The sequence below is a fragment of the Carassius gibelio genome, chromosome A5 (genome assembly GCF_023724105.1).
Source record: "Carassius gibelio isolate Cgi1373 ecotype wild population from Czech Republic chromosome A5, carGib1.2-hapl.c, whole genome shotgun sequence".
Taxonomy (NCBI): Eukaryota; Metazoa; Chordata; class Actinopteri; order Cypriniformes; family Cyprinidae; genus Carassius; species Carassius gibelio.
The window spans coordinates 24,862,717-25,006,895 of record NC_068375.1 but is presented as its reverse complement, the minus strand read 5'-3'; the positions used below and the strand labels follow the sequence as shown (position 1 = coordinate 25,006,895).

The 144,179-nt window shown below is 36.5% G+C and overlaps 1 protein-coding gene and 1 long non-coding RNA gene across 2 annotated transcripts; one reads left to right on the top strand and one right to left on the bottom strand.

Annotated features, from left to right (window-relative positions):
- Positions 1–43,259: 43,259 nt before the first annotated feature.
- LOC128005971 (fibrinogen C domain-containing protein 1) lies at positions 43,260–123,812 on the bottom strand. Its single transcript, XM_052592708.1, has 7 exons — positions 122,862–123,812; positions 97,746–98,225; positions 86,402–86,561; positions 85,556–85,692; positions 72,342–72,438; positions 51,417–51,596; positions 43,260–47,390 (listed from the first exon to the last, which is right to left on the bottom strand). The coding sequence occupies exons 1-7, from the start codon at positions 122,931–122,933 to the stop codon at positions 47,122–47,124; spliced, it is 1,395 nt and encodes a 464-aa protein (XP_052448668.1). The 5' UTR covers positions 122,934–123,812; the 3' UTR covers positions 43,260–47,121.
- On the top strand, positions 52,888–56,293 carry LOC128006014 (uncharacterized). Its single transcript, XR_008178654.1, has 6 exons — positions 52,888–53,143; positions 53,877–53,972; positions 54,815–54,930; positions 55,072–55,156; positions 55,667–55,794; positions 55,915–56,293. It is a non-coding gene; the product is annotated as an uncharacterized LOC128006014 (long non-coding RNA).
- Positions 123,813–144,179: the final 20,367 nt, after the last annotated feature.

The window sequence follows — 144,179 nt, the reverse complement described above, 5'->3', positions numbered from 1 at the left end:
ATGTTCACACAATCTCTAATAATAACTTTACAGAATGATCAGATTCTATTTCAATAGCGCGTTTTTAAAAAACATAACGATGGTAAAAAAAAAAAAAAAAAATCTGAACCCTTTCAGGAGAAAAACTGACTATTTAGAGAGTATGTTTTAGCATTCATAGCATAGTGATTGGAAAAAAAAAAGGAAGAAATAACTGGCTTACCTTCTGTATATATTGAAAATGGAATAAAGCAGTTAATGTAACTGAGTGTAATATGATGCAAGTGTAGAGATTATTTCTGACTGTAGAGTAATGATTTTTTTTTTTTTTTTCTTGTCTGAAAATGTTCTATTTCATCACAATGATGAAAAATGCACCATCCTGGTCATTAGCAAAAACCATCTCACAGTAATATTCACATCAAGGAAAATTTGCGGAGATTTCTGAAAATAAAAGAAACACATCTGAAAGTAATTTGCACATAAAAGTGTGATTTTCTTTTAATCTTATTATTATTATTATTATTATTATTATTATTATTTTGCCAATAGATCAGCTGTGAATTGGCCTCTGCTTGTGACATACTTATAGCACGACTGGATTCTTGGAGAATGCTCAAACTTACTGTCCTTAAATGCGACACAGTTGTCCCAATCTTGTTCTGCACTATAGTTAAAACTTAATTTGAATTGGCTCTAATTAAATTCCAATGTAAGATGACAGAGCTGCTATCAGCTTTAATGAATTAGTGAAAACTGAAAATGCTCCTTTTCAGGATGTATTAGGAGTCCCAGAGATATAATTTCATGCCAAAGGTTATATATAATTCATGTCATTCATTATTGCACAAAGCCAGATAAAAGGTGCACCTTTCATTGCATCAGGATTAGCTGTGAAATCTGACAAAATCCTCTCTTGGATTAGTTGCTGACCTAAATATCCCCATGTTTGCCAACTAGTGGGCTTTTCCTGATCTTCCATCTGGTGAAAAGCCAAGTTTAATCAACATTTCAGATAAAATACATTTAGGAAAGGAGAAAGTTTCAACTGTCAAAGTCTTTTTATTTCAGCTCTGCATTCATTAGACATGAGAGATAGCAACTAAACACATTTTATTTTGGTACATAAAATGTCTGTAATCTAAATCTTGGCTATAGAATAATTGTATTATTAATTAGTCCACCTATAATGCGTGTTTCTCCTTTTCCTTAATCATTATAAAAATAAAAATAAAAGGTTCATTGGAATGACAGACAGTCATTGAGGACTATATTTAGTGAGACTAGCTTTAATCAATTTTGACAGTGTTCTGTCAGACGACTTTGGTTGTTCTTTCAATAAGTTTGATTCAGTTAGTGAGTTAAAACTTTTACCTGAGAATAAAACCTGTGAGAATTAATAACTTCAGAGTTCTTATTACACATCATTACACAAGTCTCCTTAATGTCATACATGATTGTGGAAAGATCAATAAACACGTAGAGTAGCAAATATGAAATAATGCTGGTTGGGGGTGAATACTTTTTCACAATACTATACCTTATACACTTTCATGCCTCATACAAAATTATTGGCTATTTCTGTTTGTGTTTAGTTCACACATTACTCAAGAAATCTTCCGACCTGATGTAATAGCCGAAGCATCAAATTGATGTGTTCCTTATTTAGACTGAAATACAAGTCGTTTATTTCAGAAATGAAGAACTGGAGGATAGCTCAGAATGTAACATTGAGGTTCACTAATAAACATTACAGTATGTCTGTACAAATGCTGATAAGAACAAATGCTACTTATACTCAACATTTAGTGAATCTGAGTTTATTATCAACACTGTAATATCTGAATCAGTCGTAAGTAAAGGTGGGCTGCAGAGCCAGATTTTTGCTTATAGTGTCTCATTATATCTAATATCAAATGTTTTAAAGAACACGATAGATGTGTGTGCCTTTTCATTGACTCTTTGTTCTGCATTAAGGAGCCTACACACATTAAAATGTGGGCAAGATGGAAGAGAAGATAATGTTGTGATTGCACTGATCTCTATGATGTGCCTACATACAGCAATTTAAATTTCAAAAAACTATGCCTGGAAAACTGTGTCAGAACTTGAGTGTATTCTGAATAAGTTTGCTTCATGCATTTGTAATCGCTAATATTGTTCATGATATGATGTATTTTGCACTGCTGCAACTTACATACAATGGCTTTCCACTGCAAAATGTTAGTTTTTAGCAGCAAGAAAAAAATAATTAATTTTGTCAAGATAGAACAGGGATAGGCAAGTTCAGGCCTAGATAGCCACAGTCCTGCAGAGTTCAGTTTCAACCCTGAAAAAACCCTCACCTGCCTGTAGCCTTAGTACTCCTGAAGACACTGAAGAGCTTGTTCAGGTCTGTTTGATTAGGGTTGAAGCTGGACTCTGCAGGACTGCGGCTCTCTAGGACCGAACTTGCCTACCCCTGAGATAGAACAACGTCTTATCTTTAATGACAATATATCTAATTTGTGATCAGATTTTCCAAAGCTATGCTAAGTTCTATGCTAAGCCTACCATTGTCAGGGAATCCAGCAATGTCACAAAGTACAGCAACCTGGCAATCTCTAGCAATAAAATTGCTGTCAATGTAATCAGACCAAGATATGTCCATCTGAAGAGATTGCCAAACTGGAAAAAAAATGGAGCCATATGTGATAGCAGTTTCCAACCTGCAGTGCCTGCTTTGCTCTCCTTCAGATTCTGTTCTTATAAAAGGAGGTTCTAATATTAATCAAAGTGATTCATCCCTGTAGGAAAGAATCCACAACTTTTAAGCCACTACATCAATAACCCTCACCAAGGGGATGGAAGAACAGATTGGATCTTATTTCCATGAATAAACATTACCTAATGAGCCAGGATTAAATATATCTGAAGTTTACCTGTACATTCTTATGCAAACATCATAACCATATGTTTGTTTAAAGTTGGGAATTTCCCCTGCCTAAAAAAGCGTGAACAAGTATTCTTCATTACATGTTCAATCAGTGGACCAATGAGACAACCTTCAGATATATTTTACAATTGTCAAAGCGTTAATTCTGAAAGCTGAACACAGATTTATTTTTTGTAAGATATTTGCCTTGTTATTCACTGTGGTACACACTTCAAGAGTATTAAAGGATACAAAAAAAAAAAAAAAAAAAATCTCTTTGGAGTGTTACAAGCTCTTGGGGAATAAAGATCTGTAAAGTTGCAAAGACTAAAGTCTCAAATCCAAAGAGATATTCTTTATAAAAGTTAAGAGTCAACTACTCCCTGCTAAAATGGCTCATTGTAACACACCCTCACATGTCTATGTCACAATGTGGGAAGATTTGTAAAATGTCGGTCAAATGTTCATGCAAAGAAAAAGGCGTAACTTTTATACTCACTGTTGCCACCGCCGTCATGTTCTGGAGACACTGTGTGTTTCATTGTGTAAGCGAAACTACTTTGTTTGGTCTTCCAAAAAAAGGACACAACTAGAAATCAGTGGTTAAGCTGTATTTACAAAACTGTTCCAGAACAGTTCGACCCAAATATTCCTGTGCGTGCAACGCATTTTATTGAAGATAAGGAATCTGAATCGAACCTATTTCCTGAACCAGTGACCTACAATGCCGTTTTCAGGCTTTTTCTATAAAGTGGGGCAGTTCCAACATTGCAAGGAAAGTCTTGCACTTCTGACTCACAGACTGTAAGTGTAGACTGTAATATTTAAATAATTTGCCACCGAAGATTCAAAAGCGAGTTTTGAGCAGTGTAGAGTAATGCTTGTTATTTGTTGTTTCAATGATTACAAATGTAGACATGGTTTTATGTTTATACAGTGCAATATGCAATGCAATGCATATAAGTCATTATAATCAGTAATTATATCCCCACTGCATGCAACAAATACTTCGTTTGTAAGAGATGTTATTGGTTTTGCCTCAACATGCTGGGAGATGGAAAATAATGTGTTTTTTTTTTTAACCTTAAACACATAAACACATTGCATTACACCAAATACACAAAATAATGTTCTTTTTAGCAACATCATATGAACCCTTTAATGCTGACTGTAACATATATTTTATAATTATAATTAAATAATAATTATTTGTATAATTGAATAATTAAAAGGTTTAACAAATAAACACTAGCAAATTACACTAGAAGCTACATGTTTGCTACATTTTAAGACATTTTCAATACACAAAATTGCACTATACACCATACTACCTCATTATACTATACACCAACAATTATGACTTTGTTCTTTATTTATTATGAGATGTTTTTGGATATGTTTTTCAGTTTTACTTTTGCTGGAAATGGCATGGAAATAGCTTAACTGAGACATCAACAAGCGGTAAGTGCTGATCCTAAAAATTCCTGTCCTGTCCTTTACCACTGGCAAATGAGTGTATGGGTTTGCAACATTTATTTATTTATTTTTGTATTTTGTGTTTGTATTACGGTGTAGTTTTACAGAATCTTGGCAGATTCATGGCATGGCTAGTTGTTTATAAACAATGAGAACACACAACATGATTGCAGACATATAGAATGCCGAATTAATCAAAAAACTTAGGTGATGTGGATTTTCGAAAGTAGAATTCAGTGACTGAATGATTTATTGTTCAAATCGGCTGACTGAATGATGACTCACTCATAAAGATTATGCAAAACCTTTATATTTACTCACTTTACATTAATGATATGCAGTGAATGAGAATTGTATGGCCACCATCTGTAGTCTCCCAGTAGTGTACATCTTGGACAGGTTAAAATTAATTAATTTACAACAAAACAAATGAAATCATTAATGTTTTTATCTCTGAAAACAGTGCTGACTTGTGAAATGGAATATGGAAAGGATTGTGGGAAATGTTAAGGATACATTTAATTAATACACCCTTCAAAATACTTCAAATGAAGACCACAAAACAAAAAGGCTTCCTTCCAAGGTTCCACAGTGTTGCTGGACTTTATTGTGCCTGGTTAGTACACCACATTATTAATGGGAGATTGCCATGAGAACTGTTTGCCAAAGCAATATCATTGCCTATTGCACCTGCCAAGTTCATTTTCAGCTCAATTTCCCATGTCTGATCCTTTGTAGGTGGTCATGATCGCTTGGAGATTTTGTTTTGTTTGATTTGGATTGCAATTCAATTAACACTTAGGAATACCTGTAAGAACATGCTGAGGATGGAGGTGTCAGAAAACACAATTAGAAACAATAATATTCTGTGAGAATTCATTAATGAAAGTAATACAGACACAGTCATGCACTGTGACTTCGTCTCACTCCTCCACAATAATGAAGTGACACTTCAGAGAGAGAGAGAGAGAGAGAGAGAGAGAGAGAGAGAGAGAGAGAGAGAGAGAAGTTCTGCACACAAACATTCATGGTGTACATTAACAAACACACAAAAAAAGTGTTTTTAATGCAAAAAACTAATAATTACATTACATTTTTTTTTATATATATTTGTATATTTAAAAAAACACCATTATTGATTTATCAACAGAAAACTTGATATGAATATGCATTTTTAATTAAACACTGTTCTTTAAACAACCTCTGTACTGAATCTCATCAACCCAAAATATATGATTCACTGACTGTCTGATTGAAAACACCAACTCATCAGTGAGTTTGACTGTTTTATGAATCTCTTTTGACTGATTCGTTAAAAACAATTGGTTACTTCAAGAAATTTTTTCATGATTTGGAAACGACTCACACTGTGTTTGTTGTTCTACACTGGCGAGCGTTTACCAGAAAACGAGATATTGGACAAAACCACATACAGACACATTCAAACCTCTCCCGATTTTACATTTTTTGTTGCACATTGTTATTTTGGTTGCATCTTTTAGTCACTGTCTGAAGCCCTGCTGTGGTCTTTGTGATGTGCAGAAATACGAAGGCATCTGTGGGCCGATTAGCCTGGTGTGTCCTCCTCAGAGTTTTTCTCAAGAGATCCTCTTTGTTCTAAAAACACACAGATGTTGCTGAGCTAATGAGGGAGAGAAAGAATGCATAATTATTCACAGTAAAGCAACAAAACAAGCAATTCAACCAATATTTAAAAATAATCAGCACATTAATTAGACCAAAAACCAGACACTTTTTATAGGCTTTTATTTATTTATTTATTTATTTATTTTTTTTTTTTTGGCACACAGAGTATAACAACACTAGAACTAGAGGAAACTAGAGTAAAACACACCTGACAAGTCACATCATCAGTGCAAGAGCCATGCAAGCAACACTTTTAGCATGCAGTGATAAATGTAAATTTCTCTAAGAAAACTTTATTTCTGGCTCTCAGATGCACACACACACACACACACACACACACACACACACACACACACACACACACACACTAAACTAAACTAAAAACAGCAACAGTGTATACTCGTCTCTCTATACCCAGAACTCCACAGAGGGGGAGCAGTGAGTTACCAACCTCACTGTAACAATACAAGCTGTTTTATGGCACCAACAAAAGGAAGGATATAATCTGATGTATGAGTCATATAGCTGATGACACACATAGACACAGAAACACACACACACACACACACACACACACACACACATGCACACACTCTCTGTCACTGGAGAGTAAACCCTCAGGAACAGGTCATAAATCAACGCACACACATCCACATCCTGCTGTTTCCTTAATTACTGCCTCTATTAACTGTTGTAATTAATCTATCATTATTTCACTCACACACAACTGCAACCTGCTCACCTCTGTAGATGGACTGTAACATCTACTCATTTACTAAGCTCATATCATTGTATAAAAATGGGCTTTGAATAAATTCAATTCTTCTATAAACAATTAAAAATATGTTTGTGTATGTTAGTGATGTTTATCCAATGAATTAATGAGTCAACTTCATCTCCAAGTATTAAAACATGTCTATAGAAATATGTTGTAATAAAATGATATGTGAAAGATCGATGTTCATTCCACAGATAAGAGGGAAAGACAATAGAAAAATATAGGATCTTCTGTTGCTAGTTCAATACATGTGCCTGAAAGATATTTCTGAGAAGTTATTGGATTAGGAGGCATGATTTTGAGAATGCTTTTATGCAATAGTTTGATAAAAAAATAAGTTAACAGTGAGTAACTTACATTTTAGATGCAATGTTGCCAGTTACTTCTATTTTAGATTCTAACAAGATATTTCCAAATAAAGCAGACCCATTACAGCAGCAAATAATAATACAGCTAGTGGAGTTTCATTCATATTTTTGAATGAATAGGCTTATAGTCTGCACCCAAAGTCTCATACTTCTCTACTATATAGTTGGCGAAAAGCAGAATGTGAAAAGAGTAATATGTCCAAATTCACAGTATTCATAAAACAGTAGACGATGACCAACTGTTTCCTTTGAGATTCTGAAGTATGCATCCAGTGGGTACTTTACTATCCCATGAGGCCACGGGGAAGATTTGTGAAAATGAAGTAATGCAATTGACCCTGGAAGGTCACATGATGAATGCAGTATATGTCCAGAATACCCAGCCAGATCTCACAGCAATTTGTACATATTTTAAAAAGTGGCTAATTTGTACGCATTCGTACGACCTCAGTCGAACAAATTCATAAGATTTGTGTTAAATCGTACGTTTTTTACGAGTTGCAAAATTAGTATGAATTTGTATGAATAACCTACACCTAAACTACCCGTCACTGGGGTCTAGACAAATTGTACAAAATCATATGAGTGAGCATGTACGAATTCATATGAATAAGCCACCTCGTAAAAAATTTACAAATTAATTGTGAGATAATGTTGGAATACCTTCATACTACACACATTCAATCAACATAAAACACAACTAATTGTTTATTCAGAAGAAGTACCAACTCAGACAGTACGCGATTCCAGACACATCCACACAGATAGCTTGGTTCTTTAATAAATCACTGGTTTTTAAACAATCGTTTTAATAAATGATTTACTGACTCGCCAATAAAAACACTTTTTCGCCCCCTGCCACCTACTGGCATAACTATGTAAGCCAGTAGAAAGAGCCACTGAAAACTGAAAAGTATCAATTATATAATTTTCTTACATAATTTGTGTATATTATTGTAATAGAAATGAATAGATGCCATACTAAATAAAACTGATTCAACATTCAAAAGCTTTATTGTCATATGTATTCAATGATTGAAATTCTTCCTTTGTTTACTCCTCACAAGATTGACAGGGTAGAAGGGGAACAAGTATAACGTTCTAGCACAATACAAATAAAAAACTAGAATATACAGTAAAGACTAAACCAGAAAGAAAAACAGCTTTATCATCCTCTAATGCCTTTCTGTCATATTTTGTGCTGTTGCCAAACCACACAGCAATACTGCAAGTTAGCACACAGTCCACAGTGCATCTTTAGAAGTTATGGAGTATTTGTGGAGTCTCCAAAAATACATTCTCTCCCTTTGATTAGCGTTCTTTACTAATTTCACTGTGTTCACTGTCTTCTTGATGTTCTTTGTGAGATTGTTATCCTAACACCATGTGACCAGTTCAGACACTCCTTTCTGGTATGTATCTCATCATTGTTTGTAATAAGACCAATGACTGTGTCTTCTGCAAATTTTATGATGACATTGTTAGGATGGGTAACAATGTGAAGAGAGTATCAGCATTGGGCTGAGTACACAGCCCTGGGGTGTGTTCATTATGATTGTGCTGGAGAAATGTTTTCCAAGGTGGTCTATTGGTGAGGAAGCTCAGTATCCAGTTACACAGTGCAGAAGTAGGACCAGGTTAAGCAGCTTGTTTATGAGTTTTGAGGGGATGATAGTTTTGAATGCTGATCTGTAATCAATGAAAAGCAGTCTGGCATAGCTGTCTTTATTTTCCAGGTGAGTTTGAATTTTGTGAAGGGCAAATGAAATGGTATCCTCTGTTGATCTATTAGTCCTGTACACAAACTGTAATGGGTCCAGGGTGGCTGGTATAACGCTGAGAATGTGTTTCTTGATGAGCCTCTCAAAACCACTTCACGAGAATCGTTGTGTGAGAGCCACTGGTCTGTAATAATTAAGGCTTGAAACTGTGGCTTTTTATTAGAACAGGGGGACTGTAGCCAAAGATTGAAGATGTCAGTGGTTCTGCTGGTCAACTCAGAAGCACATAGCCTGAGAATGCATACTGGGATGTGACCTGGACCAGCTGCCTTATGTGAACCTTTGTGGGGATAAGCGTCAGTGCCCATTCCCCGTCATCAGGAGTCACTTCCAGTGTTGTCCAGGGCTCTGTGTTCAGGGCTTTAAAACGTGCATACAAGAGGATGAGCTCATCGGGCAGAGATGTGTTTTCCATGTTTTCCTTGAGGCATGTGCAGTATAGTAAGTTTCCAGTCTCTGAAAATGCTTCTTGACCCTTTGGAGGCTTCATAGTCCCCAGATTTCAATGGCATGGAGCGAGCACTGGACTGTAACATATCTGTGCAGTAACACATGGTTTTTGATTTGGATATGTGCAAATGGTCCTTTGTGCTATGATTTGGTCTATGCATGTGCTGATGTGTGCTGTAACATATGCATTGTATAGTTGCTGTTCTGAATACATCACAGTCAGTACATGCAAAACAGTCTTTCAGTGTTTATTGAGCTGTCTCAGACCACATTAGTGGTGTAGTGTGTTCTTTTCTCTGTAGAATGAAAAAGAACAGATAATTGTTAATAGCAGCGACTCAATAACTGTTAATGATCTCCTACTGACTGTCTTCACTACCTCTTAGAACATCCAGCAGGTTAGAATTTATTAGTGGCAGTCAGTGGTCCATGCTCTCACACCCTTTTGGCACTGGCCAGTGAGCTCCTTCTCACCTCTGATTTGCACTGAAAAACTGACAAGCCATTTTTCTTCTTCAAACCCAAAGGCACATACTACAAATGCAACCGCAAGCCAGAATGCAATGCATGGTGATTGTAAAACCAAGAGTTTGGCTAAACTTAATGAATAATAAAATAAGAAAGTAACAGTCAGTGTTTACTAAAATAATGTTTTTTTTTCTCTCACAGAAGCTGACAAGTGCATATATTTTCTACGGCAATCCCTGAAGGAACACATACACATCTCACACATTCACAGGAAAAAAAGCACTCCACAAACTGTGTCCTAATTCAGTCTATGACAACTGTTTTCGTTTACACAGTACTCCCGCTCTTATTTCAGTGAGCTTCAAGTTGATTTGCTGACACAATCGGGTGGTGCAATACTTGACAGGGAAATTTCAGAGGCAGTCGTTTAATTTGTCACCCTTCCTCAACGCTTAATCGGTAAGTGTGACAGACCCACAGACAGAGGAGGGCAAGATTCCAGCTGGTTTGACATTACCCTACCGTTATCAAGTCAGTCAGTGTGAAAATTTTACAATGTAATCTTAGTCACAATGTTGAATTGAATTGAGAATCTATAAAATGCATGCATAAAAACAAACTATTCAAATTAGAACTAATCCAAACACATGATGATTACAATTCTCTTACATTATCCTGTCATGTACACAATATAACTCTAATGCAATAGATAGATAGATAGATAGATAGATAGATAGATAGATAGATAGATAGATAGATAGATAGATAGATAGATAGATAGATAGATGGATGGATGGATGGATGGATGGATGGATGGATAGATAGATAGATAGATAGATAGATAGATAGATAGATAGATAGATAGATAGATAGATAGATAGATAGATAGATAGATAGATAGATAGATAGATAGATAGATAGATAGATAGATAGATAGATAGATAAGTTGCATGTCCAAAACATTCTCTATAAGTTAAGGAGCTACTTTCCTCGAGGCTATTTATCCAGAGCAAACTGATCAATAAGAGACAAAAGCTAAAACAGCTGTTTGTTTGTGAAAGTGGAACAAAGCAAATACACATAAGCTGGTAAAGCTCAGCAATGGACAAACTGGACCAAGACCACAACCATTTCTGGTGAGGAAGGGTAATATTGATTTTCACTTCCCCATTTTCTGCTTTATTTTTGGTTGAATTAGTTTAAGTGCTTTTTGTTTCCTTCTCTACATAGCATACATGTCCTTGTTAGCTGCTGACAGATTTTATACCTTTATTTGCATTCTAAAATCTTTATTTCAGTAGTGTTGTGAAATGCTACTTTTAAATGCAATGTGTTATATAATTGTGTTAGTGTCAATACAAAAATAATCCATTGTGTTGCATTGGTACAGTTAAGGAAAGTAATGCATTTAACAGTCAACACCCCCCCCCCCCCCTAGATTTTAGATATTTTATTCATTTTAGGGGCCTAACAATTATGCAATATTACAGTCTTCTTTATGTATTTCTTTTTAATTTTAAATTTTTCTCTACAACTTTAAAAATCCTAAAACTTTATTGTCAGTTCTAAATAAATACATAAATACATAAATATGTGGGGTTGGTGTGAACTATTCCTTTAAAATGCAAAATTTACTTGTAAATGATTATCCCCAAATGGAAGGCTAATTTTAAACAGATGTGTGTGCCTGTTTATAGAATAGTGTAAAGCAACATGAAAGCTGAGGAATAATAGGATCAAAACTTGATGTAGGCCAGACTGAAAAAAAAAAAAAAAAAACTGTTATCTGTTATGGGGACATTGAGCCACACACTATTGTTCTTGTCAATCTCTATCCACTGTCTGAGTAAGTGTCCTCTCTTCTCCTCTCCCTCTGAACACTACAGTCCATTTCCAGTGGAATTTAAGTCTCTTTGCATAATTGCATAATTAGTTCAATTAACTATGTCTCCATACATCTCAGCTGCTCCTGCTCGAATACAGTTCTGAAGTTAAAAAGTAATTATGAGATGTGGGACTCAATCAAATCTCCGACTGGTATATTTAATCACTGTGGTAATGATTGTTAATGACTTTGCTGATGGATTCATTGAGAGATGTGGGAGGTTTAAGCGCAGTGTTGTTCAGGCATTCCAAACACACACTTATCTACCACCTTTTTTATTTTTGCATATATATATATATATATATATTTTTTATTTTTTTTCTCTCTTTTGATGGATGTTGTTTTTTTTCTCTGTACAGCTCAGTGCAATATTTCATTTCCTAGGTCTCCTTTAGTGTAAATATAAAAATGTACATCTGTGCGAGAAAATGTATATCTATGTTTACATAATATCACTGGATGCCAGTTTTATCCTCCAAAATGCTGCTTGGGGACTACAAACAAAAACACAGAATGCTTCCCACTCTTAGTAAAGAGAAGTGTGTGTGTGAGGGTGCATCCAAAATCCCATTTTCTTAATTCCAGTGGTGTATTGCCGGCTGACAAGCTTTATTAAAACCCCTCGGCAGAGGCACACAATCACCACACATACTCGTCTCGAACTAAAGTAAACCTTCTGTTATACATAAGAACACAGTGTGCATGTATTTGCATGTAAAATAAAGAAGTTTTCTTTTCTTAGCACTGTGTGGTGTATTTGCTATGTCTTGTTGGTCACTGCAGGGGTCAAAGGAAGAAAAAGGTAGATGATGCTAATGACGATAAAGATAAACAACATGTACGTGTGTATGAATGTGATTGCGTGAGCTGCATCTTTAACTAGAGCACAGACATGGGAGAATTATGTAGCAACCAATGCAGCATTAAAATTAAGGATAGGCTGCTGTGTGCTCTTATCTCCATTCAGATGGCCAGACGGATGCAGGACTTCACTGAACAATGCACTACATGTGCCTAACCGTGAACTTTATTGTGTTCAGAGAAATTATTCAAAAATGTTTCAAGTTTGATTCAGGCAATTTCATCTCTGGCACAGTCTGACGCATGTCTGAAGGGCAAGTCCCTGAATTGGTAGGCCTGTTGCTTTTGTGGTTAACCCTGTGTGTACCATATTGATAGCCTTAGGGATCCTATTGGACACGATATATTCAAATCTTATTAAGATGACTATTTTATGACTATGACTATTTTCAATTATTATGAATTTGAATGAGAAATGGAAAATCTGGAGTAGAGTTTATTAGTCATATATATATATATATATATAATATATATATATATATATATATATATATATATATATATTAAAATACTTGATCAAAGCCACACATTTCTTAAAAATAGTGGAAAACTAGAATATGAATGTTAGCCTAGGAAACAGCAACAACAGGTTGGGTAAGCTGTATCATTTAGATTTTGACTTTGTATGTATATATGTATATGTGTGTATGTAAATATGTATTTGATTGATTGATTAATTGAGCACAAATTAATTAAAACAAAATGGAATACTGGGGCATGAATATTAGTAAATAATCGAGTAAACCATCTTTTTTTTTTGCTTGTTTAACTACAAATTAAAAAAGTGGCATATTTGTATGTATGTATTTATTTATTTATGAATTGTAAATCTATTTCTAGCTGATCTACATTATTCATTGTTTAATGTTATGCATTTTAATTAAGATCTTATGGATGTTTTTCTCATGTAAAGCATGCATGTCTTTTGCGCTTTAAATTTTCTTAAGGGGGGTGGATTGATGACTAATGTTTGACACATGTAAAATAAGTACATTTCATTCATTATTATTAATGGTTCTCTGTTATTAAAAACTAAATAAAGATAAAAAAAATGAATAATTAGCAGTAAACTGTCAGAACCATAGTCTTAGAGCTCTGACATATGGTGTGTCCAAGTCCCTGATCGGAATCTTTCATTATCCTGCTCCTGTCTCCTCTTGCTTTGCTTCCTGTCCTGTTTATCTAATACTGTCCTGCCAAAATAAAAGTATTAAATACCAAAAATATACCTTGAAAAATGACTGGCGAGTCAGGAAATCAGAACTCTTTCTGAAGTATTCCAGAAAATAAATCTGTTTGTGCTGCATTTGTTGAGCCACAAATAAACAGCCTCCAGGTCTCAAACAATTACAATTATATGTGGGGAATTTGGCCCTCTCGGATAGAACATAAACTCCCTGAAATTACAGGCTGATTTATCCAATAACAATGTCAAACGATAGACATACACGCATCACAACAATTTATCTGTCATCTTTCAATAAGTCATTTCCACCATAGTGCCATGTCCACTATGAAGCACATCATAATTTCAAACGTTTCATAGTTCAAGACTGAAAGTCTAGGTATGGGAGAAGGCTACATAATACATGATACACATTATGAAAAGTAGCCAAAGATAAATGATATGACCTTCACATAAAAAATAACTTTTGAAATATGTTTAAATAAAAACCCACCCCTGAGACATAAGAAATAGTTTGATTGCACTGAAAATGTTCTATCACGTTTGTCATGCTTTACCATCCGGTCACATTGAAAACAGACTATTTGGGGAAAACAATGTAAGTGCTTCTGACTATCAACTGTGAAAATAACTTGACTTCACGGACCACTAGACAGGACACCTTCTAAAAATCACAGAACAACTCAGTGATGGTCTTCACAAACTCACAGCATATCTATTCTAACACATTTTACTTAACATTGCTTCCAATATTATAATAATTGGTATTAGTAAAATATCAAGCCTATCTATAAAGCTTTTCTGTCACATGTCCTCTTGAACACTTTTATGTAGCCTGGTTTTAGGACAGACTCACTGTTAATATGATTAGCAGCACTATATGTGTTCCTGTGGCTCAGATGTAGAGCATTGCATTAGCAGGGCAAAAGGTCATGGGTTCATTTCCCAGGGAACACACATACTGATAAAAAACAATAAATAATGTGTAGCCTGAATGCACTGTAAGTAGCTTTGGATAAAAGTGTCTGCTAAATGCATAAATGTAAATGCTTATAAAATCTGTTTGCGACAGCAATAAATCCAGTCTCAGATGTGGTCCTCTAGCTTTCCATTTGATTATAATAGTCATATTTGGTCACAATATTATTTAAGGTGCAGAATAATCACATTAACTGGGTATGTAAAACATCAAGAAGAAGGATTTTCTGCTCATACTGTAGTGAAAACATCTCTGCTAGCCTAATGTGATTTATAAATGTCAGCTATTTCCAAGGGTACACATTTAATAAATAATAAACACACAGTATTATGCACACAATGGTAATTAGCAAAGAATATCCTGGAAGTATAAGACAGAAAATTGATTGACATATAAAAGGAGTGTTAAAACATAATCTGAAGAAAAATGGCTTACTAATACAAAAACAAAAGCGTTCATGGGGCTCAATGGATTTCATTATGGAACTGAACTAATGAAATTAAAGGATTAGTTCAAAAAATAAATACCTGATAATTTACTGATACTCATGTCATCTAAGATATTATATATTCTATCTTCACTTGATAAGAAATTAAGATTTTTGAGGAAAACATTATTTTTTCTACTTCAATGGGAGCCAACGGGCTGAAGGTCCAAATCGCATTTGCAATGCAGCTTCAAAGGGCTCTACACAATCCCTGCCAAGGAATAATGTGAAACTAAGTGAAATGATTGCTTATTTTCTAATAATAATAATAATAATAATAATAATAATAATAATAATAATAATAATAATAATAATAATGTAAATACTTGTATATACATATATCATGTTGCACTAGCTCGACTTCACACATTACACAGTCATATTGGAAAGGTCATGCAGGTAGGTAGGCGGAAGAGTTTACAAAGTGTTTACAAAGCGAACATGCAAAGAAAGTCAAATGCCTTTTACAAAAAAAGGTAAAACAACAATGTCTGATGATTTTGAAGTTGGAGGAGAAAACAAAATTGAGAACATAAACTGTATTTTGGATCTTCCACCCGTTGGCCTCCATTGAAGTTCACTATATAGAGAAAAAACCTGGAATGTTTTCAACAAAAACCTTAATATCTTTTCGACTGAAGAAAGAAAGACACAAACATCTTGGATGACATGGGGGTGAGTAAACAATCAGAACATTTTTATTGAAACTAAAAATACAGCATGAATAGAACAGATAATCACACACATAGACAAAGGCACCTGTGCACAAAAACTTTGAATTTGCAGAACAAAGTGTCTTAGTCTTTCAAAGCTTCTTTGCTTCTGAATTGAGGCTGAGATGTTTTGCCTGAAATTCGTTCATGCTCCGCTTCAGTTTATTAACCCCGTGCAACCCCCTCTTTTTTCTTATTTTTCCCCCCATCTAACTCTGTTTGTCATGCCTGCTTAATTCAAACCCAATCAGTTTGCATAAACTTCAGCCTGAATTCTATTTAACCTTCTGCAAAAGTGACACTGGGTAAAAGGGTAATGCAGAAAAAAAAAAAAAAAAAAGAACTGTGTACAAGGCATAGTTCTGAAGGAGACCGGCAGGCAGGTGCACTCACTTGTGTAATTTTGTCACATATTCGCTACAAGAGAAATGGGTGAGGGTTAGGCTCTTGAAGGAAGAACCATGTGTTCATGAAATGCTTTTTGTGATGCTTTTGTGTGTGAAGAGCAGCATAGAAATTTCCCATCATTCTCTCTGTGTATTAGCAGTATTTTTCCATCAGCTCTGCAGAGCCACTTTGGGGGGCGGAGGGGGATACTGCCTTTCATTCATCAGCAACCATTTCAATGTGATCGCCAAAAGCCTCCCAAAAGTGTGTACTTTCAGTTTATCATTTCTGTCCAAAACAAACAAAAACTGCTAAATCTTTTGCCAGGGTTCCTCCACAGCCAGATACAAAATATTATTTGCTACAATAACTCAGCTTATCAGTTTTTACTTTATGTATTGTATTTATATAGACCATGGACTATATGGAATATTTAGTTAATGTGTTCATTGTGTATCCCTCTAAAGCTCAGACTGCCTGTGGTTATGCTGATGTTTATTACAGACTGATAGTAAAATGCTAGTCATTTGCTATTCCTCTCTCCACACCATCCTATACTCTCATTAAAACCACAACTGTTGTTCACCACATTTGCATAAGATATGAAAACAAGCAAACAAAAAGAACAAACAAATAAATAAATAAAAAACGAATGCATGAATGTGACCTTGGTGAGCATAACAGGCTTACACACACTTAAACACTTGTGCACATATATTACAAGGCTAAAGGACTTCGCTTTTGTCATCTTTTCTTTTGTATCAAAGGCCAGTGTGGTTTACTGATAGTAAATCAAGCTTCGTAACAACACACACAGCAGTCATGATTTCTAGTGCTGACTGACTCAGCATGAATAAAGAGCTTCATGAAAATGTCTCCATAATTACCCCCTCTCTCTCCAGGTGTCCTTTTCCATTCATCTGTGTGTGTGTGTGTGTGTGTGAGAGAGTGTTGTTTCCCCCCATCCATTTTAATTCTTCCTGTAGTGTAGAAACGACTCTATTTCCATGTTCATCTAAAAGCGCTGAACGCATGGAGTCCAAAAGTCAAATACAACTATGAAAAGAACTCATGCTTTGCATTTTTTTTTTCTATTTAATAAATTGTTTTCTTAAACATTATATTATCCACATAACAATTTAAGTAAAAGGAGAACTGAAATATGAACACTAACACATACAATCACATTTGGGTTGTTTGTTATTTTTGTCTCTGGTGAGGGCACGGATACATTATTGTCAGAAATAAAGTATGGAAATTACCACAATAAAAGTCGTGAAGAAATACATAATGCCATAGACTAACATTTTTCAGTTGAATATCTGAGAGAGTGCTGTCTGCCACACACACACACACACACACACACACAGAGAGAGAGAGAGAGAGAGAGAGAGAGAGAGAGAGAGAGGGAGGGAGGGATTTGATATTTTACAAACATTTCTTACGATAAACCAGTTATCTAAAAAAAAAAATCCAATTAAATCAACATGTAATTAAAATTGAATTAATCCTCTACAACAGAGCAAAGTGCATTTTTGTAGTATCAAATACTGGATATTTTTTCTAGATCATCCATCAAATTATAGTAATTAAATTATATTATTAAACAAGCCTTTAACATTTTAACAAAAATGAAAACTACATCATCATCTGTAGATCCCTATTTTGTCTACTCATATACACAGCAATCTTTGCTGTTCCAAAAATGAATCTACACTAAGCATTAAAAGCCACAGCTGCATGTAAAACCCTCCACTGCAACCTTCTTTAACAACATAATTTGTACAATACTCTCCATTCAGGCCCAACACTACCAACCAGACTTAAGCGAGCCTTCCAAGGAGTGTCAATTTTATCATTTAATTTGTCTCTGTGTAGAACTTTAACAAATAAAGTGTACAACATTTTCTTATCAGCATCATGTACAGACACAAAGGAATCAGTCTTTTCTGAAAGTAGTCCTGTACAATCCTTAAAATCAGTGAGAAACCTCATGGAAGGAAAAAGATCATTATTATTGAGTTAAACAGAACTGTTAATACAGATACAGCAACTCTCAAGTTACTGAGTAATGTTATTAATGTTATAAATAATTACATGAGTGGAGTATACCTTTAAATGAGAGGCAAGGAGCATTGTCCATGTTTGCACCTGTAAACTGAATTACATGTCCCAAAGTCACAACAAAACTTCTTGAGTAGACAGGACCCAATTGACAGGTTGTACTCAAACGAGTCCCATGTACGACTGGCTCTTGAACCAACCAGTACATTAAGTCACGATATTCCATCCTCTCCTGTTTGAACAAATTCCACACTTAGACCAATGTGTGATAAATGGCTGACAGTCCATTAGAGTTAAATTGTTTGAAGTCTATTAAGAAGAAAAGTTCCGCTCAGTCCCAGTCCACCCAACTAATTCATAATGCATCCTAACGGTCTCCACACCAGGTCTGCAGAACCACAAAGAAACCTCCGTATGAACTGGAATTGAAGAGTTGCTCCTCTATTACACTGGTGGATCAAACATGGTCCTCCTTCATCCCTACACTCTGACGCGTCCAGTGTAATCGGTCCCAAAAAATATCAACAAAAAGCACCTGAACCTTTGACAACAATTCCAGTGGAGGATCAACACATATTAGGCTGTGCCATAAAATAGATGACATCTAAAAATCGCAACACTGAGTTCTGCACTCTTTTGGGAGCAGCAAAGGGGTCAAACACAAAAAACTGTGCGTTTTGGCTCATACCCTAACAGTGGCAATTACAACAAGCTATAAGGGGGGGAAGTCGTGGCCTAATGGTTAGAGGGTTGGACTCCCAATCGAAGGGTTGTGAGTTTGAGTCTCGGGCCGGCAGGAATTGTAGGTGGGGGGATTGCATGTACAGTTCTCTCTCCACCTTCAATACCACGACTTAGGTGCCCTTGAGCAAGGCATCGAACCCCCAACTGCTCCCCAGGCGCCGCAGCATAAATGGCTGCCCACTGCTCCCGGTGTGTATTCACAGTGTGTGTGTGTGTGTGTGTGTTCACTGCTCTGTGTGTGTGCACTTCGGATGGGTTAAATGCAGAGCACAAATTCTGAGTATGGGTCACCATACTTGGCTGAATGTCACTTCACTTTAAAAATTATAGCAACATTTGTTAGCCCAGTAATATCTTGCTGACTATCAATCCGAAAACTAAAGCATATGCTGATAACTTTAAAAGTGTATTACACCCTGGTATGTTCAGACCTTGACCTAAGCTTATGTAATAACAGTTCAAAAGCAAAAGAGAATATAACACAGCAGACAGGGCGCAACCCTGACTGACTCCTCGTTGGACCTCTCTGAATCTCACAATACACTTACTGTATACACCAAAAAGCTTTCTGTAATTTCTAATAAGTCTCAAATAAGAAAATTATTATCAGAAATTATCCTTCCAGAGATGCAGTAAGTCTGATTAGGATGAAGAGTTTATGATCAGTGTAAGGTAAAGACATTGTTCTCCAGTTTTTTAAAGTTGTAAGTCATCTTTTGTTTTTTGTTTTTTGCCAGTAATGTAAGAACCACCCTATTGCTTACATGTACGTTTATGCATTTAGCAGACACTTTTATCCAAAGTGACTTGTATATATATATCTTTTTTTTTTCTTTACCAGTATCTATGCTTATGGCTTATGCAGTATGCTTAAAAGTAGACATTCTTTATCATAACTATCATTCAATACTGTCAAAAAATGATTTAAATGAAATCTTAAAATGATTTAAATGAAATTGACTGGGCCTCCAAAATTGATAAAGATAGCTGTGTACATACATGCAACAATATTATAACTGCTATAAAGAGTAAAGTTGATAAACATACACAGCTTAAACATAGAAAATCACATAAAAAGAGTCTCCCGTGGTTTAATGAATCCCTTTGGGATACAATGAAACAGAGAGATAAAGCTCTCAAGGTTTCTCTTAAATCTAAATTAACCACTGATTATTACATTTATAAATCTCTTAGAAATAAAGTTACCATGCTGCTTCGAAAAGCAAAAGCAAAATTTTTCCTTAATTTAATCAAAGAGGCCAGTGGTAATTGTAAAAATCTGTGGAGAAGTATGGACAAACTATTGGGAAGGCAAAAAATAAATCAGGAGCTTTTACAGCTCAAAATCAATGGAATTGTTCAAAATGAGAGCTCTATTTTGGCTAAACACTACAATGATTATTTCTTGGATTCTGTATTAGACCTGGCGGAGACTTTCCCTGAAGTGAACTGCTGCAGAGATGATCATGGGGATGGTAATGCGTCTTACTTTAGGTTGCAGAATATAGATGAAGACAAAATTTTCAAAATAATGTCAGATTTAAAAAATAGTAAAGCAAAGGATATATTCGGACTTGATACATCACTTTTAAAAGAACACAAAACTATTTTAACTTCTCCACTAACAATAGCTGTGAATCAATCCATAAATGAAAACAATTTTCCTTTGGCGCTAAAAAAAGCAGTAGTCAAGCCGATTTTCAAGTCAGGAGACAAGCTCTGTGTCTCAAACTATAGACCTATTAGCATTCTACCAGCCATCTCAAAAATCTTTGAGAAGGTGGTGGCAGAACAGCTAGTGGAGCATCTTAACCACACTGATGCATTACATCCGTGCCAGTTTGGGTTTAGGAAAAGATACTCCACAGAGTCTGCGTGCTGCTACCTACTAGAAGACATCAAATCCAGTCTTGATGGTGGAGGTGTGGTAGGGGCGGTCTTTCTGGACTTGAAAAAGGCCTTTGATACAGTTAATCATCAGCTTCTTATTAGCAAACTATCTGATTTTTCTCTTGATACAAATACAATAACATGGATTCAATCTTACCTTAAGGACAGACAACAATGAGTTGCGGTTGACAATAAAAAAATCACCATTAAGACCTTGTAGCATGGGAGTGCCACAAGGTTCCATTTTGGGCCCCCTGCTTTTTACCCTTTACATAAATGACCTACCAACTGTGTGTAAGAGTAAAATTATTATGTATGCTGACGATACGGTGCTATATGCACATGGTAAAACTGCGGAAGAAGTCGCTCACAAACTGACTAAAGAGATGAAGAAAATTTCTTTGTGGCTGAAAAACTCATGCCTCACTCTAAATTTAGATAAGACTGTTTCTAAGGTTTTCACAAATCGTTTTAAAATACAAATTTACCCTAATATTTTAATTGATGGACAAATTATTTTAAATCAAGAACAGGTAAAATATTTAGGTGTCATATTGGAACCACATTTAGGCTTTAAAAAGCATTTAAAAAAGTTAACAAATACAATAAAATTTAATATGGCACAGTTCAGATACATTCGAAATTCCTTTACAATCGAGGCCTCAGGAGCCTATCTAAATGCCATGATTGTTCCTCATTTTCGATATTGTATGACAAGTTGGTCACAGGCTACTAAAACTGCCCTCAAGCCACTTGAGTCATTATATAAAAGCGCTTTAAAGATTCACGATAAGAAAAGCAGACGATTCCATCACTGTCATATTCTTGTAAAATACCAGTTTCTCAGCTTTGAAAATCTGATAATTCACACCAATCTGTGTTTGATGTATAAGATACTTCATGACAACGCTGCTCCTCCACTAAAAGAATTCATATCTTTGGGCTCTGAAATAACAGCTCGAGCCACAAGATCTACAGTGCGAGGTGAATGCAGGATCCCGAAACGCAGGACAGTATTTGGAAACTCTGCTTTTTCTTGTGTGGTCGCTCGTCAGTGGAATATGTTGCCTATAGAGCTAAAAAAAAGCACAAATTTTTATACCTTCACACGTCAAGCAAAGAAATGGCTTTTATCAAATCAAATTTGTCCCCACATGTGACCAGATATGTGTATGTGTGTAAGTGTGTGTTCTAAGGTCTAAGTATATGAAAGGTGTGAACATGAACTTTTTATTTTATTTATTTTTTTGGCAAGTGTAAATCTACTTATTACTCATGTATGTTTATATATTGTAGCTTAACATCAGCCTGCCCAGGGACTACGGGTGAAAATTAGCTCTTGAGCTAAAACCTGGTACTATGCATCTCTCCCTTTGAGGTTAATGTTTATTGTACGCTGTCCCTGTTTCTTTAAAAAAAAAAAAAAAAAAAAAAAAAAATATATATATTCCCCAATTACAGGGCAAAAGGATTTATAAAAATCAATAGGCAGTCCATCTAGGAATTTTTCTGTTCTGCATACTCTGTAGAGCTGCATGAAATGCTATATTAAAATGGCAAAAGGCACTACTAGGCTTAAAAAAAAAGATTACCACAAAAGAGTAGTCAGAAAAGCTTACTTGACTAATTTTTTTTTTTCTATTATTATTTTTTTAAATATATTGACATGATGTTTAAAGCAATAAAAGTCATCAAGTCTGGCCATTGACAATATATTCTTCACAATTATTCCAGGTGTACTGACTTTGATTAACATGAAAAACTGTCCACAAATCACATAAATCATGAGTCTTTATGAAATGAATCATACAAGTGTGAGAAGCAGGATGAGGCTCCATAGGATTTCTCTCAAATCTACTACTGTATCTTCTATGCAATTCCAATCCCCACCAATAAACAAAAAATTATTATCTTTACAATCTCTAATAGCAGCCTCTAAAAAACAACAAACAAAATAAAAAAAATAAAAAAAAAACATTCACTTTCTTCTAGCTGTTTCTTTGACCGATAAATCTCTTGATCAGTAAAAACTGATCTCTCCTGCACTTTCAGGATCTTTCTGAAAGTTATTGAACAAATAGTTGAAGATCAGGAAACACTCTCAGTTTTTACATTCCTGGCTCATTTGGTACTTTTAAGAATGTTCTTGATGCTCAACACAGAGTAACCACTTCTTTTTTTTTTTTTTTTTTTTTCAAGGACCAGGACTGTGTGGAGGCTAAATAATCCTCATGAGAGTCCATCCCACCATCACTATGAGAAGTCTGAGAACACTTACTTTAAAGAGGAAATTCTTAATTTTATCAGGAGACTGAAAACACATCTCTACTTTTTCTTTTTTTATCCTCATCTCTGGAAGAATTATTATCTATAAGCACTCACTTTCTTCATCCAAAGAGCATCCAACATATTTTATTTCCATGCTGGTGCTTGCCTCTTCCTCAGTATTAGTGATTGTATGTTGACTGTTCTCATTAGAGCTATCTTTGTTTTCCTGCTTCAACATTTATTTTAGTTCAACCTCTGAGCTCTATTTTGTTGTTTCTACATTGTTCTCTGAGAATCAGTTGATTCATTCTGTTTATGACCCTGAGATTTGTTTAAATCATTTTGGTTTTGTCTCTGAGATTCATTTGAACGACTCATTGTTAATTCCGGATGCAAACATGTGAGTGTTTCCAGCCCTGCAAAGCTCCACGAACCAGAATAGCTCCCAGTTACACCGGTCACTGCTGCTACCAAAACAAAAACTAACCAATAAATCTTTAACACAAAAACACAATAACGCCCCACCAAAAAATAAAAATTAAAAATTAGAAATTAAAAATCAACCAGCAAAGAAGAAAGAAAGAGAAAACACTCAAATCACATTCCCAAGCTCACGTCCACTCACTCAACTTCCACTCAAAATATACTCAATATATAATATATTTTAAAAGGTTATTTCTTCTTTGAAAATAAGAACTCTGAATATCTTGGAAAATGACCCTGTCAATATCATTGTTATATACAGGGCTTTAAATCAACAGCCTCTGGGCTGTAGAGTTTAAACACAGAATTTCACAACAGCCTCAAGGATATGGACATTATGTAGGAAACACAGAGCAGGATAGACATCACCACACACTGTCCCCCCGAGAAAAAGAGAACACACAAGGGAGCAAATAAATTAAAAGTAAATTGTCATGTATAAATAAATAAAAATTATCTCCTTCACAAAAATAAATGTACTCATATTCTACAGCTCTATAGAAGTCTGGGTCTGTACATTGTCAATGGTAGGATAAAATCACATATCCAAGAATAACAAAAACTGGTTTAATCAAGACTGCCTGGCAATTCGCAAACACCTCAGAAGTTTTTCAAAGCAGAAACATAGAGATCCAAATAATACTGATAATTTCCTTCTTTACTGTGAAACACTACAACAGTACAAACAAACACTCAGGACCAAAAAACAAAAACCAACTGACAATGAATGAGAAGTCAATCAATGGAGACCAATTTTAGGACAACTGGAAAAACCTGAAAAAAAAAAAAAAGAATATGAATTTTGAATATTGACTATTCAAAATGGACAAATACTGGAAGCCCATTTCCAGACAATATTTAATAAAGTAGAAACAGACACAAACTGTTAACAAAATCCAATAACTAAACAATTGTAAACACAAGAACTTGCATTTAAAGGGATCATATGATGCGATTTTCAAAGTTTCCCTTCTTTTTGGAGTGTTACAAGCTCTTGGTGCATCAAGAAGGTCTGTAACGTTTCAAAGACTAAAGTCTCAAATCCAAGGGGATATTCTTTTAAAACGGCTCATTCTAACATGCCTCTACATCACTACTTGGGAAGATTTGCATAATGCCACCCAGATGTTCATGCAAAGAAAGAAGGCATACCTTTTATTCTCATTGTAGTATTGCTGTTGCCGTGTGAAAGTGAAACTACTTTGTTTGGCCTTCCAAAAGAGGATGATATCCACTTTGTCATGTCTGGAGCTGATCCGTGCTGGTCGCTGAGGAAATACATCAACTTTGCACTGTGGTTCGCCGGATTGGCTTTCACCGTGGATGGAGCAGAGTCCAGCCCAGGGTCGGCACATATTGTTGCCGTAAGCCCAACAGACGCTCCTTTCGTACAATCCACCTGCCTAGCTGTCTCAAGCCCGCCTGCTTTTGCTCACTCAAGGCAGCCTCTGCTCACTCTAGGCCATGGCTCAATCTAGGCCTCTGGCCTCCATTCACTCAAGGCCGCGGTGTGTGACGCTTTTTTGTTGAGAAAGCAAAACTACTTTGTTTGACCTTCCAGAAGAAAATCATTTCACGTTTATAATGGGTTTATATCTCATCGCTCCGGCAGGACAGAGCATCGCAATATGTTAAGGGGCGAAACATTTCCTTCACACGCTTGAGATATTCAGCCAATCACAACGTACTAGATCGCTAGCCAATCAGAGTACACCTTGCTTTTCAGACCGAAAAGCTTTGTAAAAATCGAAGCGTTTCAGAAGGCAGGACATAGAGAAGAAACAATAATGTAAGGGGAAGTCGTGGCCTAATGGTTAGAGAGTCTGACTGGCAATCGAAAGGTTGTGAGTTCGAGTCTTGGGCCGGCAGGAATTGTAGGTGGGGGGAGTGCATGTACAGTTCTCTCTCCACCTTCAATACCATGACTTAGGTGCCCTTGAGCAGGGCACTGAACCCCCAACTGAAAATATGGCTGCCCACTGCTCTGTTTGTGTGCATGTGCGCTTTGGATGGGTTAAATGCAGTGCACAAATTCTGAGTATGGGTCACCATACTTGGCTGAATGTCACGTCACTTTCACATGTAGCCTTCAGTATGTGGAAAATAATGTGTTTTTTTAACCTTCTTTCATTACACCAAATACAGCAAATAATGTTTAACTTTTTATAACTATTCAATGTGGTTTTGAGTGCAGGTCACTTCCCTGACATCTGGAATCAAGGCTTGATAACACCCATTTTTAAAGGTGGAGATGCATTTATAGATGGAGATAAATGGGAAAGTTATTCTGTGGTATAAAAGTGGTATAAACTGTGGTATAAAAGGCACAGGAAAACATGGCTGGTATCAGAAGAGAGGTTTTGTCCACACTGCCACCAAAACAAAATCAAGATAGAGCCACATTTTCTCACAGAATGCACTATTCCTTTCCTGCACTGTTTTGATTGTATGCATTGCTTTGGCAATAACAATTTACAAATATTTGTCATGCCAATAAAGCACTGTGACGAGTGGGGAGAGGGAGAGGCAGAGAGCCGTGTGAACGGAGCAAGGCCGGTGGAGTGATTGCGAAATGAGCAACACCTGCTCCACTCGTCACAAGCACCTAAACTGTGAAACTGTGACCTGTGTGTGTGTGTGTGAGAGTGAGAGAGAGAGAGAGAGAGAGAGAGAGAGAGAGAGAGAGAGAGAGAGAGAGAGAGAGAGAGAGAGAGAATAAATAGCTGACTCTGGTATTCCGGAGGCAAAAATATTTGCATCCAGCAAACTTCGCAACAAGGTTAGAGTCACATAGCAGGCATTCATTCTTATCATCACAGTATGTGTGTGTAGGATTGCCTTTTACTATACTGTATAACAGTTAGTTCTGCTCCTCTTATTTGATAGGCTGAAGAGACTGACATAACTGGGTCCCTGTATCAATACACTTGTCTATTTGCTGAAAACATACAGTTTGTCTGGCCATTTTAGGCCATGCTACATTGTAGCTGCTAGTTAAAACACTGAAACTGTTATTATTCTGGAAATTAGCTGTTGTTTTGTCTGTATTTTAAGTGTTTTACTTAAAAAAAATGTTGAAATGCTGTAGCACTGAATGTATCTGGTAATAAATGCACAACTGTTGCTTTAATTTCTGGTAGCCTTATAAATTATGCATACAGTACATGGTTTTACAAATTGCTGGGTTGGGAAAGAATGGGCTAAACTACTTATGTTCTGCTCTGTGTCAGCTATTTTAGGTGGGTGATCCATATGGAGAAGATGTTATCTCCATCCATAGAGTTCCATGTGAACTGTCACTCAGTATTTTTATGTGCACAATGTGACCACATTGTCATGCTTAATGGCATAAATGATTAAACAGATTTAACTTTAAATCCAAAAAAAATCTTTCTAAAATTACTTACAATTTGTGTTATGTTTCAAGCTCACAAAGACTCACTTAGAGTGTTTGTAGATGTTAATGAGAGTGTGTTCTCCATAGGGGATGCTTATAAATGTGTGTGTTAGGATGAGAAGACTAAAGGGAGTCTGCATAAATAATAATAATAAGAAGAAATTACATTTTCTGTAGTATTTTATAAAAACCACACAGTGATGTGTTTCTTCTGTACCAGTTGATAGTTAATTCATCATGGGCCCTACATTAATAATGCATTATGTAATTAATGCATTATTGAAATGCAGTATCCATAGGCACAGATTTGAGAGTGGATGGCGTAAACATATTAGGTCAAAGAGAATGAATTCAACATTAGCTGCATGTAAAGTGGTTCTTGCCTGTTAAATGCTTTGTATGGCTTTGATGGTAGTGATTTTGAACTTGATCCGAGCAGGGATGGAAGCCAGTGCAGGGAGTGGAGCTCAGGTTCTACGTGTATCCATGGATTTTGAATATCTGCCAGTTAGCTGGTGTCCGGATCAGCTGCAGAGGCTTGACTGCATATGCTAAGAGTCTGTCTAGGAGTGAGTAACAGCAAAATCCCTTTAAAGCAAGTCAGCTCATCAGGCAGCCACATTTTTAATAGTAATACAGCTGCTATCTACTTGAAAGAAGAAATAATTAATCTCATAAGCCCTTCCAATACATTTTTCAATAAACAGTCACAATTTTTTTTTTTTTTTTTTTTTTTTTGCATACAAACACATATGCATATATATGTACACACCGAGCAACCCACCCACCACAAACATACTCATGCAAGGCAAGAACAACATATATGTTTAAACTGATTGTATTGCTTCCCATTTTTGCCAGGACATTCTGGTGAAAGATATTTTTTTAATCTCAGAGAGGCTATCCTGGTTAAACAAAGGTTAAATAAATAAATAAATAAATAATGTACACACACATACATGTACATATATGTACGCACACCCATATATGTATATAAATTAGAATGTCATGGAAAAATCATCAAATCATCCAAATCATCACAATTAAAAGAACCAAAGACTTAAACTACTTCAGTCTGTGTGCTTTGAATTTATTTAATATACGAGTTTCACAATTTAAGTTGAATTACTGAAATAAATGACCTTTGCCATGACATTCTAATTTACAGAGAAGCACCTGTATATGCACACACACATATATTTGTACATATACAGTATACAGTATGTACACACACACACACACACACCGACCTACGTACATATGCACATACACACAAATTAATACTTTTATTCAGCAAGGAAGCATTAAACTGAAAAAAAGTGAGTAAAATAGAAAATGGTTATTTAAATTGTAATAATAGTTCACAGTGATAGTGGTTTTAAGTTATTTTTTTTTTTTATTTTTTTTTTATCAAATAAATGGAGCCTTGGTGAGCATAAGAGACTTCTTTCAAAAATATAATGAAATATAAATCACTAGCTATTTATAATTTGATAGTTCTAGTTATTTAGCTTGTAGTGAAACTAAGCAGTGCAACCTGTCTGATCTTTGTAGACATTACAAAGTGCAACCAATTTTTCAGCTTCATAAGTCAACATCTTGCAGTTTACAAATGCACAAGCACCTCACACATCGTCTTCATTCGAGGAACTCTGCTGATTTAACATAGAGCCTCATAAACCGAATCCCATGTGTTTTTGAGAGCCTAAAGTTCTGCAAACAACATTAACACTTAGCAAACCTATAAGAAAAATATCATCCTCTCTAACACACACTTCAGTCAATAGCTCCGGGTCTACAGAGACCAGAAACTCATTTTGCCTCGAAGTGACTCAGGCGTCAACATCAATAATCATTTTCTTAATAAATAATGAAAGCATTTTGATTCCGTTTTTGAAGACATATAATCTCAAACACATGGACTCTTTGGTCTTTCTGACGCACAAAAGCACCTTTGCTGATATGGGAAATTAAGCCTGTCCCGATAGACATTGTTGGTTTAACCTGTGTTGATGGGATACCGTTAGTTCTGAATTTCTTTATTAACTCACTTCTTCAGTCTCCTGCTTCCATCTATCCTTTGACTCCTTCTTTGTTTCTTTGTTCTGACTTCTAGTGCATCCATTTTAAATCCATCTTTTTTTCTTTTAGTTAATGAGGATGATGGGACACAAAAGCTGATATTTAGTTTCAGCTGTTATTGTCCGTACAAAATCAATGGGGTCAAAAATACATTTTCTATGAACCCGATTCCAAAAAAGGTTGGGACACTGTACAAATTGTCAATAAAAACAGAATGCAATGATGTGGAAGTTTCAAATTTCAATATTTTATTCAGAATACAACAAACGTTTAAACTGAGAAAATGTATAATTAAGGGGAAAATAAGTTTGATTTTAAATTTCATGGCATCAACATATCTCAAAAAAGTTTGGATAAGGCCATGATTTTTGGGTGAATAATCGCTTTAACATTTTATGTGATCACAAGTGCCCCTATGCATCATTAGTGCATATTTTCCACAACATGCTGCTTATTTACTGAAAGGAGACACAAATGACTGAATGAGAGTATCATGATGATATGATCAAAACCTGACAACAATAAATCAAATGTAACACATCAGCGAGGCAAAGCACCCATACTAGCATTATACACTTACAAGCACACAAAGATGGATGAATAGGCACTCTCACCTTTCCACTTTGTTATCACTCACTTTCAGTTTGTAGCTACTGCTGCTGTGCTGTTCACGTGGCAGATTCGCTTCACTCTTCAGTTCTTCCTCTACCAGCTGTGAAAAGCCTACATTGTTCCAGCACTTTAGCTCATGTCCTTCAGGACTTCAGAAACTGACATTCGTAACAGATCGGTTGAGATTTAGAGCTTTAATGAGTGTGATACCGAGGGATGGAAGGCATCAAACAGGGCAGAAAGAATAAAAGAGCAATTAGCCCACTATTTAGTCATTTCGCTGATTATTATAACCATAGCAACATTTATAACCCATGGCATCTTCAGGCTTTTATTTCTGATAGGGTACAATCAATAAGCTGACTAACCCACAATAAGTGCACTAATGACACTAGTTACTTCATAGTAAGCAAAATATAAACATGGATTAAGTATTGAAAACATCAACATTGGCTAAAGGTGGTTTAAATTATCTCATAACTCATGAACAAATGTATTCCAAAAACCAGAAAGGAAATATACTGAACATTGTCAAAGACAAATCATTAAAAACACTTAATTCTTTTTTATTTATTTTATTTTATGAAATCACAGTGACTCACCAATGAAGTTCGCTTGAAAAGAAATTGCAGTTGATTGTTCATTTGTTCATCAAATGGTAAATGGTCTCACACATATTCACGGTCACACACTGGATTTGATTCTGTCACTTGGTTTATCAGTCAGTGACATAATCATAGACACTCTCCTGGTAACTGATCACAATCCTGTTTTATATACTGTCTTCCTCCATGTCAATGTCAAGATTCCAAAGTTGTAAAAAAAATGAAGTAAAACATTTTGACCTGTGTGACCATTTAACCTACTTATTGATCATTTGTTTGCAAAAATATGCATTTATATGCAGTGTTTTGACAATAAAATATTGTTCAAATTGATATACTTCCTTAACCAGTTTTTAGCAGCAATTTACCAGTAGGCCTGAGTAGTAAGAATTTTTATTTATGGTAATAGCAGTCATTTTTGATGGATATATTAGCCTATCATTTGTATTGCCATAGTTTAACTACAAATATTAAACTAAAGTTACTATAATTAAACTGTTAAAATGTTAAATTTGTGGTTACTGTAGTTTTACTAAATTTTACTACTTTATTAATAGCATAATTATGGTTACTATAGTGAAAGAATAGAAAATATGTAAAAACTGTGATTTTACCGCAAACTTAAGCTAGTTACTATAGTAAACACATGATTAATTTTCCATCAAGCATTAATTAGTTAGCACATACACATATATTACGAGTTCACACAGAATAAAAACTATACATTTTCTTTGTCATGTAGATCAAGGTGTAGGTAACTTTTATTTAAAAATCTTTATATACAATCTTTGATTGTAGCGCTCAGCCTACGTAAGGTCTCACATACAGTTGTCTCTTTAATAAAGTGGTGAACACACAGATGATCTCACCACACTATAAATATGTGCCCTTTACATCTTTTATTATCTTATTTGCCTTTTTAGAGCACACTTAGTGCAGTAGTGCAAACGTTTAGTTTAGCGGGGAAGGTCCCTAGGTTGCCAGATTTGCATAAAAAAAATCAGCCAAACATCCATTCAAAGCCACACAGAAAATTGCAGGCTTCGAAATACTGTTGAGACTTGGCAACACTGGAAGTTCCTGGCAGATCGCAGGCTGGATTTTTGCAGAACAAAAGGTATCAGAGGTTCAAAATAATATACAGCAGTGTGTATATGTTCCCCTGAATGCACCTGAAACTTTGGTTATGCTATCTGAACTTGAGCCTCTCTCTATATCGATTTTGAATTACATTGTTTTTAAGATGAAGCCTGACATTTTTTTGGCAACGGATATTGATAATGTGATGATACTTTTGCTTTTAGATCTTATGGCAGCTTTTGATACAGCTGAATGCTATAGTTTTATCTCCACTTTTCAAACATGAGCCAACATCTCTGGACATGCCTTAAATTGGATTAAGCTGTTCCTTTTAAGTAGATGTTTTGCTGTTTGTATGGGTGTGTGTACATCAGCTTCAGCATATTTATCATGTGGCATTCTGCAAGGTTCTGTTTTAGCACCGCTTTTCTTTTCACTTTATATGATCCAGCTAGGTCTGATTTTAAATAAATACATATTCAAAAACATAACTTATTATCTTGGGTCCTTCTGAACCTGGTGTCACAGTTTAAATTAAGCTGGGTCCTCCTTTGAGCCCCTTCAGGAAACATCAGGTAAAAAATGTGGGTGTGATTTGTGATAGTGCTCTAAAATTTGATAAATAGATAAATTATATCATCAGAATGAGCTTTATCAAATTGAGGTTGATCTCTAAGGTTAAGCCTTTTTTTATCCCAGAAATATTCGGAAAAGGTTATTCATGCATTTATCTTTTTGAAACTAGATTACTGTAACTTGTTATATTATGGTGTAAAAAAAAAAAAAAAAAAAAAAAAAAAAATTGTAGATAGATTGCTAATAGTCCAAAATGCGGCTGCAAGAAAGCTAGGCAATTGTAAATTAGATCATATCACCCAGGAGTTAAGTTATTGCATTGGTTGCCTGTTGCTTTTAGGATTAATTTTAAAATCCTATCACTTGTTTTTAAACCTCTACATGGTATAGCTACATTGTGTATTGTGGATCTAATTCAGGAACAAAAGCCAACAAGATATTTACCATCTGTGACAGAAACTTAGTTGTCCCTCAGTTGAAAATGAAATCAACTGAGGGACTCAACTCTGGTTTGAGTTTTAGCAGTGACCACCCCTAAACTATGGAACAGCTTGCCACTATATATTAAGGAGGTACTGATGCTATGTGAGTTTAAAAGCCATTTGAAATCATAAACATTTGAAAACATAGATTGTTTTTTTAGATTTTGTCCTTATTTAGGAAACATTTAGATTATTTATTTTTGTAGTAGATATTTTGTTATGGGTTTTAAATGTTTAAATGTTATTGTTTGTACAGCACTATGGTCAACTTATGTTGCTTTACTCAGTGCTTGAGAAATAAATTGAATTTGTGGTTTTCCTATTGAGATCTGGCAGTTCATGCATGACTTCATTTTCATTTGAATTCATAGTGAGGGCCTTAAACCCCTCTTTTCCCGTGGTATTTTATTTCAACATTTTTTAAATAACTTTGACCATGTTTACATGTGCAGGACAATTACAATATGAAGCTGAATTTGGCCATATTTGATCAGTGTCAAGCACATATTTTAAATAAATGCAGCCTTGGTGAGCAGAAGATATTTTTTCAAATACATTTTAAAAATCTTACTGATCCCCAACTTTTGAATATAGTATATACTGTATTTATAGATTGCTGATATTATTTGTTCAAACTGTTAATCATAAGCATCTGCTGTAGAAATGCCACTACTTATTATAAATTCAGTCTTTCATCCGGTGTTAAGTGTCCTTCTCATGGCCATGGAATGGGTTTGAACCCACAACCTTTCAATAACCAGCCCAGTTTACCAGGCTACCACAGCCCAATATTTATAATAATAATTGTGTGAGCTATTAGCAAAAATATGCTTTTCAAATGTATGTAATCCTACATTTGGTTTGTGTGTCACTCATCCGCTTATTAACAGGTCTGCATATTTTCACAGTCAAGAGTCACACAGCGAATGTTCAGCTAATGACAGAAAAGCACATCAGTGGGGTGATGAAACAAAAGGAAGAGAAAGGACTGGAATAAGTTGTGATGGACACATTCCTCTCGTTAAAGAAAAACGAAGTGAGTGCAGGCAAGACAGAGAGATGGGATTGTGACAGAGGAGATGAAGAGGGGATGTCACCCCAGGAACATCAAACCCAGTCATGACAGCAGGAGATGGATGCTCAGATAGAAGACATGTCACATGCACACACACAAATGTATATACAATTCTCTTTTCCTCTAAAAAGTGCCAGGAAGGTGAAGTTTCAGACATCTTTAAGTGAGCTGTTATACTCTGACAGTGGTACCTGCTGCGGCAGATGATCACACAACCACATTTGAGGCAACATGCAGGTAAATCTTTAGTGATTTTAATTACTGTAATTCATTTGTGTGAACATAATACATAATTAAACTGCTTTTGTTTTATTCAGTGTTTTTGCCAAACACATATATTTTAACGGAGTCAATGTTTTGTCATATCAATTAATATTAGCCAATTTTACTTTACAATGGCATCTGCTTTGAAAAAAAAAGTGCAAATTTAAACCAAATATTGAAACATTCAAATATATGTTACAACATCAAATGTATTAAACTGTACAATAAACTGCCTTACAAAGGTAAAACACAATAACTAAACCTCACACTATTTTTTTTTCTCTAAATCTGATAATATTTAAAGGGATAATCCATATAAAAATGACAATTCTATCATCATTTACTCACCCTCTTATTACATTCACTGACAGTCCTCCTGGAGGCAACCTGAGGTTAAGTGCTTTGTTAAGGACACAATGTTAAATGCTCATGGACTACTCCCTGTGGATCAAATCAGAAGTCTTTTGCTTACCAGTTTTTTAACCATCACATAACGCCATGTGTGTTGTTTTGTCACTCACTGAAATACACACATACCATAAACATCTTAGGATAACTTTTTCAATATCAGTGTCTCACTGCAGGGCTGTTGTTGGGATGGTTCTGGTCCACTGAGGCATAAAAGGGTTAAAGATGGACTAGACTGCTCACTGAAGTGGTAATGACAGCTTTGGTTCTTTGCACAAGCATCAGAGCTGCCAGGGGTTGGCAACGCTCTAAATAGCAAGAAATACATGCAGTCGTTGATGCTGAGAATAAACAGTCTAGCAATTACAATGAGCGTGATTACATATAATATAGATATATGCTCACACACACACAAAGAAATAAAAAAATAAATTAATTAATTAAATTAAAAATATTGTACTGACAAAGAAACTATTAATTCATTTTAGTCTTCTTCCCAGTTTCACTGTCAATCTAGTTTCCCCCCCTTAATGACATCATCCTCCACAAAGTGACAAACAACAACAACACATACAAAGCAATTGCACCTAATCTGTATTCTCTTTTCATGTCCAAAATGTCCTGCAGGAATGGTAAAGTACACCACAGCCGGGCTGGCACTAAGATGTCAGTCTTGCATAGCCAGACATTTAAACTTTAACAGCAAAGGTCTGACCACACAGCAGCTTATTCTAGCCAACAACCCCCTTTAGAGAGGAAGAAACCAGCTGACTTTAAAGAAACCAACAACAACCTATTTAAGGGTTAAATAAATGAAATGTCCACAGACTGAAGTAGTTTAAGTCTTTGGTTCTTTTAATTGTGATGATTTTGGCTCACATTTAACAAAAACCCACCAATTCACCATCTCAACAAATTAGAATACATCATAAGACCAAAAAAAAAAAAAAAACTTCTGGAAGGTATGTTCATTTACTGTACATGTACGGAATACTTGGTAGGGGCTCCTTTTTCTTTCATTAATGCCTAATTTCAGCGTGGCATGGAGGTGGTCAGTTTGTGCCACTACTGAGGTGGCCTGGAAACCCAGGTTTCTTTGACAGTGGCCTTCAGATCATCTGCATTGTTTGGTCTTTTGTTTCTCATTTTCCTTTTGAAAATACCCCATAGAGAATCTCTGGTTCAGGTATGGTGAGTTTGCTGGTCAGTCAAGCACACCAACACCATGGTCATTCAACCAACTTTTGATACTTTTGGCAGTGTGGGCAGGCACCAAATCCTGCTGGAAAATAAAATCAGCATCTTCAAAAAGCTGAGTAGCAGAAGGAAGCATGAAATGCTCCAAAATTTCTTGGTAAACGGGTGCAGTGACTTTGGTTTTCAAAAAACACAATGGACCAACAACAGCAAATTACATTGCACCCCAAATCATCACACACTGTGGAAACTTAACACTGGACTTTAAGCAACTTGAGCTTTGAGTTTATCTACCCTTCCTCCAGAGTCTAGGACCTTGGTTTCCAAATTAAATACAAAACTTGCTCTCATCTGAAAAGAGGACTTTGGACCAATGGGCAACAGCCAGTTCTTCTTCTCCACTTAACCCAGGTAAGATGCCTCTGAAGTTGTCTGTGGTTCAGCAAATTCCTTGACACATCTGTGTCTCAGTGTCTCAGTGCATTCCTTGTGAAGTTCACTCAAATTCTTGAATGGATTTTGCCTGACAATCCTCATAAGGCTGCGGTTCTTTTGGTTGGTTGTGCATCTTTTTCTTCCACACTTTTTCCTTCCACTCAAATTTCTGTTAACATGCTTGGATACAGCACTCTGTGAACAGCCAGCTTCTTTGGCAATGAATATCTTCTGGACAACTGTCAGATCATCAGTCTTCCCCATGATTGTGTAGCCTAGTGAACCAAACTGAGAGACAATTTTTAATTCAAGGAACAATTCAGTGAAAACAGTTTTGCTGCTTACTATTTACGTGGAAACTACAAAAATTTTAAAGAAGTTTAAAGAAACTAAAGTATTCATTTGAAAAAAACATTTTATGTCACTTCTGTATTAGTATTAGTATTAACATTTTGACTATTCAATCTAATTGTGATCATTTAAACATTATTCTCTGGGTAAATTTTTGTAATAACTAGATTTTAAATGCCGTACATATCTGAAATGAATAAAAACATCCAGAAGATTTATTGTTGCTGTACAGTGGTCTTAATCACACTATTAATTCTGAAATACCTGGAAACATGTCCCAAGGTTATGGATGTAACCCTAGTTCCTCGAAGGAATGAGACGCTGCGTCAAATGCTTTGGGTAATGCCTTTGGTGAGCCCGACTCTGAATATTGTGTGCAATCTGTCCAATGGAAGGGCGTTACGTCATGGACGGGGTGACATAATGGTCAGGAAGCTATAAAAGCACATGCCACTCAGCTGGCTTCAGCATCGAGTAGGCAAGAAAGCGCCGGCAGGGGTGCCAGGAGTATGGCGATACGATGCAGCCTCTCGTTCCTTCGAGGATCTAGGCTTGCATTCGTAACCTTGGGACGTTCCTCTTTAGGAACTCCAGCTGTGTCGACTTTTTGGGGAACGATGTGCCCACACTGCCAGACTTCCAAATCCCTGCCAAGTGTGTATCCGAAGAGCACAGCTAAGGTGAGAGAAAGAAGTGCCAGGAGTGGCTCGCATATCTATATCGTAAAATCTGACGAAAGTGGAGGCATGGACCGTCTCGCAGAGTTGCAGATGTCCAGTAGGGACACACCAGTACAGTTTAAAGGGTCAGATGTCTATCTGAAATATCTTGAATTGGCTCGAATGGAGCTTACACAGAGCCTCTGAATCCACAACCAAGTCCCAGGGGGGAAACGGGACTGTACTAGAGGGCTCAGCCTCAATGCACCATGGAGGAAATGTGTAACTACAGTATCGGGTGTCTACCCACTGATTGATCACAGGAAGGGACATGGTAAGCCTTTAAGGTGGAGTGGGTTAACCCTGCAGAGGGCCTGGCTTGTAGAAACTCCAGAACTGTACCAACTGGGCAGTTAACAGGGTCAAGCTGGTGTTTTCTGCATCATGAGGTGAAGAATTTCCACCTCAGGGTGTACAGTTTCCTCAATGAGGGAGCTTTGGATTAGAGGAGGGTCTCAACAACCCTGGTTGAGAGACTGGATGGACAGACCCCCTCCCGGTGTACTCTCACCAGAACTCCCCGGAGCAGAGTGATAGAGGGAAAGGCATACAGACGAAGCCTCAGCCAGGTCTGTACCATAGCGTCCAGTCCCAGAGGAGCTGGATGAACTAGAGAGAACCAGAGGGGACATTGCAATATTTCTTGAGTCGCAAAGAGGTCCAAAAACTCTCCATATCTGCTTCACCACCTCGGGGTGAAGCCCCCCACCCCCCCCCCCCCCCAACACATGGTGACCTCTCAGGTCTGGGAGAAAATATTTCAATGCTCAATACACAGCTAGCATCTGTAGACAATTGGTATGCCATGTCAGATGGCGACCGCTCCACAAACCGCAGGTAGGGTGGCCACTCATGACCACCCCAACCGGTGAGGGATGCATCTGTCGCTAGCATTACATTTCAACAAAGAACTCCCAGCACCGGGCACTGATTCGAGAACCAAGGTTTCTTCCACATGTCTAAGGCATCGCCGCGTGACCTTGATAGTTCAAAGTGGGTTCCTCCTTGGGGAAAAATTCCTTGGTCTTAGCCACCACATGTACAGCAGGTCAAAAGCTCTCACGTGAATCGATCCAGATGCCCTGCATATGCAAAGGAACCAGAGCTGCATCTACACATTTCGCTGGAAACCACTGCGCCCTGAAACTCTGGCAGGGTTGGCAGACCGAACTCCATAGGGCATTGAGGTAAGATGGGCACGCCCTCTTCAGTCATGCATGCGTGAGGACTTCTTGGCCGAGGACTTCCCAGCCTGTTTGTACGTGGAGGGGGTTGCTCCCGCTCAGCAGTCCCTCCAGTTCATCTAACATCTCAAAGTTAGAAAAATACCATTATATTCCTCAGAATTAAATGCAGCTAAACAACCAGACAAGTATACGCAGTCTGGCGTGGAATGATATTTTGAACTTCTCATAGTCAGATGAATGCCTCACTTAATTCATCATTATTAAATGGAGCTTAAACAACCAGACAAGTGGTCGGGTGTGGAAAGATTGATGTAATACTCGCGTTGCCTCTGCAGCGCGCGAGTAGCTTACTCACACAAACAATATGAATCTCCTTTGAGATTAAATGACTGCTGCAGCTAGTTCACAGTCAGAGGAGGAATAACCGCAACGCAGCCTTCTGAGCCCCGAGGGTAAGCTCTAGATCTAGGGAACACGGGTGGAGATAGGAAGAACCATCTCCAACCCATCCGCCAGAAATGCGCCACACTGCTCATTAATGCTGCCCATATAATGTTTAGGCATAATATTGTTTGTTGTATACTGGTGCTTATGCAACTTTATGTTTCTGCAACTGCAAGCTCATCGACGCCCTCATTGTCAATCTCCTCGGAGAAAGAAAGGCAGAGCGTCGAGCCATATCCTGTGGGGGAAGAACCGCAGCTCGGCCTCCCAACCCAGCAATCGGGCAGATCTGATGGGTGAGGTAGGAGATAGGGACATGCCTGTTTCCATTCCCTCCAGCAGATCTATCTGCGAACCCAACGAATGCAGGCGCCACTCCACCTGGACTAAAACTGGACTGGTATCGCGAAGAACGCTGGCGAAGGCTCACATCTCAAAGAGAGCCCTCCGGTATCGAAGCGTCCGCATGTGATATCATACACAGCACGCTTTGATCCCGGCAGACCACGCACAGACTGTGTGGGTCCCTGTCTCTGATATTTAGCTTTGAGAGCAGGGAGGAACTCACAATCTGAAACGCAGTATGGATTCACCCTCCAGATGCCTAGTCTTAGCTTTGCTCTTTGACAAACTATAGCTACTTAAAGGAGCTAATAGTGACAAACAACAATAAATAAGACTGACAAGACAGAATGACATGCACACAAGAGCGCTTGCTGAAAGACAAGAAGCTGATGCAAATAAAAACAAGACAATTAGACAGCTGCAGCTCATCCAGAAAGCTGCTGCCAGGATTCTGACTTGAACCAGAAAATTTGAGCATATCACACCAGTCCTCAGGTCCTTACACTGGCTTCCAGTTACATTTAGGATTGATTTTAAATTACTTTTACTCGTCTTTAAATCATTAAATTGCCAATGACTGAAATATATTGCAGATTTGTTCACTGACTATAAACCTAAGAGAGCACTCAGATCATGGATTGAGTCAGTTGGAAATACCAAGGGTTCACACAAAACAAAGGGAGTCCGCATTTAGTTACTATGGAACCAGTTTCCAGAAGAGATCACATGTGCTAAAACACTATTTAAATCTAGACTCAAAACCCATTTGTTTAGCTGTGCATTTATTGAATGAGCACTGTGCGATGTCCGAACCGATTGCACTGTGTTTTACGTATTCACTGTATTTTATTTTTTATTTTTAACTTTTTAAAATTAATTTGAAATAAGTAAATTTTTAAATAATTTCCAAAGTTTTAAAATTGCTTGTTTTTATTTTTTATAATTTTCTTCATGACTATCTTACTTTTGTTTATGTTAAGCACTTTGAATTACCATTGTGTACGAAATGTGCAATATAAATAAACTTGCTTTGCCTTGCCTTGCCTGGAAGCCAGCTGCGTGGCATGTGCTTTTATAGCTTCCTGGTCATTACGTCACCCCGCCCATGACGTCACGCCCTTCCATTGGACAGATTGCACGATATTCAGAGTCGGTCTCGCTAAAGTCTCGACAAAGCTCGACGAAGTGTTTAGAGAGTAAAAGGAAAGGAAAGTAGGTTAAACTGCATTTGAATTGGGTTATTAGAAATGTAACTATGCATTTATCATGCTAATTTTTATTGAAAAAATGCAAATAAATGAATATAACTAAACTCTTTCATGAATATTCATCATTATTTCTGAGCTTTCTTCTCAAGGTTTTCAAGATTGTGGCAAATGCCACAGTTTTACAGATCTTTAGATTCACCAAATGGTTATCTAATCTAACTTTTTTTCTTCTCCCTGGAAATGAGAATCTGTCAAAGTGAGAAAAAAAGTAAGTTTGAGAGGGAGGGAAAAAGAGGTTAATACATAAAATGCGCGCGCGCACACACACACACACAAATCCTTTTCGATGTTCTTCTCCATGATTGACTTAATTTACCTCTGCCACAGAGACAGCCAGCAGGTAAATTCAGAGTGAAAGAAACTGACACTCAATCTAAAATAATGTAATAATAACAAATCTGTCTCTTCCTCACTCCCTCTACACGGTAGTATTGATTGTTATGCTAATGTGGGTTCCATGCACAGGCGTTGGGTCTGCAAGACAAAAAAGGAGCTACCATGGTAATAAAATCGCTTTAATTTTCTTTTGACATTTCCCTTGCTCTCATCATCCCAACAGCAAAATCACAGATACACATGCTATAGTGAGGCAGCAATCAGACGAGAGCCTTTACACCCTCAACCTACAAAACTGGAGTCTCATTATAACAAAACTGGATTCAGTGTGAACATGAAAAGGTCATTTATTTATTTATCAGTTTATTTAACAGGGACAATGCAGTATAACATTGCTACAGTTTCATGCAGCCGATGCTCTACATATAGGCTTCTAGCCAATGGCTAATTTGCAGCCCCAGTCCCTGGTTAGGCTAAAAAAATAAAATATAAAAAAAAAATAAACAACTAAGTCTATGTACAACCATCAATGTTCACATATCTGCTTTTGTTTGAACCACTTTTTCAGTTTTGTTTGAAAAATATTCAACTGTGTTTGCATTTTCAATTCAGCTGACAAGCTGTTCCATAACAATGCACCTTGAACTGTAAATGTAGATTGTGCAAATTTAGTTTTTCTCTGTGGTGCTATACAGTTCTGTGTAGTTGCACCTCTTGTAGCGATCCCCCTACTACTCTGTTTTGATATTAATTCGCATATAACTTTTGGCGCAAGATTGTTTAAACATTTAAAAAACATTTTAATAACAGAAGAATTTATAAAATTTTCAAAACTAAGCAAACTATATTTTTGTAAAATGCTACAGTGATGCCATCTGGTTGGTTTCTTATCCAAAACTTTTAGTGTTTGTTTATATAGGGATCTAACAGGTTTAATAGTCAGTTGAGAAACCTGACTCCAGACAGTCACACAGTAAGATAAGTGTGAAAAAATCATTGCATGCATGTATAACTTGGCTGCTTTCAATGATAAATATGGTCTAATCATGTAAAAACAATTCAGATTTGTTTTGATTGTTCTACATAGCTTCTTAACATGCATATCAAATTTCAAATGAGAGTCTAAAATAACACCTAAATATGTAAAATGATTAACCGTTTCAATTTCCTTTTGATTGATCTTAATTATAAAATCACTCATTTCCTTCTTTCTGATTGAAAAACACATTGAGACAGTTTTTGTACAATTCAGGGTCAAACAACTGTTCTGTAACCACTGTGTCACACCAATCATTTCATTTGTTAATATTTCTGCGGCTAAACTTGGAGTCTTTGCAGATACATAAATGACTGTATCATCTGCATATAACTGACATTTTGTTTGCTTACAACAGTTTGGAAAATCATTAACATATAAGGAAAACAACAATGGGCCCAAAATTGACCCTTGAGGGAGACCCATATTATTATTTCGTAAAGCTGATCTTGAATTATTAATTTTAACACACTGATCTCGGGATTCTAAATATGATCTAAACCAATTCATTGCTTGCTGAGTGAAGTTAAATAAATTTAATTTGTGTAGGAGAATTTCATGATTCACAGTATCAAATGCCTTTTTAAGATCTAAAAACACTGCACCTACTACATTACCTTTATCTAAGGATTCCTTAATAAATTCTGTGAGATAGCAGTTTGCCATTTCTGTTGAATACTTAGGCCTAAAACCAAACTGTTTAGAATAAAGTAAATCATGTTTTTCTAAATAATTGATAAGTTGTTCAGCTACCAATTTTTCCAGAATTTTTGAAACTGCAGGAAGAATAGAAATTGGTCTATAATTCTGAACCTCATCAGCTGATCCTGCTTTGAAAATTGGAGTTACAATACTAGTTTTCCAATTTGAAGGGAATTTATTTTCTCTAATTGATAAATTTATCAGATTTACCAAGGGCTTTATCAAACAAGCACTATATGTTTTTACAAATGCAGTATCCATTCCAAATATATCTTTAGCCCTTGAGTTATTCAGTTGATTAATAATTTGAAGTATCTTATGTTCATCAACCTCAGAAATATGAAAGGATGAGGGTGTGCCATTTATTACATTTTGAGGTAGTTGTATAGTTTTAAAACGCATAGCAAGCTCTTCCACAGACTGAGTAAAATATCTATTAAATTCATTGGCAATTTCAGTGCTATCAGTACTTAATCTACCATTTATGTTCAGCTCCACTAAAGGTTTTCTTTGTGTACCCTCTTTTTTAGAAAGTTTATTTATACACTTCCAAAGAGATGAGCTATTTCCTCCTGATTCTGTAACCAATTGCTCAAAATATGCAGTTTTTGCCTTCCTCATATCACTAATTACTTTATTTCTTAATGATTTAAAATGTATAATATCTGTCTGCGTTTTTGTAAGCAATGACTTTTTCAAAGCTATATCTCTCTTTTTCATTAGTTGATAGATATCTGAATTTAACCATGGTCATGATACTGAAACAACGAGACTCTCGATAATTATTTTAATTATTATTTTTTATTATTTTAATTATTTAATATTTTATTATAAGGACATAGAAGGGCATTAGTGTGAAATTGTTTGATATGTTCAAGTTCTCAAGTTTTTTCAGTTTTGAATGATACATCTATTCCTTTATGAAAGCAGGATCACAACAAAACTTCTGGTCTGTCAAGGAGAAAGCATGCATATCTGAAAAGAATAAAGAACACTGTTGTCTTGTTCTTGTGATTTTGACATGTGGCTCGTACAGTTAACACACCGTTCCTCACCTATCATTCCACACAAATTTCACTCACTACTTCACTGTACAACCACTTTCTCTCTCCGGTTAATAATAAAATACATTTTAAATAGTTGTTTTTAAACATTCATCAATAAATAAACACATATTTATTTCTAAATATATTAGAATTTATACACACACACACCTACAGAAACAGGGCCGGTGGTAACAAAAGCAATTTGATTTTACAAGTATTGTGCTCAAGGTCACAAATCTATAAGGTACTTCTTTAAAAAAAAGTGGATTTAATGCAAATATGAATGCAAACATTACCAACTGTTCGCTTCAAAAAACAACATCAAAATGGTAACAGCGTTGACATTTAAAATCAAGATTTATACTGAAACATAAGGTAATACAAAAGATTCTTGAAAAGTTGACATCTTAAAAGAATGTCAAAGCTGATTTGATTTTTAAAATAATTAATTCATTTAAAATGGATAACATGGTGGTAACACAGTTGAAACACAAGTTGGAGACTCAACTTCAAGTTAAATACATGAAATAAAAATCAAATGTTGGCATTTTCTACTATAGCAATTATGGTCAAGGTTGCAAATGTTTGTGTCGCTCTCTTTTGCACTTTTGAGCAAAGATGGCCATTAGGTGGTTACAGTTTTATTGCTCATCTCTTATCCTGGCGTCTTCACTGGGGAGTGTCCATTACTGCAGCAAAAACAGGACCAGTGCATCCAGCAGTAAACTAACGCAATCCCATGTGCTCTCTATCATTTCCACTCGCACATCCATGCAGCCATTTTTTTTCCATCTCTCACTTTTACTCCTTCAAAACGCAAACACACAAATCCAGCAACACACACACACACACACACATACAGAAACACACACCCTGTTAAAACTGGGAAATGGGAACAGGATATTCTTTGGCAGTTGCCAATTGCTTTAAACCACACATAAAAATTCAGCCAGAAACAAATTAGGACTTATTTATAGAGCAAAGATTTAAGGATATGTGTATATAGGGAGCAATCACAAGCCATGAGTCTGTGTGAAAAGTGTAATGTGTAGAGAGCAAATGCCCTGTAAGTATTAAAAATAACTGGAGAGGGTGATGGAAAGATTTCCCGTTGAAAATAAAGATGTGTGTGTACGGATGCAAAGAAAAGATGCACAGGAGATCGATCTTAAAATCCATGCAGTGCAATTGCAGAAATCAATTTATTAATGTTATTTATTGATTTTTTTAAATATATGCACAATATGAAGAGCAAATATCATACACAGAAATAACAATTTACTATTTTTCTTTACAAGTATATTTTCTGTTTCATTCAGTCACACACACACACACACACCCACGCACACCCATTCTCACAGAGACCCTTAATTACAAATTATTTCAAATTGTATCTCTCCAACTATAATGTGCAGTCTTGGTTTCTTTTTGTCTTTTCTTGACCCGGTTTCATGACATTGTTACATCATTTAACATCTCTTTCCTTCATTCTTTGTTCAGCCTGTTAGTTATGGTCCAGGGGATCATTACCATGGCAACACGCTGGAGAAATGTTATTGACAGCTGAACAGGCAGCATGGTTAACTTTGAAGCAAATGGTGGCAGAAAAGAGGCTGATTGCGATGTAATTCCACAGAATGAAAGGAGGGGGGGAAATCAGAGTTGAGAGAACAAGAAAAATAAGTACAAGGGAAAATACACAACAAAGACAGAACGACAGAGGTAACTTTGTAGTGAAAGTGGTACAAACTTACAGGGGATTCCAGGGACAAGCATGAGCACTCATTTGTGTCCATTTAAAAGTCTTGACAGCATCCTGTAGTGCTGCTTTTACAGTCCTCTTCACACATTTTCTCAAGTAATGTGCTCATTATTTGTTGGTGTACATTTAATTGATTTGAACTCCACTCCTACCAGACTTTAACATTTAAAAACAAGAGTCCATTCCAGAGACTTCAGTCCCACACAACAGATCCATTCCAGACCAGTCACGTAACAAAAGGCATTATCAGGACATATCGAGGATCTTTTCTATCATACATTGCTTCATTTGTGTGCTTTTGTCAATTTCCTGTAAGGAAATATTTCACATGCACTAGAAGTCTATAAGACATACACACTGTACAAGAAATCTACACATATCTTAAAGCTCTTGGAACATTTATGAAGTAAAACAACTCAAAATTACAAAACCCAATTAATTCGTACTTGCACAAGTTCATTCACAAGTCAGCATGAAAGCTGCTTGTCTTTACACATAAACAAACAAACAATTGATGGAACAAAAGTTTTGTTAGTGTGTTAATCATGTTAAATATATAAATCTCTCCTTTTTGAATTCAAAATTACAATATTTAAGCAAAGTACAAATAAATCGTCGTCATTACGATAATGGAGATTTAAAAAAAGAAAATAATTAAGCTGAGAGAGAGATGAAATGAAATGAAACAGAAGTGGGAGAAAAGGAAAAAGTCAAAAAAGAGCAGAAGAGAGAACATTGAGCAGTGTAATTGTACTAAATGACATGTTGACCTTTTCCACTTCCACGGGGGACCAAAGAAAACAAGCCAAATGTGTGAAGGAAGAGTGAAGGGAGAACAAATGAGAAGAAGACAGAAGGGAAAAAATGGCAAAAGATGAAGGGAGCAGCTCGAACAAAAGGTGAAAGAAGCACAATATTCACGTTCGAGATGTATGACCTTTGGAAAATGAGCTAGAAAGAGATGGCAGTGAATGAGCTGATATACACGTTAGAGTAGGGCAGGGCGGCTCGTTGTCTGAAGCCATGCATCAACGAATGACGAGTGAATGAGCGCTAAGTAAACACACTCCAGCAAGATTTTCGGGCTGATAAAGAGATTCCTCGAGAACACTCAAACTAGTGCCGAGTCAGAAACATACGCTCGGGAAGGAGACGAGACAATATTACATTTCCCCTTTATCTCGCTCACGCACATGCATAAACAGCCTCCATCTGCGTATGTGCGAGATGAAGAGCCTGCCTGATGATCACTTGGCAATGGCGATCAGACAAAGTGGCCAATATGCTCACTAATGGCCTGTCAGACAGATGAGAGACAAACTCCCACAGAAACCTTTGCACTGCTCTCCTCCTAGAACGCCTTTCTCTATCTCTCTCTCTTGATCTCATTTCCCTCCCATTTTCCACACTTTCTTCTTTTGAAGTACCCTTCTTCTCCAAACATGAAGACTTAGAAGAGATCTGGACTTGGCATGTGTGTTTGGCTTATGAACTGTGTGTTAAACAATATGAGGGAGAAAAAAGGAGCTTTGCTGACAGAAGGAACCATTCTAACATTTCATTGTCGTATATAGTCCTCCATTAATTAATTCCCTAATTAATGGCAAGATAATAGGATTCTTGATTCAGTGTCATTTTTGTCAGAACTGCAGTATGACTGACAGTGGTCGAGTCAGTGCATGGGTGAGCTGAGAGCCGACAGCTGGATGTTAAAAAACTTTAAGGCCTGATGATGAAGAGATTATCACATGGAGGGTAAGACTCACAGCACGGCCACACAACAGTGTGACTTTTTTTTCTCAGATCAGAAACAACCACTGTCTCGTAAGTCCCATATTTAAGTCTTTTTAACTTTTTTTATTTTTTTAACCTTCCCTTACATTAATTTTTTTCTTTTTGTGCAGTTACTTGCTTTCTCGCTCTTCACGTGTTGGCCGAATTTTCATTTCTGTGAATTTTAGCGAGTACTGCCACCCGGTCCAGGATGACCACTCGATCCCGTCGGCGTAAGAGGTGTGCTGTCCACGCAGGTATTGCCCGTTAAGGTTTGAGGTGTGGCAGTTTCGGTACCACCAGGCTCCGTGATAGAATGAAGCACAGTTGTTCTCCGAATGATCGTTGTCTCTGTCTTTTGTTGTGAACTTCATTCCATTGTGCTTAAGCAACGAATCTCCTGCATAAATGTGAACATAAAAAAACATAAGGGAGAAATTTGGGGTCATTAAGACGTTTTTTTTTTTTTTTTTTTTTAAAGAAAATTTAAAGCACTTTTTTTTCAACAAGAACTTTAATAAAAGCTTTAATAAAAAAACACAAAAGTGACAGTAAAAACATTAAAAATGTTATGAAAGATATATATATATATATATATATATATATATATATATATATATATATATATATATATATAGTGAAGTGACATTCATTCAGCCAAGTATGGTGACCCATACTCAGAATTTGTGCTCTGCATTTAACCCATCCGAAATGCACACACACAGAGCAGTGAACACACACACACACACACACTGTGAGCACACACCCGGAGCAGTGGGCAGCCATTTATGCTGCAGCGCCCGGGGAGCAGTTGGGGGTTCAATGCCTTGCTCAAGGACACCTAAGTCATGGTATTGAAGGTGGAGAGAGAACTGTACATGCACTACCCCCACCCACAATTCCATCCGGCCCGAGACTAGAACCCACAACCCTTCGATTGGGAGTCCAACCCTCTAACCATTAGGCCACGACTTATATATATATATCAGTTCTTTTCAGAAAATTATCATGATTTCCACTCAAATTTAAGCAGCAATGTTTTCAATATTGTTAATAATAATAATAATAATAAATAAGCAAATTCAGCTATTCCTTCAGAGGAATACATTATATTTTAAAGCACATTAAAACAAAAACTGTTACTTTAAATTGCAATAATATTCCACAATATTACTGTTTTTAATTTTGTTCATAATTTAAATCATGAATATTAATGTATATTTAAGTTGCAAGAGCTGATTTGTGTGATTCTACAAATCATGCTGAGAAAATCATCACAGAAAGCCATTTCACACAAACAATTCTAGATGCCCAGGAATTCATGAGACAAGTTAGCATACACAAGCAAACCTTTCTCATCTCTGTGGCCCAGATGAAAACATTTTCAGCAGTTTATCTAATTTGGCTGGGATTTATGCATATATAGCTATAGGCTACTGTGGCGAGTGGGGCGGGGCCGAGAGGCGTGGGAACGAGGAGTGAGGCCCCGCCCCACTCGCCACAGCTACCTCATGCTTTGTTCCTGTCTCTTTCCCTCACACTTCCATCTTTCAAGACTTCAACTATTTGAAACGCTTAAAAAAGTAGGGAAGACTCACTCTGCTTTGAATCGTTTATCAGGCTCATCATTGATAACTGATAGTTTTTGATAATCCTCTTTAATGAACTCATGCACAAACAAATATTTATAGGTGTTACTTCATAATTAGTTGAAATGTGTTAAGTTATGCTGTTTGCACTTAAAGAGATTTTCCTAAAAGTGGTCTCAGCTTGGTAAAAACACATACACTGTTATTGTATAAAATACAATTATTAGCTGATGACACTGAAGTGGACACAGCACACAAGCTCTACATGAATATAAATGCAGCTACTGTAGATATTTCCATGTATAAAGACCCATTTATACCCACAACAAGCTTGACATTGTAAAGGCATACCATTCGAAAGAGGTCTGTAATACTTCATGTTTTCGTGAGCACTTAGTGAGTCCTTGCTGAATAATAAAAATAATTACTTTTTTTTTTGGTAAAAAATGTTTTAAATTAATTTCAGTAGTGCTTTTCACAGTTTCGAGAGAGAGAGCTTAAGGCAACAATGATGAGAATCTCATATTGTAGCTTATTTTTTGCATCAGCCATTCTATCAGGCAAGTATTTGAAAATCCCAAATTCTTTTAACGCTAAACCTAAAGAGTAAGAGACTGTGGGGCAAGAGTATTAAAAGGGTCTACTTGTGGGTCAACAACAAGTCTTTTTCCCTCAAGAGGTGTCTTGTATCGTCAGGTGTTGTTGGCCAACAGAAACAATCCTTCCCCGTTCTGTGGCTGTAAAGGGAATTTGGAAAGTCATCCTGTCTGCTGTCCACTTCAATGGATTTTTTTTTTTTGGCAGGAGGGCAGGTGGTGATGTGTCTGTTGCCCTATAAACTGTTCCTGTCAGCTCAATACGAACAGAGAATATTTTCCAAACAAGAGCTGGAATAAAGTGTTCCATAGAGATGGAAAGAGAAACAAAGACAAAGGTGGTGCACTATAGGATGAGTACAATAGAGGTAAATGTCAGATAGTATTTCTAAACCTCCATTTGTCTTCTCTAACAGCCTGTGACCTTGAAGATCTCCAATCTTCTGATCCGCAGTCAGTTTTACTCAATAACGTCAAAGACAATAAGCAGAGAAACGGATCCCAGACTGATGCTCAATATCCTTGCGGAAATGCGTCATTCAAGCTTGACAGATTTTGTCCGCAGCTATGGGAATAAGCCATTAGTCACACTAGGGTCGCATAGAGCCCACGAAAAAATACTTGTATTGCTGCCATTGACATTTCTGTATTAAGAGTGTTACTTGTCCTTGCAAACTCTCTTATTTAGTCACATGCTCTTGGGAATCACTTTTCATTTGTCAAGGGGACATTATCATCACAGAAGGCCCTCAGGGGATGTGGTAATATCACGTGTGACTCTCTAAAAATGCTTGGTTTAAATGTGTAACCAGCATAAAACACCATATATGCACAAAAAATATGGGTTTATTTCTGCTCACATTCCAGTGTGAATAAAGAGTCACCTTGACGCTGTCTGTATTTTGAGACGTATTAGGCCCCACCAGGCCGGCCCAGAACACAACCTCCTGTCAAAAATTCAATGCAAATGATCACAATAATACTCTCAGCACTGTGATTAGGGGAGACCTGTCAGGCAGCAAACAAGAAACCCAGCAGCTCAAGGGCAAGAAGACGCTGCCCAGTAGAGACCACCTGCTCACCTGACACCAGCACTACAGACACGATCCAATTCAAGCCTGAATATACCTGCTGTACAGACAGGAGATCTCTCACCTCTCTTCTTCACGCTCTCTTCATGCTGTATTTTCATCTGCACCTGCCCTCGAGTTCAAACTCAGAATGCTCTTTCCATTTCTGTTTATCTCGCTGCTCACTTATTTCTTACAGGAAACATCTGAGGAGCTTTCTAATTCAGTTTGTGTCTGTTCCTGACATTTGTCAATGGCAGTAATCGACTGGGAGGCATTTTGTCTTCTGGATGTGTGTGTGAATTTGTGAGACTGGGTGATAATATCAAATTTCTGAGTAATCCTGATAATGCTTGTTAAAATTCCAAGATCTTTTTCTCAGTGGCTGCATTAAAAATAATTTGAGATGTGAATGGGTTTGAATGTGATGCAATAAAAAGAAAAGGATGATAGAATGAATTATAATGGCTAGAAACATCTTACAAATGCAGGGGTTGTCAACTCTGGCCCTCGAGGTCTAAGCGTCCCACCAGTTTAGCTCCAACCCTAATGAAACAAACCTGCCAGTAGCTTTGTAGTAGTTTCTGAACCCCTTAATTAGCTTGTTCAGGTGAGTTTGATTAAGGTTGGAGCTAAACTCTGCAGGAAAGTGGACCTCGAGGGCCAGAGTTGAGAACCCCTGTACTATTCTATGGTCACTTTCAGACTGCATGCAAAAACAACATTCAGTGTTACCAGTTTGATCTGCTTCATGAACAAATGAGTGTGTTTTTTTAGTGAATCTTTAACATACAGTGTGACCAGTGTAGCCTGATTCACGCACAAATGAGTTGGTTCTTTATATTGACATCCAAAAAGATACAGATACAGATACAGTCTGAAGCACTAGGAAATGACTAAATTCAGCCAGATTTGCAGAGGAAGCATGAATTAAGGTTTGTTTGCACCTAAGAAGTGACTGAAGAGTGTATCGAGTGCCATAATTATTCCATCTATGCCATCAAGCACCGAAACTGACCAATTATCTGAATGAACAAACACTTATTTTTGACAAAGATTTGATCTTGCGAAATGATTTGCATTAAGAGTGTGATTTAAATAAGGCATACTAGTTACACAATAATGAAGATTTTGACCCAGGGTCTGTAAATATGTAAATATGTGTGTGTACCTGCAGTGCCGGAGTAATCAGCAATGGTGAGGGGGTAACCGTCATCTTCAGGATCAACAGAGAATAGCCCAACTCCAAACACACCATACTGTGCAAAAGCTGTGCTGTTCTCGAAATCTTCAAGATCTATGCGCAGCTCGTAGTTTGCTTGGATAGACAGAGCATGGATTTGTTTCAACCCTGATGAAAAAAAAAGAGAATTTATTTTTAATTGGCAATTTGATTATGAGTGTAAAATATGAATTAGGGCTGTGAATCACATAAAACATTATATATATATATATATATATATATATATATATATATATATTAGGGGTGTAACGATACGCGTATTCGTATTGAACCGTTCGGTACGACGCTTTCGGTTCGGTACGCGGTACGCATTATGTATACCGAACGGTTCGTTGGAGTAATTAATTATATTTGAAAAAAAAAAAAAAAGAGAGAGAGAGAGAGAGAAATATAATGATATGCGTTCAACAAGGTAGCCCAATAACCCAAGCAACGTAACAGGCAACGCCCCTGACACTCCCGAAGAAGAAAAAAACACCATCTTATATGTTTATGTTAGGCTACTCAGCAGGCGCTCGCTCACTCAGTACGCGCTGAAGGCTCGTTGCAAAATAGCCAATGCGTTTAACAGACTAGAAATGAGAAGATCCTCCAATAACCAACAGGTCTGGTGTTTGGGTGCACTTTGGATTCCCTTTAAGCTATAATGGTGATGGCAAGAGAGTGGTGGATAAAAAAACAACGGTATGTCGCATCTGCAACATGACAGGGTACACCAGCGGGAATAAAAAAAAAAAAAAAAAAAAACAGCGGGAATATCTGGGATATATGCGTCAGTACTATCTGGGAAAAGACGGAAAAAAGGAGAAACATGCACGCAGCAAACTATCCCTGCAGCATTTAGAAACTATAGCTTACAGGGAATCCAACCCAAACACCAGACCTGTTGGTTATTTTAGGATCTTATATTTCTGGTCTGTTAAAGGCATTCGACATTTTGCAACGAGCCTTCAGCGCGTGCTGAGTGAGCGAGCGCCTTAGGGGCCGTTCACATATCGTGCCTAAAAACGCATGGAAAACGCTAAGCGCGTCTTTCTCCTCCTTTCCAAAGCGCTTGGGCAGAAGCGCTCATGAGGCGTCTGTCTTTGCTAAGCAACAATGACGTGGTCTCTCCATGAGACGCGGAAATTTCAGCGAAGGATAAATGGATTTGCAGCTCTAAAAACCGCTTGCAGTAGCTCTGCTACTAAATTTATTTCAAAATTGCAATCCATATACAACTATGATCAGCTGATCCTTCATCTTGGCTGAGCTCTCAACGTTGTTACGGGAAAGGATGAAGCTGATTGGTTAGTTCTTGTCACATGACCCGCGGTGCGCTTGCGGCATTCTGAAAAGTTGAGATGTTTTTACATTTTGCTGTATCTAAAACGTATCGAACCGAACCGTGACATCAGTGTATCCAACCCATTCTCACTCCAAAGGCGTCAAAAACCGAAGCATGGTCAAGCGCCCCTAGCGTCACTTTTATGACGCCAAATGTGCCTCTCGGCGTCGAATATCGAAGCACTACGACCTTCATTGCTTTCAGTGGGAAACTTTTGGCGTCAGAATTCGACACGACGAGGACATGAGATGTTTATCGCTATGAAATCACGTTCAAGAAGTCTCATTCAGCACACATCGCGATACTTGCTATCAGTTCCACAGTTTGGGTGAGTAGTCGTATATACGCTCTTTTAGTGCCTTTTATAAATGTATTCTGTCTTATTTATTAATCAGATTAGTGCCATATGTTTAATCGCTGTATCATATCGGTCATCCGCGGCTGTCTTTGCGTTTCATTGCGTTTAAATAAATGAACACAGCTGCTAATTAGTGTGATTAAACTATATCTGCCACGTGACGTGCCATAGACCTTCGATCCGTTTTATATTATTATTAATTTCAGGATCAATGATGTAAGTTGTATTTGTAGTAAAATCATGGTAATCACGACTCTTACAATAGTAATAAATGAAATGTGAAGTTAAAACACAGTAAACAGGACATTAGTAACTGTAACTGTAGTTTTACTATGGTATATTAATAATCAATACAACAATACAATAATCACCAAACCAGCTGTTTGTATCACTGTAATGTTAGTGTTTTTATGTGCTTTTATATGACAGATATCACAGTAATCATATGTTCTGTACCATGCTTTTAATACCTTTTAATGTAAATCCAAAAAAAAAAAAAAAAAAAAAAAAAATCAAATTAAAAATAAATAATAAAACATGCATTTTTCCATTTTGCAGTTCATTCATATCAGTTTATATTTAAATATATATTTATATATATTTATTATATCTAAATATTTTGCTCACAGATCATTATTGACATTCTGTATATAATTCAATTTTATTTTCTCTCCCCTTTTTTTATTTTTTTGTATATTTTTAGCTGAAAAGACGTAAAGGAAGCCCAGTGGTGTTTCTGGAGAGCTATTCCTTCAGAAATGGAGAAGACAGAAAGCTGCGGAGGCAGATATTTGCAGCAGTAAGTCTGTGATAGTTTGTCCCTTTTATCAAACATTCCTGCTGTTATAGATTGTACAGCATTTGTTGTTTCTTAAACTGTTGCACTGTCCAAATACCCACACTTGCCATCTTTGCACTTGACCACTTGATTACTTATTTGACGTCTTTCCTGTATTTGGCCTAGTGTTCAAGAGAGCATGATGACCACAAGTGTGTGTCGAACTTTTCATGACCTGATGACTGTGTTTCCCAATCCTGGTCCTGGAGAACCCCAGCACTGCACGGTTTTGGTGTCTCTCTTATCTGACAAACACACTTTTGAGGTCTTGGAGTCTTCACTGATGAGCTGATGAGTTGAATCAGGTGTGTTTGATCAGGGAGACATCTCAAATGTGCAGTGTTGGGCTTCTCCAGGACCAGGATTGGGAGCCACTGCCTTATGGGACACAGGTTTAGTGTGTGTTAAGGACGCTGTGCTTTGGCATTATTAAGACCGGGCAAAGTCTCGTTCACACACTGTCACGTACACACACTCTCAAATGGCCAAGACTGCAAGTGTGGGTATCTGGACAGGGTCAAATTCTTAAAAATGATCCCTAAACACAGTCGCACATCACAGTCTTAATAATCCAGTTTAACACTTGTATGATATTGTACAAGCCCCAGGACGGTCTCATCTGACACTATCAAAAGAATTCATATGACTATAGCTTGCTATTAATTACTTGCTTTCTTGCTTTACTTGCTTAATTATACAGCATCTTTACAGAGGTGTAATGTACAAGTTGCACGTAATTAATAATATTTCCTTCCTTCTGTCTTACAGGATTTTTTTGAGATAATGCTGTTCTTCTTTTTCAGGTCTAAAATATCGAGCTCAACAGCTCACTCAAGAGCCAACCCTCACAAACCTTCCTAAAAACTAAAAGAGCTATTACTGAGTCTCAGCGAATCTTGCCATGATCAGCTCTTCCCAGGTACATTTGTTTAGAATATTTTTTAATCAACATTTACTCATCAAATGCTCTGGTCTTAATCTTATTTTAAATTAACTTAATTATGTTTAATGAGCAATGTTAATTGCACAAGGAGTAAGTAGAGATTATCTTGTTTCACAGAAGAGAAGGAAGACCAAGGAAATGATTTGCTCAGGATGAGGAATGAAGATGGCCATCTTGTGCTCAAACAAACAGAAGTCCTCTGGTATGTGTGTGTTGAAGCAATGCTGTGTTATACAACATTTTATGATGATCTCTCACAGAACTGGTCATGTCAGCCTTGATTTCTTTTTATACTATTACAATTACAGCATGTTAGCAAAGTGTGACTGGACATTTTTAATATGTTTTTAAAAACACACCACCTGTTTTAAGAGTAGACAAGTCTCATGAAATTGGTTTAGTTGATATAAACACCAATTGACATTATTTAATTGTTTTCTAAATGTTATGTTATAAATTGTGAATTGATAGTTGATTGGTTCGAAGCCAGGCCTTGCACTGCACAGACTAAAACACGTTTGTGAGAGAAGTCAGGAACTTTAGAGAAAGATTCTAGAGGAAGAAAACACATTTACTGCAACAATAGATGAATTCTAGAGTCTCTGAGAACTACACATGCTAATGCAGTCTCATGAGCAAGACCTTTGCCTCTGTAACTTTTTCTTAATTCTTGCAGAATGACATTTTTATTGCAGTATTTTAATTTTTACAGATGATCTCATCAGCCATATGAGGGGTTTTGACCAAGTGATGCTCTTGAAAGGAGTGAAAGAAGAGGATGTGGTAAATTGTCTTCAGAGAAAAAGCTTCTCAAAAGGTCTTAAAGCAGCTTGAAGAATGGTAAGTGTACAGTACTACAAGGGTCATAGTTGCTCACCCTGCTAAAATCACACAGAACATAAGCTGAACTCTCTGTCTATTAAACAACTTCATCTGGATTGCTTGTTTCACTTTGACCAGGTCTGGGATGTTAGGACTGAGAGATCCTCTGGCTGAGAGAAGCTACACCACATCAGTGCTGGATATCAACCACAAACTGTTTCCAGACACGAGAGAAGAAGATCATGATGGGGAGATGAAACCAGTTTAGATGTGATGATGGGAATCATTATTTTCTGAAACCGTATCTCATGTCTTATATGTATCACATGATCTGTATCACAGTTGACTGGATGGGACTGTGTGACTTTTAAGGACATTTCATCACTCATCTGTGTGAACTGATTTATATATGAGGTTAATGTATTTTTGATGATAATTATTTTCATTGAATCTTATTTGTCTTGATGCTACTTTATCAACTTTATAGTCTATGCTTCAATAAAATGAAAATGCTGAATATTGTGTTCTGAAGATTCTTGGTAAATACATAATTTTACTAGGTAGGCTCATATGTGTTTATTTTAGACTTGGAAAAACGACATATTAATTATTGGGATTATTTTTTATTTAAGACATAAACATTTTTGATCGGATTAATAACATCTGGGACATCAGTACACCAGAAAGTAATTTTTTTATACTTTAGTAACAAATATGCAATTTTTTTGTGAAATAAAGGGAGTTACGAGATTAATTATTCTGCATTACAAGATGGTGCCATGGGCTTTATTGTTACAAACACTTGAGGGATAACTGAGAATGTAGCAGGAATGATCAACGTGGATCTAGTAATGTATTAAAACCAAGAGCACACACATTACTGATGTCCAGTACCTGAGGAGCAAGATACAGTGAGGGTGAGGAGGACATTTTTACACTGATTTTTGCTAATTAGTTATATATATATATATATATATATATATATATATATATATATATATATATATATATATATATATAAATTAATATTCTTAGCACTGCATGAATTTGTCCTTGTGTAATAGTGAAGTATCACAATGTGTATACACTGTCCTTGATTACAGCTTTACAGTGGGGAATAGATAAAGGCAAGTTGTTGCAGGTTCATCCATTAGATTTCTTGCCATTTACTTAAAAAATCAAAGAAATAATCTATTATTTTCATTATTAAATCATTTCTTTCTAATTTTTCCATGTTTCATCAGATGGCCTCACAATGTCCTGTCAAAAGGTATAATAGCAATGATGTAAGAATTAGAAAACAGAGGACTGTGAAAACTGTCAGATATAAATGTGACTCAGCTCAGTTTGTTGTCCATGATGAGGAGAATACATATATGTAGGTTTTACTGCCCTTCTACCCCCAGGGGCCCAGTAGCACCCCCCGGAAGAGCCCAAAACTGTACATTTCAAATGGCTGTAAATCAGAGTCCAATTAACATATCAAAGAGGAAATGGGCAGGATTATTACTTATGCTATGCTGATAAAATAATGTTGAGCTCAGTTTTCAGAAATAAATGGAAAGCTGGCATAAAGGCATTTTACATATTGCTCACTGTAAAATACCACATTTCAGCCTGCCTCTCAAATATATCATGGAGGTTTGCACAATGAACATATTTAGATGTCCAGTTTTCCTTAAAATAAATAATTTATTTCGTTTCGTTAATAAAAAGTTTTAAACTTCATTACCCACAAGCCTCCGTCGTTCTACCTATGGAAAGGCAACACTAGGGGGCTGTTTTTTGTAGTTCATTGAAGTTATGCTTAGGGTTAGGAATAGGATCTCGCTAAAGATGTCATTTTTCTCAAGACAGCAACACTTCATTGTTGACTTAATATATTACTAATGTGATGCAAAACATACTTTTCAACATGATGCGCTGTTTAATATGGGTTAAAAGATAGTCCAACCACAGACTGTCCTGAAAATTCATAGCCAATGACATCAAAGCTGAGCAGCGGTGTCACACTTCCTCATCCATTTATGACCGATGTCTTTCGTTTTTCGGCTGAAGGGATAGATTCGGTTAACAATAGATTAAGCTTGCTACTTATTAGATTATGTTTTATTAACGTCTTCACCTTCCTCCGTTGTTCAACTTGAAAAAAATTGGGCAATATTGATGTGCACATGCCCAATATGTCTTAAATATAAGACACATTTTTAAGATTTTTATTTATTTTTTGACCAAAGACAAATATATTTACTAATCAAATGATGTGCTTCTAAAATTTACATTGTATATTACATTGTGTTTTAAAGTTAAAATTGTTCACATTTGTGTTTCTGTGATTTACCATTCTCTACCATTTGAACTCTAGGAATAAAAACAGAAATTATAAATGAATGAATGAATGAATGAACAAATAAATACATAAAGCATAATGAACATGCATATTTTTGTAAGGATCTTCCATTATTTATTGATATGTCAAACTCATTTAAAGACAACATGCCCAAATTACTACACTGCATCCTCTGTCACCAAGCTCGTTTTTGCCACCATAAAGAATAAAAAGGCAGTTATGTTGTAAACATTAACTATTTTCAGTATGCAAATGAAAATGCTTTTATTAAAATACAAAACAGTAAATACAGTATGTCTTTCAGAGAACACTGGAAAAAGATAAATTATTTTAAAAATTAAATTGACCAAAATGTTATACAACACAATGTAAATGTTTCAAACTCACAAAAAACACCATGAAGACATAAATGTCAAGAGTGCAATATCATCTATAAAACTCTATCAGCACAGCATCAAATAAACACTGATTGTCTGAACAATGAAAGACAGAGAAAGTGTTCAGGAAAACAAACACCTGCTAGCTTTGACATAACATCATGATTTCACTTCATGACTGGAGCTAGGGGATGACTGTGTATGAATATCTCCTTTACTAAAACTCTTAATTAAAGTCTAAAAAGTTTACTGTATGAAGCTTGAAAAAGAGAACAAAATGCTTTATCAATACGAAAAATACTATGTTTAACTATTGTTTTCATCACTGCTTCTGTAATGTATTCATTATGAGCTTATAATTCAAACAAAGTTACATCTTCTGCAAAAATCAAACCACTGCAAAGTCTAATCACTGATCCAGGGACCATTTCTGTGTGTGCGGGGGAAAAAGAGTTAACGAGGTGAGTCCTTGTGCATGATGGAGAACTAGCATTATCTGCAAAAAATCCTGTAAGACAGAAGGAAGGAAATATTATTAATTACGTGCAACTTGTACATTACACCTCTGTAAAGATGCGGTATAATTAAATGTTAAATGCATCCATTATTGAAAGCAAGTAATTAATAGCAAGCTATAGTCATATGAATTCTTTTGATAGTGTCAGATGAGACCGTCCTGGGGCTTGTACAATATCATACAAGTGTTAAACTGGATTATTAAGACTGTGATGTGCGACTGTGTTTAGGGATCATTTTTAAGACTTTGACCCCGTCCAGATACCCACACTTGCAGTCTTGGCCACTTGAGAGTGTGTGTACGTGACAGTGTGTGAACGAGACTGTCCCCGGTCTTAATAATGCCAAAGCACAGCGTCCTTAACACACACTAAACCTCTCCAATACTGCTCCGGAGCGCTATACAAAGCTTAGTGTATCCCATCATGCATCATGTTTTGGAATAAATCGTCAGACTTTTTGCTGAGATCTCACAAGAGGTCACGGAAAGCTGTCCAATGTACATTATGTGAAATATTGATAATTAGATATTAAAAATCTCTGTAAACACATAAGTGTCCCATAAGGCAGTGGCTCCCAATCCTGGTCCTGGAGAAGCCCAACACTGCACATTTGAGATGTCTCCCTGATCAAACACACCTGATTCAACTCATCAGCTCATCAGTGAAGACTCCAAGACCTCAAAAGTGTGTTTGTCAGATAAGAGAGACACCAAAACCATGCAGTGCTGGGGTTCTCCAGGACCAGGATTGGGAAACACAGTCATCAGGTCATGAAAAGTTCGACACACACTTGTGGTCATCATGCTCTCTTGAACACTAGGCCAAATACAGGAAAGACGTCAAATAAGTAATCAAGTGGTCAAGTGCAAAGATGGCAAGTGTGGGTATTTGGACAGTGCAACAGTTTAAGAAACAACAAATGCTGTACAATCTATAACAGCAGGAATGTTTGATAAAAGGGACAAACTATCACAGACTTACTGCTGCAAATATCTGCCTCCGCAGCTTTCTGTCTTCTCCATTTCTGAAGGAATAGCTCTCCAGAAACACCACTGGGCTTCCTTTACGTCTTTTCAGCTAAAAATATACAAAAAAATAAAAAAAGGGGAGAGAAAATAAAATTGAATTATATACAGAATGTTAATAATGATCTGTGAGCAAAATATTTAGATATAATAAATATATATAAATATATATTTAAATATAAACTGATATGAATGAACTGCAAAATGGAAAAATGCATGTTTTATTATTTATTTTTAATTTGATTTTTTTTTTTTTTTTGGATTTACATTAAAAGGTATTAAAAGCATGGTACAGAACATATGATTACTGTGATATCTGTCATATAAAAGCACATAAAAACACTAACATTACAGTGATACAAACATAGCTGGTTTGGTGATTATTGTATTGTTGTATTGATTATTAATATACCATAGTAAAACTACAGTTACAGTTACTAATGTCCCGTTTACTGTGTTTTAACTTCACATTTCATTTATTACTATTGTAAGTGTCGTGATTACCATGATTTTACTACAAATACAACTTACATCATTGATCCTGAAATTAATAATAATATAAAACGGATCGAAGGTCTATGGCACGTCAGGTGACAGATATAGTTTAATCACACTAATTAGCAGCTGTGTTCATTTATTTAAACGCAATGAAACTCAAAGACAGCCGCGGATGACCGATATAATACAGCGATTAAACATATGGCACTAATCTGATTAATAAATAAGACAGAATACATTTATAAAAGGCATTAAAAGAGCGTATTTAGGACTACTCACCCAAACTGTGGAACTGATAGCAAGTATCGCGATGTGTGCTGAATGAGACTTCTTGAACGTGATTTCATAGCGATAAACATCTCATGTCCTCGTCGTGTCGAATTCTGACGCCAAAAGTTTCCCACTGAAAGCAATGAAGGTCGTAGTGCTTCGATATTCGACGCCAAGAGGCACATTTGGCGTCATAAACGTGACGCTAGGGGCGCTTGACCATGCTTCGGTTTTTGACGCCTTTGGAGTGAGAATGGGTTGGTGTATCGTATCGAACCGAACCGTGAATTTTGTGAACCGTTACACCCCTAATATATATATATATATATATATATATATATATATATATATATATATATATATATATTAGTTTAAAAAAATAATATTTGTTTAATAATTTTAAGTACTATTAAGTATAATCATGGTTAAATTGCCAATTTTAATACCTTAGTTAATTTTTTTGAAACATAAAATGACTACAACCGTTTACAAATATATATTAATCATTTAGTAAGCAAACTGCAAATAATCAGAGTACTGTTCTTGTTTATCCATTACAACAATTTAATGAATATATTAAAATAATAATTTTAATACAATTACAATGATCATCACATGAACCTATTCAAATGAAAGGCTCTATTAGCTTTGCTTTATTTCTAAAAATGAACTTGATGATTCTGTTTGTCATTACTCTTTCTGCTCTCCTATTTTAATGAGATGTCTGTACATTTTGTTTCACTTCAGATCTTTTCAATGCACTCATTTGTTAAACATGTAATACAATTACTAGTCAAAACATTTAGCATCCATATTTTTATTTGGATCCACTGTCCTCTCTATAAACATTACAAAAATATTGACTCTTCTATACACACTTACACCTGCGTGGCTTAATCTTGGAGATTCATTTTCATCAACAAAGAACTCAAATACATAATGCAGCATGAGCATAAAACACCACAGAAAAAACGAGTCTGCATTCTGTGGCTTGCATATAAAGCAATGCAATAAAACATTGAAATGCTCAAACACCTTTTATTATGCAGAGCAAATGCATACTTAAAAAATTCATACATGGCTACTATGCATTAAAGCTGCATGTAAAACAACCACGTCTTAGGGGAGACTCTTTTTGCATCACATTTCCAGCACTAGTCCCACAAACACCTGATAGGAAAAGTATTGCAGCACAATATTTACATATAAACACAGAGTAAAATTATCAAAATTAATCTGACGTGTGTAGGGCACAGTGTGACTACAAACATGATTGTGTAGACAAGGAAAACTGATAAAGAAAACCGGAGGTGGGAAACAGCAGCTTTCCATCAGTGCATACAAAACAGAGTCTGTCTTTGCTTCATTTAAGAAATAAATAAAACGATTTATTTTTGCAAAGAGGAAAAACCTGCTACTTCACATGAAATTTACATAACTCTAATTCAGCCTTAATTAAAACCCTTGAGTCTTCCCCTGAGGCTCGTTTGCAATAATTAAAAATTGGGAGTATTTTAACGCTATTCTTGCTTTTCTACCAAAGAAGGGGCCAAAAAGGCAAGTCTGTGCGCATAAAACTGAGGGGTGCCTGAATTATCAATTAAACATTATCGTGAAGACATTTCAAACGTAAGAGCTGAGCTGCTTTTTGACTTGAATTATACTGATTGCTCAGTTTGCAAGAGAGAGTGAATGTACACCATAACTTGCTCTTCTAAAGCACACGTTCTGTGCCTTCTGCCAGATGCCCTTTTATTGTGATATGGGCAGTCAACACCCGTGAAGCCTGGGCAGTTCCCATTTAACAGTAAACATAAATAAATAGACACTGATATATTGAGGCAGAAAGCGGATTGTGTGTTGAGCACAAATTTAAGAGAGCAGCACAATAAAAAGCCTACGGGCACCGGCAGTCACACAGCACACCTGAGATAAATACCATATTCTTGCAATTATGCTGCGAAAAATTGGGTCAGAGCAATACATAACATTTCAAAGCTTCTTTAGGTTACTATACACACACAAACACACTCTCAACGAATACAGATATCATACTAAAACAGGAAACATAAAACATTTATTCTAGATGTGCGTAATAAACACGTTGAATTGTTAGTTATTTAAATAATGGTGCTATAAATGGTGCCAGCTAAACAGACAAAAGACAACATCTGGATTCTAATTAATTTGTTAATGTCTGCAATTTGCACCTGATTTGCGTGAAACGATAGTCTGGCTCATTAACAATTCATAAGACTGTGCACAGCTATACTTCTCTTTTTGCCATGGTAAAAGGTTCAAATATTAATGATTTATTTGCTTAGATTTGAAAATGTGCAAGGGAAACGGACTGAGCAGTTATAAATAACCCTCAAGCCATTTTTCCACATTCTTATAGTTTTACTCCAGGAAACAGAAACATCACTCGAATCATTTCACTCTATCTATTTCTCTTTCTGTCCTCTTTCAGTGACATCTCTGCACGTTAAAATATTCATAATGCTTTTCTCTCTATGTGATTTCATGCAAAAGAAAAGGAAAGAAATAAGCGGTAGGGGAAAAAGAATTCACAGGAAGCAACATGAAGTGTGCGTTTGGTGAAGAAGAATGAACTGGAGGCATAAATAGTGCGATGGAGAGATGGAGGGCAGCGTAGAGGGCAGAAAGTGGAGGGGTGTCTTTGAACACCTGTCTGTTCTCTCTTTTCCATCAAGACGAGAGAAGAACAGAAAGGATCTCCCACAGACTTCAAAGGGAGAAGCTCAGGGGGGGGAAACGTAATTTGTGTGAGCTCACACATATTGGCTACACACACATAACCGAATAGCACATACACAAAAAAAAAACACCAACGTTTTGACAAGATTCAAAGTTTGTGATAAAGAACCTACAAGCACATTCACAAATCGGCAAAAAGTATCGTTCTCTCTGTTTAATTTTATTTTTTCCTGGTGACCACTGTAAAGAGCTTTTGAAAATGCAAGATAAATGTTAACCTGTTGTTATGTTTCCAGTGACAATTTTAACCTGATTTCTAAAACCAGAATAATGCAATGTATTTGCTCTCTTTCTGAACAATGAAAGATTAGTAGCAATATTTATATCACATTAACTTTCAATGTTAAATTCACATTTAATATAAAGTCAGTCGTATTAAAAATATGTTATGGCATGACACCTATATCTGTTACTTAAGTAAACAGACAGGGTTTTATAATAAATAAATTAAATGAAATATATACATTTATACACACACACATACATTACATACATTTTATCTATATATCTAAATAAAAATAGGCTCCGTATACATGACCCAAAGTAACTAGTAACTAACTACTTGAGTAGATTTTTTATCCGATACTCTTTTACTCTTACTCAAGTAACTATTCAAGACTAGTACTTTTACTTTTACTTGAGTAAATATTTCTAGAATTACTTTTACTTTTTTACTTGAGTAAAGTTTTTGGGTACTCTACCCACCTCTGTTGAATGTAAACATTGTCATCATTTTGTTGTATTCCCATTTGTAAAATAGCCAACAAATTAATTGTTGTAGGCTAACCTGATCTCATGAAAATGTGTACAGCACGATTTTCTGCTTCTATTTAGCGTAATATTTATGTTCAGAAATTGACTTTGGCATGCAAAGGACAGATAAATTCATAATTAATGACATTGCTGGTTCAGTCGACAGAAGTACGGGACACATAGGCCTATAATAACTGCTGAAATATTTGCGGGGCAAATCTCAGGTCAGTCTGAGCACTCGTGGTATGCACAGTGTGCACAGCCATTTACCTACAGGCGCCACTGATGTACATTTCCATGATAAAAATTTCATAGAGTTATCATGAAAGATATATAGTAAAAAAATAAAAAATAAATAAACATTTCAATAGCTGTGGAGCATGTAAAATCCACTGTTCTGTAATGAAGTTATGGTGTTGTTGTTGGCCTCAATCAATAATGTAGCTTCTTATGTGTCCTAAGGAGCAAAACTATATGAAAACATTGGGTTGGATACCCTGAGCTACACCAGTGAGCTTTGGATTAGTGTGGATGAGGTTTCATCACCTATTTTCACTGATTTCTAGAATCTAGTTACAGAAGGAAAACCTAAGTTTGAAGAGCAGTTCAGAAAAAGTGACACCTGAGGGGAAAAAGCAGCTATATAGTCTCTAGCTCACTTCCTGACACATAGTACATGTCACAAGTGTGAAGATGTTCAAAAGCAGAGAGCAGAGCTAGAGAAATGACTCATCAGCAGAGCTGTACGCAAAACCAGAGTATCTAACCAGAGTCAGAGACGAGTTCCATTTGAGACACAATCTGTCTTTCCAAACATTTCCGATGTACCTTTAGTAGTCATTATTCAAAACAACTGAGGGAATTATCCTTTATTTTCTGATTAGCAATTGAACAAGATGTGCTTTTATGCAGGGCCATCCTTTGCTGACGCACCCAGTGCAGGGTAGGGAGCGATTGCTTTGAGGGGGCCCCGCGGCGAACGGACAAAGGAGGAACCACCCGGGAACGCGATTGCGTTAACCCCCCTGGTCCGTTAGCAATCAGCTGCACCAACTAAAGACATGTTTATTTTGCTTGAAAATGTGGTTTCAAGAAGTTGCCATGATGAAAACCTCAAGAGCAAATCAAAAGATGACAACAGAGAACAGACAAAACATTTTATCATAGTCTACTATACTACTAGTCTAGTTTTATGATTTTTTTTTCTTTAATTATAAAAATCATAGCATGATGGCTGTTCTTCTTTCTCAGTACACACACACACACGCACACACACACACACACACACACACACACACACACACACACACACACACACACATATATATATATATATATATATATATATATATATATATATATATATATATATATATATATATATATATATATGCCAGCAAGTGCTAAGCATCTCTCAGGGAACTCCTTCAAGACTGTTGGAAGACCATTTCAGGTGACTACCTCTTGAAGCTCATCAAGAGAAAGCCAAGAGTGTGCAAAGCAGTAACCAAAGCAAGAGGTGGCTACTTTGAAGAACCTAGAATATGACATATTTTCAGTTGTTTCACACTTTTTTGTTATGTATATAATTCTATATATATATCAGAATGTCATCTTTTGTTTTCCACAGAAGACAAAGTCATACAGATTTGCACCTATATGAGTGTAAGTACATTTTTGAGTGAACTGTCTCTATAAACTGGTATAAGATGGTCTCCCAATGAGGCATAGCTGGTCTTTAGTTAGTATGGTAAGTGTCCAAAACAGCTCTATAACATGCCACAAACAAACAAATAAACAAAAAAACGTAGGCCAGCTTCAGATGTATTTTGTCCATCTCTCATGTTGTTTAAATAGCATTCACACTAATGTAATAATGCTTTCAGCTACTGCTAGATTATAGTACTGTAATCTCCATCTAATACATTTTTAAATGCATTAAATAAATAAAATAATATTTATACATTTTTTAAAATATTTTCTGAAGAATTGTGCTGATTTTCTCCCAGAATCAGAGCTAAAAACATGTCAAAAATGTGCTGATTTCTACTGAGAGTGATCAAAGAGCAAAACAATAAGATTAATAACAGAGATTATTTGTACACTAATGGAGGCTATAAAGGAAAGAGAGAGAGGAAGAGAGAGAGAGAGCGGTAGAAGGAGAAGGGTTTGGGGATGTGAGAGGAAAAAAGGGTTTAAAATGGACAGAGATTACATACAAGTAACTACAAATGAAATGTCATCTGTGCGTCCACAGAGCTTGGGTCGACTAGATTAAGATAAATCTTTTGAGAACTCTGAGGTTTCAGTGAGGTGCTTACAAGCACAACACATGTATGCTTGAGCTCACATTCACCTCTTATGGCACTGGACTGATATTATAGCACTCACTCACTCACTTACTCACTCAAGACATCTATCATCTCAACATCCTCCCTCTCTTCCCTTCGTTCTCATCTTACTTTTTATGTGTATCGTATTTCTTGGCAATATTAAACTCCAACGACACCCATAGTCAGCGTGAGTTGGTGTATTAAGGGAAGCGCACTCGTTGTCATGCTCGGGTTTGTGTGTGTCTGTGTGAGAAAGAATTATTGAGGGGCACTCATGACTCCACACAGAAAATGGATGCTCTTTGTTAGGGAGCCATAATTCATAGTGCTGTAATTGATTGGGGAGTATGAGGATTTACAACCAGAAAGAAGGAAAGATATACAAGAGAGACTTTTGATAGAGACAGAAGGAGAACACAGAATGAAACAGAAACAAGGAAGTGAATGTGTCTAAATAGGAAACGATAATGATCTCTTATCTCATCTGTCCTATCTTCCATGTGAAGTATGGATGAGCTCCCAGTGACAACAGGTTCAGTTTAACACAGTTTTTATTATTATTATTAATAAATCAGATTTGGAGTGAATAAGACAATGTAACTAGAAAATGTTATCAATGACAGAGCCTGCCTTAACTGTGCACTAAGCAGTGTTACAAGTTTATTCTTGTTTTTGTCTTCACAATTCTGTATATATAATATTAGTGGTTCAACAGATCACAAAACATATGGCTAGGATTATTATGTCGTTTTTGAGTCACTGATCTGATCATTTTCAGATCAGCAAGTAAAAAAAAAAAAAAAAAAAAAGCATATCAATGTAACTTTGCTTTCAATTTATTACTTAAAACACACTTTAAGTACTTCAATACCACAGCAAAAACTACTAACTTAACTAAGAAACTTCAAACATGATTAAAGGTAATTGAACAGCCAGTTAAATAGAAAATAAATATAGATTAATCTTTGTTAAAGTGTTTTGTTGTTTGATTAATATTAATGACACAGGCAGCAACATGTATTTAAAGGTATTTATAGACTGTGGTCCTTTAAGACCTGATGCATGTATTAAATAAAATAATACAAATCAGATTTTTTTTTTTCTCAGCTGTTTATGTTCACTTAAGACATTACCTACTGCATTTACGAGAATGATTGTTGGGACAGGTATTTTGACATGATTGTATGTGTTTATGTATGTTCAAACACAAGGAGATGGAAAAGAGGAGAGCATCCGTGTGTGTGCACACTTTGGGTGTGTGCAGAATTGTGCAAAGGAAAAAGCACACAAGTACTGAATTGAGTTCTCTTGTGCCTCTTCTTGCACTGGAATGGTTTGAAATTATTTGAATGTGTAAACTGGCAAGTCAAAAGACACACAAATTATAAACTGTAAGTTTGTGATGGTTAAATTTTGCAATGAATCTGTGAATTAATGGCATCAAAACCTTTGAAATTCCCAGATTCAGACTGCTATAATTTTGTGTAGTTTAAACCATATTAGATTCCACATTTGTGCTGAACTGTAGTGTTGGGTAAACTATCCCTCTAAGCTGTTTTCCCAGTGGGGGCTGTTGGCTATAGTCGCCACACTGTAGACAAAAACTAACTCACACACTCTGAACCACCTACACACTGCAGCACAAAGCTGCTGGAGCTATAGTTTAGTAGAGATTACCGTAGTTTGCCATCACTGGCCCAGTCCAAAGAACTTTTATAAACCATCTGACATTCAGACTTCTGGCCTGCTTAAAAGAAACAGTTCAGCCCAAAATTTCAACTTCCTCATGGACTGAAACAGATTTGACTGTTCTTGCTGTGAGATGTTACTTCCTCTTCCACCAAAGCACTTGCAATTTCCCAGACATGTCTGGGGGTACACACAGTTACACATGGTTTGACACTGTGAGGATAATCAGCTGGGCTGGGCATCTTTTTTCTGGCGTTTAAAAAACATCAGTAAAAGGGTCTCTTTAATGTCCAAAATTATTTAAACTGTGAAATTAATTGTGTGTATATATATCAGGGCTGTTTAATCGATTAAATGTTTTTGTTTTTATATCATGAAATTAAGCATAGACCATTTATCCTGTTTCAAATGTTTATTTTGTCATTATTTTCTATAACCAGGAAAGTAAACCAAAAGATTGAAGGGTGATTTAAAAAAAAAAAAATCAATTTTTTCTGTAAGCTTTTTTCAAGATAAATTTAGATTTCTTTCCAAAAAAGGACACTTAGAAACTCCAAAAGTACACCAAAGGAGCCCATATATATAGCAACAGCAAAGAGCTTTTTTACATTTTAGAGAAGTTGTGACACCAAACAGGACCACATGGAGATGCAAAATAAATAAATAAATAAATAAAATAAAACCTACAAAACTATAATAACCACCTGCTGACTGCATATATCTACTACTGTAGACAGATCCATTCATTATCGTGTGGAAACAAGTGAATGTACGGAAATGTCTGTGTTGTGCATAAATACAATACTCATACACTCATTATTATAATGGAGTCACACATGCTTACTGTACGACTCCTGTATGCCACCGTAATCATCTTTACGTTGATTTCAGTCTTCATCCATCAAAACTTCACTAGTGAGACTGGTTATCCAGTTGAGAAATAGTAGTTTGTGTCTCATCTGACAATACAGTGGTGGGATGTTGACAACCCGTTCAGCCTGTACTTCACACAGCACAAAATGTAAGGGTTCATGCTCTTCAGAGACAATAACAATGAAAGAGCTCTGCTCTGCTCTGCCAGTCAGCTCGGCTTCCTTTATATTAAGTTTTGGACAGATTGTTTGAGACGCATTCACTTCCTGGATCATTGGACTGAAAACTTTCCCGGAGTTTACCAGCTTAAAATGATCTGATCACCAGCAGAGAAGCAAAATTGGGTTAAAAGGTTAGAATAAAAATTGTGCTTCAGTACTTTAGCGTTGATTGCTTTAAATTATTTTAAATGTATTAAGGATTTTTACTATTAATTACAACCACATCAAACTGCAGACCTTTCACATACGTAGTCCAACTTCGCCTCAGTGCCAGGCGCTAGACAAACAAGTGGGAAAAGGTATGGGTGACGAGGGAGCTTTGGTAGAACATCAGTGAACTGCGATCAGATGAGATGTTGTCAGGCCATATATCAGTAAAAATGAATTGTCCTGTCCTGTCAGCCATAATGCTGTGCTGGTAGCACATGCTCTTCAACTGCACACACAAAAGTGGCGGTGTGTGCTGTAGCCTATATCATTTAATATTAAAGTGCAAAAGAAACAACAAGTATGCAATATTGTAGTTGTGTCATCAGTTAAGTCATGAAGTTAAATCAATGAATTCAAATCAATATTTTGCGTATAATTATTTACTTATGTGGCAAGTAGCAGTGTAATATGCGGGATAATGTATGTACATCCAGCCAGTTGTTATTTCAGAATAAACCCCTTTAGGCTGATACATGTCCTGATCACCCTGTCACGGTTTATTCTGAGATAACAACCGGCTGGATGTACATTATCTTTTACTTATACGGATGTTCAAGCTATCTGACTCATAGATGGAATGTCTGCGTGAAACCTTAAGCATGTGTACATTGAGTAAGTAAGTACTTGACTCAATGTGCACTTTCTTTCTTTTTTTTTTTCTGTGCTCTCTGGGTCCATAAAAAAAATAAAATAAAGAAAAACACAAATTTTTCTTTGATTTGACGTATGACCTCTTTCATTTCATCTTTCTCTCCCACATTTCTATTGACCATATCAGATAAACTACAAAGATGAAAGAGAACTGAATGACTTCACAATCCTTGCCTCCTGTCCTTTGTTGAGTATGATGCTGCCAGGCTTTGTGCTTATCGCTTATAAAAAAAAAAAAAAAAAGTTTAAAAAAAGATTGTGTCTTTTGAAGTAATTTGAATTAATGATGGTATGATAACATAACTCAGGTTAATGAAAGGAGGTATATGACTCCTGATTTTTTTCAGTGCATAAAATCAGTGCAATCGAGGTACTGCTATGCTACAAGCAATAGACTTTTAACTCCAATTCTAGAGTGTATGCTGCCAAAAAAACTAAAAAGCAAAAAACAACAGTACATCAATATCAAAAGTCAGCTTCTAAAATATTGGTAGACCAGTACTTTTGAGCTCAAGCAGTTTTGTAACTTGACAAAGATTGCAGCCCTAGACTGAAATGGGATGGGAAGCTCTATTTTTCAAAATTCAACCACTGTATATCACAACAGTAGCCCCATTTCACTCAACAAGAGCAGCCTCTGCCATCACCATAACTCTGATGAGCCTTCAGTGGAAGTGTTTGATGAAACAAAGGGTCAAGGATGAGGAAGAAAAATTATGAGGGAAAGTCATGAGGGAATTTGACTGGTTAAAACAGGTTAAAAGGAAAACTGGTTAAAAGGAACACGATGTAAGCTTTATCTAAATCTCAAGGGTAAACAATGTCCATGAGAGTGAGAAGCTATACACAGCCACTATGGAGACTATAATAACACCTACTCTTGTCCCTCTCTCAGCCTGTGCGCGTAAGCAGAACAGGACACTATAAAAACGGCAATGACTGCCAGCCTTCTGCAATGCAGCTAACAGAGTTTGTGCAGAGAAACAGGGTATGTAAGTTCACACTTGAATAAAGCAAACTGTATGTCTCTTTGATGATAATCTGCTTAACATTGAAAAGACAATGAGAATCTATTTCCATGTATAAGTATGCCCTGGAGCGCAAGTGGCCACATCAGCAGACGTGGGGTGGCAGCATTCGAAACAACTGTATTTTCAAGACGCCCCCATGGGTCTGACTGATGCCACATCCATCTGTCATCCTGCATCCGTTGCACCAATTTATGACCTCACACATTGTGTGTGTGAGTGTGTGTTTGAGGTATGTCCTTTAAATTCCCTGTACATCCTCTCTCTCTCTTTATCTTAGCAGAGAACAACAAGCCAGTAGCCACTGCTCATCTCATTAAGCGAACACAGGAACAAAAACACTCACGCAGACCAACACACACAATAATGATTCTAGTTTAAACCTCTCTGCAGGTTAAGAGCATGATTATAGCGCTTTGGCTGTCAAAAACCATTTTAGCTCGCAAAAACGGTAAACATGGCAATTTGGGCTTACTTGTTGATTTGATTCCCGCTTGCTACATGGAGTGGAAGAAAAGCAGAGGGAAAGAGTTGCTGCTGCACATCCACAGATCATGTGGAGATAGATGATTAGCGCTCTAATTCAGTGAATTTCAGTTTCTAGGTTGGACCAACAAATAAATATGTTTAAGGGATGATACACAATCAGGCTGCCATTATAGCACAATCAACCTTTTACAGATCTGTGACATACGGTTGACTGTTTGACTCTCTGCAGGTCTGAAAGGTCTATAGGGTGCACCATTCAGAAATTACTTATTTAATTTGAAATGAGGTAGCAAACACAACAGATCATTGCAATTTGAATTATAATGACAGATGGGTGGACTGACATGTGACTGCACAGATGTGTGGAAACACCTAGGAATGGGAGTAATTGTCTAGGTGTCTATGGTCGAGAGGTGTTGGCAGCTTTTTACACTGATAATTTAAAAAAATCTGTTTACGCTCAAATTCTTTCTCAAGGACACAACACAAATACACAACTTACCAAGCCAGTACTCTCCAGTGATTTTGCCAAATCCTTCCCTGTAGGAGTCCCACTCCCTGAAGAAGTTCACAGACCCATCCTCCCTCCGCTGGATTACCTGACAAAAAAGCAGAAACAAAATAATAATTAACAACAAATTTGTGTCAAAACCTTAATAGTGGGTTGCATGATATTAAGCTTTTTAACATCTGAAGATCAGGAAAATGTCCTTTTGTGTTCTAGCGTATGATGTATGTGTGTGAGCTTGTGCTTTTGAATAAAAGTAGGCCTACTGTGTGATTTTAGCGCTCTTCCTCAGAGTACATCCACAATAAGAGTGAAAGATTAAACTCTCTCTGATATGAGGCCTGAACAAACATAATGATGGAACAGCTCCGTATTGTGATCTTAAGGATAATAGCATTTAATAGAGTATGAAATCTTGATCTAGTCAAGACTGACTCAGAAGAGTAGGACTTACAGAGCTCATAATCCATTTGCGTATAGACACAATCACATACTGTACAGTGCCATCCAAAAGTTTGAGTGCACTTCCATCATGCACTTCTATCAAACTATATGACTAGTTTAAATCACTTTGAATTACCAAAAAAAAAAAAATGAAAAAAGAATTGAAAAAAGAACCTGATCATCACAATGTCTCAATATTTGAGCTGTGCCCCTTTTGCATTAAATTGCTGCTAAAAACGTTTTAAACAACTGAAAACCAGTGTTAACCCAAACATAAAATCTGAATGATTGGATAAAAGGATGTTGAAAGATAAAAAAAAAAAAAAATTTACAGTGAAGTTCAAAAGCATTTTGCCAGTGTACAACAAGCAGAAGAGGAGGAAAGTTGAATTAGAGTTCAGAGTTAAGCAAGAAGGACATTAAAGACGATGGGTCTTAAGAAAGTGCAATACTGGACATGCACAGAATAAAAGAGATCAAATGTGCCAGCATAATGAGTCTGTCAAAATCGCTGACTCTAGTTTTATCTGTGTCTGCGTGAGAATTTGTATTTATTTATTTATTTTTTATGGCACAGAAGGGAAGTCAGTGCAATATTGTAATCAAAAACAACACTCAGGGGTCTGTGTTTGTTCTTCTGCATTATCTGTAATACCTCTGGGTAAATGGCATGTTTGCAAAACTGATAATTACTTTAATTTGATTTATGTATTGAAAAACATGTTTGAAGCCTTTTACCAACTAATTTGCAGTGTACTCTGCATTAATTACTCTGTAAAAGTCTAGAAAACCACAATGCGCTTAACTCGTTTCATTTCTCCTATCAAACTATAATGTCTGGTCAGCTGAAGTCATAATCAGGTGGACTTTGTTTTCTTTTGAAATTCAGTAGAGATGAGAGATGGGGAGGGAAAGGGGTTGATCCAGTACGGGATGACAGTTGTCAGTCATCTTAAAGGTTTCGCTTTTTCCCATATCACTCCCACCCTGTAGCTGCCCTGAAGGCTCCTGGGAGATCAACAATGCCTCCACAGAACTGAGGAAGACACCACTGTCAATGTTGAAATCACACATGCATCCGCACAAGCACACACACACACACACACACACACACACACACACACACACACACACACACACACACACACATACTTACAATCATGCCTGTGTGTTATCTTCCCTTTTCTCAACAGATTGAAGGCAGGCAAGTAATGAAAGTCAAAGGGGCATTGACCATCACTGTCTAACAACAGTGTCAGCTGAGGCAGAGAAACAGACAGTGAGAGAGAGATAGAGGTAATATTAAAGGTGAAATCAGAATCGGTTGACCTCTTTCTCACCGTCCCTGTCACCAACAGCTTTCATGAATGCAGCTATCCCTCTTCAACAGATACAAAAAAAGAAGAATGGCTTTAATTTGAAATGTGAAACTTTTACCTAAAATGTTTGTGGTTAGTTTCCCCATATATTTAAAGGGATAATTTAAAACACACAAACACACACACACACACACACACTATTCTTATAGGTTCACTATTCTTGTGGGGACTCTCCATAGGCATAATGGTTTTTATAATGTACAAACTGTGTTTTCTATAACCCTATACACACATGCTCACACACACTTGTCAGGTTCACTATCCTTGTGGAGACTCTCCATAGACATTATTGTTTTCATACTGTAAGCTAGGCTCCCCTTAATAATACATGGGCTCCCCTGAAAACGTGATTTGTGAAATTTCACGGGGGTCTAAAGAAAATATTGACAATGTGTTATTTTGACATGCAATTTCAGTTTGGTGTAATGTGGTCATAGTGGATTATTATATTTAAAATTACAAAAATATCATTCATTCATGCATGACAGAAATTCACTTCAATAAAGATACATGCTATACATGCTATTCTTGTCATGAGCATCAATGTGTGGGTGTTGTGGTGTTTAGTACGTTAACTCAAAGATTCTTTTGAAAAAATATAAATGTTGGAGGCTGTTGATCTGCACGCGAAGTCATTGAAATCCATTCTGCAGTTTACATCATATAGCCACCATGGCAAAAAGAACACAAGAGAGTTTAATACATTTTTTACAGGTTTGAGAAGCACTGTACTAAGAGATTGTGTAGTTATGTTGATAATAGCATGACCGATTCACCTGCTGGAAGCCCTGTTAGCACAGACCCCGCTGGCGTGACAAGGCAACGGCCTAATTGGACAGAGGAATTATGGTATTCTTCTGTAGCCTAATGAGTAACCTTAACCGTTGTTCATCTGAACTCAAAGACAGCCTGATGCTTTGTTTGTAGACTATTTGTGGGTGGCTCTGGCTGGGTTGGTGGGGGTTGTCCCGGAGCTAATTTTACAAAATGATTTAAAAAAAATGTCTAAAAAGAATACGTTCATGAGTTCATGACTGAACTTTGCCAAAACGCAGTTTGAAGATTCTGAGGCAGATGAGACTAAAGTTGAACTATTTGGCCTCAACACCAAGCAATATGTCTGGTGGAAATTTAATACAGCTCACCTTCCAAATTACAGAATTCCCACAGTAAAGCATGGAGGTGGTGATGTCCTGTTATGGAGCGCTTGTATGAAAATGTATGGGCCAAAACAAACATCAAATTCTTGAGGAAAATCTACCCTCCCCCATTTGTCAATGGGAAAGAAGGTTTACCTTCCAACATGACAATGACCCCAAGCATACAACAAAACTGATTTAGTTTCTTTCACTTATATAAGTTGTATATATAAGTTGCACAGAGTAAATACAGCTAGATAAAACAAAAATTGTGTCCGTCCTCATTTCAGGCAGCAAAGAAAAAAAAGTATATATTTATATTGACTATCTTTAAAGGGGGTGAAAAATTGACTATTTCTAAAGGTGGGTGATTCTTTTCTATACCCACTGTGTTATTATCCTCTTCACACCCTGATGTTTACAGTAATTGATCTGAAACCCTAACAGTGCAGTGATCTGTGAATCTCAGCCTGTGGTCTTCGTGTCATGACTGTGCCATTTCACTGCAAATGACAAACTGCAACCAAAATGTCAGTCGCTGCCAACTACACTAATTAAAGATTCTCTTTTAATTAAAGTTACCACCAAAGGGTTATGGCAGCTGAGGGCATCACTGTGGTGGCGCCTGTTCTGTGTGGTTCTTCAGTACAGAGCCTTTTTGAAATCAATACCTTTTTTTCTTGCATGTGAAAAACAGTGAAAACGATTAGTCCTTGCTCAAGGAGGGCTTGGGTTATTCCTTTTATATGCCTCAGAAAATAAAACTGAAAAATCAAGTCTGCGCTTTTAAAGTTCTGAGTTGATTCCATTCATTAAAAATTCAGAAGTCATGACTTCATGGTTAAAATTATAATTTGTGTAAGGTGAATTATTATTTATTAATTATACTTTCATTAATAGCTGTGACCAATAAAATAGATAGAATTTAGATAACTTTTCATTTATCATAGGGGTTTACCTGTCTTTAATAAAAATAAAAAATAAAAATAAATAATAATAATAAAATTAATTGAATTTAAAATGAATTCCTTACACTACCATCTGTCTATGTTACTTATGTTCACAGTTAATTGTAGACCAGAAATCAGTCTCACTTGAATTGTGAGAATCCAGGTTGCATATTGCATTCACTTGTAAAGCAATGATTATTTAAAAACTAAAACTATAAATATTTATTTTTTATTAGTAAGACTTGGGATTTCAAATGATTACATTTGGTTTAAATAATTATTCTCTTGTTTTTTTTTTCTTTCTTTCTTCCATTTCACACAGCTACAGAGAGAATGATGTTCATCGAGGGATAGTTCACCCCAAAATAAAAATTCTGTCTGTCCTTAATTACTCACCCTCATGTCGTTTCAAACCCATAAGACTATCGTTCATCTTTGAAATTCAAATTAAGATATTTTTTAAGAAATCTGAGACCATTCAGACCCTGCAACAATGAAACTTACACGTTTAAAGCCCTGAGTTAGTAAAGACATTGTTAAAGAGCAGGGCATATGTTTTGTGTCCTAATATTGTGTTAGAGTCCCCTACAACAGGTTTAGGTCTATGGTCAGAAAACATTGTAATTTTCCCAGAATATATATTTATTAGGGCCGGGACTTTAACGCATTAATTGAGATTAATTAATTACACAAAAAATAACGCGTTAACTAAGATTAATTAATTACAGAAAAAAAAATCCTGCATTTTTAATAACTTATTTTTGCACCGCGGAACATTTCTCAACTGAAGAAATGGAACAGATCTCCCCCCAAATTTGACTGGTTTAATCCTACAATGACTACAACAGAAGCCCAGGGGTGGATTAAAGTGGTTAGGGGCCCCTAGGCAGCTCATTGTGTGATGCCTCTCCTTAATCATTATTCTTTACTGGAGAAATGTATTTAGTAAGGTGAACTGGCACACACACATCCAATCTTACAGTGTTTTCCCTACATTCCCAGTGTCCCCACAGGATTTTGTGAGACTGTGATGGGTGGACATTGGTTCCTCTAGTCTAGGGGTCATGCAGGTAAAAGGAAATTGGACCCACTTTATATTGAGGGGCCTTAACTACTATGTACTTACATTTTTATTAATAATTTAGTACAATGTAGTTATTGTGTACATACATGTTTTTACATTGTACTTATATTTAAAAAAACTACATGTAATTACATCTGTATTTAATTTCTGTAATAACATTTATAATTACACTGTTGACCCATACTTTACACCTTAATCCGCCCTTAAACTTACCCATACCTCCAACCCTCCCCCTGACCTTACCCCTATCCACCTCAATAGCAGCAAAAGTGTTTTACAATACAATATGAAAACAATAAGTACATTGTACTTATTTCTTTATGTAAGTACATAGTAGTTAAGGCCACCTAATATAAAGTGGGACCAGGAAATTTTGTTCATTTTAAACTGAAATGCATACTTCTTGTGCATTTTGAGAGCAGAATCAAGTGATTAGATCAATGAATAAATATCTACTCTTTCTAAGTAGTAATTTATTTATTGGTTGCATAGATGCCAATCAGAGGCCCCTGCACATGTGGGGCCCCTAGGCTGCAGCTCAGGCAAGCCTGTGCGTAAAACTGTTCCTGCAGAAATAGCTATGAAAATGACCTACAATAGCCCCAAAAAGCATTTGGACACTTAAGCTACAATTATTTAATTGCATTCGATATAAATATCATATTAAAAAAAAAAAAAAAAGGATGCTAAATTATTTGCTTTTAACATGCGATAACCAGAAATTGCACAAACACTTCTGTGAAATTGCTTATATAAAATGCATGCTTGTGGCAAAAAAGTTATACCAATTAAAAAAAAATAAATGATAATGCAACTTTGTCAGATTCGCGGCCACAATTAGAGTTAAGGCAACAAATATGATGCAAAATGCTATTTAAATTTGAACGTGAAAAGGCAGAATTAAAATGAAAAGACAGATAGGTTTGAAATACAACAAAGTGAGCCAGGACTAAAAACAACAGAGCATGATGCCCCTGTCTGGTAATTAGTTGGCCATTATTTCAAAATAATCCCCCTGATCCCCCTGCCAGGCTTTATTTTGAGATGATGACACCTGACTGTACATTATCCCCTATATCATACCATTACTGTGTGGAGACCTCAATACAAGAAAACATGAGCAGATAACCTTAAATCAACTTTCAGGTTTTCTACACTATGCAACAATCAGTATTTAATCTGTGATTGACAGTGAGGCTGATTACATCATGAGGGCAGGATCCCTTGTCTACAAGACACTCAAAACAGATGTCTGGTTATAGTCAGGATCGCAATAGTCATCGTCACTAACGACTCATGCTATGAAGGCGAGAGACAGAGAGATCCAGACGGATACAGAAGGAGAATAAATGAATGCGGCAAGGAAATGATACAGCTTAATGTTTCTCTGACATGATCACATTCGCAAGGAGGTGTAAGAACTCAGCCAGCAGGGATGGGAACATATGCAGTTTCAGCACACTTATGATGCTGGGTCTTAAAAGCCACTCTTTTGTTCTCAGCTTGCTCACCCCTCTTTCATTGTTCCCATTCTCCTCCTTTATTTGACTGTTCCTCTTTTTCCTCTCTCACTGATTCTTACAATTTATCACTCTTTCTCTCTCCTTCTGTTCTCCTTAACCATCTTTCTTTTCCTGCTCTGGACAGGGGAATTACTGGATTCGTATGGAGTGATCAATTGGGAGAGGCAGAATCATGTTTGATGTTTAATCTGAAGATTTAGAGACTGTCACTGCCCATCATTACTACACATATCTCACAGAAAGACACAAAAATGTGTGTGTGTGTGTGTGTGTGTGTGTGTGTGTGTCAGAGAGAGAGAGAGAGAGAGATAGAGAGAGAGAGAGAGTAAGGGTGTAACCTGATTCAGTAACATTTTACCATAAGGTTGCATACATTAACATTGTAATAAAAAAGTGACCTTGATTAATGGTCATTTCTACATATACAAATACATTTTTAAATGTAAACAGTAAAAATTGTAGAAGGTAACCTTAACTGATGCTTCATGAACTAACTAGACTATGAATAAAAATAGTAGGTTATATTTTTAAATTGAAATTAAACAAGACACAAAAAATAGTGAAAATTATTCAGAATATTTTTTTTTAAATAAACAGGAATGAACATGAAACAACAAATTAAAATTTTTAAATGAATCCTTATGTTAATTTCTACATATATTCAGATTAATGAATGCCGTAAATTATTATTATTATTAATAATAATAATAATAATAATAATAGTTAACAAACAAAAGTTCATATTGACCTGTTAACTGTCACTCACGTTTTTGAAGATAGACTTGAATGTGCATGATACAAACCTAATTTTTTATAATTCATGACTGAAAACATTTTGTAACATGATTTTGATGTGCCATTTACATGGTAATGCAATGTCTGATTTCAAAATGGCTTTAAAAGAAAAAAAGTAGGCTATATTATATATTTAACAAGATTTAAAATGGCTGTAAATTATTAATAAACCTAATTAAAAGTAAAGTGAAAAAATAAAAAGCATAACAGGAACTACTGTTTGTAGTTTTTTCATAGTGCCTAATACATTCACTAATATTAATGTAGAAAATTTCATTGTAAAATACATAGCTTGATTCCATTTCTTGGAGGGTAATCTCTATGCGTGTACTCCCAAACATGAAAAAATAAACAGTTTACACTACACATACAAACATATCTACCATTAAAGTTGATCATTTCCAAAAGGTCAATTCTGCAACTAATCTTTTCCAGACAAAAATAGAGGCTTACTTTATCTTATTGCAGCTACAAACCTATGGCACAGCCTTCGCTCTGTGCAATTATTTAACAGGCATTTTTAAATATACAATTGTACAATGAAACATGAATGAGCAATACAATATTTTTTTGCAAAAAGGGAAGAAAAACAAGTTGCATTCCAAGTGCATCCCCACCTTACCCCATTGAGTCCACAAATTGAGTTTCAATCTAAAACTTTTACATTTCAGGTCTTAGTGCTATTTTAATATTTCAGAGAGGAGTTGTGGGTACTTTTGATAAAAGCACCATTTGATAATGCCAGATCACGTAGCACTCTAATAGATCTGCTCCCATAAATGATTTATATAGCGCTCATTTTTAGTATCCTTTTAGCAGATAAAATAATAATAGTGGAATACATTATCCTGTTGCAGAGCGTGGGTCAGGAATGGAATACAGAATATTGCCATCACAGGTGATAATGCATGTGAGTTTGTTTGTTTTTTTTTGTTGTTTTTTTTGCATGCATGCATGAATGCGTAGATGTGTGTGCTTATGCAATATGTGTGTATGAGAGAAACAGAGGGATAAAGAACGAGATAGAAAGAATGAGCCTGTAATGTATGATCAAGTCAAAAGAGAAGATATTAAACATATTTCTTGACTGACACCTCTATTCTTACATCTGTCAATGCCTTAGGTGCGTGTGTGCATGGCCATGTTATGCTTGGTTCTACCCAAAAAAGAATATCAGAGTTGCAGAAACTTTTTTTTTTTTTTTTTTTACCTGCATGCCCTCCCTGCATCTCTGCTCCTTTCCTCTCTCTCCGTTTAGCATTAATGCTGAGGAAAAAAGTCTCATTCCTATTTATAGGAGCTCACAGTGTCTGGCAGAAAGAAGTGTTTTCTCTTTTCCCTGTCATGCTCCCTGCTGAAATGAAAACAAGAGGCAACCAAGGGACGAGGGAAATACATAGTAAAGAACAAAAGGACTGAGAGGTCTAATTCTGATATTAAGCAAAGCTGTAGGTCACTGCACAGGCTCAAAGTGGCTCAGGCTAAAAATTCTTCCATTTCAGTTTCCATCTGTTGTAGCGGTGGCAAACTTCACTGTAAGCTTACATCATCTTGGACAGACTTTCGGAATACATGCAATCAATTACTAGATGTCCAAAAAAATGGTAAAGAGTGGGTGGGATTCGTCCTAAATTCCCAGTGTGTAGTGACTGTGGATGTGCAGTCTGTAATAGGAAGGTGGTGTGTGTTTTGGATGGCTGTTTAAGCTTAAAGCGGTGAAAAAGGATGACCCATTTTTGTACTGAAAATCACAAATGATAGTGCTGGAACAAAAGCAGAAGATCAAGCCCGCAATTACGGCTTATTTCTGTATACACACAGTTAACTAAACAAAAGATGTATTCAGAGTTACAGTAAATGAAAGCCGAGAACGGAAAAAAAGGTCATTATGAGTTCATAGAAAAAAAGAAAAGAAGAAGCCATTTTAGATCATACGTGATCTATTTTAATCTCAATTTCTAGGTTTTTATAAGAGCACTTTAGGAAAATGTTTCAGTTGCCACATTATTGCATACACATTTTTCTGTTGTTGACAATTTGAAGAAATTAATGTCTTTAGACCGATATTTTTAAGCCAACTTCCATGTCAGAAACTAATGCCTTACTTTCTTGAGCATTATATATATATATATATATATATATATATATATATATATATATATATATATATATATATATATATATATATATATATATATATATATATTAGGGGTGACCCCGAATAGTCGACGAATCGATACTTTGATTCGAGGAGCCGATTTTACTACCAATGTAACAGTCGAATATTCACAGGGTGTTATTGATCATGCCATTTTGACTATATGGGAGAGCTCAAATGTCCAATTTCACATAGAAATTACCGGTTTTCTCCCAATAAGTTAATAAACAGCCTATTATGATAAAGCTGTAAGAATCTGAAAAGAAAGAAGCTTCAAATTAATATTTTGAAGTGCCTCAATAAATCCGACCACCCCTTCAGATTTATGTTTCACTTTCCATAATCTTTGACTGACAGAGGAGCATCTTGGTGGCAGGAATTTAAAACCTTACCAAGATTGTATAAGTATATATATATATTTGTATATTAGTGGTGGGCATAGATACATTTTTTTTAATCTAGATTAATCCCACTGTAATCTTGGAATTAATCTAGATTAATCTAGATTAAAATGGCTCATTTGAATTCTGCCAAATGCATTCAGAATATGTGTGCTACCCAAATAGAATAATGACTAAAAGTAAGTCTTTTAGAACGGGTTTCTCAAGCCAGGTGGTGCATTAGACCAGGGGCTGTTTCCTGTTTCCAAAATGCATCACAAACTGCTTCGTATTATTTTACGCACCCATGTTAACGACTTCCAGCGTTCACGCGGTTGCGGTCCGTCAGTGCGTTCCAGGAGCAGTGCGTCTGCAGCAGTGCAGCGATCATTTACGTATCGAGTAGCGGACTTCGGAGATCATTTTCCTTTAATATATTTTGTAAATTTTCTACTGCAAATATGTAAAAAAATATATTTTTTGATTAGTAATATGCATTCCTAAGAATTTGTTTTGACAACTTCAAAGGCGAATTCCTCAGTATTAGATTTTTTAGAACCTCAGATTCCAGATTTTTATATATAATAGTTGTATCTTGGCCAAATATTGTCTAATCCTAATAAAACATACTTCCGTGGATAGCTTACTTACACATCTTTCAGATGATGTATAAGTCTAAATTTTGAAAAACTGACACTTAAGACCACATATACGTAAATTGGCTATAAACTCTGATGTCCAAAAGTCTGATACAACGACTGTAAATGATTTTATTCTGAATTATCCAGAGGTCTCCAAACTCTGTCCTGGATGGCTGGTGTCCTGCAAAGTTTAGCTCCAAATTAAACACATCTGAACCAGCTAATCATGGCATACTAGAAACTTCCAGGCAGGAGTGTTGAGGCAAGTTGGAGCTGAACTCTACCAGGACACTGGCCCTCCAGGACTGAGTTTGGAGACCACTGGTTAACATAAAAAAAAGAAAAAAAGTTTAGGTTCTGTAAGATTTTTTTAATGTGTTTGAAAGAAGCCTCTTATTAAAGGGTTAGTTCACCCAAAAAGCAAAATTATGTCATTAATAACTTACCCTCGTGTTGTTCCAAACCCGTAAGACCTCCGTTTATCTTTGGAACACAGTTTAAGATATTTTAGATTTAGTCCGAGAGCTCTCAGTCCCTCCATTGGAGCTGTGTGAACGGTCTACTGTCCATGTCCAGAAAGGTAAGAAAAACATCATCAGAGTAGTCCATGTGACATCTTAGGGTCAGTTAGAATTTTTTAAAGCATCGAAAATACATTTTGGTCCAAAAATAGCAAAAACTACGACTTTATTCAGAATTGTCTTCTGTTCTGTGTCTGTTGTGAGAGAGAGTTCAAAACAAAGCAGTTTGTGATATCCGGTTTGCGAACGAATCATTCGATGTAACTGGATCTTTTTGAACCAGTTCACCAAATCGAACTGAATCATTTTAAACGGTTCATGTCCCTAATACGCATTAATCCACAAATGACTAAACTGTTAACTTTTTTAATGTGTTCACTGTTGCTTTTGACCAATTTAATGTCTCCTAGGTTAATATAAGTATTAATTTATTTTACCCAAAAAAGGGTAGTGTATCTGAATCTCTTCATTCACTCTTCTTGTTCTTCACCTCTTTTGCTCATTTCATTTCATTGTCTCCCCTCAATATACACAAACACCAGTACAACCCCCACCCCACCCACACTATGACTGTGGGTGTATTCTTTTCTAGTTGCAACAGTCTCTTGAGCAAAAGAAAGTAGGACAGTTGTGAAGAACTAATAGCCTGACAGACTGCATACACCCTCTTTCGCCTCAAGCCATTTCCTCTCAATAACTTTCTATCTCTTTCATTGTATCTACAGCCTCTATGATGTCACTGATACAGTACGCTAAAATATGCCCATGCACACTTACTGATTGCTGGAATGGGGCACAGAGAAACCATCTGTGCTGTTGTCACAACTGAAGAAACTGTCTTTCCTATTGTTTCTCTCTCACATTCGCACGTCCTTAAAAAACGTAATATTCTGCCGTTCTGTGAGTTCATAGTTAAATATAGACAATTAACTTCAGAATGTGCTACTGCATGCATGCAGATGTTATTGATCTCTGAGGAAAAGTTCAGGAAAGGACCGCCTCCGTATTCAGCAGGATTCAATCCTACGCTGGGAGACAGAGAGTAATCATAATAATGACCCTCAGCATCATCATATCGTTATCATCATATCAATCTCACTAAGAGCTTTCACAACGCTTTTCATCATTTTAAGCAGCTAAATATGACAATAACTTTGAGACTCTTGTTGTTAAGAACCTCAATAAAGACAGCAGTATATCTACATGTCATTACTAAACAAGACAATGGATTAGTGCCACAGTACATGGTTGGAGAGATTAGATGCATACAATTTTTTATGATATCAAAAGTCACATTTGACTGGGTTTTAAAATCTGGGTTTTAAAATTTAATTTAAAATCGAGAGAAGCAAAGCAGACAGCTTGAAATTTGATGGATAAAAAAAAAATAATGATCTGTTTTGGTTTGGGAAATCTGTGTATGCATTGCCCCTTGTTAAACGGATAGTTCACACCAAAAAAATAAACTCCTGTTATTTACTCGCATATGTCGTTCGATACCTGATTTTATGTCTTTTGCAATCTTTTGAAGGGATAGTGACAATTTTCATAATTTTCATGCCTTCATGTTGTTCAAAATCTATATGTATGTCATTCTCCTGCAGAACACGAATGAAGATATTCTGACTGATGAAGAACACGGGGGTCCAAACAACACTGGCCCCCATTGACTTTCAATGTATAGAGAAAAAAAAAAGATCATATAGGTTTGGAACAACATCAAATGATGACAGCATTTAAATTTTGGGGTAAATCTCTTAGGTTTGTGTTGGCAAGTATATATGAGGTAATGGTTATTTGTGCTTTTTTTGGGAGGATCTGCTGCTCCTTCAAATCACTGAATTGCCAACTCAGTACAATGACCACCAAGTCCTAACCACCTTAAAAAATTAAGAACATGCCTACCTTAATATTCAGGTTACTTGTCAATCAACATGACAATCCAACATCACATCTTTTCATTGTGGAGACCGTTCTTCCCCATGTGTGTAAATCCATAAGCGACTGAGAATAAGACCCTTGAACCACACTAATCTTCTCTTCTTTTCCCCCATTTCAAGCACGTTTAAATTAAAATGAAACCCTTACATTGGTGCGATACCAACAATACCAATAAATCACTCTTTAGAAGCTGCATAGTACCACAAACTCACACAAACTAACGTGCATGTGTTAATGTGTTAATGTGACTCACCGTCCAGCCACCTCCGTCTGTGCTCATATCACAGTAGACCTGAAAGCCGGCAGGGTAATGAGTGGGAAAAACAGAGTAGATGCCATCTTCTCTCTGACCGCTAGCATATATATCACTACAGTCCCGTGGACGAGAGCCTTGAAAGAGAGTGAGGGAGAGAAAAAGAGAGTCAAACAAAAACCTCAAAGACTAGATCAACAGATATTTACAAGATATCAAATAGCTAAGTAGCTAAACTATTCCAAGGCTAATTTAATGACCAAAGGCATATCGCTATAAGTTAGACAGGTTTTTCCAAGGCAGCTGGTGCTTCACAGTTTACTGGTCTCTGTTCCCAAAAGAGTGATCCTTTCCCCTGATTACAGAACATACTCTGCCTTTCACTGGCACACACTTGCATACAAGTATCCGCTCCACACAGAGGTTCATTACCAGCCACACCTGTGGCTCCAGCGAAGACATCAGGGCCTTAAAAGTAAAAGCTTTCAGACACATTAGGCCTCCCAAGAGCAAAATTTAAGCACAGACATTTTCCTTCAGCTTCCAGCGTCTTGTCTAATGAGAATTCATATCAGTGGGGATCAAAAAGAAGACAATAGTTATGTGCGCTTTTTTAAACAGTTTTTCATGAACTTGTCTGATGTTCTTTGGATTGAGAATTAATGAGTTAACAATGAGAGGAAGATCAGAGCACCTCTGCTTGGGGGACATAAGTGCTTGTGATTCTGAGGTGATGTCAAAAAAATCTAATCAACCCCAAACTTTTAAAAACTGTATAGTAGATCAAATGGACAATGGACACAGAGGTAAGACCCCAAACATAAACGAAGGAGATAAATCCCCTACCATTAGCACAGCCTTTAAGGCGAACTCCTCTGACTGGCGCCCTCTGCAGGTCAGCCTTCACCCTGGCCTTCAGACCTCCAGTTTCCTTCTCCATGGCATTTAGAGCATCACTCACAGAGTTGACAACCTTCACCATGTTAATCTGGCTCTCGGAGAGCAGCTGCAACACATACAAAAAAACAAGAACTATTACACAGACAGAAGAAGATAAAAAGGCAACTGGCCAGAAAAAAAACTGCAGGCAACAGATGTGTTGTGAGTCAGATCCATGTGGTTGATCTACAACTTATTATATACAGTACTTACTGACTTTAATTAAAGACAGGTCTGGAATGACAGTGATCACTTTTTGTTCCCCATCTATACCTTTATTTTTGTACTTAGTATTTTAAGATTAAATTGCATTAGGCTCCATTGCCTAAAAAATATATGAGCCATTGTCTATATTGCATAAGACTTTCTTCCCCCAAGAAGAAATAGCCTCAAGAAAAAATACCAATGGGAGCTAAACATTCCAGACTAGTACACATCTGGACTCTTATGAATGAGCATAGCCAGCTCCCTCAAGAGCTGACTTTGCATGCTCCGCTCACAAACAATCCACACATAAATCATGTGTGAGAGCCCCGATGTGGTGAGAGCAGAAATAAACATGCTATCTAAATACAGTCTGCTCATATGCAAGAGATTGAGGTGACGAGTCCTCAATCTTTTCTTTATCAATGCTATTAATCTCTTCTTTATCAATGCTATCAACCCAAAGAGACGGCACTAAATCCAGGGGTGAAGGCAGAGTAAGGGCAAGGGCAAGGGTAGATCCATATGTGATCACCACAATCTCAATCACTGCCATGCCTCCACTACAGCTGGTCTAGATCCACAAGGACCACAAACATGGGCATACTCTTCAAGTGCACCCGGCAGTAGAAGAGTTTTTTTTGCAGCAGGAGCACAATGCACACAGTCAGCCCCCTTGAGAGTTGACTGTGCATGCTCCCCAGGGCTCCATACGGCAACTAAAATGGTCGCATTTGCAACCATAAAAATGTAAATGCAAGTGAAGTTTTTGCTGAGGTTGCCACTGTCAACAAAGCCTATGTATTTACATGTTATCACTTAAAAATGTGCATGTAATGCCATTTTTCCTGATTGTTTTGGATTCACATATTTTGTTATGTTCGCGAATTGAGACTATGTGCATCAAAGTTGTATATATATATATATATATATATATATATATATATATATATATATATATATGCTTGAGTAATGATGCTAAAAATTCAGCTTTGAAAGTCAGCTTTGATTGTTTCTAATAAACTGTTTAGCTGCACTTGCAAGTGAATCTCAAATTATTTTGTGGGTTAATTAAATATATTCAAAATAAACTACAAGCATAAAAATATATATATTTTTTTATTTTGTCCACACATTCTTTCTTGTAACTCCTGCCTCTCAGTCACACAGCTGACTGAAAGGCTCATTATGCATCTCATTATGCAGGCCTTTGTCTTCTCAGGTGTAAATCACAATGATATTCATGATAGTTGATGCCTTCTCGCATATGCCCTTTACAAACAAAAAGTGTCTTAGAAAATTTTAATCAATCTATTGTTTTCTGTGAGTGAATAAACAAGATGATTTTCACATCATTTTGAAGCATAAATTCTAGGCTACAAGCTCCAGGTTCAACAATCATGTGAACAAATATTCTGTATGTGTTTTATGACCTTATTTCAGTGACTTCAGTGAAAATGTTACTTCTCAAAAACAAAATCATGTACATACATACTATTTGCATATTACTGTAGCACAGTTTGTACTGAATAGTGTTTTCAGACTTAAGCCATGTATATGTTTAGAAGCAACTGAAAAAAGCAAAAAAGTCAGGGCATGTCAAAACTTCAGGCCCCCAAAACCCCCTAGGCCTCAGAGGGTTAACCTGTTGTCTACATGATTCAACTCCTCCTATAAAATTGCATTTTACTAATTAAGAAAAACAGACTGAAAGTGTTAAAGACATACACTCTTAAAAAAGAAAGGTGCTTAAAAGGTTCTTCACAGAACCATGTTTGGTTCCACGAAGAACCATTCAATCAAAGGCTCTTTAAAGAACCATCTCTTTCTGACCTTTTTATAATCTGTTATTGTCTTCAAATGTTAAAGGTTCTTTATGAAACCATTTAGACAAAAATAAAATAAAAAATATTCTATGGCATAGTGAGGCACCTTACTATTTTTAAGAGTGCATGACAACATTTACAGGATGCATTGACGAGGACCCTAAACTATACTCAGGGGCCAAGTGATGCTTATGGTCCATGATATTGGTACAGATTCTGTGTAATAAACAATGTGTATTTCATGTTGGAAAAGACATTTAGTGCCCACTTTAAGTGAACCTTCATTCCCAGGTCATCTACGAGATGAATTAAAATGCTGATAGTCAAGAAAACATGAGATATAAACACGCCAGTATGATTGAAAAGTTAAAATTAAAGAAATAAATACATAAAAAACATAAAACACATTTATTCTGTGGCATTCATTTGGCACCTAAGATTTTTTTCTAATAGGAGCCAATTGCTCTTTACTCAATTTTTTTTGTTTGGAGCCCTGCTATTCTCCCAAACAAACAATACAATTCACAGATTCACAGTATTCACAGATATAATGTTTAGAACACACCGACTGAATTGCTGCATGCTTGCATGCTGCATGCAAACAACAGATATTTCAGACGCCCCTTTCACACTGCACGTTGGACGCGGAAAATTGCCGGAACATTGCCGGTTCGCCTTCAGTGTGAACACAAACATGTCCCGGGTTTGATCCCGGGTAGGGGACCTAGTAACATAACCAGGTTCAGTTCAGGAATGAGCTCTCTGTGTGAACAAAAGCCAGAACTAATGCTGTAATAGGTATATCGTAGAGATGACTCACGTTATCGTGCAACTCTTTTCCCAGGTGTTTTGAAGGCAGATCAGCGATCGCGAAAAATATAAATAAAAATTGTGCAAACTGTAATGAAGCAGAGATCAGTTAGTCAGTCCCTCCAGAAAAAAGCGGATTTTTTTTGTAATTGTTGCGGGCAAAAATTCTTGATTTTGCGGCAGGTTTTCTTAAAAAATGCGATGGAATATGCAGAATATTTTTTGCAATCTTATGCGATGAAATTGCGGGAACTTGCAAAAACTGCGGTTTGATGAAAAAGAGAAAAAATGGTGAACCACCCCCCCCCCACCAAACACCCTGTTCTCACTAGGCTACTACCTTACTGTAATGAGTTATTTCTTATGACTTCCTATGATAAGCAAGCATACTAAATCAGAGAATATTTAAGTTCTCATTCTGTTTTATTTCAGACCTTAATTAACACATGGCTCAAACTTACAAAACATTGAGTCAAACAAGTTCTCTAGTTTTACAAAAGGAATATTCAACTACTTATGTAAAAATTAATACAAATAAAATATACACACAAATATACAAATGCTGTTTTACAGGAATTGCAAAGTGCAATCTCTTATTGCAACGTAAATTATTTTACATGCTACTAATATACTTACAACTGTAAGGTTTTGGTACTATTCTGTAACAAAAAAGTACAATCTTACAACTGTAGAGGTGCATCAACTTCTGAATGAAACTACAACAGTCCACTGTGAAAATGAAAGCTATTGCGTAGCCTTTAAAGGGGGGGTGAAATGCTATTTCATGCATACTGAGTTTTTTACACTGTTAAAGAGTTGGATTCCCATGCTAAACATGGACAAAGTTTCAAAAATTAAGTTGTACGTTTGAAGGAGTATTTTTGTTCCAAAAAAAAACTCTTCCGGTTTGTCACAAGTTTCGGAAAGTTTTTTTCGAGTATGGCTCTGTGTGACGTTAGATGGAGCAGAATTTCCTTATATAGGTCCTAAGGCACGTCTGCCGGAAGAGCGCGCGCTCCCGTATAGCAGAGCACTGAGAGGCTGAGCACAGCCTGATCAGAGCGAGAGCGTCGCGAAAAGTCACAAAAGAAGTGTGTTTTTGGTTGCCAGGGCAAGACAACCCTGCACAGATTACCAAAAGAGAAACAGCATTAAGGGACCAGTGGATGGAAGATTATTTTTACAGAGCATCAACGGAGTTGTGCAAGTGTTTTTGTTTGTTCCCTGCATTTCGGATTGCACATCGTTTATTTCTTAAGGATAATGCAGTCCCATCGAAAAAGGGTCACGATCGTGTGTTGGAACCGCATTAGGTGAGTAAAACTGCTTCAAATATCTCTGTGTTGTTAACTTAGCTATCGGCGTGTAAGCACATCAAGTAAACAACATGCGATGTTGTCATCAAACTGCACTTTCCACATGTACAGCTTAAAAAAAAAAAAAAAAAAAAGACGACATAAAGTGGAACTTAGTCATTTTCCAAAACCGCTAAGCAAATATATACAGTTTCAGTACATACCACATAGAGACGCCTTTGCTGATGATGTTAAATTTCAGCCTCTGGATCTGTGTCACAGCTTCCAAACGCTCTCAACGCAAAAGCCTACTGGCGCTCGTGATTCTTTAGCTCCGCCCACACGTCACGCCTCTAGGCGCTCGTGTTTTTCCGGGAAAAATCGGTACAGACTATATTTCTCTTATAAATATAATAAAAATAAAGACTTTTTGGAGTTATGAAGGATGCAGTACTACTCTATAGGTACTCAAGATTAACAGGATATTGAGTGAAAACGAGCATTTCACCCCCCCCCCCCCCTTAACACTGGCCTATCATTCGCCATCCTCATCCCTCTCTCAAAATAATTTGCCCCCACTGTCATGTAACACACCGGGTAACTGCTTCACGCGGTCTTTTGCACTTATTTTTGTTGGCAGATAAGAATGAATTGCATCCTTCACCCTGGTTTCACTGTGGGCTTCACAGATGATGTTCACGTCGCGCAATTACGTCACTTCATAAGGTTCCCATTGGGAAATAATGGCGATTTACTTGTGTGAAGTAAACGCAACATTTTTTAACTTTCTGCTAAGATATATGTGACTTTTATGCAACGAAAATTATTATTATTATGAAATCATGCTACCTCCGCATATTTTGCTTCCTGAAATCGGGATTTTATGCGGCGAAAGTGCGGCATATTTGAAAAAATGCGACCCCCGCATAAATATGTGGCCCTTGGCTGATTATGCATTAAATCACGCGATCGCATAATCGCGTTTTTCTGGAGGGACTGGTTACTTGCTCACTTTCCTTGCTAAAGCTGAAATAGTTTGCCAGTTTAAGTGAAAGTTAACGTGCCTAGCGTTTTGGACTCGTACATTACACGTAACATCCTGATATCACGTGTCTTTTCTGGACCTTTACGGGTTGTGTGTGAACGCACGCACATGTTCCATGTAATCACTGGAAGTGTTAAAGTTGGCAAAGATGCACTTGTAATCTTTCTGGTCTCTATGTCACCCTACCCGTTGCCATGACATCTAGCCATTCCATTGGTCTGATTTCACACATGCTTCAGGACATGGTCACACAAAGGCATTTCCAAAGCTTTTCTGAAGAATCACGAGTTCCCTGAAGGGGAACAATTCTTGTACCCAGTATAGATCTGTGTTTGATGGCTTTAACCTATGTGAACTCTATAAGTTTATTTCCTGGACATATAGTGTAGAAAGCTTTGAACCATTGATGTGAGCTGCTTATTGTCCAGTGAAAATAAAAAATCCCTTGTAGCCTATGAGAAGGCAAAATCAGTCTGGGAGACAGGTTCCATAAGGCTGGCTGTCATTTCAACTCAAATGCTTGACATGCAATAGAGCTGTAAAGGTCTTTGTGCCAGATTTACGGTGTTGTTTTCTGCTTGAGGAATAGAGCTGAATCTGCTATTGCTTGTCTAGATAGAAATAAGACTATTGATATAAACACACTCTGACACATGCATATGTATGCCTTTCGCCCATAAAGCTATGAACTTAAACTATGAAACTATACTTCATTTCACACAAAGTTTTCCCTCTTTCCATATATTTTAGGCAGATTTTTTAAGGAATGTGACCAGGTTAAATCAACCTGATTACTGTTTTAAATAAATGCTGTTCTTTTGAACTTTCTATTCCTGAGAAGAAAAAAATAAAAAATAATTTTTTTTTTCAAAAGTTTAAAAATAAAATAAAATATGAAATTAGCATAATTACAAACTAAACAAAATTTTGAATTGAATTCAATGTTATCACTGAGTGTGGGATAGGTATGGTTTTTATTTTATTTTTTTGAAAGAGGTCTCTTTTACTTGCCAAGGCTGCATTCATATAATTTAAATATTTTAAAACAACTGTTTTCTATTACAGGTGCCATATATTTTAAAATGTAATTTATCCCTGTGATGGCAAAGCTGAATTTTGTATCAATGTTGAAAACAGCTTAATATTTCAGTGAAAACCATGATATTCTTCAAATAATTCTGAAAATAAAAATTAAATAAATACAAGGCATTTATTTTCAAATTACTAGCATATTAGCTGTTTATTAGTATGTGAGGGGCCGTACAAGCCATAATATTTGTATGATGAGGTCAGTTCATATCATGGGATAGGTAAACAAAACAAGGCCATTACTAATACACAGTTCCACACTGAATGATGTTCTTTAGGACCGTTGACTATTAGCACACTGAACTGTTTAGATCATGGTTGGTTTGACACCACAGACACTTGCACATAACACACACACACAAAATAAAACTAAGAGTGAACTAAGAGTGTCTGCTCGTCGTAGGTAACATTTAGCTTAAGCTTTTCTGGGATTCTATCAATGAGTTGACTATAATACTGAGATGATTGACTGTTCAGGATTTCTTTATTTACTGGCAGAGTGTAAACAGAATAGACACTGAAGCTACTAGAGTTAAAATAGATTTACACAAAGGTCAATCCATTCGTTCCTCCACAATATTTTTTCACTTGTATGGGTGATTCCATTTACTCTATGAAATTTGAGGGGGAGGGAGAGATCTATCCCTTCTGTGTGTGCATATCCTGCTGCTTCATGGAGCAAATGTGCTAAAATGCTATCATGTTTAACCTGTAGACCTCAGTTAATATCAGAGCTGCTTTCACCACAAACTAACAATTAAACTGGCATTCCAATTAAATATAGCACTGGGTTTAATCTGTGACCAGGGAACAGTGTGTTTCATTTTTCATGCGAAGGGAGAAAATAATAGGTAGGCCCTTAATTAATAAAGTGTGATAAATTTAGGGATGACACATTTTTACATGGTTTATACGGTAACAACACACACCCTCTTCTGCCTCTTTTTCTTCCCTATTCAGTGGTGGTTCAAGCCTGTGCTGATTGTTGCTTTCTATGCTCCTTTCCAGATTTCACAAATCCAACTATTCATTTAAACTGTATCAAAGCTCAACCAAAATAAAAAATGAAACAGAAGACCCCTCACAATCACATACTCATACACACACAAACACAGGTCACCACTGCTGTCTAAAAGTCATCAGAGAATGGAGGATTATTTTCTATTCAGGGGGGATTTTGTTAACGCCTTTCTCTGTCACACAGGTGTTTGGTTGTGATAAACAACTCTCTTTCACTCCTGCCCGCCGCGTGTTTGTCCGTGTGTGTATGTGTTTTTGTTTGACAGATTTGGTAAGTAGAAGCTTGTCAGTAACTAGTGGTTTGAGAGAGATGGTGTTAATCCTAAACCTGAAATCTTCATAATTCAGATTAAAGTCAGGCTTTAATCTAGTAATTCACTTAACACTGCAAAACAGTCCACATCTGCTGTTCCCCAGCTCTGAAACTGTAGTCTATAGAGAAAGAAGTGATAGAGCAGTTGACATCTAGTGTATCAATGTCCTCATATCAGCTTTCTCTGTCCTCAGCTGGCAATAACACAATGTATGTGACAATATATATATCACTAGAACCGTGCATAATGCAGCATAAGTACAATATGTTACAGGATGCTAGTGTGAAAGCCAACATATTCATAAAATGCCCCGGAGCATTAAAGAACCACGCAGATAATAATTAAATTGCAAATAATCAATCAGTGGCACTCTGTCACATGGTGGACGTTAAACCCAAATAAAGGAGCCTTACACATTCAAACAAATATTGCTCTGAGTTTAAATTAATTAATTAAATAAATAAAAGTGAAAACCTCAAATATAATAAGCAGCTTTGCCCCTAGAAGCTTTGGTTCTGTGTAAATAAAATGCATCAGAGCAGCCTCAGAATGTGGAGTTGTCGTGATGGAGTATATTTATTCACTCAATATGTAAACTTTTTCCCCCCATGTTTCTGTTCTTGGTTATACTGTATTAAACTGTTAATTTAAATAAACTTTAAAATAAATACATTTCATGTATTCCTCATAAATCTTGTAAGCATCAGCAATGTAATTTATTGATACTTTTACCATTTACTTTACCAATGCACTATAGATAAAATAAATTAAATCAAAGAAATTTATGAAAAAATTTATTTGCTATCATTGGAATAAATTTGAACATTGTAATAAAATTTAAATATTTTTAAAGTTATAATAATATGTCACAATATTGTGTTTTTAAGGGGTTTTACTGTATTTTTTTTGTTAAATAAATGCAACTTTTGTGAGCGCATGCTTGTAAAACTGTGGATACAAGAACCAATGTTCTGACATAGCATTCGCTGCGGCTTGTTTTCAAGCAGACAAATGCACATGCATTTATCACATGCATACATCAAGGTACTCTCATGGTGCTATCATGAATGGTGGCAGAGGATATGTGGAGGAGTTCCTGAGCGTTTATCATCTGTCGAGCTGGAGCGATCATATGCTTAATGCTTACTTTTCAGATGGGACTGGACAATTATTTATTTATTTTTTTATTTCTGTCTCATGGCGATTGATATAGACCTGTATCAGACTTTTTAAATTACATCCTTGATTTGAATGACTCTGATTTCTTTTTTGACGTGGAATATAATCGTCCTGATCCTGTCCGGAAGCATGTGGGAGCGTCAGTTCACAACAAGCCAGCTCCCTCCACATACCGCTCCAATGAGCCTGCTCCCATCGTTCCAGCCATGCCTTCCAGATCCCTTCCAGCCCTCAGCCCAGAAAATGAGGCACCAGCGCTCCAGGATTTGGCGCTTCCTCAGGAGTTCTCGACTACTATCCTCTCGTCTAAGTCCGCTCCAGAAAACTCTCCTTCGGCTCCTGAGTCTCCTTCATCTCTATTGATCCCTTCCAGCCCTCCTTAGTCTCCTGAGCCTCCTTTGTTGGCGAATTCTGCTCCTTCAGAGTATAATCTAGAGCCCGTTGCTTGAAAGCATCCTCAAGTCACCGCCCTCCAAAGCGACACCCTCCCTCCAGGATTCCCCAGGAATTTTTTTTGGGGGTTCCCATGGCTGTGGTGGCCGAGCCGGATAAGGCCACAGAGGATCCGCCATGACAACCTGAGTCCACTGATCTGCCATTGCCCCCTGAACTACCTACTTTGCTATGGCCCCCTGAACTCCCTGATCAACCCTTGTGGCTCTCCTTGTCTCCATCCTATTCCTGTCCTGCACCAGCCTTCGGGGCGCTCACCCCCATCCCCGATGTTATTATATAATTCCTTAGTTTCTTTGTCCTGTTTGTATTTCGTTTAAAGTGCTTGTATTTTCCTTATTCTACTAAGTGGATTTATCAAAAAAAAAAAAAAAAAAAATTAATACCTGCCTTCTTCGTACTCCCCTTAATCTCCTGGCAACCCGTGACTATTTTAACATTATGCTTTCTACCTTTCTGAGCTTTAAAATATGTTAGTTTAATTGCTGTCAATGCAGGGCCAGAGAGCAAATATCTTATTATGGGTTTGGAATGTCACAAGGGTAAGTAAGAGTTCATTTTTAAATGTAAATGCAACTTTCAATGGTATACATAACTCTACATATGCAGCTTCTGTGGCTTGAAACTTTGACTGAAACATCTAATACACAAGGACTACTTCAATGAAGATTAATCTCCATTACTCCATTACTGGTAATGGTAATAAATAACTTCCAATGGGTCTCACATTGATGACAAAAGCATTTTGCAAATGAGCCATTGTTTGAAACAGCTAGAGCAGACCAGCAGGGTGGCAATTGAACTGAGGTTCAGACTCAGGGAAACATAAGTGTTAACACAGCATTATTCTTCCTGAAACGTCATTTATTATGGATTCTGTCCATTTCCCAGATGTTCAGTGGTTTGACAAAAGCTACTGCTGAGCTGAAATCACACCTGCTCAGTTCTGCTCATGTAGAGTCTGTATTGTAACCATGTTTTCTGTATTGAAATCAAGTAACTGCACCTATAATATATTTGAAAAAGAGCTATTAAGAAATAACTACTTTAAAATGTATATTACTATATCTAAAGTTTCCAGGCAAAGCAAATGGGTAGTTACTTTTGGAAAGAGTTGTGACAAACTACAGTGGTTGTAGAAAATACCCCCCCCCCCCCCTAAAATAACCACATTGCGTTGGTTTGCAGCATGAAATGAAGAAGGACACAGTTTTTGTTTTACCTTGTTTAAGTCTGGGATCTGACTAGGGCATGCAAGGACATTCACAAATATGTGTTAAAAAAGTAAACCTTCTTCCCTGCTGCAGAGAAACAACCCCGTAACAGGATATCACCACCTCCATGCTTTACTGTAGGAATGTTACTGTTATTTGGAAGGTGAACAGTATTGGATTTCCACCAGACATATTATTTGGTGTTGAGGTCAGATAATTAAATTTTAGAACCTTCAAACTGCGTTTTGTCAAAGCTCAGCCGTGACTGCATGTGGCCTTTCTCGAGGAGTGACTTTTTTTTTTTTTCTTGCAACCCTCCCATACAAGCCACATTTGTAGAAAATGTTTGATAATGTTGCACATGCACACAATGACCGCTCTTTGTCAGAAATTCCTGCAACTGCTTCAGAGTTGCTGATAGCTTCTTGGTTGCCTCTCCTCTTGGATTCCTCCTGAAATAATTCCTCCCAGATTAAAAATAGGGGTTTTAATCTGATTAATCGAAAAAATTATCGGCCAACTAAATGATTATTAAAATGTCTGTTAGTTGCAGCCCTAGAAATTACATTGAAATATACTATATATTATTATTATGCATGCAGCTTTTATGGCCACATATTAATTGATTAAATTAAGTTCATTTACCACACTGCATTTAAAAGTAGCTAGTAAAAACATAAGGGTGATTAAAAAAGGTGAAAAGTTCCTGTAATAGGACATGCCATCTCAACAACCCAAATGCATGTTATATTTAACTGAATATACAGCTGCTGTGCATATGTGTGCATGTGCATGCCATTACCTGTATAAGTCTGCTCTGTTCAGTCTGCAGTGAATTCAGGTCCTGTCCCAAGTTGCTTTGTCCTCTTCTGAGTGACTCATAGTCCATCTTCAGCTGTCCTGCATGAGCAGACAGCTTAGCAACTTCCTCTGCCAAGTTGACCAATAGTGCTCTATCCTGACCTTTGACAGACTTGAGATCTGTATCGTGGTCTGTGAGTGAGTGCAGCAAAGATGTCTGCACACCTTCAAGCCGCAGGAAGTTACTGTTATAATCAGGGCAGTTGGGGTCGATGAAGATATTGATGCGTGATCCATCACCCCTCTCAACTGTCACTAAAGCATTGGCTTCATCTTGATTGGTGCTAATATGAGGCGGGCCATCCGACATGGGGGGAGCCTGGTAGTGGTTCATAAGAAGAATGGTTCCCGTCACGGTGACTGCGAGCAGAACGGCCACGAAGAGAAGGATGGTACATAGCAGATAACTACAACTTATCCTCTGCAGAAAAAGACACAGAGAGACAAATAAGGTTAAATACATCATGATTATCATTTCTGCAGAACAGAAAGTGCTTTTAAAGCCCTCTCAGCTCTTCTCTGTATATATGAATCAGATTATATGCTAAAGAATGTCTAAATTAATTTAAGTCTGAGAAAAGGGCTATGGAAAAACATAAGGATGTATATGTATATATATATATATATATATATATATATATATATATATATATATATATATATATATATATATATATATATATATATATATATATATATATATATATATATATATTTTAATAATAAAATAAATATATGGCATTACAAAAATGGTTGTAATATGACGATACACTCTGCTGTGTAAAAATTCCAATATAATACAGCAGAAAGTAAAATTATGCAATCTATTCCACTTAATGGTTATCCTGCAGATTTATATATATATATATATATATATATATATATATATATATATATATATATATATATATATATATACATACATATATATTCAGCTGAAAGGTAACACAGTGATAAAGCAGTGTTTTATTGGCCACGAGTCTCCATGTGATATGAATTTGCAAAGCAAAAGTTCACCAAACTTGAACTTTGAAACACATTTAAATGCGCGTGATCTTGCATTTCCTACCTCCCAAAATCACATTGTTATTCGTAAGTCAATGGATTAAAAATGTTGTGTGACCGCACCGTAAGAATAATATTTTATTTGTAATAAATATTATTATTATTATTTATTTTTTATTTTTATTTTTTTATGGTTATAAAAATAGATGGATATATTTTACACAGTGAAGACTAATTAATTTACCCAATGTATATGTCAGTATATATCCATATGTCAGATATATAAGAAATGTATTAGCCAAGGGTTGGAATTCAACCACTAGAGTTTACCATCCAAACAAACAGGTGTGTGTAAAGTCTGGATATGCGTGTGTGCGTGCATGGATAAAATATGTAATTCCCTGAATAAGGTGTACACATGTTATCTTTTTTCCCCAAGCCTTACTGTTCACAAATATGCTAAACAGCCATGCTGGCAGTGGCCCATACTATTGGATAGTTAATGGCTTGCTTTATGATTTGGCTTTAACGATCAACTCTGGGAAAATAAAACGATTTCGGGGAAGCACTTCAGTGAAGAGTTTACTTAGAGAGACCACAGATCTTCCCTCTTCGATCTCTGGGGGCTGGTGGAACATGTCAAGTCACTAGATGCAAGAAGTTTCTGGTATGATTTAAATAGGATCAAACCACACTGTTATTTTTCTAATAGATTACTTCTGGCACTGGTATCTGATTTTTCTGTCCTTGGATGAGCTCTCCAAGCACAGAGTTTAGAATGTACACTTATACATTAATAAGTTACTGCTTTATAGAATTAACAATGATGTTAAATTATGTTCTTTTAAAATATTATAAAATCATTGTCACATAAAAAGATGGTTCAATAGTTGATGGTTCAATACAGTTCAATAGTTTGTAGATTTATTGCAGTAAGCACAGTGAACAGAAGCAGTTGAGTGAATGTTGTTAATAAAGATGGAAGAGATGGAATGGTAATGATATAACCAGTGCTAATTTTGACAGCAAATTTTGATTTAGTTTTAGTCATAGTCTTTTAATATCTATAATATAGTCTATAATGCCATTTAGATTTAGTCATATTTTATTCATCTGAATTGTTTTTAGTTTTAGTCTAGTTTTAGTTCACTAAATCTACAGTAAATTTAGTCGGTTAAAATCAAATGGGTTTAGTTACAGTATAATGCATTTATTAAGCATTTCTCCAAAATTTCCAAACTCATTATATACAAACTCGATTCCAAAAAAAGTTGGGGCACTTTACAAATTGTGGGTAAAAAAGGAATGGAATAATTTACAAATATCATAAACTTATTTTTTATTCACAATAGAATATAGATAGCATATCAAATGTTGAAAGTGAGACATTTTGAAATGTCATGCCAAATATTGGCTCATTTTGGATTTCATGAAAGCTACACATTCCAAAAAAGTTGGGACAGGTAGCAATAAAAGGCTGGAAAAGTTAACCTCTTAAGCACAAATGTTATTTTGGGGATTTCCGTTTTTCATTTTCCTACCTAATTTTGAATGCTTCCCTATACTAATGCTACAGTGTAAGCTCAGAAAGTTTGGTATAATTTCAAAGGAAACCCTTTGAAATTACATAAAACACTGTTGAAATTGATAAAAATGACAATATATGCTGTCTGTGTTATAATAAATAGGGAAAAAAACAAGGCGCTTTTTTATTTTATTTGTGTAAACTGAAGTTTGAAATGGTATAACTCAGGCATTGAAGGGGCTGGCAACTTCAGACCAATTGCTTGTGATTCTTCCAACTGTCTGCTATTAGAGGAAAACAGAAATTTCTTTCTATCCTAATCTATGCAAAAGTTATTCTATTCCAACTGAAGGAAGGAATAATACCATTTTTGTATAAAATTTTTGTCTAAATAAGTATGAAGTCATCTTTTGCACACTTGCAGTATGGAATAATGTGATCTCTGTATATTATTTGACAGAAAACACTCAGAAGTTACATAAAAAGCTGCTGTTTGTGACAAATAGTATTATTTATGTTGTTTCACATATGATGAACCATCTCAATACAATGTGCTTTTTTTGTGTGTGGGTTTTCTGAAAGAAAAATAAGTCATATTACACGATAGCAGCATGCATAAAATTATAAAAAATATCTGGTCTATCACAATCTAAAATAGAATCCACAATCTCCAGATTTATATCGTTTCATTTATGTCTATTCTGCATCGTGTAGAGATTGAGAGACCTTGCCGGTCTCTTTCATATTTCATATTTTGATTTTTTATCAGCGTGTATTTTGGTTTCGGTTTCTAAACAGTGTAAACAAGCTCCCCGAAGCTTTTGCGCGAACTTCGGAGCGTCAACAAACTAATTTATGTTTATTCCCCCAGTACTGTACGGATTACTGTACATTCACTGAGATGCGGTCGAACACTGCACAGTTATGAAAATAAACATATTAGCTTATTGCTAGCGAAGCTTCCAAGCCTCAGAATAAAGAATCAAATGTATGAAAGCGAGTAGCACGCGTATAGGCTTACCAGATGCGCGTCCTGACCTCTCCACGGCGAAGTTGGCCACCCGTAACTTGTTTTATGAATATTATGCATTATAGATTTATAAGCGTCGGAGCGTCGGCCATTAGTAGTTTTTTCCTCGCGTGTCCTTTGTTTAGAAGCAGCCAAAGACTCAGTTTCCCAGACATCATTGCGTCTCCACAAGCGGAAAAGGAGTGGGCAGTCGCTGTCCAGTTCCAGCACCCCCGCGGTGCTGAATCACAGCTTCGATTGGAGAGAACGACTTGTGAATGGCACCTATCATGTCAAATAGCGCTTCACAAAAGAAAACAGACGTCTATACCAGAAGAAAGGCAATTAGACCCGTCTATATGACTTGAAGATCTTTTCAATAAAACAGCCATTGGAGCGCTTTTGCGCACTTGTACAAAACGCTTTATATCTCAGCAATGGAAGCACGCAGAAACGTAAAAATGGTCTTGTTTGAAAGAAGAGATTCTAATCTAAAAGATTATATCGAGTATATAGGTATGCGTGGCTGTTTGTGGCTGACTGAAGCGGTGCAAAATGTATAAATAATAAGGTGAGAAATTTTACATCGCGATTCTGTTGAAGATCATTCGATCTGTGATTGTCACACAATAAAATGATCTACATCATCAGATTCCTGAGAATGAGAGCTTTCTTGTGATATATGACTTGACTGTTTTGTGAAAAATATTTTAAATACACATTCTTACGAAAACGTATTCGCAATCGTTAGATGGAAATTTATGGGGGGGGGAAATATATTTCTTAGCTTAATTTGACTACTTTATGTATCATAAAACCCCAATTAATGGTATTCTTTGTAAAGAAAACACTCTAAGCTTTCAAATGAACCCATTTTTGGGCAAATGCCATATAAGGAAGGATATGCAAATGAGACACAAACATGTGGCATGCTATTTTCGGACCCGGTACCGGGTCTGCAGAGTTTAAGAGGATGCACATATAAGTAATAGCTGGAGGACCAATTTACAACTTATTAGATCAATTGGCAACATGATTGGGTTTAAAAAGAGCCTCTCAGAGTGGCAGTGTCTCTCAGAAGTCAAGATGGGCAGAGGATCACCAATTCCCCCAATGCTGCAGCGAAAAACACTTGAACAATATCTGAAAGGAGTTTCTCAGAGAACAATTGCAAAGAGATTGAAGTTATCATCATTTACAGTGCATAATATCATCCAAAGATTTAGAGAATCTGGAACAACCTCTGTGTGTAAGGGTCAAGGCCAGAAAACCATACTGGATGCCCATGATCTTCAGGCCCTGACTATGGCAAAGTAGAAAACTCTTCTGTGGTCAGACGAATCAAAATTTGAAGTTCTTTTTGGAAAACTGGGACGCCATGTCATTCGGACTAAAGAGGACAAGGACAACCCAAGTTGTTATCAGAGCTCAGTTCAGAAGCCTGCATCTCTGATGGTATGGGGTTGCATGGGTGCATGTGGCATGGGCAGTTTTCACATCTTGTTATGCTCTGTATATCCAAGTTCTAGAAGAATATATACTCCCATCCTGACATCGCCTCTTTCAGGGAAGACCTTGCATTTTCCAACATGACAATGCCAGACCACATACTGCATCAGTTACAACATCATGGCTGTGTAGAAGAAGGATCCGGGTACTGAAATGGCCAGCCTCCAGTCCAGATCTTTCACCAATAGAAAATATTTGCCACATCATAAAGAGGAAGATGTGACAAAGAAAACCTAAGACAGTTGAGCAACTAGAAGCCTGTATTAGACAAGAATGGGACAATATTCCTATTCCTAAACTTGAGCAACTTGTCTCCTTAGTCCCCAGACGTTGGCAGACTGTTATAAAAAGAAGAGGGGATGCCACACAGTGGTAAACATGGCCTAGTCCCAACTTTTTTGAAATACCTTGAAATTTAAAATCAACTTATTTTTCCCTTAAAATTGATACATTTTCTCAGTTTAAATATTTGATATGTCATCTATGTTTTATTCTGAATAAAATATTGAAATTGGAAACGTCCACATCATTGCATTCCGATTTTAATTAGCAATTTGTACAGTGTCCCAACTTTTTTGGAATCGGGTTTGTAGTTTTGATATTAATGTTTTATCATGATAGACACACTGCTGTGACACACAACATGACTTTATGTTAAAAGAACATGGTCTTTGTTTTAATGAAATACCAATGATAGGCTAATTATGCACTCTTTACAGCAAACTGTTTACCACATTCTTCATTCTTTCAAGCAAGGTTCAGAAAACTGGACTGAACAGAGTTCTCTCTTACATCGTCAGAATGATCTATATGTCTGCCCTGTTCTTACTCCCACATATTGACATTTTTTATGTGACGTGCAACACGTGTATGTTAGCTTATGTCCCGCCGGTTCATATGCACGCATCTAACCTCCTAACTATACAGCAGATTTGTTCGGAAATTGAATGAATCTCCACCCAAATTGTCCCTCCCTAACTATTTTATCTCATTTTTATTTGTTGACGAAAATGTCAATATATTTTTGTCATAGTTTTTGCCATTCAAAAAGAGTTTTCATCCGTTATAGTCTCTTTATCGTCAGTGAAAAAAAAAAGTAATTGACTAACATTATGATGAAAATTATTTGTCACAAAATTAAGACTGGATATTTTGGTCTTTGCAGGTGTGTCAGAGATCATGGACTTCAGGAGCGGTGAGAGAACAAACACCTCAAGTTGATGCTGGAGAGTGGAGAGTTGGGGACACATGCAATATAAACATACAACAAAGACAGAAAGAAGAGGAAAACATCATTGGACCATAGAGCACAGGTAAGCAGTCCTTACTCAATACGAGACCATAAAGTAAAGTGGCTGATAAAGAGCTGGATTGGTGTCAGGTGTGGGTTATTGCATAGGGAGGGCAGGTGAGTAGCAGGAGGGATGATGGGAAGTGTAGTGCAAAAGTGACTGAGCTGGTGACTGTGAAAAGTCATATATCTCTAATTTATATTACTATATATATTAATACATTTATTTTTATTTTAGCTTTGCAATAAATGTATTTATTTTTAATAATAATGTTATATTTATATTAGTATTCATTAATAGTTTTACATTTTTCTGATGTGTGTGCATGGATTCACAATTTTTTTTGTTATTATATATATGTATAATGTTATTTTATTTAACAGGTATGACTGACGCTCTTAAATTCTGCATGTAAACCAAATGAATTAAATCCAGTAATGATATTTGGACAGTTTCCTTTTGAACAGCTGTTTCATCAAGATGAAAAACTGCTGAAACTGATTTATACAGCAGACTCTCAAAAGTTTGAAAGAAGTATTGATAGCTGGACTATAGAGTAGAAGTCATTTTCCCTGCAGATCAGCCGTCATTGTGACTGCTTTCTTTTTCATGTTCTATTGCTCATTCTCTCCAGCTGAGCCTCAGTAGATTGATAGCTATTTTTGCTTGTTGTATTTTATTGAGTGACGATTGTTGTCCCTTTTCCAAAACTCACATACACAGACACCAACCATACACACGATATTATAAACACAAACAACACCATAAATAGGCTACACTGAGCATTTCTATAATCTGTTTTCTCCCACATACTGGTGCATTCACTTGAATTTTAATTTTAACGACCAGACAGATGAAGGGTGTTTCTGCAAAAAAAAAAAAAAAAAGTGTTTTGCATAAAATATTCTGAAAGCAAGACACTTCAGTGTATATGAGTTAGATGAATCTATAAGAGGGCTGACGCACAGGAAAGCATATGATGAAATGCTGAATATAAGCTGTGTGTGTGTGTGTGTGTGTGTGTGTGTGTGTGTGTGTGCTCGTTTAATCTAAATGGCATACGAAAAATCCTTTTGCTTTAATAATGCCCTTAGTAATATAGCTACTAACACATAAGGTCACATATACACTTTCATAAGCATATCATCTGATTTTCTTTTTAATGTCGCAGGCAATAAGTGGACACTATTACATTAGTATTTTTTATTTATTTATTTATTTTGCTATATGGTAACAGAATCAGACAACTGAAACATTAGGAAGGCCTATCAGTGCTCTCTGTAAGACTGCTTTCAAAAGTAGAAGATGTTTTTTTCTTATTTTTCAACCCCTTCCATCTGACCACCTATGGAGATTTCTTTTTTTTATCAAATCAATTCTTTCCTGTCAATCTAATTCAATTAAACTTGTTTTGTGGCCAATTCAACTCAAATTCACAATCACAAATTGAAAGAAAGAATCGTCTAACCCTGCTGTTATCAGTCTTAACAAATGTAACATTACAAATAAATGAACACGTTTGCTTCTAGAAATAAAACTGACAGCATTTATTTTACTTTGTATTGGCCCATTATAGATTAGCTATTGAGCTCCATACAACCAACCACATCTCCATACCTCTCCGATATCCATCTTTTGCTATGCCACATACACGTAAAAATAAACCCTCAATAATATTATATACTAATTCATCTCACTACTTCAATATCCTTGTTATTTTATTGTCACAGACGCATCTTGAGGTTTCCAAGAGTTCTCAACTAGGGCCATGACAAAGAAACAAAACTGCACATTTCACAGATATCCCACAGTGAGGAAGACGAATGGATTTTTCAACCAGTGCTCTTCTTGTATATATCTCCACTCATACATAGAAGAGTTTCCTGTGAATAATGCATGCAATAACATAAGAATCAATAGCATCTGACCACAAATATGAACTCACTATCACTCGTTTTCTCTTTCTGTATCTTTTCTCAATTTCATTTGCTCCGGTTCACCCTTCCTTCCTCTATCCTCTCTGTACCTGCATATTCTAAGTAAAAGTCTGGAAAGGTTTTGCCAACATGGACTCCAGAGGGATATGATGTTTCAATAATATTTGTCACGCAAACTCTCAGTTGACTTTTTCCATGTCTTCTGTTTGAATGCTTTAAACTTTTTTAAAAGTTTAAAAAGGCCATCTTTTCACCATCAATCAAAGCCTCCCCCCCCCCCCACATGCCGCTTTACTAAAGGTGTACACCTCGCCTATTTTTGAAGGTGAGAGTGTGCGCTTGACTATGCTCTAGAACCCCTCTCACGATACTTTGTTGTAATACACCGATCAGTCTGTGCAGCGCTGCTTCAAGTCAAACACACATATTGGGTTCGTGGTGGTGCTGTTGTTGTGCGCGCAATGAATAATATATCCACCAGACATCATTGGATCGCTATAGCATTATGAGGGTTAGGTTTAAGGTTAGGGAACAGAAAATATCATTAGCTTAGTATAAAAACAACAGAAGTCAATGGAAAGTTTTCACCAAGATAGAAAAACAAATGTGCGTATGTGTATGGCTGACTGCTCCTTCAACTCCAATTCACCCCAAAACCTATCGGGTGTGAAGTGATGCCCATTTCAAAAACGAGATAAAAGGGCGAGCCAAGGACAGCATACACAAACACACATAAGAAGATCCACCAGTGAGACACTGGGGTGCAATCGAGGCCAGAGGCACATGGGAACTGATGCAATCTGAGGGGTAGAACTAGGGGTGTCTTGATGCATGAATGGGAAACTGGATTGTCCTGGTTTTCTTTTGCACTCAATACGATTTATTTACTTTTGAAAAAAAAAAAAAAAAAAGACAGCCTCCAACTCCATTACAGGGACATATTCAGTTGGACTCTATTCAAAAGCCTGTGGATTCTGGATCAATACAAGGCATAGTTCTGTCCATACAAGAAAAAATTAAAATTCTTGGCAAACTGTAAGCATTAAGAACACAGTGGGAAAAAAAGGAATAACAATTGTTTGTGAGATGTATTTTCTGTCTAAATGATCACTTGATGTGGTTTCAAAAGTGTGGTAAGCTTTGTGATCTTTACCTGCAATAGCCTGAGATTTCGGTGGCAATCACTGGCCCCGAGATAAACTGTGAGACCCAGACTTCACAAAGTACTCTCTATACCGCAGCGGCACGTTCCAGCCCACTGAGATACCAACGAGTTCATGCTCATCATCTAAATCACATCTAAAGGTTATAAAGCAGACAGTTAACACTAATGATAGTTTCACAAGGTTAGACAAATTTTTCTTGAGATTGATAAAGTAAACCCATTTGGACTGCAGCTCACAACAGAATATTGACTCAAAATTCCCCCTCATAGACATAATAATCTAATAAAAAAAAAGAAACAACAAAATCAGAAATGGTTTCGATAAAACTGCTTGATTTAAATATTTTCTTTCAAAAAGCATGGAGTTAAGTTAAGAGTAACCATCTAAATCAATTTAACATATAGCAATCATGTTTGAATGAAAAGCCTGATACAAAGGTATTAAATCCAAATGAATTCTATAAAATAAAGTGAACAGCATCGATCACCTTTTTTTTTTTTTTTTTTTTTTTTTGAGTGTGGGACAGTTTTCAGCTTTCATATTTTATAATTTTATTTTTATTTTATTTATATCTCATGACATTTGTGTGTGTGTGTGTGTGTCTTTGCAGCTTTAAACTGGTGATTTTAAAGGGACAGAACATGTAGCTCAATTTCATGTTAGGATTTGCATCAGTTATTGTAAATATTTAATGTTTTTAAAAAATGGTGTCCGCTTGAAGCAAGTTGATTATGTCATTATTATATTCTCTTACCACACATATATGTGGAGAGCTCCTATAATAAATAAATAAATTGACTTAGAAATCTCCAGATTTTTTTAGAAGATAAGTGATGATGATAATAATGATACGAAATAATTTACTTTACTAACTTTCTTAAAAAATAAATAAATAAATAAATAAATAAAAAACTCTTCTTTTATGCTCTGCAAAAGAAAAGAACCACATTCAGTTTTCATATAGAACAACATAGAGGTGAGAAAATCAATTCTTAGACTAGCAGAGATGGCAAAATTATATTGGATATGTTTGGCAAAAACGAGTTCCAAACATATGACTGGACAAACATTTTTTGCAGTTCAAACAGGGTTTCTTTTGTCGTAGACATGACCTGGTAACAGTATCTGACATGATTATGTGACCTTGATCATTTCTCTGTGCTGTCTTAGTCTTTTTCTCCTTACTGCTTACTGCTGCATCATATGATGCTTTTTCAAAGATCATTATTTTGTGTATTTGGTGTAACAAGATATGTTGACATTCTTTTATTGTTCAAAAAACACATTATTTTTCAAATACTGTACATTATTGTAGGTCCTCTATGCCCCACCTCTGTAGTAGCCATTTTCATATAAACTGCAATAAATACAAAACTAGAGCCGGACTAAAACTGAAATGAGACATTAATAATAAATAGCATTCTGAGTAAATGAAATAATCATACTTCTTGAGACTTGCATGCATAACAAACAAAATAAAATTAAAATAAAGCACAGTTTGTTTCATTTGTATTTTTTTATTCTATTGTATCCTTTGCATTTTTATTACTGCCAGTTTAACTATTTTCAATAATTTTGAGGACTTTTTGTTTGTTTGTTTGAAATTCTGCTGGTCCTTACAACATAGATGTCATAGCAACCTTATTTACAGGAAATAAATATATTGAAATGTATCACTAACATTAAATAAATCACTCATATAAAGTTTTGGTCATATGGCCCCCTAATAATCTTGTTAAATAATCGTGATTACAATACTTACCAAAATAATCGTGATTATGATTTTTGCCATAATTGAGCAGCCCCAGTTAAGACAGCTGACTCCACTGTTTGACCTACTCTCTCTCTCTTACACACATGCGACGTGCAAAACTGTGCATTTGAAATTCAAAAGCAAATACTTAAACTATTAACAAAACTTACTTACAGTAGCTGATTCAGAAGTGCCAGTATGTCGAAGCAAAATCAGAATTACCTCCTCTCCTAGGATCATGAAACGGATTTGAGACTTTAGTCTTTGCAAATTTACAGATCTTCTTTATGCACCAAGAGCTTGTAAAACTCCAAAGAGAAAGGAAAAACTGAAATAGCATCATATGTCCCTTTTAAATAAAACCCAAACAAGCCCCAAAAACTAAAACAGATTGAAAAAGATTTTCAATTAATGTTCTGGGTTTTGTATTAAGTAGGTTTTGGGTTCAATATCAATTTTAAGAGAAATATAAAAAATAATGGTGATAAAACTGCAGTTATGGTGTCATAAGTGCCAGAAAGACTAATGCAAATGACTGCAGAGTTCAAAAGTCTCTGTGTAATCCACACAAAACACTTAGGATGCAATTATTCCAGCAATAAGCTCAAAAAGCCCTCAAATGTTTCAGAGGAGACAATTACTTGACTAAAATGGCTCAAAAGCCTTGAAACAAATACATAATCCCCAACTTCCAGCATAAAAACACATAGTCTTCGGTACAGAAAATACAGTCAAGGGAAAACACACAAAGCCATGCACTCTGAATACAAGGGAGTGATTGTAGCTTTCACATATGTTAGTTTCTCACTCATCTGTCATTCTTATCTCTCTCTACCACTCACCCATCAATCCCAGGTTACTTTTGCTCTCTCTCTCCAACACTGAGCATCAGAGAGGATGCCTACCTAACGGTGGGTGGATAAGAGAGCTCTCAAAGCCTCTGTGTGTGTCCGTGTGTGTGTGTGTTTTAGAGTAGCTACCTTCCAATGCTGTGCGTTGATTCACATGTCATCAGAAACCCTTTTCAGGGCAATGCGGGTGGCAAGGCCTCTTCAGAGCCAACTGGAAGGCAGTGATTTTGGATTATAATATGGTATCACATCACTAAAAATAAAATAACCTCATTGCATCATCCATTAAATGTAGGTCTCTTGAAGAAAAATAGCTGGACCAGGACTGTTTTTTTCTCAGCAGCTGCAAGGTAGTGATTATGGATATTGTAGTGAAAGCTTCTAAATAATCTAAATATTCTCTCTCTCAAGAGAATGTCATGTTTGGGCAATGGTGAGTAATTCACCCTCTCAGTTGTTCAACAACACAACTGACAATTTGTGGCATAACAAAAACTGTAATTGAATGCATGCACACTTTGTTTTCAAACACCCCTGTAACAGAATCTTGGCCCGTGACACATATCAGTTTTTTATCAATTCAATACGAAACATACTGCAAAGAAATATATATATATTTCCTGTTTGAAAAAAAAAAAGAAAAGAAAAAAGAAAATACATTTCTCAAAGCTAAATTGAACACACCACATTGCTCGAAAGTAACTACAATTCCAGTGAGAATACAACAAGAGTGATTATTTTGCTGAAAATGAACAGTTGTACAGCGGTAATTGTGTCTGTGAAAATGTGATTATTCAACTAGAAAATCTATTGCTTTCAAGTGTCAGCACTTTAGCAACAGGTGACACTCGGTTGCACAATGCTGTAATCAGATGAGTGTTTTAACAGGTTTAGAAAAGGCAAGAGATATACACAGCACACATCCTATGATGTTAGAGCCGTATTTGAGCTTAATTAGGATCTTTGCTGTCATTTCTGCCTCTGTCACCTCCCAGGCCATTCCAAACCAAGGTATGCAGAATTCCATCACACATCGAACCCTGAAGCAGATGGGCTACAGCAGCAGAAGACCACAACAGGTGCCTCTCCTGTCAGCTTAGAACAGGAAACAGAGGCTACAGTTCACACAGGCTCACAATAAATGGACAATAGAAGATTGGAAAAAGTTGCCTGGTCTGATGAGTCTCTGGTAGGGTCGGAATTTGTCATAAAGAACATAAAAGCATGAATCCATCCTGCCTTGTCTCAATGGTTCATGCTGGTGGTGGTGATGTAATGGGTTGGGGGATATTTTCTCAGTACCAACTGATCATTGTTTAAATGCACCACACTACCTGAGTATTTCTTAATATAGACAATCTTTATTATTTAAATGCTCTTTTTTGCCTTCATGCAATTAGTGGTTGCTTCACATCTAAAATTACAATTTGATGACAAATAACTAGTAAAATAGCAAATCCTACATTCATTAGCCTGTTTGCACTCTGAACATATGAGTCTTTTACCGAACAGTGTTGTGAATAATTTAGAATCAAACGGAGAAATTTTCAGTTAAATTCCTGAATTTGAATAGAGTTTTAATGGTGGTAGGAAACATGATGCAACATGTGAATACGCAAAATGTAAATGTTTCCTCTTCAGGAACTCGAGCTGCGTCGAGAACATTTGGGGAACGCGTCCAGCGTGACGTCTCTGAATAACATGCATAATCAGCCCAAAGGAAGGGCGAGACGTCATAGGCGGGTGACGTCAGAGACCAGGAAGCATAAAAGCATGAGCGGCGAAGCCGGATATCAGCCTTGTGTCTTCAGCAAGCGCTCTGTGTGTGTGTCAGTCGCTATCTGTTTGTGATTCTTATTTAGTGTCGTTTGTCCACTGATAAACTCCATTGTCAAAGCTTCAATCAAGTCTTGGTTCTTGTCCCAGGGCCCGGTGCTGGGAGCTCCTTGTCACCGTGGTATGTTAACGACGGACGCGTCCCTCACCGGCTGAGGTGCAGTCATGAGTGGCCACCCTGCCCGTGGTCTGTGGAGTGGTCGCCATCTGACATGGCACATCAACTGCCTGGAGATGCTGGCCGTGCTTTGTGCACTTTGTTATTTTCTCCCAGACCTAAGAGGTCACCATGTGTTGTTGCGCACCGACAACACAGCGGTGGTCTCTTACATCAACCATCAAGGAGGTCTGCACTCACGCCGTTTACACAACTAGCGTACCAGATCCTTGTGTGGGCCCAGGACGAATTCCTCTCGCTCAGAGCAGTTCACATTCCTGGGCATCTTAATATGGGAGCAGACATCCTGTTGAGGCAGGGGCCGAGGCCCGGGGGATGGCGGCTTCACACTGAGGTGATGAAGCAGAGTTGGAGATGTTGGCCAGACTCGGGTGGATCACTGTCCCCTCTGGCTTTCTCTGACTCATCCAGCTCCACTGGGGCTGGACGCCATGGTACAGACATGGCCGAGGCTTCATCTGTAAATTTTTCCCCCGATTGCTCTGCTCTCAGGAGTTCTGGAGAGAGTGCGCGGGGACGGAGTCCAGCTGCTGTTAGTAGCCCCGTTCTGTCCGGACCGGGAATGGTTCCTGGGCCTGATTTCTCTTTTTGACGGCACTCCATGGGAGGTTCCCGTCAGGAGAGATCTCCTCTCGCAGGTGGAGGGTGCGCCCCTTCATGGAGCTTAAAGGCTGTCGGTGTTGTCTCTGAGGAGGCACAACTCTTTGCTTCCGGTCTCTCAAACGAGGTCGTAAGACCGTTCTCCAATCCAGAGCTCCCTCAATGAGGAAACTGTATGCCTTGAAGTGGAAGCTTTTCACTTATTGGTGCGGAGACCACCAGCTCAACCCAGTTAACTGCCTGGATGTTACAGTGTTGGAGTTCCTGCAGGCTCTCCGCAGGGTTGACCCACTCCACCCTGAAGGTCTATGTGGCGGCCATGGTGGCCTACCACGCCCCTCTCGGTGGCCAGTCAGTGAGCAGAAACCCTCTGGTTACATGTTTCCTCTATGGTGCGCTGAGGCTGAGGCCTCTGGCCAGAAGAAGCTTATGCTAAGCGGTGATCAGGATGCTGTCCTAAGCCTCCAGTCCTCTGATCTCCCCTGTCCTGGGGGTCAAGACTCACTTCCTTCTAAAGTTTGGCATTGGACGGGTTGTCCCCGATTTCTGTCAGGCTCCTCTCCTTCTCTTGCTTTAGCTGTGCTCTTCCACACTAGGCAGAGATTGGAAAGTCTGGCGGCATGGATATTCTCGTTTCCCAAACGTTCTCGACGCAGCTCGAGTTCCTGAAGAGGAACGTCTAAGGTTACGTATGTAACCCTGGTTCCTCGAAGGAACGAGACACTGCGTCGCAGTGCCACACTTCCGGCATCTCTGGCTGGCGCTCGCTTCATCCTTTGAGGCTGATATCCGGCTTCGCCACTCATGCTTTTATGCTTCCTGGTCTCTGACGTCACCCGCCTATGATGTCTCGCCCTTCCTTTGGACTGATTATACATGTTATTCAGAGACGTCACGCTGGACGCGTTCCCCAAACGTTCTCGACGCAGCGTCTCGTTCCTTCGAGGAACCAGGGTTACATACGTAACCTTAGACGGTTTTTATTACCAATTAGTTTTCAATTTAAATAAATAAATAAAAAAATACACTGTAAAAGCGAAGTCAAGACAACGAATTTAAATGTTTCATGTATAAAAGATAGTTTATTTTTAAACTTAAACTGATAACATTTTGAAAGTTTTAAAAAACCAAGTTTGAAAGCCATGATGTTTGACGATTTATAGGCAGATAGACAGACACAGACCGATAAATAGATAGATAGATTGACACTACTGTCTATTCATCCAGAATACAGAGTAATCCATTTGCACACTGAAATATTTTACACACTGAAATATGCACTTTACTGTCCATTGCACTAGTGTAAATTATGTTCATATGTTCATAGTTTCTGCTTATAGTGTACATACACTTCGACATAATCCATCTATATAGTATGTTCATAGTACACTTATCTGTATATCATGCTGATAGTATTTAAAATCTGTAAATTATGTCCATAATACTGCCTTATCTGTATATATATTGTACATATTGTAGACCTTGTATATTCTGTACTTACTGTTTATTGCACTTCTGGTTAGATGCTAACTGCATTTCGTTGCCTTGTACCTTACATATGTAATGACAATAAAGTTGAATCGAATTTAATCTAATCTAATTACTTAGTTTGTCCAGCTGAGCAATCCAGCAGTGATCCAGGTAGTGTAGTGTAGTGTAGAGATGCGCGACTGAGATCAAACTTTACCTGAAACCGCTGCTTCAAATTATCCGTCCATCACCCTCCTGCACTTATATTTGATCATCAAATCCAGTGATTCTAATTCTTAGTTTTCATGATGATATGATGAATGGATTGCAAATTGTTAACAGCAGATTCCGTGATGTTAGAAACTAGAGCTGATTTGCATATCACGGCACAGGTTTGCGCGCATTAAAGCCTGTGTTACGGCCAACCGAAAAGACGACAAATATCCTGCATGTTCATTTGATTAATAGAAAACACAAAACACAGAGTTTGTGAAAAAAAAATACTATTATTTATTAATTTTAGATGTTTATATTTGGAAAAGCTGTGCTTCCTGCATAAACCTTGCCTCTGTTGGTTTGGCAGCAGCTTGCTAGTCCTACACAGTTATCTTGTTTAATATCTTAAGTCAAGTTACATATATTTTGTTCTATTTAAGTTATTTATAATAAGTGAAGTGAATTTTACTGTTAAGTGCACTGATGTCAGAGTCGTTCTGAATAATAAAGTTTATTGTTAAATATTTAAATACCCTGACTCTACTATATAGGCCTATGTTTGTCACCTCATTATGTGTTTTATCACCACATTTGATTTATTATTGCAAAACATGTTTATGTGTGTGTGTTTGTATATATCAAATTTATATGGGTTTGTGTATGAGGTAAATGTAAAAAGCCTATCAGTAAACGTCAAATATGTAAGTTTAAGCTAGACTTTAGTGGATTCAGCAGTTCACGTGTCAGAAAATAATGATCGAATCCTAAAGTATGTATTTTGTTTTTAAATATCATTGTTTTCTGTTGTTGGTGGAGTGTTATTTTGGTTTCTAATCACTGAAGAGACTAGGCTATGCAAGGTCCTAAAGATGGAGGCAGTGACAAAAAAAGTCAAGTGACTGAAACATGAATATCGTTATCTGCCTTTTTTACTCCCAAATATCGATATCAGCCCCCGAAAACCCTTATCAGTCAGGCTCTAATCAGGATACAGTATTTGCTCATTTTAGGTCTGTGTATATAGTGACTCTGTAACCTTTTTGCACCTTCAGTTCAGTTACCCATAGGTCCAGTGTGAACAAGACATGCAGGGGAAAGGATATCTTCCCACTTAGTGACTCAAGTGAAGAGATAAAAGCTCTACAAAGTGCTAATGGAATTGACTGACAAAGTGGTACAAATTTGCTAAAAGATTATTTGTATCTAGGGAAAGTTTGTTTTGCATTCAGTATGTGCCTGACGCAAAGATACTGTTGGTAATTAATACTCTATGTGGTTCTGGGAATTGACCCAGTTTGTATTTGTTTAGACAACATGACTGGATTGAAATTGCTGCTGACACTTAAACAAGCCCCAATAGACTTTTTGGCTAAAGCTAAATTTAAGCCCACAAATATGGTATAAGTAGGCAGTGTGACATTCCTCTCACAATGTCAGTATTGGTTAAAATCATACTTCCAAGCAGTGTGCTTGCCATATTAAACTATGACCATGTCAGGCTGCCTGCTCAGACAAGAAAAAAAAAAAAAAAAAAAAAAAAAAACAACCATCAAAATAAATGAATAGGGAATTTCCTTCAGGAGTTGACCAGCCCAAAATAGTAGTAAAAAAAACTTCCTTATTTTAAGACCTCATTCCTAAACCCTATCCAAAATAAAATAAAATAAAAGCACAATATATTAACCTAACTCCCTAACCCCAAAAATCACCTGTTCTTCAGTGGTCTTTTGTGCTTCACATAAGAAAGAAAGTCATACAGGTTTAGAACAACATGAGGGTTAGTAAATGATGAAGTATTTTCATTTTTGGCTGAACTTTTGACCTTGAGAATAAATCGGTTTATAATGCAAGAATAATGATGAGCTATTAATCTTATAGAAACACAACAGCATTTTCAGTTGCTGTTATTGCATAGTTTATTTCACTAATGAGCTTAAACCTCTTTGCAAAAATCAAACAAATGCTAAAATGTCTTACAAATCTAACAATGATAATCTACAATTTATGCAAACCTCATTTTGAGCCTGTTTAAAGTGAGTTAGCCTAAAAACTCATTATTACCTTGTGGCAATTATCGTCATCTATTCAGAATGTTTCAAAATTTAACTTTAACAAGAGCTGCTCTAATTTAGTGAATTACTCAGAAGAGCTAATGATAAAATTGCCATTCTGCTTTCATTGCCTCTAATTGGGCTCATTTTAAAGCCTGACAGTATCTCCACAGTGGCTTTAAAGTACACTTCATTTGCTGCTATTGCAGAGGCCTTGTGCATTTACATTTGCCTTACATATCCATTATTACAGCACTTTAAAACACAAAACATCATTATATAAGACTAATGCAGTAAGTATTTAAAATCATCACTTTGATGACAGTTTTTGACAGGTAGGCTACAATCCAAATCAACTCCTAGTTTTGTCTGTTTGTGTATTTCTCTATGAGTCTTATAAAAGCTGAGTGACAGATCTCCAAACCTATCAATCAACGTAGCATTCAGCCATAACTGAGGCACATAGACTCATTATAAAGTACACCTGTGGCCCAAAGTCATTCAGATGGAGAAAGTCATTATTTCCCTCAAATACTTCTTCAAGTCTTCACTGACTTTTGCTCAGTCAGCGCGAGAATACTGCAGACGAATGGATTTGTGCTCACTATTTAAAATATGATTCCCATTGTATCATATGACATTGGTTTTATTATGCATTGTGAAAGCCAGAAGGGGAACAGTGATGGCTATTCTACCAGAATGCAGAGAAAAGTTTTCTTGTGCTATAAAACTGTAAAAATGTCATATAGAAGCCATTTATGTTGGTTCTCTATCTCTCTGTTTTCAAAGAACTTTCTGTAGGCATCAGTATTACAATTCCTTATCATAGAAATAAACAATTAATTACATTATTTATTTATTTTAAAAGAAAAGAAAATACTTCTAATACATATTAATTAAATTAAAAGAAGTTTCCAAGTGAAAAAAAAATAAATAAATCACTGTATCACAGGAGTCAATCACAGGAGTTTGTCTAAACAGCTAACATTTAGGTTATAATAGAAATAACAACTAACAAAACATGACTGAACTGTCATGAAAAAAAAAACAATGAAAAATAAAGGTTGCCTATTAGATAACACACATACACAAGCGGGAATGACTTTAGAGTATAAATGGACCTGCATCTCTACAGCACACTTCCAGTAACACTTAAACTGATCTCACTTGCCCTTAGTAGTTTCAACACCACTAATGTTGGGCCTGCTTTCATTGATTTATACAAGCTGTGGAACAAGAGGGAATGTATATAAAATGGTCTTTTACAAAGTAGATTATTTTTTAGGGATTAGTTCTAGGTTTAACGTGTCAAAAAAAAACACAGTACTGCATGGTTTCTGGTAGATTTACCTTCCTTAATTCTTAGAATATAAGCAGTTATTGGTAGTAAATTAAATTTTGTATATTTTTTTATCTAATCATTTGGCCTCTCTCTAATGCCTTTTATCGAGTTCTCTCACTCCATTCCATGCCCTCTGCACTGCCTTAAAATGAGGCAATCTTGCACCTATCCATTCTCAGCTCTACTGATTGATTTGACATGTAAATTATTTAGCATTTGAATAACCTCTTAAATTCATTTCATTAATCTGCTCATTCTCCCTCCTTCTTTCTTTCCTTCCATCCCTTCTTTTTCCTCCCCCGTGTGTTGTGCAGAGGAATTGATTTGTGTACACTAGATTGAGTTTAGATGCAGTGTAAATAATTAATGCTCTGGATTACTGTTACCGTGGGCTTGGATCTTTAGTGTGGCACCTGTAATATGTGTCTCTTTCTCCCTCCTTCGCCTTTTAAATCTTTCACAAAATCTATCAGTTAATTGGTCTTTTTTTAGAAACAAGGGTTTGAAACTATTGCCATTAGCGACCCTAATAGCTCCCGCCCTCATGCAGTCATCATCTAACAGATGTGTGTCTGTGTGCTGTCCTCAAGATGTGAGATACTGTATGGTTACAGACTTCTAAATCTTGAGAAGGTGAACTGTCTCTTGCTCTTTTCCCCCTCCTTTAATCTCTATCTCTTGACTGTAATTAGTTCAGTGATTAACCTTGACATTCTTGATCACATCATTCTGTCTTAATGATGCTATTAGCACTCAGTGTTAAATCAACTCACACATCCACATCCCAATACACCACACACATAAGCATAAACATAGACAAAATATACAATCACAGAGCAGAAGGGAAAAATTATGCTAAATTATATCATTAATCAACAACCTTATGCACAATAGCCATTTTATTGTATTTTTTATCTAGAATTACTTTAAATAATTCATAAGTCTGTATTCCTCAAAACTGAAATATATATATTATTTTTATTTTTACTTTTTGAACCAAGTTAAAAAGAAAAATCAAGGCAACATGATGCAATGCACTGCGAGTTCTCTCAACAACCTGAGTCTTAATAATTTTTCTCACAAGCAACTTTCTTTAAACAATCTGAATTAGTTCATTCGCTAAATCAAAATTTCTTGTTCAGTCAATAAAATAAATATATAAATAATAAATGTCAAGGCAACTGAGTATTTGTGTTTCAATATTAAGTGAATTGTGCAATCTTTGGCTCAGAAGAGTGAACAGGAGTTAACAAAGCCAGACACAAAAATAATTCAATAGTTTTACAAAGCTGTACACACACACACACACACACACACACACACATTGATATAACAGTGGCAATCTACATCAATATGTAACCTAGCACTCCTAGCACTGCCAAAAAAATAAAAATAAACAAGAAACTAACAGTGAAGAGAAAAAATCCATATAAAATCAATAGACAGAACAACAATAATAGTATTACTGTCACGCGATTGTCATAACAAAATACCATGTGCATGTTGGACTCATGGAAAATAATCATGAGTAAACCAAAACTGAATATATATATTGGAAAATGCCACTACATAATTACAAGCTTGTCAATTCCACACTTGAGCTACAGAGTACAATTGTTACGTATGGAAAGCAAAACATATGGAGCTGGTTAAGCGATGCAAAGTCCAAAACTGTGTATGAAAATGATTAGAAGTGCTTAATGTCTTACTGCCTCTGTTGTTCATTTCTGTTGGAAACTGCAGTGATATGTACTTATTGGTACATGTTTTGCATCTTTCAAAAGAATTCACCAAGGTACGTTTTGTCATTAGACTGGGTTACAAAAAAACATAAGCAAATTCATCAAAGTACATATTTCAAATCTTAGATGAAATCTATAAGGAAGGACCATCTTAAAACAAATTAATTAGATGTATGTGTATATATTGAAAAGCAACTTTTACATTTTACTTTTACACTGTAGAGAGTCCTCTAAAAGTTTGGAAATGTATCAGCATATTTTATTTTTTATTACACAATGATGAAAGTTAGTCAAACTTGCCACTTTTGCAGCTGTGGTGCCTGATTTCAGTATTCAATTTGGTCCCAAGTTTATTTTTGTTTTATTATTGAGTAAACATGTCTATTCTGACTGATTTCCAATTCAATTTGGACACAACATTTCCATCAGAACTGTTTGGAGATACTCCAAGTACAGCTCTAGTATTTTTCTTTGTTCTAATGTTTGCACGGTTTCTGTTGTATCTAGTCAATGTATATTCATCACAAAATGAGATGAAGAATTTATGCTGACATTCTTCAAAACCCTACTTATCTTGGGATTTTTCCAAACTTTGAAGGACATTGTAAATGGTTGTGAAGAATGTACAGATATCTTGAACTTGATCTACAATATATATATATATATATATATATATATATATATATATATATATATATATATATATATATATATATATATATATATATATATATATATATATATATATGGCTTGAGGCTATGTGGCACTGAATGCATAGCAGGAAGTGTATGGGATGGACAAGAGAATCCAGGTACCAATGCAGCACTCACTGAGTTCCATCAGGGTGCAAAGCCACAATCCTCTGCACAACTTGGCCAAGTCAAATCTCTATTCTTCATTGAAGTAATCTTGGGTGATGTGTGCCTAGCTTACGATCCCTTGTGTATATATATATATAGAGAGAGAGAGTGGGAGAGCATGCAACAACATGGGGAAGGATAGATGAGAAAGTGAGAAGAGGTCTGAGGGAGAAATGCTGGGCAGGAAAAAGAAAAAGAAAATGATCATGGCCCCCGTTAGGCTTCTATTGACAAAAATGTCAGTGTTTGACCTGATGGAGGGAAAAGAAGTAAGAAACTGACTGACAGGGTAAGGGTAAGAGGCAGGGTAAGAGACAGATGGTGAAAGAGAGGGAGAAAGAGAGCAGAGGAGAAAATGATAGACAAGAGGAGAATAAGAAAATGAGAAAGGCAAGGGAAGAAAAAAACCCAATAATATTCACAAGGACACATACAGAGAAAATATTCCGCAATACACATACACAGATAAAAGATGTTAAGCAAATTCAAGAGATGTTACTGTTTCATTGTACGCATTAACAGGGAATTTGTTTCAACAGCAACATATGCTGTAGAATGCTAATTTCAATGTAAAAACAAAACACAAACAAATGTATCTATGTGTGTGTGTGTGTTTGCCTTACAGCTTATTCTAAAGCTAACAGTAATACCCAGAACTCCATTCCGGTCCAACCTGACTTCCTTCTTAACTTTTCTCTTTTATAGGATGTCTCTTCCCTTTTTCCCATAAAAGGAGAAAGCTTTAGTCATTCATAACTCAGTCCATGAATGGGTGGTGTAATAAGTCACTACTCTTCATTTTTTTAGCTGTATTTCTAGCTTATTATTGTAAACTACCCTCTTCATTACAGTTGTACTGTACATCTTATAATGTTTGTAAATCTGCACATGCTTTTTATGGCCACCACATTGTTAATTTGAGGTTTACCATTGGTCTGTCTAGTCTTCATGGTGCAGTTGTATTGCACAGTTGCTGATCATTAGTTCATGGGTTTTCAAACCGTTCCTGGAGCTTCCCCAGCATTCCTCATTTTTAAATAAGAGACATATCCAAATTGTGCTCTTGCTATAGTTTATTTCAGGATCATTATCTTTTGAGTAAAGTGTTTCAGTTAGAAAATCCATAACACAAAATCAAACTGGTTCTGTCCATGGTTCTGAATGTGATGCATGACCTGTGGTTGTTGCTGTCCATGGTCCTGATTTTTAAATAGACAGGCATGTGTATATACTATAAGTGTATGTTTCATAGACTGTTTAGAGATTTTCATTTATTTTAATTTTATTTCAAAATTACTACATTGGAAAAAAAATTAAGTTAGCCAATTTAGGACAGCGTGAAACATGCAGGAGACAGGACAGGCCCCTCCTCATAATCATAAAATCATTATTTTTATAACTAACCTTAAAATAAACAAAACACACACCAGTTTCCAGAGGAAACAGTCACTTAAAGTCAATAGTTTTAAATGCATGTATGGAGCCCCGTGTGGACTGTTGTCAGCAAAACATGACCCAATCAATTCCACTCCACCACTGCAGTTGTGTGTATGCTGAGACAATCCTGGAAACTTCTTTACTGATTAAAAACTATATTTGCCTTATTCAAATGTCAAAAGATTAAAAACAGATCCCCATTTTGTTGCCACTAAAACTGGTGTAAATTTGTAGATATATTATGTTACTTCTGCACAACATCTAAGCCTAACCAACCTACAGGATAAAAAAAAAAAAACTGCCATGAATCAGAATGCCATGAACTGACCTAGAGCCATTTCATATGCTACTAATGATGGCACCATTACATAGTAGCAAACTAAAAGCCATACCTGAATCCAAAGACCTCAGACAAGATCAGAGTAGAAAATCAACACATTTAGGTCTCTCTCTTTCTCTCTACACTATTTAATCCAATTACAGAGAAACACAGAATAACCATCAACCATCTTGGTCTTATCATCAAAATCACAAATATACACAAATTATGAATAAATATGCAGATGAATGGAGACAGAGATGGGGGGGGGGGAGCTGAACACTTATAACACTATCTACTTTCTCACCCCCTACAGTCTGTGTATAGTTGATTGTGTGATGGTGTGGGTGTGTACTCAAGTCTTTAGTATTTATCGAGCTATGTGTTGGTTTTGACATTGCTTTTGATGTAATGTTTTTCACTGTAATTTAATGTTTGACCGTTTTAAGGGTTCTCTACTCACATCATTGACAAATGCATACCAAAACTGAAGCCAGATTATACACCACTAATGTCCATTAAAACATGCAGTCACCATAAACCAGTTTTACACACTTTTAACACGTAAATGCGTTTGCGTCATTCCTCTTTAAACTTCACTGTGATTTTGAAGCCTATGTGGTGTGTATGGTATGGTCATTCCCATCACATTAATTAATTCATTAAATAAATGAACAATTCCACCACAGCACTTAGCTCCAAATTCATAGGACAGCTGCATTTGGCATGACTAGCGCCCTTTTCTTCGGCTAAAATGCGAAACAAAATAGCCACTTTCCGCCGCGCGCATGATCTACGGGCACGCTTATGCGGAGTGACAGGAACAAGCCGCACTCAACTCATTGTGCTATTCGCTGCTCTCTCTGTACCCCCAAGCACACACATGAGTAGCTATTGTGTTTCATCCCAAAACTAGATTCAGTATATTTTAAGAAGTGTACGCGAGTGGGGGACGCACCTGATTCTTGCCCCGCTGTCCGTCTTCGAGTTCCGGTGAGCTGTTCATGATTCCCCATCGATCATTGAGCATTCTCCGGAGAAGAACCAACCTTAAACCAACTGTCAGTTACAGGCGGTGATAAAAAAAAAGAGAGAGAGAGAGAAAAAAAAGAAAACACCAACAACAAGACACCTTGTAGTTCAGTCGTTTTCCTGATCTGTTATTCCATGGAAATAGACAAATAACCTTTGGGGTGAAAGAAAAAAGGACAGCGAGGAGAGTGCGCTAGATCGAGAAGATCCAGATCTAGCCTCTATTCCTGGACTCCACTAATTCTGGTCTAAAAGAGGCGGCGAAGACTCTCGCACCACACGCATCCTAACAGCTATCATACGTACTTGAGAAGGAAAATAATCATAAATAAATAAACTCCTCAAAATTTCCTAAGCAGTTCTTCAGATTTTTTTTTCTCTCCTCCTGGAGCGTTCAATAAAGTCCTCAGATATTCCACACGAGGGAAAATGAAGGGAAAAAAACGGTGCAAATTAAGTGACGCGCGCGTGTATATCCAAGCCAACGCCACTCAAAACGTACACATAAAAAAAAATAATAATAATAATAATAATAAAAAAACTATTCTGATGTTTCTGTCAAAAACGAGTAGCATGCGTCCAGTCCCGAAGAGTCGTTTAAGAGTGACATAACTTTGTATTCCTAAACCGTCAGCGGGATGGACAGAGTGTGGCTGTAAAGATGTCCCTTCAAGCACGGCGCGTGCGGGTGGTTCGAACTGCAACCATTTGGCTGTAATTTGAAGAAGGACTTCAATCCGTTTCCCAGGGTGTCCTAGTTTACCGGACAGAGGGCGTTTTGACAACGTTTACGCGCAGGGCAGATTAACGGGGCACCTATTCGTGAGCAAATCTCCTCGAGCGACACATAAGTCCGGTAAGCGCGCTCCCGGTGCGCGCTCAGTTTCGCTCCCAGACACCGTCGGCACTGATGCGTCTTTTCCACACCTCTCGTCTAGTTTAAGAAACTCCCACTTCGCCTTTAAGCAGCTCAACATGCAATAAAATGAGCCGTCGCGAAAGATTGCTTGAGCGTTGGAAGACAAATTGAATTCGAGAACGCAACACAATAACTTAAGTTGTTTTTAATGAGTAGTTTTTAAACGAGTAGTTCATTTAATTGTATAAGCCTCATCAAAATGATATTTGAAGCACATAGTTTAAGCCAACCGAAACCGTTACAATCGGCGCACAGATGTTTTTGTCATGTTTTCCATTAGATTTTCTACCCTTGCCAGTTGCTAGTGATTACATCTGACAGCACAGAGATTAATCAGGCGATCACCTGACTGTCAGTTAGTTTAGCAACAATTAGCTACATTTCCCCCATAATTACTGGAAACGCACAGGAGCAATCTACGCATAAAGGGTCACTTGCACACAATGCAACAACAATACGCTTAGGCGAAAGTGCCCCGTATGGAAACATTTTGGTCAAGGCCTATAGCGGGGAGACAGGGCATTAGACAGAAGGGGCCAGGGATTTCAACTGAGGCCCCACATAACGTAATTACTGCCCTGACTGTGGTGCCTCCACCCCGACCAAATTTTATGGGACATCAACTACATAAGGTTTCATAAGAAAAAAAACTGTATTATTACAACACATACAGTATTACTATTTAAACTAATTGCAACTTCACTGAAGGCCAGTAATCAACAAAATATAACACAAATACAGGGGTGAGCGCTGCATCTGTAACTGAATATTTACTGGTTGATGGTCTTGGATGGATGCTGCCTGGATCACCATTGGACACACATTTTATGAGACTAGCTTAAGTTCTGTTCACACTAAGTATGATAACTATAACAATAAAGTTTAATTATCATTCTAATTATATGAGAATAGTGAGGTCCACACCAACTATAATCATAATGACACAGATCACCTACAGTATATAATTTGAATCACTTTCAAAACGATTCTTTCCAGCTAAATTATATACAGACAAACTTTCATTTCCATCAAGGCTCATGTATTATGTGTCATTAAAATCTATACCAGTTTTAAAATACAATTTTTTTTTTTTTACTTATCTCATAGAGAAGTACACGTAGCAATTTACATAGCAGTATGGATAGAGTGTGCAGACTTTTGATGTAACAGGATAGAAGAGGTGTGGTGTCCAAAGGGCCTCGGGAAACAGCCACCCCATGCTGAAAATACTTGATAGTGGACAGAGTGGAGCTTTTGGATGCAGGTGTAGGTGTGTATGTGTGTGTGTGTGTAGTTGGAGCGTTCAGTAAGAATTCTCAGCCAGAAGCCTTAGGCTAGCAATGCTGGAAAGACTTAAACTGAAAAGGTTCCTGTGATAAATGTGGACACCAGCTGTATTTACATCTTATTCTTTACATGTTTCTGAGTTGTCTTGGCTCTGTATACAGTTTGTTCTGCTTTAAACATAAAAAAATGGTTCTTTGTATGTGTGCTTGCAGAAGTGTGTGTTTTCACAGATGGTGGAGCATGAAGACAAAGGCAGAGATCTGTGAAGAGGCAGTGGCCTGCATGCTCTCCCTCAAATGCCAGAGTCAAACTTTGTAAAGCATTTAGGGAGAAATAGAGGTACAACTGATTTTGAAATCAAAAAAAAAAAAAAAAAAAGAAAGAAAGAAAGGGAAGCATAAGGGACTTGACTAATAAGAGTGTCTACTTTTTTTTTTTTTTTTTTTGAAATCTAGTTTAAAACACGTACCCAGTTGTGTAAATGCAGTCTTTTTATTCATGTTGGTTTCATACAGGTTTCAAACTTTAATACCATTTTCTGGTAAATTATTATTGACATTTTTTTTACATGAAGTTTACAACGTTCGAGAGGGGCACGTTCAGGTAATCCAAACAATCAGCACAAGAGGAGGCTGGTATATATAGCCATATCTCACCTCTGTCCTGTGACAGCTTCCTGCATGCTGATTGCACATGTGAATTTTAAAATACACACTTTGTTTATAAATATCAATAATTATTTCATAAACATAATCTATAAGTAGTATTTGATGTTTTATAATGTACTAAACATTTCAGAGAATATCATCACATTATATTTAACAACTACTCACACTACACACACAAGTTTTCCAAATATTTACAAACTTTTAATTAAAAACTAAGTTCTTCTTTTCAATTTTTTTTTTTTTATGAGGCAATTAAAATGCTTTTGCCACCCCAAGAATATCTACATTAATTTTAATTCAGAAAGTAAAACCATGCCATTGAAGAAGAGCTGTAAAGATCTGTGACTTCCAAAGAAAAGTGAGCATCATGTCACTGATCCATAAATGTCTGCAAAAACTCATGATTAATAAAAAGAAGTCATTGAAACAGTTTTTGATCATTGTGGTAATTAAAAAAAAATATATATCAGAATGTGTTTCTCAAATAGGTGGAAGTAACCCTGGCATCCTGGCTAAATTTGCCCATTGGCTACTATCAGTCATGGCCTATTAATTATCCCCATGACTGCCAACACCACATCTCCTTTCCCTGATAGCTGGTGTGATGGGCCTTCTGATGCATTTAGGTGGATGATACAATGCTGACAAAGCAGATTCTCCTACTCTGTGAAAAAAAAAAAAAAAAATACAATTATTATTCTCCTCTCACATGTTATCCAATTTAGAAAGAGACAGTTGACTAAAGCTTCAAATGATGGTATGTGTTGTGTATTATCAGACACTAAATAAGTCATGCACACAAACAAAGAGATAAATGTAAAGAAACTGAAGATGTAATTAAACCAGACTATGCCGCACTCGCCTTCAAACAATGTCGTCCAAAAATCAATAAAAGGTCCAGGTGCACAAAGGAAGCAGTCCTATTAATAGGCTATATAATGATAGTGTGAGGGATAAACTGAGAGAGAGAGAGAGAGAGAGAGAGAGAGAGAGAGAGAGGGGCAAAAAAGGGTAAGGAGAGCTTTGTATATTGCAAGCCTTGATTTTTGATGAAAACAATATATTATGGAACTGAGGAGAGTGGAGCAGAGAAAGACTAGCAGTCATTTCCCCCACTGTTTCCCAAGATTGGCTGGGAATGAAGCTACAGTGTATCTGCAACAGTAAAGAGAGAAAGCAGCAAAGTGAAGAGTGAAGGAAGGAATCCTTTTATTGATTTGCTCTCACATCACATGCTCTCCCCTTCTCTGCAATTCAGCATTTCTCTCTCTCTCTCTCTCTCTCTCTCTCTCTTTCATCACATGCACAGACACACACACACACAGGCAGGAGAGCTTGGCACATAAAAGGTGACATTCACTGATGGAGTAATTAGTAGCAATAGCGAATCACATGCGATCAGTGATGCTGATGATGTAGTTATGATAATGCTCATTCTAATGAAGATGATGTGAAAATGGTTGAACCATTATTAATCCCACTGATTATTTTTCAAATAACAGAATAAACCAATAGGTCCATTGAACATCAAATAGTAGAGTAAGGTTTTGATTTTCAAAGCCCTACATGTCTGTCTCTCCTAATAAACAAGTGATGAATAAGGGGGATATACTGTAGAGGTATGGGATATAATTAATTAACTATTAAATGAATTGATGAACAGTTATTGTTCACATGAACGCTGTTTTATTTAACTTTCTATTAATCAAAGAATCCTGTAAAATGTAGCAAGAATTTTAACATTGATAATAATGAGATTGATAATGAAAAATTTTTTTGAGCATCAACATATTTCTGAAGGATAATGAGACACTGAAGTCTGAAGTAATGACTGCTGATTATTCTGCTTTGCAATCTTGAGAACAAATAATAAGTCAAATCATTTGTAACAAATCAGCATTGTAGATCGAGTGGCCCATGGTGGCGGTGGGTTTATGGTATGGGCAGGTGTATGTTATGGACAACGAACACAGGTGCATTTTACTGATGGCATTTTGAATGCACAGAGAAATGATGACGAGATCATGATGCCCATTGTTGTGTCATTCATCCAAGACCATCACCTCATGTTGCAGCATGAAAATGCACTGCCCCATGTTGCAAGGATCTGTACAGAATTCCTGGAAGCTTAAAACATCCCAGTTCTTGCATGGCCAGCATACTCAACGGACATGTCACCCAGCATGTTTGGGATCCTCTGGATCTGCATATACAACAGCGTGTTCTAGTTCCTGCCAATATTCAGCAACTTCACACAGCCATTGAAGAGGAGTGGAGCAACATTCCACAGACCACAATCAACAACCTGATTAACTCTATGCAAAGGAGATGTGTTGCACTGCGTGAGGCAAATGATGGTCACATCAGATACTGACTGGTTTTTGGATTAGAAATGCATTTCATGAGTTGTCCTTGGAATAAAGATGTGAGTTTGACCTGAAACAACTTTGTTTTCTGTCTCAAGTTGCTCTGTTCGAAAAGAAAAACTTCTTTAAAAATTAAATGTTATCAGAAGGAAGGTCAGAACAGGCTGAAGTAAGCTTATGTCAGGCTGATTCTGTTCTTTACCATTCCAACTACTCACACAGGTCTTTCAGCTCAATGGTTTCTGCCTCTGTGATTCTGCCATTCTTGTCTGTCTGTCAGTGCGGGACACCAATGAGATTTGTAATTATTTGAGATGCACCCTTGAGCTCTGCTCTGGAACTTCCCGGTGTTCCGGTTCTCCATGTCTGGCATTCACAAAAGGCCAGAGGGAGCAGGGGAATAGAGCCACACTGGAAGCCACTGTAAATAACAGCCAAACGTGTCCCCACAGGCTGAATCAGGATACGTTACTGAGTTTCAAACCTTATGGGAGAGAAAATGACCTTCTGCTGGTATCTAAAATGGCTTTTTATGTGTTTTCATACTTGTGTTTTTACTGTTATGTCCACCATTAATCTTCATTATTCTATTTTCCTACTCCATTTTTCCTCATAAAATTTGCTCACTCAAGCAGTGCCACATAGTTGCATGAGGATGAAGAGTTCAGACAGTCAAAACATCATCAGTTTGGAGGGACATATATAGCCATAATGAATCGTAACGTTTGAATCCTCATGACAGCCTTTCACCAACTCAGCCGCTTTTTTCATCATTCAACTCAGCCGTCCCTGGTTGTAACTCAAACGCATAACAAGCTGACCTTTTGAAAGCATAACAACTCTATTTTAAATTCCTGTCATTTCTCTCATTTCACAACCCCATCGTTTGAAATCCGTAGAGGAACAGGGAAAAAAAAAAAGATTTAGTGTGGAAAAAGAGATTCACACAGAGATGTTTGTATTACTTTTTAAAATTACATTAATCCCAACCCTTCTTTGAAATGACTAATTACCTTTACTCTTTCTTACATCAGTATTTGTTACGAGACCTCGTTCTCCTCTACACAGATCATCATAGCATCAGAAGTGACCTTAAGTTGTCATTCTCAACAACGATCTTGTTTAAATGGCACACAATGGCAAAAGCATTTAAGTTTGATATTTTAAAGAGCGGATGCAGTCTGAACATCTTCATATCCTCATGTCCACTCAAGTGTGAATGAAGACAACTGAATCCCCAACACATCTGATAGCAGGATAATTATCTTGGATTTTATCAACTACTCCTTCAGTCTTACTAGAATGGAAGGTCATGCACCCTGAAACACAACGATAAAATGCTGTCCTCAGATGACTCTTAACAGAACAAGCTATTACTCGTCCAGAGACTTTAATCACAAAATTTTCAATCTTTTACACATATGATTATTTGTACTTGTTCAACTTTTTAGATTTGTATAGAACATTATAAATATACTATTTTATTTTATAATACCATTACTTAGGTGGCTGATAACTATTTTAAATCAATAAAGATAAACGTTATATTTTGTAAATACACATTATTTTATGAGAAGCATTATGGCCAGTCTTGCCTTGGTCCAAAAACAACAACAAATGGTACAACCATATGAACCAAAGGAGAAACATTGCAGAAATGGAGGTGAGGAATAGTTAATCGAGGGGAGGAGGTGTTCAGAAGCATAAGATGCATGGCAATGAGCAAAAGAGAATGTTATAAAATACCAAAGGCAAAACAAGGAGATGGCAGTCTTTAAAATGTTGAGGAAGAATTAATTTGTCTATTGATTTTTAATACTTTTCTATTCATTGCCTTCTGTCTGCGTTTCACAAAGGGCAGTACATGAAAAATTAAAGGTATTATTTAATTTTATACATTCAGATGTCACTGTGTAGGATAAATTTGTTTTAGATACATTTAGATGCTTTAGATACTAAAAGAAGGAAAGCTTTTCAAACAATTGCTTTTTAGATAAATGAAAACAGGGCAGGTTGTGAAGACATAAGACAAACAAACAAAAACATGTCTCTGTGTGTCTCTGGTTCTGAACTAGCACAAGTTGGTTTACCCAAAAATGTAAATTCTTTCATAATTTACCTAATTTTGTTCCAAACACACAACTTGTTTCTTCTTTATTGGAACACAAAAGAAGATATTTGTCAATAAATAAATAATTGATAGATGCACGACCACAAAGTGAAGGCTTGCAGAGCCGACAGACAACAGAAGCATACTTTTTGTGTTGACTGGATCTCTGAAAGAATATGACTACAAAGTTCCATTTAAAATAATTTAACAAACATTTGTTAAAAAAGTTTTGTATTGTTTCTGTTTCATTCCCTGCTGAAAAATTGCATGTGCGGACACATTCACTCCTTTAAATTTGAGAACTTCCACTGGCAAAAACAGCTGCCCTTTATTAGAGAAAAGAACAATATTTTGTGCTCTTTCTAACCTTTTTCTGAGTTTCTATCGTTCTTAATGTACAAATAAAAGTATAAAGGTTCTTTCTGTCTGTTCAACAAGCACTACGATTCTCTCTCCTTCCAGATTGGAACGACTAGTGTGTGTCGTATAAGTGATGGATGTTCCCTCACTACATTTTTCGTCAGCTCCAGTGTTTTGGGCTCTTTAAATCACAACTGACATTGTTTGCAGAGATTAATAGTTCATAGTCAAAGTCTGCATGAGTGATTGTTATTGTAACCGAGCAGTTAACGTTCCAAACCAGCAAACTGTCAAGATTTGATGTGCATCATCTATACAAAATATACAATGAAATCCATAAATTATTCTAGCATTAGGGAATGGATGAAGTCTGACAATTGTTTGTTGTTTTCTTTATTGAAAAGAATAAGTTGAAAACATATCAACCACATTAAGCTGTGCATGCATGGTTATGATGGTTGAGTGATATGAAAGGATTTTTCAGAGGGTTGGTAGCCATTGTGCTGAGGACCTTGGCCTTGAGTAAATTTTGAAATGGTTGTGTTACTTAATTTATGAACTCTATCTGTGAAATCTGACCACTTGTGAAAAACAACAACAACAAAAACAATCCTTTCTTAATTAACAACTATTACTTGTAATGTTTCTCTGTTGTTCCTGAGAGCATTCATGGACCCCATGGTGAATTCTTGATTATGTACCCAATCATTATTCATCCTGATTTGGTGAAAGCCTCAGACATCTGGTGAATAAACAAATGTAAATATGATAAAGGCGTGACTCATGAAAATGAATTAGGCCTAAGTGTCTGGATACTCCAGTGAACGCGTGGGAGAGATGGCGGGTCGTGTGTCTGGCGGCTCTTTCCGTGGAGGACATTGAAGACATCTACCTATTTGGAACTATGATAACAGGTCTTCTGCTGATTGGACTAGGCTTTGTCCTGGGTTATTGAAAAATTCTGAAAACGGGAACAGCCGTCCAAAGTCTCACAATGCTGCCTGTCATAAGCTTCCAATATACTGCAGTTGGCCAGCTGAACCAACTATTTTCAGCTGCATAACATTAAATATAAGGGCATACTTAGATGTACCTAGATGCCACGTGTCTCCAAAAATTAATGCTATTTAAAACTTCTTCAAACTGAAGCTGTTACACCTTACTTATTTTCCACCAAATATTTTCAGATATTGTACAGTTCAGAAATTTAATGTTATGTAAATCTGCAAATCCTGTTGTAAAAATGCTGCTCCTTAATATTCAGTCATTGTTGAACAGGTCCCTTCTGCACAGCTTGGTGTTGTGATAGTGATTACACTATACTTAACAGAACTGCTCCCCCAGACATCAGCACTTTGAAAAAATGCCCTGGTCATGTGTACATTTATGCATTTAGTAGAAGCGACTTACAGTGCACTCAGGCTATACATTTTTTTTTATCGGTATGTGTGTTCCCTGGGAATTGAATCCACGACCTTTTGTGCTGCTAATGCAATGCCCTACCACTGAGCCACAGGAACAATTTAGTGTGCATTTATATTGTTTTGTGTGTTTCAGGGATGCTGTCAATCCATGCATTTTTCTGAGCCTTTCCCCCGTCATGCCTTGCCACTTGCCTTTGCAAGAACCTAATTTTGTTTATAGCAAAGGAAAACCACATGAAGAAGTGAATTGTTTTAGCTATAATCTACATTTTATTAGACAATTATATGTCCAAATATATATGGACATTTTTCTTCAGAAATGCATCACTTTGCTTCAAAAGGCCTTTAGTTATGGAGTCAATTCAATGTCAAATATATTTGCAAAATAAAGTTTATCTTAAGCAAAACAAATTTGCTTTTTGCAAACAAAAATAAACAATCGCAAAATATAAAATAAACATCAAAAGCAATGATTTCACATTACATATTTTCCATGGCAATAGCTACACATTTTTTTGCAGTTCTCCTTTTATTTTAGGTTTCAGTCAAGTGTGAGCTTATGATATTGTTTTTTCCCTTTGCACTTCATGTTTCTGAAAATTTCATATTATGGCATTGTTTTGACATGGGGGTGGAGTCAAGGTAGCCTGGTAATACCAGACTCCGCTACTTCACTTTGCTTCGTAGACAGAGTCTGGAATGGCATAATAGAGAAGTGTTTTCTCTCTCGCTAGGGGGCGCTTGTCTGAAGTTTAAAATTATTGGTTACCCGTAAGCCAATCAGATACGTTTAGTTATGACGTATGTTATGCGCCTGTACAACCGCATCGAAGCACAGACATCATGCATCGAAACATGTAACAAAAGACAACAAATGACAGTGTTCAACTGAGTTGGTATCTAAATAGATTAACTTGAAGTTAATTACAAAACTCACCATTTGTATGCGACGTGTGCCTCGTCGACAACCATGGCGATAAGGTTGTCTTGATAAAGCGTTGATGCTAGCATGGCTCGCCATTTGGGATTCAGAATCCAAGATTCGGGGCTACCAAAAATAAGGCTGTAATACCCCGACATTATATCTTGATCATTGTGCACGCCAAGCTGTGCAGCACACAGACCAAGTTTTTCTGCCTCCTTGACCTGATCCTCCATGAGTGCAACCAAGGGGGACACAATTACAACTATAGCCTTGCCGGCCTTTGGCCTCCCCAGTTTCTCGCTAACTAACGGTAACAATTGATAAATTAAACTTTTCCCAAAACCAGTCGGGAGTAGGGCCACAACATCACCTCCATTTAAAATGTTTATCAAACACTCTTCTTGTTCTGGCTTCAGTTTGAAAAAAGAGTTGAATGTTCTCCATAACAGAGTGAATTGCATCCCGTGTCTCGTGTGTAGCATCTACGTCACGGCTCTCAGCCCGCCCTCTGTTCGTTGATTGGCCCGGCTGTTTCCAGACCGGTGGCAAACAGAAAGCTCTGACGCTGTATCAGACTGAGTACAGAAGCGAAATGAAATTGAGCGGAAGTAGGAAGTCTGACGTAGTCAGGCTAGAGTCAAGGGACTGGGTCCTGCACAAGAGGCCCGGGCATGCTTCCCTGGAAGCCACATCATTGGCCTGAGATGCAGATCACAACTTATCAAGGCACCATTGTTGAGCAGAGGCACGCAGGTAGATCATTTTATTTTATTAATTAGCATTAAAGCATGCATGGTTTCGTTTCATACGTGTATTAACAGTGTTTGCGCAAGTTAAAGTTGGTTTTATTTGGCGTAGACTACTTGCTAACATGAACTGTCAGAAATGTGTAGAGTTTGAATCCCTTTTTCCGCTTGCTTGCTGGAGCAGGAGACCAGACATCAACAATATGATGGACATCACTGATGCTTACTTTAGGCAGATCTTGGAGACATCTAGTAAATACTTTTAGTTTATGTGAAAGTAAACCGGAAGATGATATCCCGACTTTTGACGACAGCTATGTTTGTGCACAGAACGCATAGTGTTCTGTGTACTCGCAGTGCAGAAATGTGAGTGCAGTTTTTAAGTGCGCTACTTTTGAAACTGTTTAATCACCATATATGACTCTAACTTGTGGACTTTCTGTGTGAGGGCACCCTCCGGGATCTAGAATGACTGAAACAGACATTACAGGACGTAATGTAATGAGTGTTTAACGCTCCATTGGTAAAAAATGAATAGGCTAAATATTACTCTTCTTCATACTCTTCTTTATAGACCTTTAAAGTGAACATATGAGAATCCATAAAACATTTCTTCAAATGTGCACACTTTTGGACTGAAAGCCCTGGGGGAGGTTTTTTAGTCAAGCGCTTTCATGACGACTCTACAGGAGTTTTTCTTAATGGATGTGACTGTGACTCATATTTCACATTGAAGGTATCGAATTCATTTTTCATTTACATAACTCTTGACAGAAATGAAGAAATTACTTTCAACGTAAGATAAGACCATTTTAATTATGTCTAGTTTGTCAGTTTAATTACATTATTTTACATTAAAACTTTGAACTAACGTAAACAAAGAATGCTTCTGTGTACTGGTGTCTTCCCACAGGTTAACAGATTTTAAGAAAATGGCATCAATACACATGTTGATACTATAACAGTGTGCACACTGAGAGAAATAAACAGTTGCTGCAATTTCAAACAGTTCACATTAGCAATAAGCCTATGGCTAATAAAACACCACATTAAATGATCTCTAACTTTAACTTGACAAAAGCTGTTGATGCACATATAGTTCATGAAACAAAACCATGCATGTTTTACTGCTAGTGAGTAAAAGGAAATGATCCACCTTCATGCCTCTGCTCAGTGATGGTGCCTTCACCAGTTGTGATCTGCATCTCAGGCCGATGACATAACTTCCAGGGAAGCATGCCCAGGCTTTTTGTACATGGCTCAGTCCCTTGACTCCACCCCCATGTGAAAACAATCCCACAAATATAAAGAAACGTGAAGTAAATTAGTAAATATGTTAAATCATTGCTTTTGCTCTGTTTTGTTAATATTTTGCAGTTCTTCAATTTTGTTTGCAAAAAGCACATCTTTTGCTCAAAAATTGTCAAAAATGCTTTTCAAATCTTTTGCAAAACATTAATTTATTTTGCAAATATTTGTAACATTGAATTGATTCCCTACGTATTAACACCCAGAGGCATGTGGAGTACTTTTATGAGGGATGAATGGATGCACTTTTTTTGAACTTGTCCCCCTTTTACTGCCTTCATAAAGTTTGAAGAGCCAGAACATTTTTTTTTTTTTTTTAACATAACTGATTGTTTTTGTTTGAAATAAGAAAGACATATACACCTAGGATGGCTTGAGGGTAAGTCAATCTTGGGGTAATTTTCATTTCATTTTCATTTTAAGTCTCAAATTCTGTCCAGCACTGCTGCTACTCATGGTTCTCCTTTGGTGTTGTCAACTTACAAACAAATCATAACTTTCTATTGTAAAGCCTAGAGCTGATAGTCAAAGCATCTCTCAATGCTGCAGATCTACTAATTGGAACAGTGTATTGTCAATGCCTAAAACAACTGAATTCAATTTACTATAATGCAGTTCTGATACAACCTTTTTCTTTTTTTAAGAAAAGCCCTACAATCCTGTTATTAGTATGTATATCATTCTTATTCCATTGCAGTCTTCCCTCTTTCAATCTTGCAATCACCTCTCTCTTCAGAGATAAATAATGGTTTGAAAGACAGTTTCAACAATTCTGAAAAATGTATTCATGATGCTTGTGTCTTTCTGCCTTATCCATGCCAAAGCTACTGTATCCTTGGAAGGATGCCTAAAAGCTCCCTAGAAAGCTTAAAGGCAGATACTTCGCCAGAACAGGCTCACTTCCACAGTCCTGGCAAATTTACATTCGCTGCCCTTAAAATGAGTGGAGTAAAGTCCAGCTCTGGGACTGTTAATCTGATAAATTCTGAGGGGCCTACTATTGAAACATTGCATATGTTCAAAGTAATTGAAAAATGAGACTGGTGTCTAACCAAGTATGAAAACTTGAAATGCAGTTAAATTATTTAATTCTGAGATAATCCATAATTGATTTACATTTAAGTTATGAAACTACATGAAAAGCATTAACATACAAGCTTAAAAGAGGAAAGATTGGATGCACCGTTTGCAATGGGATTCTATATAGGAAGCTTGTTTGAATAATAAGAAGAATTTCTTGGCTCATGATGATTTGGATTCCTGAAGGTTCTTGGAATCGTGTTCAGAATTGCAGAAATCACATTCTGAGAAGAAAGAAAACATTTTCACTTGAATACAAATCAATCTGTGGCATGCACTTGACTCTGAGTAATGTGCGAGATGGCCTGACAAGATAAATAGTATAATGTGGGAGACTGTAGTATAGGTCTTTAGCAGTTTGGAGAGCAAATAGCACAGAGCTGTACAGCCCCATGAGGAAGTGCAATGGTGGCATGTGCACTGCATAACATAGTGCAGAAAAACGTGGTGACTGTCCTACTTAACCCTGACCCTGTCTGAAATTAGAAAATATATTATATACTACTACCGCTCCATAACTAGCAAGATTAATGCCAACTTTTTATCAAGAATTCACTCATTAAACCATTAGCTAGCTCAATGGTTTTCAGTGCTGGTCCCGTGGACCACTTATCTGACACACTTCAGCTGAGTTCATGGAGCTCTCACCTAATGAGCTGGTGATCTGAATCAGGTGTTTTAAATAAGGAAGAAATAAAAAATGTGCAGAGTGGTTTGAAAGGATGGAAAACCACTGAGGTTGACAGATATGTGGATCATTTCAAAAAGAAGCTGAAGGTTGTAATAATAGCGTTTGAAAAGTGCGGAGAGATTTATCTCAAGGATATTTGTTTGTAACATGTGAATACTGATTATTTATTGGATGTATTCACACTTTAAACTGTTTCACTAGTTCACGCTTACATATAATTAGCTGAGGTATGGTATGCGTATTTGGCGTGCTGTCCGGGGAAGGGCTCCGAGCTCGGGAATGGCTTGAACCTAGAGTACCCCCCCCCCCCCCCTCCTTCCCCGTCTATTTATAAAGTGAACTCAAAGTGAGGAGATGGGGTGCAGGAGGCATACTGATAAACCGTCAATGGATAGAGGTAAATCTGCGATATTTATACTATGGGATTGATTACTTGATTATGGTCTACCTGTGTTGATTAGGCTAAGTATCTGACGCGCTCCTCCCGAATCTTATTAATAAAATGTCATTTATTGTACAGGTAGTTAATCTCTGCTTTAAACTAATGCGCTGCTACACTGCTGCACACCTACAACACACTAGCTCACATATAATGTACAGATCATGCGCACATAGAAACATTCAGAAGTGCAGAAAATTATTACCAACACTGATTTATCATGTTACTCGCTATTCCTATGTAATTGTTTGTGAAATTTACTAGCAATTAAATATTGTTTCAAAGCATATTTTCACCGTAGGCTTAACTGTAGCTATTCATTATTTTTATATTGCAGTAAAACATTTTTATATTATAGTAAAACATATTCTGAGATTGCATGTAAAGTGATTTAAAATTACATAAAACTCAGTACTAGACATTTTATCTTAAATTTAAGTTAACTAAGTTCATAGAACTGTTATTACATGCATAAACAGACAGATGGTCCAAATAACAGCTTATGAGTAGGTTGTCATAGAGCTTTGAACCTTCGATAGAAAAAGGAAAACTTTACGGCTATACACCGCAGCCAAATAATTTACTTTATGTGATATTAGGAACAGACATCTGGGTTCAATAAATTAATTTTTTGTGATGTAACATTCGGTACACAGGGCATATACACTTACTATTCTTCCTCGTTAATGGTCTTGTAGACCATTGCATACTGTACAATAAAGTTACTCATACTTGCAGGTGTCTACATCTACACAAACATATGGTTAAAGTAGCACACACAGTCAATGTGAGTACTGACATGTGCTAAATATTGAGGGGCCGCTTATGTCACATGTTAGGGTCATCCTCTTATTGACCAGGTCGTGTGGTTCATTATGGATGTGAGGATTTCGAGTGTTCTCGTCTTCTCTTCTGGCTTTCTGGTAGGATGCTGGCAGTTCAACAGAGCGCTGGCAGCAGTCAGCCACTTAATGAGCAGAACTCTGACAGCACCATCACACACTCACCAGCCAAGTGATGATCAGTGGGTGCATTAGTGAGTGGAGGGTTACATGGCTCTGCTGTTATCAGAAGCAAACAGCTGATGTCTTAGCCTCCTTCCTTCTGCAATCCCGGCTAATCGATTATCTTCATCCTTCTCTCCACACATTCACCAACTCTATTTTTTCCCTCGCTTTATCCTTGCCAGTTATAGGATTATTTAATAATTTTTTTTCAGTTATATGTCCTCAGTGACTTAAAAGATGGGGATAGTGGTGTAGGAGGCTGTTTCCTCAAGTTTTCCCCCCTTTTAAAGTCATAGCTAAAAATATAAATATTATATGAAATACAAAAGTTAAAATTATAAATATTTCCTTAGAAACTAACTGAAGAAAAAAAAAAGTTTATGCACTACAATGACTTAAACTAAAACAAACAAACAAACAAACAAAACCTAAAGGACATAACAAAATTAATGAACCTTGACCTATAAATAACACTACAATTTTGTTTTGTTTATTAAAACAAAAGTTGATTCAATATATTGTTAAATACTGTATTAGTATATAAATAACTCTAAATTAACATGCAGGCTAGTGTTGGTTCCAACTGAATTTTAGTGGGGGGATGTTTATTAATGTATTGTTAACTTAATCTTTTTTTTTAATAATTATAATTTTTTTTAATGTATTTTTTTATGTTGCATACAGTATGGCATGGAGTTCAAAATGTTCGAGTCCACTTAATTTTTGAGTACAGTTCCACCTGAGTTTATTCATAATCACAGCCCAAGTCCAAGTCCAAGTATCCCAAATCAAGCACAGTGTTAGTTCAGTCAGGCCACGGAGGCATAGGCTACGACCAGCTGATGCAGTCATCTGTCATCGTTCCAATCACTACCACTCTCCTATTAGAGACGGGGGATATAAACGTGGCACCACAGCAAGGTAACCATGCTCAAACGGCTCGCAACCCTCCCTCCCTCCCCTTATAAGCATGAGCATAATACTGTGCACCTTCTGGCTGTTGTCTAATTTGTTTCAGATAACTAAGGCTTTCAAGTCTTAGCAGGCATGGACCTCACTGCTGAGAGACGCTCATCTTCATAACCAGGCTATAGTATAGACATCCCACTGCCACATCTACATGATTATCAGTGTTTGCTTTAAAGACATTATTAAGAGTCTTAATTGTAATGTAGTTCCGGGGGTTAATATTTAAAGCTATTGTATATTCAATTATTCTGGGAGCAAGAACCCCCATAAGGAACCATACCACCAAAGATAAATTGTGTTCAATAAACTCAAGTAAATTTGCCAAAGTGGTTCATGTCTGAACTCTAGTTCAGACTACTTCAGGGGTGAAAATGCTGCGAGAAATCTCAAATGCACTCAACAAGGAGGTACATAATTCAAAAGGCAAAGCACATCTTTAGTGTTCTCTGTTTTTCCAGTTTAATAGCATATTTGTTTAAAATATACTTGCAATGCTCAGTCTGATCTATGTAAAGGAATGAACAATAATGAATTCTATGTCCTGCATTATAATTCCATTTAGATTTCATCAAATCACTGATGGGTTCATCCACTTCAAAATATCAGCAGAACACAACATAGAAAACTTCATCTATAAAATTACTCAGGTGTAATTTGATTCACAGACTCATTTGAAGACACAATGACAGTTTCTTTTTCTCTCTAATATTCATTTTAATTTTCAGAGCACACACACTTTGTTGGCATCCTTGCTATACCTATATCCTTCCTTGACCAATCACCCCCTCTCCCATCAGACAACAATTTGAAAGAATTCACCAGGTTTTTCTCTTCCCTGCACCTTTTCTATTTGTTTGTTCTATTTTTGCTAGCAGCCTCAGGCCACTATTAGTTTCATATAAAGAGCCAAGCCTAGCTCTGCTCACAAACAGTGTTTATTGTAATGTTGATGTTGCGTGTGCATCTCTCTCTCGTTTGTAGAGGGGTAGGAGGGTAACTGAGGGCAGAACATGTTTGCATCATCTTGGAAGTGCGAAGTAAACATAAAATTCTTCAGTCCCTTCTAAATATCTTTTGCAAGTTGTTTATCTAGCCTTATCCAACAAGATATGATGATATTCCGGATTCTGGCTCATTAGCCCATGACATGAGGACAGTTTGCATGTTTTTCCACTGCTTTCAGGGTGGATTTGAGATCAGCATTTTTTTAACCCTCTGCCTCACCTTTGATCTCATAATCTTTTGACTTTGTGGGGTCATCCAAACATCTGTAAGTCTGTAAGCACCATCTGTATCATCATGTTGGCTAATACACGTAAACAAGTAAACTCTTTAAAATCCACTGGACTTTCTAGTCAAATACAGGATGAATGCTAATGAATAAAATATTTGTCAGTATTAGTCATAGATAGTGATTCATTTGCTGTGACACTTTGTGAGGGAGGCTAGAAATTTGTGTAACCTACAATAAAATGTTTGAAGATAAATACTGAAAAATGTGTGAAATGTTACTGTCAGTATCACCAGTCATTTGCCTGTCACTTCTGGTCACTGCGTTTCCTAGAATCCCTCCTGATTCATACCTGCTCACGTTCCACAATCATCAGACCTGTCTGCCATTAGCCTCATCAGTTGTACTTTAGGAGCCAGCACCAAACACACACACACACATTGTCTGGTCTCGTCTTTCTGCTGCTTTCTCTTCTCTCTGAAAAATAGAGAATAATTAGTAACGTTTTTAAATGTTTTAAGTTTACATCAAATTAAAAATTAGTAATTCACTCATTCAAAATTGTCTCTATTTTTCAACTCATATAATGTGGGAAATACACTCAAATTTAGTCTTTTGTTGTCCATACTCAACCTAACCACAGACTCTACTCTTCACCACAATGGTAAATCTACAAAACCAACATAACAGAAACATTTTATTTATTTTTTTAACATTTGTTATAAAGATTTATATCAAGTAAATGCTGTTCTTTTTAACTTTCTATTCATCAAATAATTCAGAATATACTATAAATGTAAATTGTTGATTTATTTATAAGTCATTTATATAAATGTACTGAATTCATTATCATAGGCCTGAAACATAAAAATTATTTACGAGATGAATGTAAATGTTATATTTGGCCTTTGTGTGCAGTGTGTAACTGAAAGAAGGACATACTGAAATCCAGGCCCTGAGGAACATAAGTGCAGTATTTATCTTCTAAAGAGCACATAATTACCACCAATCACATTGTTATGCTTACAAGTACATCACAAATTCACACACCATTCACACACTGGTCCATTCACATACCAGTATATCAATATTTTCTTTCTTCTTCCCTTTCAGACTGAGAAAATGAGAAAACCTTTCATCCATTTGGTTATTGTTAGTGTTTGCTGCTGAATTCTAAAGTTTTTGACCCCTTCCTCTCAATGGCTACTTTAAATCAATGTCTAAAACAAATATCTCTGCCCTATGTACCCATGTGTATATGTATTCCATCAATTCCACTAGCCGGTAATGTTTTTTCTCTCTCAGATAAATACTCTCTGTGTCCTAGTGGTGAAATAATCTCCATCACTGAGGGGAATATAATGAAATACATATAAATCGTATTGGATGTACTGTCCCATGCTGTACCATTGACCAGGCATGCAAGTCTCGTAAACGAACGGCCCTATCATAATAAGAAAAATAAAATTCTCTAATTATTTGTTCACCCTCATTTTATTCACAACCTGTAACCTATAAATTTACAATCTTTTGCAGAACATAAAAGACCAAACAGACAGTGCTCTCACTTTAAAAGGTACTGTACTTTTTCCAACAAATAAAATGAATGCCATCACCTGGGCACAGACCATCTACAACTCTATTACCATCCATCGTCAAGTGAGCAATTAATACTTCTTACATTCATTACCCACTTACAGGGATGAAAGGGTCTGCATACTCTCTTTCCTTATATGCCTGCCTTACCCCTAGATAAGACTAGTCTTCACTCTACTTAAGCTTGGCAGAGGACAAAGAAAGATGGTTTAAATGACTGAATTGCCTTAAGGTTTAACCATCATTTTGCTGAACTGGAACTGGAACTGGAACAATGGGTGTTTTTTTTTTTTTTTTTTGTCAATGCAGCTTATTTTTCTATGAGTCTCCATTTTAAAAGCATACTGGAAATAACCAAACATTGTATACATCCAACATACATACATACATACATACTGTAGATACGTAAATACATACAGTATCTACAATTTTCATAGTCATGAAAATAAAGAAAACTCTTTGAATGAGAAGGTGTGTCCAAACTTTTGGTCTGTACTATACATATACCTGTCAAGGGCTGTCCATAAATTACAATTTTAATCGGATACAATTTTAAGCAATTTTAAGTCCCTATAATTTGAATATAATTGGGGGGAGGGGTGCAACCGGGGGAAAAAAAATAGTATGTGTACAGTACAAAAGCAAAGAACTTGTTCATATTTTAGACACGGTAAGTTGTGATACCGAGCAAGACCATACGGAGATGCCAACCACCTTGAATATCTATTACAGTACACGAATCCATTCAGAATAACTAAACACAGCAACATACATATAACAAATCAAAACATTATCCTGAGTGTGAGTAGAAACCACATGAATGTAATGAAAAGTGCCTGTGCATAAACACAACATGAATTCAGTTCATCACAAGAGCTCATACACACATCAAAAGCCCATATACCAGACTCATGCATACTAATTGTGAGACTCCTGTACACCACCACAATCTTCTTTACCTTGATTGCAATCTTTATCCATCAAAACTTTACTTTACTTGAAGAGTGTGCCATGCAGTGGTGGGATGTGTTGACATTCCGTTCACTCTGTATTTCACACAGCGAGTAGGCCTACATCATCCAGCAGTAACATGAGCATCCGCGTGCATATTCTCATTTATCTCATGACAATAAGTGAACTAAGCGGGCCATGGGCCCCCCCAAGAGTACATGAAATGACAGCTTGATTTGTGAATGTGAATGTCTGTGAAATGTAAAAAGAGTTGAATATAATCATACATAAAAAAAAAAATTAAGTTCACAGAAAAGAAAAAAAAAAATCACAAATTTCAGATGAAACCTATCCCAACACATTACAACATGATTAACACACACTTGCTAACAGAAATGGAGCAGAATCATAAATATATTACAAAAATATTTAAACACTTGAAAATCCTAAGTTTGTTTATTTGCAGGTTTAAATTAGACTTTGACTAACAGATTTTACCATACTATATTTTCCTTAACAAAGTTGCTTGCATGTCAAATTAATTGCGATTTATGTCCAATATGTTAAGAACACTTAGATGAAAAAAATTTCTCTTTGTAACTTTTTTTTTCTTCTTTGAAAACTAAGAGCAACAAATCATACTGTAAACTGTCATTTGTGTATATTTTGTATATAAATGGTATATACAAACCTAAACTGTTTGTACACTGTATAAGTTAGAGTACTACCTTCCTTACTCTGGAGATCATAAGATAAAACATGAAATAAGTCAACCATATAATGTTGTTCTAGCACAGCAGAATAATGGCAAACATTTTGAACATTGCCAATTACAGCTCTTTATAACACTGGTTATGAGAAGCACAAACTAGGTCACACCAAAGGTTCATGATAGTCATTATGATTTATCTGACTCTTTTAGCTAGTTTATGCTATATTTTATTTACCCTGCAGACTGCAGAGTTGACAAAGTAGCAAGTGGAATTTACAGCTTGTTTCATGGCTCCTTAACATCTACACTAAATAAGGAAGCACATATCGGTTTATTATTGTAGGGCTGTAAATGCTAATCAAAACTTCTTAAATCACTTGCTAAAGGCTAATGATGCTACAACAGAGATTTAGGTATGACGAGGAATAGAGACAGAATAAATGTAAGTTGAGGAA

Coding starts and splice junctions, on each gene's coding strand:
- LOC128005971 (XM_052592708.1), bottom strand. CDS start 122,933: ATGCTCAATGATCGATGGGGAATCATGAACAGCTCACCGGAACTCGAA. Junction 85,693..86,401: donor CCTTAAAGGCTGTGCTAATG/GTAGGGGATTTA, acceptor CTCTCTTTCAAG/GCTCTCGTCCACGGGACTGT. Junction 51,597..72,341: donor CACTGGAGAGTACTGGCTTG/GTAAGTTGTGTA, acceptor TTTTTTCATCAG/GGTTGAAACAAATCCATGCT.